At 33.2% G+C, this 144,179-nt stretch overlaps 8 protein-coding genes across 16 annotated transcripts; 5 read left to right on the top strand and 3 right to left on the bottom strand.

Annotated features, from left to right (window-relative positions):
• Positions 1-7,865: 7,865 nt before the first annotated feature.
• On the bottom strand, positions 7,866-18,433 carry LOC105345526 (uncharacterized). 2 transcript variants are annotated; one of them, XM_034454752.2, is made up of 18 exons: positions 18,265-18,433; positions 16,173-16,228; positions 15,539-15,784; positions 15,299-15,340; positions 14,924-15,148; positions 14,262-14,504; positions 13,887-13,949; positions 13,286-13,363; positions 12,893-13,153; positions 11,314-12,297; positions 11,122-11,175; positions 10,847-11,035; positions 10,319-10,609; positions 9,881-10,045; positions 9,283-9,677; positions 9,054-9,171; positions 8,710-8,789; positions 7,866-7,993 (listed from the first exon to the last, which is right to left on the bottom strand). In XM_034454752.2, the coding sequence occupies exons 2-18, from the start codon at positions 16,222-16,224 to the stop codon at positions 7,955-7,957; spliced, it is 3,525 nt and encodes a 1,174-aa protein (XP_034310643.2). In that variant the 5' UTR covers positions 16,225-16,228; positions 18,265-18,433; the 3' UTR covers positions 7,866-7,954. The 2 variants fall into 2 exon arrangements, with proteins under 2 accessions (XP_034310643.2, XP_034310644.2); XM_034454753.2 differs by lacking the exon at positions 13,887-13,949.
• An 11,493-nt stretch (positions 18,434-29,926) lies between these two features.
• LOC105345525 (uncharacterized) lies at positions 29,927-34,860 on the top strand. 3 transcript variants are annotated; one of them, XM_011453700.4, is made up of 9 exons: positions 29,927-29,945; positions 31,172-31,254; positions 31,576-31,758; positions 32,025-32,264; positions 32,375-32,527; positions 32,880-33,298; positions 33,427-33,544; positions 33,801-33,883; positions 34,061-34,860. In XM_011453700.4, the coding sequence occupies exons 2-9, from the start codon at positions 31,179-31,181 to the stop codon at positions 34,103-34,105; spliced, it is 1,317 nt and encodes a 438-aa protein (XP_011452002.3). In that variant the 5' UTR covers positions 29,927-29,945; positions 31,172-31,178; the 3' UTR covers positions 34,106-34,860. The 3 variants fall into 3 exon arrangements, with proteins under 3 accessions (XP_011452002.3, XP_011452001.3, XP_011452003.3); XM_011453699.4 differs by lacking the exon at positions 29,927-29,945 and adding an exon at positions 30,660-30,722; XM_011453701.4 differs by lacking the exon at positions 29,927-29,945 and adding an exon at positions 30,906-30,924.
• Positions 34,861-40,056: 5,196 nt separating this feature from the next.
• LOC105345527 (uncharacterized) lies at positions 40,057-49,121 on the top strand. The gene is made up of 13 exons (XM_011453706.4): positions 40,057-40,210; positions 40,823-40,888; positions 42,647-43,003; positions 43,491-43,553; positions 43,918-44,334; positions 44,548-44,670; positions 45,062-45,256; positions 45,571-45,804; positions 46,597-46,764; positions 47,175-47,590; positions 47,860-47,977; positions 48,548-48,627; positions 48,959-49,121. The coding sequence occupies exons 1-13, from the start codon at positions 40,189-40,191 to the stop codon at positions 48,983-48,985; spliced, it is 2,286 nt and encodes a 761-aa protein (XP_011452008.3). The 5' UTR covers positions 40,057-40,188; the 3' UTR covers positions 48,986-49,121.
• Positions 49,122-56,756: 7,635 nt separating this feature from the next.
• On the top strand, positions 56,757-63,606 carry LOC105345528 (uncharacterized). The gene is made up of 10 exons (XM_011453707.4): positions 56,757-56,915; positions 57,860-57,956; positions 59,055-59,243; positions 60,098-60,316; positions 60,481-60,618; positions 60,882-61,031; positions 61,409-61,830; positions 62,239-62,353; positions 62,581-62,657; positions 62,772-63,606. Exons 2-10 carry the CDS (start codon positions 57,863-57,865, stop codon positions 62,952-62,954), a joined length of 1,587 nt encoding a protein of 528 aa, XP_011452009.3. The 5' UTR covers positions 56,757-56,915; positions 57,860-57,862; the 3' UTR covers positions 62,955-63,606.
• Positions 63,194-74,768, bottom strand: LOC105345530 (uncharacterized). The gene is made up of 7 exons (XM_011453708.4): positions 74,652-74,768; positions 73,131-74,244; positions 72,315-72,734; positions 71,815-71,934; positions 70,536-70,680; positions 69,512-70,209; positions 63,194-67,074 (listed from the first exon to the last, which is right to left on the bottom strand). Exons 2-7 carry the CDS (start codon positions 74,097-74,099, stop codon positions 66,643-66,645), a joined length of 2,784 nt encoding a protein of 927 aa, XP_011452010.3. The 5' UTR covers positions 74,100-74,244; positions 74,652-74,768; the 3' UTR covers positions 63,194-66,642.
• A 7,414-nt stretch (positions 74,769-82,182) lies between these two features.
• Positions 82,183-123,591, bottom strand: LOC105345532 (integrin alpha-8). 5 transcript variants are annotated; one of them, XM_034454756.2, is made up of 33 exons: positions 123,097-123,591; positions 117,262-117,404; positions 116,834-116,943; positions 112,829-112,949; positions 112,289-112,306; positions 109,887-109,966; positions 104,990-105,038; positions 104,599-104,685; positions 104,254-104,298; positions 100,890-100,933; positions 98,885-98,938; positions 98,072-98,124; positions 97,639-97,735; positions 96,951-96,980; positions 95,612-95,720; positions 94,711-94,899; positions 94,280-94,325; positions 93,267-93,386; positions 92,899-92,954; positions 91,471-91,619; positions 90,477-90,635; positions 89,738-89,814; positions 89,373-89,550; positions 89,023-89,112; positions 88,658-88,737; positions 87,981-88,070; positions 87,395-87,494; positions 86,307-86,474; positions 85,888-85,992; positions 85,005-85,133; positions 84,412-84,531; positions 83,241-83,366; positions 82,183-82,821 (listed from the first exon to the last, which is right to left on the bottom strand). In XM_034454756.2, exons 1-33 carry the CDS (start codon positions 123,348-123,350, stop codon positions 82,702-82,704), a joined length of 3,396 nt encoding a protein of 1,131 aa, XP_034310647.2. In that variant the 5' UTR covers positions 123,351-123,591; the 3' UTR covers positions 82,183-82,701. The 5 variants fall into 5 exon arrangements, with proteins under 5 accessions (XP_034310647.2, XP_034310653.2, XP_034310650.2 ...); XM_034454762.2 differs by lacking the exon at positions 123,097-123,591 and adding an exon at positions 120,883-121,243; XM_034454759.2 differs by lacking the exon at positions 96,951-96,980 and having other exon boundaries at positions 123,097-123,590.
• Positions 123,592-125,018: 1,427 nt separating this feature from the next.
• Positions 125,019-131,073, top strand: LOC105345533 (uncharacterized). The gene is made up of 3 exons (XM_011453715.4): positions 125,019-125,355; positions 127,864-128,010; positions 130,175-131,073. The coding sequence occupies exons 1-3, from the start codon at positions 125,292-125,294 to the stop codon at positions 130,348-130,350; spliced, it is 387 nt and encodes a 128-aa protein (XP_011452017.3). The 5' UTR covers positions 125,019-125,291; the 3' UTR covers positions 130,351-131,073.
• A 511-nt stretch (positions 131,074-131,584) lies between these two features.
• Positions 131,585-143,954, top strand: LOC105345534 (uncharacterized). Of its 2 annotated transcripts, none has more exons than XM_011453716.4 (10): positions 131,585-131,745; positions 132,264-132,364; positions 134,223-134,391; positions 135,131-135,290; positions 135,672-135,893; positions 136,107-136,284; positions 136,926-137,204; positions 138,096-138,221; positions 138,888-139,003; positions 141,791-143,939. In XM_011453716.4, exons 2-10 carry the CDS (start codon positions 132,265-132,267, stop codon positions 142,136-142,138), a joined length of 1,698 nt encoding a protein of 565 aa, XP_011452018.3. In that variant the 5' UTR covers positions 131,585-131,745; position 132,264; the 3' UTR covers positions 142,139-143,939. The 2 variants fall into 2 exon arrangements, with proteins under 2 accessions (XP_011452018.3, XP_011452019.3); XM_011453717.4 differs by having other exon boundaries at positions 131,604-131,745; positions 132,244-132,364; positions 141,791-143,954.
• Positions 143,955-144,179: the final 225 nt, after the last annotated feature.

The raw sequence follows: 144,179 nt of genomic DNA, 5'->3' as shown, positions 1-144,179 counted from the left end.
TCCCTGACTTGGATCCGCCAAAGCTTGTCCACCACCTTACTCTCATTTTTGCTATTTCGGGCTTGTTTATCGAAAAAGAAATTATGTTTTTGATTAATTTTACAAGAATAACTCATTAGTAAAAATTCAATTATACCTTACAGACATCATCACACATGTGTATAAATACCAAAGGTGTGAGCAAGTACTCTGGTGCAGGCATTTTGTAGTTTATTTGCAAAATACCTTAATTTGTGAGTATAGATTGTTAATAACCAAGAGAAATATTGTTTCATAGCCCAAATCCAGTCAATAGTCCTATTTTGCATAACAATGTACAAATTAAAAATAAATTTTTGACGATTACAAGTGAAACGAAATACCTGTTAAAAGCTGCATGCATGTTTCTGGATGAATTTATATGTTAGAGAACTTTTTTGACAATGATGTGTGTAGTCTGAACAAAAACCGGGTGTCCTTTCAGGGGTTATACACTTAACAAGGTCTAAATGTAGCGCTTTCAGTGTTGGGTGATCTAAGGCCGAATTTCAATTTATCTTCTTTTTAAGCGTTTTACATCATTTACGCAAGCTTGATAACCAGTACTTGGTGACAGTTTCCAACCTTTGAAGCATTAATGTATTCAACTTGTGCATTACCACAATTGCAATCAATTGACAGCTATGCCATTTGGTCGCGATATCAATTAGTCTGACATCAATCTGTGTGTTTCCTGTTCTAAATGTAGCTATATAAATTAAAGTTTCAATAAATCACTAAATAATGCAAACCAGAAATTACCTAAGTATTGTGGAATGTTGAAGCAACATTGCATCTGGTTTCAGAGATACTCATGTAACTGTCATATACTACAATTATTTCGTTGTGTGAAGCTTAACAAATTTATTAAATGATTTTCCCTGATTAATTTTTTTCTATTTGAATGCTTACTTAATATGTAAAAAATATTGAAACTAATGTTACTGCCTTTTCCTTAGGTGCATTTTTTCCAAACTTCACTTACGATAAGTAATTGCCTGAGCATATGTCATTTTAGTGGTTCTGACTTTGTGGTGAGTTATTTATCTATATAATTTATCAAAATGAAATAAAAGAAGAATATTGCACAGGATATGCAAGGTTAATTTATGGACTGGTATTAATTAATATGAGTAACTTAATTTCTACAAGATTTCAATAGAAATAAAATAGCTTTTTTATTATGTAATATTTTTCATTTGATGGAAAACGAATAAGAATACAGGAAATATTTATATTGTAAAATAAATGCATTTAATTTGATTTCTAGATATTCTTATATAATTTATAGTAATGCAATATATGTTTTGCTCTCATCCTAAACCAACTTAAACTAGATTATATTTAATATATCAAGTTATAGATAAAGTTTTCTTTTATAATATATCATAAATGTACTTTTGGAAAACTGCATTTTAGACGGGCGCAAAAAGGCACTGTAGCCCAATGCATACTGAGCAATAAAGGTCATATGTCGACAATGCCGATACAGAGATATTAGAGATACTTGGGGAAAAAGCGTGATGATGACAGTAAGCCACAAAAATGACAGATATACAGGCTTCGCATGAACGCTTCGTTTTACAGGAGAGTATAAATACGGGACTTTTATGTCAGAGAGCAAAGGAAGATAATTCACTCGAATCAAGATCCTTTGTGATTTTGCCAAAGAAAGATAGACAACTAGTATAGTATACGATATGAACTATAACAAAGAGCGCTTTCAGCAACCTTATCTATCAATATCATACAATGAAAGGTTAAAGTTGTTTAAGAACATTATTAAAAATCATGCAGATAAATGGTCGAACGAGTGATAACTGTCTTTAACTACATGGATTGGTGTGAGAAAAGAAGAAGAAATGAATTTTTCCTGGGAATAACTTACTTGTGTACTTGGACCACTTTAAATTAGAAACATAAAGTATTTCCAGACTTAAAGATAATGTACTATAGTTTTTTAATTATAGTGACTTTGTTTAAAGTTGTACTCATACTAAAACTTGGTGATATAAGTATTCTTGAATTAGGCTTATTAAATAGAAAAGGCAACTTTAGGTCTTGTTTTTTGAAATACAAGATAACTGGTTTAAAATGATGAATAAATTTGTTTTAAAACGCAAGATATTTTTACTTATAAAATTATGAGGATGATTTTCTTCTTTTTAAATGCGTATATTCATCTTGGACCTAACTTTAAGTTACAGTTATTGCTAACAGTCATACCATGGTTGTTGAATCTTTTTATAAAACTTCTTTATTGTCATAATATTGTAATATAAATCCGTATATGGCTACAAATTGAGCAACTTTATTTGAGACTTGTTCACCTAAAACCACAATTCCTGCAATTTTGAAGAGGTTGTAATAGGTTTATAACGTCTTAAATTAATAATCATTTAAAGTTAGAAGGGAGAGAGAAGTAAAGAATCTAGATTAGAAAACAGATTTTACTATACAATGGAAGATGTAGAAGAAAAAAATATACGCATAGAAAACAAGAAAAATCAACTATTTAAATCAATCCAAGCGACCATCTCAAAAACGCTGCAGTATTTAGCAGAAATTGTATTCAATGATGTCCGTAATAACTCAACCCTGAATACTAATAGATCAAGGTATTAGAAATTTACAGAAATTGCGTACCCTTAACACCGATATCAAGAATGGCGGCATGGTTAATATAGTATCAGTTCTTTTCCCTGTATGACTGAACCTGCAGACCAACACAGCTCAAAACTTTGGTCTAAGCCCGAAAAGGGGACGTTTTTATTGAAGCTGTTAAATGTCCACGTTTATCTAAAATCTTTTAAGCGTATATCTTGACGCATTTTTTGTTGCTTTTTTTTTGGTGTTTGTTTAGTTTATTTTTTAAAATTGTTTCAACGGGAAGAATTAAAAATTGCGTTTTTCATCCTTATTTGTTTAAAAAGGGTACTATATCACTGGAGAAAAGAAGTCAAATAAACAAGTGGGGTAATTTTGATATTTTAATTGTAATGTTTAGTTTACATGACATTCAGAGCAAGGCAAGTATATGTCTCTTAACCTTCAAAGAACGAAAATGTATTTCTTGTTTGTCTATTTGATATTTTTTTAAATGTAAATTTGCTTTTTAGATTATGATTAACATTCAAAATATTATCACAACTTATGAACTACTCTGTATGTAGATGTTTTAATTAATTTTTATTTCTATTTCTTTTCTAATGCATCAGTGGTTATACGTGAATGACATAATTTTTTGTAATGATAATTGGTCTAAATATTTAACAAAGTATATGGAATCTGTAAATAGTACATAGTACATTGCATAAAAAATATCAAGAAGGATAACTCAAACATAAAGCTATACAATTAACATAGCCGAAAGTTTAAGAATAAAATAAGAATTAAAGTAAACAGCATCTTCTTTTTGTATACTACATCTGTTCTAATTTTGTTTATATTTAATACAATCTTAATCCGTTCTTTATATGAGCAATTCAATTTGGGAAGAAAAACGTAAGAGATTTTTTTTTTAAGATATGAAGAAGATTTTTTCTTTTAAGAAAAGTTATTGTTTTCTTAAATATTATTTGTTATCTTTTCTTTAAAAAAAAACCCCTACCTTTTTCTGTTAATTACGATGTCTTCAGTATGATCGATTTTATCAGTTATGTTCCTAGTGTGATCTCTAATTTAATGTAAGAATAAACCCCCAAAAAATAAACAAAAAAATGAAATATTTACTTATACGCAAGGAATTGTTCATCAAATGGTCACCGAAATGAAATCATGAATAAATTAACTATGTCAGCAACTGGATAAACAAGTAAAACCTGTCTCGTAAATGCAACCAGTTCCTTGCTCCTTGCATTATTTGTCATTAAAAAACATTGTAAACAATGTGTTTATTAATGCAATTAAAAGAAATTATTTTGTTTTCATTGTCAAGTGAAAACAAATTTGATGGGCTGTATCAGACCAGGTGTGTTGGGTAAGGATTTTTGTTCATATTTGAATATAATTATATAAACTATCTCTTCAGACATCAGGGTTTTTTCACAGAAAAATTGTGTAGTTTGCAATTCCATTGATTATAGTAGTAAATATATCAGATTTTTTTTTAAATCTATATTTGTAAGTTGTGAAAGACATTCATGTACAAAAAGATACTTGATGGATTTACGATCATTGTAGATAACAATTCAATTTATTATATCCATCAGGCACTATGTTTTATCTTTAAGGGTGTTGTTTTCTCAGGGTTTAGTTCTCAAGTTTGGATTGTTATACAGATCAATGTCATGAGTAAAACTTGTTCTAAACACTAAATGTATTAATGAAATGAATTATTATTGACATAACATTCGATATTTTACCTTATTATGGAATTAGGCTCAAACAAAAATATACTATTTGCCAAACAGAGGAAATTCGGACTAAATTTTGCAGATTTTGTTTTCCGGAACATTTTTGGAAATACTCTAATATCAAAAGTTAAGACATAAAATTTTAGTCTATATAATTTTGCATATTTTCGGTTGGTTTTACCTCACTTAATTATCAAATCAATCGAATTATAAAATTATTTAAAAATGCTTTAAAACGATAAAAGACGCCATATTGTGTTTCATTTTTTAAAGTGTTTATTTATTTTTAATATTTTTTACAATTAAAAAATTTCAATCCTAGTGTATAAATTTAATGGGATTTTTCTTGATTTTTCAAAAAGAGTTCAATGGCCATTAACTCAAAAAGTAGGTCATTAACCTAGTTTTTGAAAGTGAAAAATAACACAACAAACAATGGTCTTCTACATAAAATAAATGGTTTTTCATTATCATCAGAGGATTTTTTTTTCATTCTGAGTAAACGTCATCCTTAAGTCCTTTAAATCCTTTAAAAAAATTTGAAGAAATTTATTTCATATCAAGGATAAATTTATATCGCATACATATTGCATAAATATTTTTAATGTGATATTGGTTTACAAAAAAAGACTTTCACGAAATATTACTATGAAAACAATATTCAGGTAAATACAATAGGAGAAAAATATATAAACAAAAGAAGGTAAAATCATTACATCTAATCTTTTAATTTATCTATTTAACCCGTCAATACCAGTATATGTTTTATGCAATGTTTAAGTTGTAAATAGGTTGTAAATCGGTTATGGAAAAAGTAAAAAAAATAACATTACATTATTGATGACCTTACACATGATAAACTCGCAGCGCCTTAATAATTATGTATTGTTAACAGTAGGAGATTAATTAACAGGAATAGTAGCATGTATAATGGCCTTCTTTTAAAACAAATTAAGGGAAAACATTTTTTCTTTTCTACAGATTAGTAAAATGGAAAGTAAAGAGCAATTTATAGCATTGCGAAACCTGTTTTCATTTAGAATATGCAAAAGTTACAACATCACTGAATCCTTAAACATAAAGATTTGAGCAAATCTATCTTCCTAAATGAACGTTATCTATCAGTAACATTGTAATTCCTACGGTCGCCAGTAACAAGAGGCCCAAATCAAAATATCTCGACAACTAAGTACTATAGACCTTGCTCAATATTTTTTAAAAATCTGCCGAGTTCTATCCACATATCTTTATGGTAAATATCAAGCCTCTTTTGTTGTTGTAGCTGTAAGACGACATTTCTCTATTCCTATATAACCCCTCCCCCCCCCCCCCCACTTTATGGCCCCACTTTTCTCTAAGGAATCATGGTTTGGTAAAATTTTAATCTGTACAACACATGCTTTCACACAAGGTATTGCTATTGGACTAAAATCTTTCCAAGAATACGCGGGTATGATAAGGCAACTCCGAGTTTAGTAACTATCAAAATTATGATCAATTTAAAAACTTTTTATTATTATGAAAACAGTGCGGAATATTAATATCAAGTGAATGTGTTCACCAAGATTTTATTTTCCTACTTCGGAATCGACTCGATCTTTGAAGCTGCCGTACAATGGTATCACGTGACAGTTAAAAATAGATCACTTTTTTACCTTAACAAAAAATCAAAAACTGTAACACTACCCCGAAGTTCATTTGTATGATTGCTACAATAATTCGATCGGCAATTAGTTCATGTTTATTAGTAATACTGCTAGAATCCTAAAATAAATATTATAAATATTTATCGGAAACCCTCTCAACTTCTATAATTTCTTTGAAAATACTACGTATTTTTCATTTAAAACAACGAGGCACAGGATTCTAGCACCACTTTTCGAGTAGTTTAGGTCATATGACGTTGATATTTACCAAAGTCATCTTTCATAATATCTGGGGTAGTGTTATACTTTTGCCTTTTTTGTCCACACTGACAAAGGAAAGGCTGGTCAAGCCATATAAATGACGATCTGCTTACCTTATAAAACTCGCTGATTAAACAAAATATCCATGCCTGTATTATCCTGATTATATCCTAACTGACACTCATCTAAATCTTAGGTATCTGTATTAAATAAGTCTTATTTCGGCATTGTTAACACTGCATTCCGATGATTTGTCTCCCGACATGATCTTCTCTAGTAAACATGCTTGTGACGTCATCAATGATAAATATACATAATACAGACAAATCGAAGATATATTCAGTTAGAAGAGTTTCTAGTGATATTTTATGCCTGTAGTTTTTATAATTTAAACCAGAGATAAAGTTAAAATCGATAAGTTTCTGAGTAAAATATGACATCATGCTGCTTATTATGACGTCATATCGATCAGAGGAATTTGATCGCTGAGAGTTGCCTTATCATACCCGCGTATTTTTATCTAAATATTCCTATGTAAAAATGCATCCCCCATTGTGGCCCCGCCCAACCCCCATGGACCATGAATTTTACAAACTTGAATCTACACTATCTGAGGAAGATTCCACTCCAAATTGGGCTTTTCTTGCTTATAGTTTGTTAGAGGAAGATTTTTTAAAGATTTTCTATATATATTGTTATGTAACCCCCCCCCCCCCCCATCGTGGCCCCATCCTACCCCAGGGAACATGATTTAAACAAATTTGAATCTACACTATCTGAGGATGCTTCCACACATGTTTAAGCTTTCCTGGCCTAATAGTTTTTAAGAAGATTTTTAAGGATTTTTTCTATACATTCTCATGTAAAAATTCTTCCCTATTGTGGCCCCGCCCTACCCTCGGGGACCATGATTTGATAAACTTGAATCAACACTACCTTAGAATGCTTTAACACAAGTTTAACCTTTTCAGGCCAAATAGTTTTTGAGAAGAAGATTTTTAAAGATTTTTTCTATACATTCTTATGTAAAAATCCACCCCCACTTTGTGGCACCACCCTAACCCTGGGGACCATGATTTGAACTAAGTTGAATCTACACCTCAGGATGCTTCCATACAAGTAACAGCTTTTCTGGCCTTATAGTTTTTTAAGAAGATTTTTGAAAAATACCAACAAATTTTCAATAATTCTAAATCATATCTCCTTTAAAGAGGATGTGGTCCTTTAGTTGAACAAACTTGAATCCCAGTGATGCTTTGTGCCAAGTTTGGTTGAAATCTACCCAGTGGTTCTGGAGAAGAAGATGAAAATGTGAAAAGTTTACAAAAACGACAACGCCGCCAATGCCAATGACGACAGTCAACGGACAAATTTTGATCAGAAAAGCTTACTTGAGCTAGAATGTAATCATGCTTAAAATAATAAGATTCATGTCATTTGTAATATATTTATATAAAAAGAAGTCTTTTTGTAGAAATGTTAAATATGTAGTACTTTATAATAAGTACTTTATAAATTACAAAACATAGAATTCTATCAAAGAGGATTTAATAATAAAAACAAAAAACAAAAGACATTCATAAAACAAAAAATGGATGCGCATAGTACCCAATAAATAACTGATGATGAATATAATAAAGATGAAAATGATTTTAGAAAATGGATATCTGGAATTCAGGTTTTCCTCGGAACACAGTCATTATACATTTTTATCTGTAAAAAGAAAAATAGAGATAGAACTTTTTTTATTAGTTTAAAGTTTTCAATATGAAATGATGATAAGCATTCATTTTATAATTTTGTGTTAAAAAATCAAAAACTTTTAATTAATAATTGTATAAATATCACATATTCAGCTTTTGCAAAAATGCAACACTCTTGAAATGATAATAAAATGCAAGTTATTTCCGAAAGAGTTATCTTTCGTTTCAAACATGCTTTAACTAAAAATGTAATATCCATTTTTATCTGTAATAAGAAAAATAGAGATAGAGCGTTCTTTGTAAGTTTAACATTTTCAATATGGAATTATAAAAGGCTTTCATTTAATAATTTTGAGAAAAGGTTTTCAAAAAAACCAAAGACTTTTAAATGAAAATTGTTTAAATATCACATAACTCCGTATAAAAATGCAAAACTTTTAAGATGATAATGAATGCAATTTATTCCCGAAACAGTTATCTCTCGTTTCAATCATGTCTTTACTTAAAATGTAATATCCGTGACATTTCTTTTTTGTTAAATTTCAGTTTGCTTAATTCAGTGTAGTTCACTTTAAATATCACTATAAAATGAAATAATTATTGCAGATTTTGTGTCAACACTAATAATACTTTAAAATGTCAACGAGAAAGTAATGTAAATCTTTGCTCAGATATTGCCTACAATTTTCTACATTTAAAAGAAAAGGGAACAGATTTTTTACTTACAAAGTCAAGGTACCCATAAAAGGCGTCAAATTGAGAGCATCGTCCTATTCTTAAGGGTTGCACAGAAACTGCTAATCTGCCTTTAAATGAGAAATGCAAAGTAAAATATCTGTTACATGGTCATTATTTTGGCAATTCGTAATATCTTTCCATCTTTTTTTTCAAGAGCATGACACTTGCATTTAATATACACGATAACTTTCGTTAAATATTTAGTTAAATCACTGTACGATGTTCACTTTACGAACTTTTCTATATTGCTAATGTTTATTGTCAAATTAAAAAAAAAATGAAAATTTTCATTAAGTTAGAATATTTCAACGTGTACGACTATTAGCGATTACCTGTTAATGGCTTTGTATCTTTAACCTCAATCATTTTGCCGTATTGGTCTACGTTCTTCACTCTAGCCTCGAATGTTGATCCATCATACCTCAATTTTGCATTATTCCAACTATTTTTCTGAAGAAAAAAACGTAAACAAACTTTTGCAATATGTCTTAACTCTGCACATCTACCCTGAAACAAGAACATTAAAAATTGAAAAAGTCATGAAGTACTTAAAATGCTAACCGAGTACGGTAAACGTATTATAGCAGGTCTTGAGTATTCACTATATCCTAAAAAGGTTAAAGTTCCAGTACTTCTAGACAGAATGATGGCTAAAGATGGCTTCCTATTCGGACCTAATTCAGGAATGCCTAAAGGTCTGGCCATAGAATCGCAATTGGAGACTAAAATCTGATGTTCTGGTCCGCCAGTGTCATCCGAGTAAAAGAGTAACTCAATCTCAAGACGACGGAATGTAACTGCATAGAACCGCTCAGAAAATATTTGAGACGTTTTTCCGTTGAACAGACCATAGCTGGAAACAACACTAACATCGTTTGCTTGTATGTAGTCTGGTCGTGAAGCGGTGTTTATAACTCGATCTCCAGAAAAATCTATTTTGATATTCTCTTTGCATACTGTAAAGAAAATAATATAAATATTTCTTTTTAAATCCCAACATAACTTCTTTTTACTAAAAGAAAGTAAAAAATCTTGAAAAATTTTTATTTGTTAGTTCTGAAATTAAAAAATTTTGAAAAAGTTTTTATTTGTTAGGCATTTTGGTTTTTTTTTTAAATTTCTTATAACAGGCACAAGACTGGTAAACATATTGGCTTACCTTGCGAAAACAATGGCATTGGGATCTCACGCGAAATTTTTAACGATATCCCACAGACACAGATATCAGCTTGAAAAACAGTTCCAGGGGGACAATCCTGTTCTATTTTGAACACATTGTTGAAGTATTTTGTTGGACGATTCTTGACTGGTTGCAAATAGCACACTGGGAAAAAACCAATTGTATATTTCTTAGCTATCCCAAAAATAAAGGAGATAAATTTTTTTGTGATAGATACTTTAGATATCGTTTTTATAATAATTTTTAATTTTATCTCTGTAAAGTATGCTAGAGCATTATGATACTCATGGCAAAAGCGACACCTGGCCTGAGATCAAAAGTGAGCTTGTCTAACTTTTATAGCGCCCAGGCCAGATGTGAGGTAATCTTTTATATTCTATATAAAAAAAATAACCCTTTAACTCATTTTGTACTCACATTCATATGTTTCTGTGACTTTAACGTTGACTTTAAGGTCTCGCTGTACTTCTCTTTGAGTTTCCCTAAAGCTAGAATAAGACGGCCTGCTTCCCGCCTGGTAAAATTGGCGGGCTGTGCAATCAATCTTACAGGTATAATCCCTGACACATTTTCCAAGATCAGGATTGAATGATTCATTATTTTTACAGCACATTGCCATAGAACGGCCTCTGCTATTACATTGATAGTAACTTCTACAGTTAAATCCACTAGCATAGGTAGAATACTTGTCCATGGATTTACAGGGATCTAAAAATAAAAAAAATGTTTAAATTTTTCATATGTTTTCAATACAATTACAAATTTAAGGAGGCTCAGTCGTTAGCAAATTACCAAGGATTACATGTATATTAAATTATATATAGAAATTAAGGTAGATTTTTATTTCTATATATATTTTAATATACATGTAATCATTGGTCAGGACAATCTAGCCCATTTAATAAGTCTAATTACTAATTGCAATAGATTTAAAGATTTGAATACCTTGTTCACATTCGACATTAGAGATAGAGTCACAGACATGGATGGCTTGATTCCAGTATGTACCAAACGAACATGTCATCAACACGCATGTGCAGTCTCCCCTATCCCGTTCAAAGCAGTGTTGGTAGTGAGTACAATTGTACTCAAGATAGCAGTTGCTTTCACCGTCACATTTGGACTTACAACCATCTACAAATTACACAGCAAACTACATTTTATCGAAATTCTCTTTTGGTATGTATCGATTTAAACTTTTTCATTAATATGACACTTACTGTTATCCATCGTTCCCGAATATTGCCGTGATACTTCATTCATATATGATGCATCTATAAAAAAACAACAGTGAGATATTAAGTAAATGTACAGGTAAATTAATATGATAAGCAAATCGAACAAATCTAGGTTGTAGATCACTTTAACTCCAAATTCATCTTATTATATTACACAAGGACAAACAATGTTACCTGATTCTGGAAAATACCGATATCTGTTCTGCATTTTCATATCATCCTCGTTTTGTAATAACTCAGCACCTTTACCGGAATGTTTCACGTATATGTAACGCTGAGCATTTTTACGTGATACTTGATTAGTTATCACCCTTGGGGTTGTGATTAGGACAGGTACGGTCACAACCTGGTGAACGGGTTTCCTTTGGTTGGAAATGTTTTTCTTGTCAATACTTGAAGACGGTACAACAGTGTATGAAACCACATTTGTAAGATTTTTTGTGGCTTCCCTGTTTGTATTTGCTGAAATCCATTGTTTCTCTGTTGGAAATGGTGGTGGTATATATTTTTTTCTAGCAAGTGGAGTTGTGAATATTCTTGGAGCTCTCGTTGGTCTTTGCGTAGAAATATCCGGTTGGATGGTTGTTGTTAAAATCCTTTCTTGAACTCTTTCAGTTATTACTTCAATTCTTAAATCATCATCCGCACTCTTTGTGGTAGAGACGGGATACGTTTCGAGGGTTGTTTGGATTTCTTTCTCAATAGCTACAGCTTCATCGATCGCAATATCAGACTTCGTAGTTGATTGTTGGGAGAAGTCCGTCGATGTTGATGGTCTGAATTCTGTCTCTGATGAAATAGGTGATTGCGTCGTTGATATTGGTTTGAATTCTGTCGTTGATGAAATAGGTAATTGCGTCGTTGATGATGGTTTGAATTCAGTGGTTGATTGAGGTGGTAACTGTGTAGTTGATGGTGCAGGTAAATATGTCGTTGACGGCGAAAATAGGTTGACAGGTTCTGAATCCACATCAACATTTGGTTGTAAAGGTATTACAGAAATTGTAGTACTAACGTCATCTATGATGGATGTAGGATAGGTCTCTGTTTCTTTGGCTGTTGTAGTGGAATCTACCGTTGATGTAAGATAACTTACAGTGGTTGTTTCTGTTTTTTCTGCTAATTGCTCAGAAGAAGGCGTTGTTATATCGAGTGTTGCTAAAACAATAAAACGGCAAACTGTTATTTAAGCAATATATATAAACCAACAAAATAGAATTAGGAAAATAGGTGATAGAACTGAAGATTTTTACGCAATATTTTAAGTCAAGTTGTTTGCTATAAAATTAAAAGTAAGAATGTTCTAGACGATCCAAAAAGTGGAAATGATTATAAAGTTAACAATTTGTATAAATTAGAAATTTCAAAAATATACTTTAAATGCAGTGAATGTGTAATATTGGTTAAGAAAATCACATTCAAAAGTAAGTGACAGCAATATATGTTCGTGTAATTTCTTTTACAAATGATGATTCATTGACAAAAAAATTCTAAACTTTTAATTTGAAACTATCTAAAAATGTAAAATTACGTACAGAGTATTCAATTACTTGCATACTCTAAATTGTATTTGTAAAAAATCATTGAATTAAAAATTGTGTTTTCTGCATAACCAGTGTTTCACAAAATTTGCTGTATACTCAATGGTTGTTACACGAAATTTGAATACCTGAAAGCTCTTTACTAGAGCATTCACTGGTATGATCATTTTGTTTAATGTCCACAATACTGATTTTGTTCATTGACAACCTACCTCCCCCGACAAGAACAGTGGTGAAGGCCCTGCTATTTCCTGCCTCACAAGTATATAGACCCGTGTCCTCTCTTTGAACGTTCTTTAGAATCAGAATAGACCCTGTTCGAATGTTTAACCCTCTATTCACCATCATTGAACCGTCTTTGTACCAGTGAATGGCCAGATCTTGGTTGTTTGGCTTCACGACACAGTTTATGCTGATCTTTTTGTTGATGTCGCTAACGTAACGGTCTCTTTTTATAGATACTTCGGGGTTTACTAAATTAATGAAGAGATGGTTTATTACATAATTTTTAACTTCTGAATGATGGAGGTGTACGTTTTATACGTTTCATTTTTTTTTTATCTCTGTACAGCTTTGATATATACATCGGGAAAAAGCGCACTTACAATCAGTATTCTCTGTTTGAACAGGGTCTGCGATTGAAATCAACAGAGATTTGGTAAGTTTTCTTGAAGCTGCAGTAGCTATAAAAAGATAAACAAAACGAATAAAAAAAAATTAATTTCATAGTTTTGAATATTTATCATCATCATATTTGACTTAGATCTACTTAAGTATTTAAACAAATATCATCATTGAGCTCAATAAGTATATAAATATCGTGTTGGATTTTATATCCATTTGACAAGAGATGGTAGGGTTATGTTGATTTGAATTTTAAAAGGTTTTCAGAGAAATAAAATTTTCTTAATCCATCTTTTTGGCATTTTTTTTTAGTATATCACATAAAAATAACTAATATCTAATTTGAAACAGATTTTGTTTAAGAATCAGAAAGGATTTTGGTGAAAACTTTCTATACAATATATAAGCATATATGCAAACCATACAACAAACAAAAGCAACGTGAAGTCACAAACAAGAACTCGCATAAGCAACATTGTTTTACAAATATATGAAAATAATAATGGTAAATGAAGCCAACAGTACACTGGGAACAATAAACAGTAAAGCGTTAGGGACATGGACCTCACATTGAAACAATACCTGGATATGTTTTGACCTCAGCGTCTGTTACGTACATAGTTCCTGGACCGGAAGTTGTTATTTCTAATAATTGGTAAACATGAATCTTATGATGAATTGAACAAAGACGTTTTGAGTTGTTTTAGGGAATATATGTCCTATGCGTTTTGAACAAGGTGAATTTCAAAATAAAGCATTCCATGTTGGTAATTTTTTTTACATTTACATATGATTTTTATTATAAAAACACGATTTTAGAATAAAATATTTTGAATTCTAAGATTTGTAAAATATGAAGATTTGAAACATATAAAAATATGTTGATTGGTCAGTGATGAAAAGCTGAAAAGTTGTGAAAAGTTGAATCTTCTTATTTTACGAAGTAAAAGAACATACTGTCTTTGATAGTTGAAGCTCCTTTTGGACTATTTCCATTCGGTGGTCTGGTAACACTAGGCTTCTCTGTGGATGCCTCAGTGTTTGTGGGGGCCTCCGTTGTTTCTTCAGTGGGTAAAGTTATTGCTCCAAGGTTCTCTGGTAATTGTGTCATCGGAATATTTTGACTTGTCATATCATCTCTTGTACGTGAGCTTGGTGGTTTTAAATCAGACCTCAATTCTTCAAGTATTCTAACAGACTCTACAATAAAAGTTATAATTTATAGACATCTTTTTTTTTTAAATCAGTTTGTTAAGCTCATATAATTGATAAAAATGATAATGTTTGCAAGATTTCTACGTTTTATGAATAGCTAGCATAAAAAGGGTATTCTCTATATTGTGATTAATAATTTTTTAAAAACTTCACATTTAACATTACAGAAGCTAGATGGTGTCCAAACTAACCATCATATTTACCTAATAATTTTTCAAATCGTCACATTTTCTATAAAATTTTTGTTTCTTTGAAAGTTGAATTAATATTTTCTTATATCTTTATAAAGGGTTTTTCTTATATTATATATTATAGTCTTAAATGGCAAAGATCATCATGTCCTCTTAACATTACGTATACTTTTAACAATCTACTGTTATAGACCGATCCAGTAGCAAACGTACCACAATCGGGCACCATACAATACTCCCATCTAACGTCCTTGTCAGTCGTGTAGCACCAAGGCCGCTTATCATTGATTATTCGACAGTAGTTCTCGTCTGCATCCGGGTTACCTGAGTGTTTGTGTTTTTGTGGAGTCTGCTTGTTCCACCTTTGACAGGTGAGTCCAGTGAATGTAACAGAAACATTGCCCTTGTACAAGGAACCTTCCTCGTAGCAATCGACATCTAATAATTACAAATATACAATATTAGAGGTTTGTGCGGTGAAGACGATTCCATATTTAAGCGTTTGTTGTTGAAATTAAGTATCTTTAAGTTAAAGACCATGAATTTTTTTAAGTATCTACGAGTTAAAGGCCATGAATCTTCATATACCTGGGGGTTCGATGAATTTGGGTTGAATAATTTTCGGTTTAGCTGCAAAATAAGATACAGATATTATTATACATTTTTTGTAGAAAAAGTTACTGTTAAACAGTATTATCAGCTTTTTCACGTTTACATTTCCTTGTTTTTTTTCATGTACCTCTCAATACCAAGATTGTAACGTGTTCCTAAAGAGGCTTAAAATTTGAAACTCATTTGTTTACTGGTTTAATTAGTTTGAGCACTTACAACATTCCGGAATTCCACAGTATTCCCATCGAATACTTTTGTCTACTGTAAAACACCAGGGTTTACTATCAGTGAGTATTCGACAATAGTTGCCCTCCGCTTCCGGATTGTTCAAGTAATTGTGGGAGTGAGGGACAGTGGACGACCAACTCTGACAAGTCCTTCCGGTGATGGTGGTGGATTTGTTTCCGGTGTATATGTTTTTCTCTTCGCCCACAATATAGCAATCGTTTCTTTCCGAATAAACTAAAAGAAATAAAAGTAATGACTTATTGATACATTAATTTATCATATCAACATTCATAAGTATATAAAGCTCCATTTCAAACAATATATATTAGAAAATCAATGATTTCTATGTAGATATATTTTAATAGACGTTAATCTAATATGATATTTGCAATCTTAAACATTGATAAAATAACTATGAATTTGCCTTGAAATGCAATTTTAACCCTAAATGCTAATATTTGTACATGTATAAACAAACAAAGAGGTACTTAGATCTATTGTAAATAATATAAAATATATGAATAAAGGGTAAAGGTTTGCAACAATGTTAAGAAAAAGAAACTGTTTTATTAAGAATGATCAACGCAGATTAAAAACTATAGAAGTAAAAAAGAAAACAAACCTTCTTGTAATAAAGTTCCAATGATAATAAACGTAAATATTGAGTTCATCATGGTTCTGAAAAAAAATATAAAAAGCAAGTAAAGTAATACAGGTAAACGAGATATATGGCTCATGGATAAATTTCTCGGCAATAGAAAAGTTCACATTTTTAAAGTGTCCAAGAATCGTTAAAAATTGATCAGGTCACTATTCATTATTTGATTTTAAATTGCATATGTTTTCATATAATATTACCTCCATCAAACTGATTAAGGTGTTAATTTCTTACAAACGACAATGGCTACTTTTCAAAAGAAAACCCGGATTCTTTTGCATATTTAACATAATTCTTTAACATTGCACAATATGAATTGCAACCACAAATGCAGTTCATCAGTTCCCCTTTGTCGCTTTTGCTATAAATGTATAACAATCAATCTCAATTGATCGATCTCAAATCAATTTGCACATGGTAATTCTTGAATGAAGAATTTGTTCTAGCTATCGAATAGCTTTAGGATTAAATCAATGTACACAAAAGAGACAATCCAAAATTTCAAACAAACCAAAATTTGAATATTTTTTTTTGATGCATTATGTTTGATTATCATTTTGTAACCAATTTCATAACATCCTCAGAAAATTTAAAAAGCAGATGCACATAACCCTTTCCGAAAAAAGATATCTTCATAAACATATAAAAACTTAATGGACTCTTTCAAAACTATCCTATTAAGGAAAAGACTTTGTTTTGGAGCATGATACACGTGATGAATAAGGTTTTTAATCTTACAAAACCAACGATTAGAAAAACATGTCCAAAAGTGACATTTTATGAGTAAAAGATAACCCTATATCACATGTTTACACCTCTAATTACATTATGTTTACACGTGTTTCTAGCATTTATTAATGTTCATTTTCACTTTTTAATCGTTATTTATGTTAGAAGACAATTAATCAAAATATTTTTAGTGCGGAGGGAGAAGGTGAAAAAGGAACGTTCTGAATTTGTGACATAGTTCACTGCCCGATACGAAAAATAGAATAAAACATTCAGATATTTGATATAATTTTAACTATAAATGATAATCATTTGTACACAACTGCCTTAAGAGTCAAAAATGGCAAAAACGTGTGTAGTGTAAAAAATGATTGTATTGTGGTTTCAATTTGGATATTTAGTTTTCAAATTATATCAAAACTGAAATGGTCCTTAATTTTGTCAGAAAATTATTCTCAGTAGTATACGTTTGCTCAAAATACATGTATACGTATACGTTTTAAGTATTTTTATTGTCTAGCGGTATTAAATCTTGAGCTGTGCACGCCTACCATTACTATTAAAGGCAACGACAGAAAATAAGTCTACCTTTTGATTTATTTTCTATTTTTAAAGATGATGCACAACATCGTTTTATATAATGAATAAACAGATATTAAACTCGCCAATTTTTATGTAATCATTCATATTTTGTCCTGATGCAGTTACACTTCGTCAAGAAGGCGTTTATTTTATTGAATTTGTCACGCATTATGACTACAACTCATTACCATTTTTAGATGTCATTTTTGAAAGTGCATTTCATGTCAGTGATAAAAGAATTCTGTGTGGTTGTGTATTACAAAAATGTATCAAGTAAGCTTTTATATATGCATTTCACTTGATTTATAGGCATATTTTTCTTTTTATAGAAAATGTTATAGGTCGCCGTCACAAAAATGCTTTGATTACTTTTCGTCTGTTCGTCTTTCAAACAAATAAGTTGGTATATTAATTCTTATTTCTAAGCCATATCTTTTAATACTTCGCAGGTGGTTATGGTGAGAAAGTGTGTCACATTAGCACAAAAATACATATAATTAATGACATATTATTAATTTACATATAACATAAAAAGATACCTATTTGCAATAATTAATCAACTCAATAGAAAGTTTCAATAAGAATGCACCATGCGTTTGTATGGCAACAAGTGTACATTAAAAATATCCTTATTATTCACCTACACTCGATGTTTCCTTGTCAATTTGAATTGTTAATGCTATCAATGCTCAACCCCCAATTACCCTATCAAATCGCAAAAGTGGCTAAACAAATTGTCGCTCACCTTCCTGAGTCTTGTCTCCAATTGCTGATAGTTGTTGTTCTTCTTCCTCTTCTTGGTCAGATTATATGAGTCTGAAAGAAGGAGGTTTGGTGGCACCGAAGCGTGTCTAATAGAACACTCTCTGTCGTCGACAAACACGGACAAATGTTGACGTCTTTAATTAATTCCTCAGTTTGAACATTCATAATACTGGTGATTACCTTCACCCACACTTGTAATCTACATGATGAATTATTTTCCGATTTCAAGTATTTTTTCTTGAAATCCCATTAATTCTTTTTTCTGTAATCCATCATTCCTGAAATTGGGTGTATTGCATGTGTCTTGACAGGTAAATTTGGTCTGTGAAGTTTTAATAGATTTCAACTTTTAATCATTCAATCTACAAAAGGGTTAGGATGGTTCTAAACCAAGAAAAGGAGAGGTGATGATAATACATTACCACCTATCCAGTCCATTCCTTTTAAGAAATGAACAAACTCCTACGTTTTGCATTCTGGGTGAGATATTGGAAGGTCTTTTACGTACATTTGATAATTTAAGGGGCTAGTATGTTAATTCAAACACCTTTTAATGAAAATATTGACATTTTGGCACAACATACCTATGCGCAATATATATATATATATATATATATATATATATATATATATATATATATATATATATATATATATATATATATATATATAGCTTTCAATATAAAATGCTAAGCTTTATTCGATAGCTCAATTAGTATCCTGAATGTTCATTTTATCTATCAGATACTTGGTAAAAATATAATCCTTTATTTTTACAGAACTTTTTCCAAGAAGCAACTCTAGTCCTATTTGCGTTGGTGCATGTCCTATTTTACGATGCAGAATAACATAATTTGACTAATACAGTGGTGATAAAATAACTCTCTCTTTCACCTGTCTGAATCTACGTTATACATATTTGGAGTTACTGATGAAAACACAACATTCATCTTAAAAGGGGCGTTTTCACTTTAGCATGTTCTACCTTGTATATTAGTCATTGCAATTTGGATTTTGCAGTACTTTTCATGGTTATCCATCATAATCATTGAAATATTTTACAGTATGGTTTTGGAATAAACATAGTATCCGGAATTAAAACAAAATAAGATATCGTAAAACTTAATGCCGATGAAAATCTTGTCGTAATTTTTGTTTGTATTATTTTAATAGTGGTTTTTTGTCATACAACCTCTTTTAGACTCGTAAAAGTCTATTTAAATTTCACATCACACAAATCACATGCAAAGCTAAATAATATCGTTATCTTTTAATACAGGATATACATAAAATTAAAACTAGCTATCAATTCAGCGCTATAGTAGAGCAACATGCATTGGTGTATTTGGATATTTATGAGATAAATTGTTAATTGTATCATTAACTGGCAATAAATTAAAATATATTTGCCTTGTAAAAGTAATGATTTTTACGTTGTAATACTTGTTCTCATGTAAGATTTTAATTCAAATTGAAGTCTTTATATACACGAAAAAAACATATTAATTGGGCATCCTGTTTGACACAATGTTAATCATTTTTGTGTAACTTAAAGGCGGAACGAAATTTGTTTTAAACAAGATAAATTATATTTCATATACCTTGAACCGTTCTTCAACGAGTTGATTTGTGAGTTTTGCTTTCCACAAGTCCAACAAATGAAAAGTTGATAATCTCATAGAATCTACTTGTACCAAACGATCAGACCTGGATTTTGGACGAAGATATGATTATGTTATGTCAATTTCCTCACCTAGCGCATCAATATACAACAATGTAAAGTCTCCCTGAAGCTAAAAATTTCTTTAAATATGATGCATTTAAGAAGTTGTTACAAAGTAGTTCTTTACATGCAAGTATTTTTGCATACATTCAGATTTTTTTTTACGTTAAATTGATTTACTCTATTCATGTACATAAACTTATACAATTTTCGACAAATTACGACAGTGATTAATATTGAATAGGCTCAATTTATAAAAAAAAAAAAAAGAATATTTGCAAAAATAAATATATCCAGGCCCCAGAAACATAAAGCAACCTCAGACTAAAGTCAAATATTGCACATTGTCTACGTATCTTTTGATCAATCATTGTTACATGTCTGACGTCATTCCTTTGTTCTTATAGATTTTCAAAATTGTAATTGACATTCAAACATAAGTATAAGTTTCAGTTTAATTTACAATAAATATAATACTATTTAAGTGATCATGCACTGCAAACTTGGACTGTATCATACAAATCAACAAAACAAATACATGTAATGGAATAAAAAGGCAATAAATTATAAAGTAAATAACCAAAAAAAAACCTGGTTAATGTATTATAAGCTTCAATAAAAAATCTCTTTTAAATAAGTATGATAGTTTTTACCCTGGCTAATACTATCAGAATTGTTTCCCTACGGAACTATCTAATACCTAGATCATTTGTATTCTGTATCCATTCGTGTCTATTTGACTTAAAGCAGTAAGTTACTTGTTTTGACAAGTGTCAATACAAACTTTGCATACATTGTTTACAAAATTTAAATCACGACTAAAAATGTATAATTCACCTCGGTAGCTTTACAAAATTTGAAATCACGACCAAGGTGTTTTATTCACCTCAGTGCCAAAAGTTTAACATCTACATTTTTTGAATTAAACAGATATGCCGAAAAGTGCATTTCGAAACGATCGTTTCCAAATGTCCAAATTGACAACTATTTTGATATAAATTCCGGAACTTTTACTTTTTTCCAAAGAAATTATGACAAACATGTCTAAAGATGTACTAAATATTATATACTTGATCGAAAGAAAAAGTTAAACGGAAAATTTTCACGTGTTTATAAAATGCAAGTCTTGGGGTCTTGTATGGTACTGAAAGAATAGATGAAATTGCCTTAAAACTCATTAAAATTTGAAACTTTATACCAAATTCATTTCTTTTAGTGAAAATTGTTTCAACAAAGTCTATTGATACTCATGCAAATTGTCAATAAAGGCAAGCAAGCGTCATGTCACTGCAGGACATCAATCACAATCAGACACCATGCCGATCAGTTCTACAGGTTTAAATCACAGCTCTACTGTGTTCAATTATGTTCAAGGATCAGTCGGAGACATCACCCCAAAAGAGTACTAAGTTTGAATGAGTTTATTCCTAATAAATAGCTGATCATCCTTTTATATTTTTGATAAAACTGATTGTAAGTGTCGTTAGTTTTAGTAGTCAAGTGTATTTTACTGTTAAACAATCTTTGAATTGCAACTATTCATTTTTTTTTCAAGAATATTAATTGTTGTCAAAAGAGGTCGAAAAATAGCTCTCTGGACAAGTCTAGTTAAATCTGGATATGTGTAATTAAAATTGATACAAGTCATGTCCATAATGTTGTTACATTTGAAAATTCGTTTTCAGCATTGCCCTTTTATATAATTTTTATCATCATTAGCAGCAGCATCTTTTGTGCATTGGTGTTTTGTTTTTGTTTTAATTCTTTTTAGTGGTGGTTTATCCCAATTATTCAAACATCATTACGTTTTTGACCTACTGTCATTTATAACTAGGTGTGGTTAGAGTGATGCATCAAATAAACCGGTGGAAGTAGTTTGTAAAAGGTATACATATATAACAAAATATGAGTAAATTGTTCTACATTCATAATGAGAATTGACTCATCTAAAGACATATGACTAATAAGAAAATTTGATTATTAGATACAATAAATAATATAATACTTTCGTGGATATTTTTTAGTGTTGCGTGCAAGAGCTTTATGAGTGAATAAAAAACTAATTTGTTGCGCCAACGTTTCTTTTCCAAGTGTTACGTACAATGGTAATGAAGAACTTTTTCTCCTGTGAATGTTAACCACAAATCACCATGCATGCAAATGAATCGAGTCTACTTAAGATAGGAATTATGCAGTAAATATGATGACGTAAGGCTTTTATAGACCTTGTCAGAAATTACTGGAACCAAACCTGTGAGGTAATTAAATCAAGAATTAGTGTTCTAACATGACCTTATTTTCAAGAATGTGTGACAACAGGAAATCGAAACGTATGACGATGTCTTCCAAATCTGAATCATTTACGTTCACTCATATAATCACTCGTTTGAATCAACTCTAAAGTCAGGCAGCTGAACTTTTTATTTTGTTTGCACTTCTTTTGTTAAATTCAATTATAAATCAGTTGACCAAATTTTGTACAACTAGATATACCATAAAAGGAATTTTTTTATTCCAATTTAAAGTATTTTTTTTAAAATAGAATTTATCAATATAGTGAGGTTGAGAATTAAAGAATCTCGGTAATGATTGATATTACATTTGATGACTTGTTGTACATTATGCTAATTACTTCATAATACCAAAGTTATTCAATTAGCGAAAACATATCAAGAACATGAGATCAATAAGAAGTAAAATAGATTTATGTCCAAAGAATATTTCATGTAATAGAAAACGACAAATAATCAAAAAGCAATGCCATAGACACTATTAGATTTAATGCAATTAAAAAAGACCAAAATAAAAGCTCAAAATTACTTCTACAATGACTGGCAATTTTTTGGATAAGATAGATCTTTTTCCTCAATATAATTTCAGAGATGATTTTCATTACCCAGGACTATATAGTTTGACTAAGATGAATGTTGTATACAGAATTTTAGCTTTATTTTAAACTAACACACATTTACATTTTTGACATCAGAGGTGTCAGGACGCTTTATTCTTTTTCCCCCTTTTTCATCATTGACCGGTTTCAGATTTATAGATCGGATTCTTTACCCGATTGCGAGATCATTTGCCGGGGCCATGGGAACTCTATTTCTTTTGATGAATGATAACGCCAGGTCTCACAGAGCGAATATCCTCAACCTTGAGGCAAAGCATTTTGAGAGAATGGAATTGCCTTCGATGTCACTAGACCTCAATCATATTGAACATCTCAACCATATTAAACATCTCAACCATATTGAACATGTCTGGGATTTTCAAAAGAGGCTTATTCAGCAATGGGATCCTGCTCCATCCGATACCAATGAACTTGAAGTTGTTTTGTTAATGGAATGAGATCGCAATGCTCAAAGGATGATCCGTTCACTTATTCGAAGTTTCCTAAGGCGGTGCATGGATGTTATTCAAGCACGAAGGGCCACCCAAAGTATTAGTACTGACATTTGTTGGATCAACTGTTGTTCATTAACTTAAAGCAATATGAGCTGTATTTTTTAGAATTTTATTTTGCTTCTAAAACCTGCTAGTATGATAAGTCTGCCTGTAACTTAAACTTTTATGATAAATAAGATTTAAAAAAATCATTAATTTTTGTCAGGAGAAAGATTTCCCTTATAAGGAATATATTGCAGATCATTTTTTGTACAGGACGACAATAATTCAATTTTGCTCCAAGTAAGGCTTCTTAATGGCTTTTCCCACAAAAACAGAGCCAACAGAAATTTTAAAACCATGATATTTTTTGTCATTTTAGTACAAAATAACATTTTCTTCAAAAAAATTTTCAACATGAAAATTGCAGCTCATATTGCTTTAACAAATTACAAGACTTAACACTTTAGAAGAACTGGACATTAAACTTTACTCAGATTAAGAAGGCGTCTATGATTCTTCCTCTTCTGTTCAAGTCAACATTTAACATTAATTTTAAAATTTTCAAATGTTTTGTTACTTTACGAAAGAAACTAAGAGTTTTATATCTTTTTAATATATAAATGACAAATGAAGATTTTCCTAACTTTTTTTGTTAAGTGACATATAGAGAAGTGGCTAATAATATATAAAAAATATGAATCATTAATCATAAAAAGTCACATTCAGGTATTTTATATTCAGTTTTATAGCTCAAACATAATATGAAAACGGTGTGACCGTTGGACCGAGCGCAGATTTATTTAACACGTCGCAGTTAGATTTTTGTATGATAAAATCTATTTAAAACACACACAACAGGATCCGCCTGCATGGTTGCCTACTCAAATCATTCGTCAAAGTTACACTAAACGTCGCGTGCTCAGTATACATTATGACGTCAGATTTCAGACGTTTTGTCTTCGGAAATAGCCGAAGAGAGTTACGTCATTCCGAACTTTTTAAAAAAAAATCTCTTCTTTCATTATTTATCAATTTAATACATATAAATGCCGCAGTAATAAAACTAAATACTTTATTCAGTATCTAAAAGATCAGTTCCTTGAGTTTAATGTTCTTATTTTCCATCTGATAATTTGATATGACATACATAGAACTAGACGTGTTTCTTGATTGAAGCACTATTGAAACTTATCTGGTGTCCTCTTTTATTTCTATTCATTCAAATTACTTTTATCGGAAACACTGGAACACTTTAGTCGAGTTTATGAGTAATAAACATCGATAAGCACCAGTCAATCAATGATCGAACTAACTTTTTAAAAACAAAATGGCTGCCAATATGGCGGCGCCCAGGGCTGGAAGAAATTTTTTTTGGCCTTAGTACCCCTGATTCATCTTTCATTTTTCACTGATTTTCTTATATACGTGTTACCATTAATCCTCGCTTCGTGAGGCGGGCTTCGCCCGCCTCTCGCTGCGTTCGGTATAATAAACATAGATTGAATATGACAAAAACATATCTCTGTAATATTGGTGATTTGGCTGGGACTTTCAAGAGCATAACACATGCTTGAGTGAATGTTTTCATTTATTTTGACAATAACAAAAAAACAGCCTAAATGGCAGATGTTAACAATAGTCAGATCATCCGACATGTGATGTAAAATCAAATAGAGTACAAAATGTGACCTCCTTTGCACACAACTAAAATGTATAATTTACATGCAAATAGAACATATGCCTACTATAAAATATTGGTAGAACCTAAAAAAAAAACAGCCATCAAAAGCAAACAGCATGTTTACATATGGGTATGTAAGACTTTGCGGCTATGTTAAGGCTGCCCGAATAATTTTACAGCGATATGTAGAAAGTCACTTGTCTGTACTTCATAAGATATGACGTCATAGTTAACTTTGACGTCACGATCTGCATTCCTTTCGATCGTTCTTAGGGAATGTATCGTAACGTCATAAGTGATATTCATTGTGCATAATAAAACCGCTTCATTCCTTTACATAGACACTGTTGTAAATACTAGTGATACTAAATTCAATATCACCGATATGGAGTATAAAAAAAATCAACAGTTTTTAAACTTCGTAATAGGTAAATAACTATTCATAAACTAATGGTTTTGAGACCCCCCCCCGCTACGTGTAATCTAATGAATGGGGTATGTATGTGCATATAAAAAACGGCTTGGCACAAGTGAAAGATAAAAACAATCTTAGTATATTTTACGTAAAATCGGGAGAGAAAATAAGTACCACTGTGAATCTTGCTGGGGGAAACCTACCGATTGACCCGATTTTGTGTACATCGAGCCTAAAAGGTAAAAATGTGCCTAATTTCGATGGCGGTGCGAAATGTTTTGACAATATTTCAAATAAACGAAATATTTATATGAACCCCCAGCAAGAACTGCAAAATACATTACTTATCGAAGGATTTTTCATAAAAATATTTTTGATTTAATGTCATTATTCACTTATGCCGATGCAATTTTTATAGATTATTTATCGTGTTAGAAAACACCCGTCACGTGCTTAAGAAAAATATATGACATCACAAAAATACACCAAATATAGTGTTGGATGCCACTGTTAACTTATGTAATAAAAGTTTAAAGAAACTCACCCGGTTAAAGCATTTTTCGATAATTAAAATAGTATCATTTTTCGATATATATTTAGCTTCGGACAGCCTTAACATAGCCGCGTTGTTTTGACCTGAAAAACACTGAAAAAAATGAATGTGTAAAGGGTCACCCACATTCAGTGATATACTTTTTACAACTACGTCAAAAAGTGTCTTTAATTGCATGGCATATTCTTTATATCGACATCGTAGCGTTCTCGATCTCGCACTAAATTACTGACCAGCAGTTTACAAACATTTCGAAAAGTAAGTTTATTGTGTTTTTATATCGTTGCTGTTCTTTAATTTTTTTAAGTCGTTCACACATTAAATTAAAATATAATTGCTAGGTTGTTTGTTTGAGAAGCTTCTTAAAAATGTCCTTGAATTATGCTGTTCATTTCACACTTTCTTCTTTTTGCAAGTATTTTGAGTTATCTTTCCTTCACTAAAGTTATAATATATTTTGTTTCTTAAAAGGTTTCGTAAATGGGCTTCGAAGAATAGTTGCATTATATTTATACAAAAAAAATTGTTTTAAGATATTTGTTTTAATACAATTTTGTTACATTACAAATCATGGCTATTTGAACGTTCCAAAAAATTATCTCTAATTTAAAACTCTTCAGAAAATATTATCTTACCACGTGTATTAAAAGAGCACTGTTACGATGTTCGTCAAATATAGTTATCCGGTTCTAATTATTACAATGCTTAAAAAGGCATTTCAAAGAGTCAATCAAAATTTAAGTATCAGTCGTTGAATTTTAAGCGAGAAACAGGGCTTACAAGTTTTTGCTATGTAAACAAAGCTTATCTCATTTTTGTTTACCTTTTAAATGTTGAAGCAAAATACAGTTTAAGACCTAAATTGAATGTGATGAACGTTAAAAAGTGTTTAATTATTAGAAATATCTTTACTGGTATAATAAACCAAAGAAAAAAAAACCAGAACACGAGCCGTGTTAACATGGCAAACAATTGTGAGCTCTATATCTTTCTTGTAGCAATTTCGACTGACTCGCAAATTTTGGTTGATCATTAGAAATGCATTTCCAAAGCATCAAAAATGATATGATAAAAATAGAAAAATAAAATTCAAATGAAATTAAGACCATGCCCCTTTAATGGCAATATAACATTGTCCTATTAATTACTTAAGCTTATTCAAAGTTGTAATGCTAGTTGTCGAAACACAAACAAGATGAAAATAAGCATGACATATCGTATATATCTCACCTTTTTATTCGTCAGATCACTTTCAAATTTTTGTGAAACATTTAAAATGACTTCGAGAAATAATATTCGGTCTCAAAATTTGATGAACGTCTATTACCAGTATGCTTTTCTAGACCAAAACTCTGCGAAGGTTGAACGTTTTGGAAGCTCTTGCCCAACTGCAGCAGAAAAAACTGTGTAAAAGCATCAAATTGCGAATTATATGAACAAACAGTTTGCAAAGTATTCATATTAATTCAAAAACGGTAAAATGGATTTATAACTATGTTTAGGTATGGATTTTTTATATTTACCTGTTTATATAAACATGCTACCGACTCTGAGTAATAGTTATAACAAAAGCCAAAATTGTTTGAAAGATAACTCTGTTGGGCTTAATTATTAATCAAATGGGTGTTTAAAGGAAAGAACTTTGCTAATCAATCAAGAAGCAAAAGTTTTGATATACGATTAACATCAAGAGATCCATTTATTTAAATACAATTAGTAGAATACGCTTTGAAATCTACAAAAACTTATTTTTGTTTTAAATCTTCAAGAATAGCAAATCAATTTGAAGTTCATTTAGACAAAACTTAGATTTGATGTAAATCGGTACAAGAACTGTCTGGGAAATTGACATAGTGTTGTAACGAAATGACAGATTGAATTTGATCAGAAAGATTTTATACTTTATATATGCAACGAATAAAAAAATGGTGGTGGTCAAACATGCATTTAGTAATATAAATAAGGGTTCCTCAAGAGGCTGACAAGATGGGTTATAATAAAATAGTTGTATGGCACCGTATAATAACATTGAAATAATAGATATCCTTGAAGGTATGAAAAAAGGTTATTATTTATAATAGAAAACCCAAATATATAAGAGTAAACTATAGAAGAAACAAATGCTAGAGATGAATGATTTGTTCCAATACACCCTTTTTATGATATCACCAGGTTAACCTGGTGATATCATAAAAAAGGTGTACATGTTTTTATTATAAAAGATGTACGGAGTGGAGAGTAATTAGAATATAAAAGGTTAGACATGGGTTAAAAGAAGACGTTGTGTTTCAACATTTTAAAGGGAATTAAATGGTATGGTTTAACACTGGGAAAAACAGGGGTACCTGTAACATACAGTTTCATAATGTTGATGGAAAGGGATGCATGAGAAACTACGGTAGTTTTTACTTAAAGTATATCAGAAATGAAGAATGAAGAAGCGATAAAAGGAATGAAGAAGGGATTTAGACATGCTTTGGGTGCAAAATTTGTTGTTTTTAAAGCATGAAATTGCTTACTTGTGCATTGTGAATGACTGTTCAAATTTGAAAATCTCAGAAATCAAGCGAGATAAAGAGGTAAGAATTCACTGTTTTGTAAATTATTTCCATTCTTATTTTTGTTTAAAATAATGTAAAGAAATTCCAATTTCTCCCAAAAAATGATTTGTTACAAGTAAAAACTTATTCAGTGTGTTCATTAATGCTGCCATATGTATCTTGCTTGTAGCTCATTATTTGATTTTCAAATTTCGACAGAGCATTAAAAAATTACCAATATTGACTTTTCTAGAAGTTACAATTGGATAATCAACATTTGAAAATTTGGAGCTCGAATTGTGTCTAGGTCCCTTTAAGGAAGAAATCTGAAACTATACACGAAAAAACCAATCATGTGATATGTATATAGTGTTTTTGATTGTGGTTATTGAGGCCAGAAGGTCAGCAAATACACAATCAGATTTGCCTTGTACTTTTTAAATCTGATAGTATTAATCAAAAGTTATTATTCAGTTAAGAAAAATGTTGAAGTTTGAACATTTCCACAAAGATTTAAACAGAGAGCTCTTTGCCAATTGGAGTCTAAAAATGGCATCGACCATGCAGTTCTCTCTAAAAAAAAAATTAACAGTTAGTTTTCGTCAAAGTATTCATGTTGATAAAAGAAGGTGGTTAAGAGACAGATTTACAGTTATCTAAAAAGAAATGCTAATGGAGCTACTAATCGCTTTAATATTTGTCAGATACTTATTGACTTAAAACACCATGTACGGCTAAAAAAAACAAAAAAAACTATGAGTGTGTCTCACCGCTCATAACAATCTTCTGTGAATACCTCACTAATTAATGTTTTATTTTAACAGATTTTCATTAAAAGAACGGCATGCTAACAATACTTAACAAAACCGATTCTGGTTTTTGTTAAATACAGTTTTCATCCAACTTGTTTATCTTAAGCCCTTTTTGTCCAAAACAAAAATGTTTTATCATTTTATGTACAAATTAAAATGCACAAATCCAGCTCATTATGTTAAACAGGCTAGATCAGGATTCAATTTTGCACCTGTTTTAGTTATACGTCTACGCAAAAGTTTATTTCATTCTGTTTCAAGGGTCCGAAAAAAAGTAAAACGTAAAACTCAGTGAACGCAATTTATAGATGTTATACAAATGATAACTTAAATAAAGTCGATAATGTACTTTGGTTAACTTAGAATTATCAAACATATATTCATATTACGTGCCAGACAGGATAGAAATAAATCAAGAACAGCATGGGCATGACATTTTTGATACGATTTTTTTTTATTGATAAGAGCCCCTAGGAAGTATAAATTACATAAAATAGGTTTGATAAGCCATTAGAAATCAGCATAAATTTGAAACGCTGAACAATTTCAGGTAAGAGAGTATCGAGTTGTACTGTTTGCTATATTTGTGTTTTAATACGACTGATACCTTCTTTCATGGTTTCTCCTTTTTTTCTCATTCAAAACATTGTTTAAACTAACATACACTTTACTATGTGCTCTGAAAAACTGAAGGATGATTCTCATATAAATCCTTATAAAAAATCCTCATATAAATATAAATCCGTTCTCAATTACGACATTATCTTTGGAATACGGGTTGCAAAGGTGGTATCTTTGTTAAATTAAAACTGTCGTAAATTCATTTCGAGTTTCACTGCAAAAGTGCAAAATTATCGCATATCTATATCTAAATACAGAATTACAAAAATAGATTTTACAATTGGGACTTGGATGCATTTCAGTAAATTTTCTAATGGGACTTTTTTTTAATATTATTTTTAAGAGACAATTATTAATTCATTTCATGAAGGGCAATACAGCCAAGAGAGAGTGCTTAAGAGAACTGAGGTTTCTTTCTTGATGAGAACCTCGCCCTTTCGATGACAGGTGCTTAATTGTTAATGAATTCGAAACACATCATTTTCCACTGTGTCGTAGCAAGCAAGACCTCATGAAGAAAACGAGATTAATATACAAACCCCAACACGAATAATTCTTTAAAACTGACTTATCGTACGATACTTGAAACCCCAAACCTGATTTAATGAATAATAATGAAATAATTTTAATGAAAACAGTTTAGATTCTTGGTTGCTACAGATTTCAATCCTTAGATTTGATTTCAAGGTGTAAAGGTGTTTTAAAGGTATGTATATTTTCGATAATTTAACCAAACACCTTCGTTTGTTTACTTTCATTAATTTATCTACGTCAGCAACAAACCAATCACTTTGCGATCACACCTTGTACATGCAGTTGACGACTTTCATGCTTATTTACCTGTTCAAATTTTGTTATTGTTTTCCACGAAACAATATGTTCGTTTGTCTTCGTTTCCGATTAGAATGGTAATTATTCATGTTCAATTACGTAATAAATCTTTCGCTAAAAAAAGAAATTTTATAAAACAAAAAACCATACAGTTTTACTGACGGCGTTGTTGGTTAAAACGTATTTGAGCATTATTTGTAGTGCGAACACCTGTACAGACATTAGCTCCAAGAACTACACTTAGTCTGGCTAGAACTTTATGTGTTAATACGACATTATAATTATATATCACCAGACATAAATTTGGTTTGGATTTTGTTTTAGGTAAAATATGAATTTGAGCGGAGTTTGCCTTGGAATTCTCTTTGGAATATTTGGAATCAGTATTGAATTAGTTTCCTCTCAAGGTAAGATATGATACAATTGCGTAACGTATTCTTTCACAAAACAAAGATGGCTGCTATCTGTGTTAGAAAGAGTGATTAAATTGTACTTTCATGATTCCATGGTGGTTTAACGATATCCTGTAATTAATTTTACATCATAAATAAATAATTCACGCTCAGCTATACTCTATACACTGAAATTAAATCATTTTATAAGTAACTATGACCACTCAACAATTCTTCTAGACGGGATACAAATTTGATGATCATTTTTTGTTCTGTATTACATCTTTGCCTGGATTAGCCTTTTCATTTCTTGATTTACATCTTTTTTTTCTGCAGGTTGCATAACGGAATGTGGCGGAGGTTTGTCTTGTTTGCTCCCGTATAATTGCACCCACTTTGATCAATGCCATTCGACTGATGCTGGATGCTCGTGTACCCGTCTAATGTGTTCTTTTGGAACATTCTTCAGCGCCGCGTCTGGTGTCTGTGATACAGTATCCAAAGGGTTGTGTGATGAAGGTAACCATACCAAAACATATATCAATGCTTATAATGATGATGATGATGATGATGATGATGATGATGATGATGATGGCGATGTAATATGATCATAATCATGATCATGATCCTAATCAATATGAAACACTGTTGATAACTATAATTGATGAACACTCTTCTATTGATATAGATATATGTATGTTACATTTCTACAGACTCCTAATTTTATGAAAGCAGCATGGTAATTACCTAACTTCCCCTATGAACAAATGTTCTTTCTTTTGCAGATCCCTGCTTACAGAAACAGCGAGATTACACCTACCCTAGTAATTTTAACTGCAGGAGTTTCTACCAGTGCAACAACAAGGGGCGCTCAGTTCCCATGTGCTGTCGTGATTTCTATAGATATGACTATGAACTTCAAGAGTGTACCCCAGATGTTAGCTGCAATATATCATGTAACCAACGAGAAGGCCAGGAGTATTATAATCTCAGTGCAGATCAACTGATGGCAACTGATCCTTATGGTAAAAATAAAATAGCTGTGTTGAAACACACGCAGAAAATCTCTTCACTTATATGACTTAAGATATTTGTGACAGAAGGTAATACTTTTATTTCATTTTTTTGTTTCTAGAATGCTTCTTTAGGCCTATTTCTGGTAAACCTAATAAGTATTACAATGAAGTCGCCAAAATAGAGCAAGACTGTGCAGACTCCACTTTCTACAATCCTGAAAAGTGCGGATGCGACATGATAGCCGCCCCTGCCGGAACATTGAGAGCTCCACGTGAGTAGTGATAATATCTACAATTTCTTGAAGAAAGATGGAACAATAGACCCGTTAACGATATCTGCGGTACTGCTCTCTTGCAGGACAAATTGATATACTTTGCCGAAGTTTTAGCAGGTAGATAATTAAATGACGTAATGAAAAACTGTCATTTTGTCCTGCAAAAGGGCAGTACTGCAGTTGCCGTGAAAAGGTCAAGAAAGTGCATGACAAAAAGAAATTATTTTTGGAAATTAAAAAAAACCCACGGTGTTTATGCTTTGTTCGCAAATAACATTAAATGCATCAGGAAATTAATTGTTTTCATACAGCTGTCAAAATAAAACTTTTTTTTTGTTTTTATGATCAGGTTGCCGACCTCTTTTGCACGTAGACTTTGCAAACGACACAGTCGTAAACCTTCGGAGGGATGTTTACATTAATGCACAGAACACAGACATTCAGGCCTCTGGAATGGAGGGAGTGCAATATGGTCTCTTCAACGGTCGCAACTCCTTCATAGAAATTCCTTATCTAAGTGGCATTGCCCTCGACAAGTTCTTCATCAGACTCCGATTCTACAGCGCCGCTGGGGGCGGAGCTGAAGACCAGGTTCTATTTTCCAACTGCGAGTCAACCATCTCCAGGACTGCCACTGATACCTCAGAACTCCCCCAAGTCTACCAAAGACCTTCTATGGCTGTTATTCTGAACAAGCCTAGCAGGCTTTTAACGTTCATCGCTCAAACAGACACTTCACCGAAAACTATCATCCGATTACCGTTTCTGGTTAGACAACCATTTCCTCAAGATAGTTACACTGAACACTTAACTACATTTGTTTACATTTTGAAAGAATTTATTGCTTTTTATTTACCATTATTGGTGTAATTTTAATTTATATCATTTTTTTTAAGGATGAAGGTTGGAATAATGTGGAAATGGTATATGATGGCAAAGCTTTAACAGCAAGAATAAGGTCCGTATCACCTGATGGAACTGGCGTGGAAGAAAAGGACACCAAAATATTATCAGGTATTGGAAAAATTAAAATATTTCTTCAATTATCAGGTATGGAAAAAAAAATACAAAGCTTGATATTTCTTCAAATCTCATTCAGGTTTATTACAAAGCTTTAGTTTCATTAGTCTTTTAGCACTGTTTTAAGATATAATTGATATTATACTGTGTAAATTAAAAGAAAAATGCAACTTAACGAGTGCTTTACAATATAATGCATTTGAAACTTTTTATTCTCTTAATTATTAATCAATTTGCAATTCTTCTACAGGACGTCTGCTTGCATCCAAATTTACTCCAAGAATAGGAGTATGTATGACTGAAAGAGATGCTTTCTTTGGATATCTAGACATGGTTAGTGTCATAGGCATTTAAGAGTTTTCATCTATATTACAACTCTGTCTAAGATAACTTAACAGTTTAGTTTTGTAAATAATTGATAACACGTTTCGTGTCTAACGATTTTACAATTTCAAGACACTGTGTTTTATCTAAATGATTGTCTAAGTTTTTGTTTTTTTTTATTCACAGGTGAAAATGTATGATTGCATACCTGCTGATCTTCCTATGATGTAGATTAGAATTCTTAAAAACGAAAGAGGATTCTCATAGTCTATCATGTTTCTTTCCTAAAATTTCCATTATTTTATTTACTTTTGAATACTATAATACTAGTTTAATGGGCGTCTATCTGTAAAGACTCCCTTTTTTCCTGGATGTGTTGCAAAAACTGCCTGCACTGTTTACGTGGTCTACTGAATTGAATCGAGGTGAAATCTTGAGAAGGATGCTATAAACTTAACCACATGTACAATTCGCCAAAGCAACAATAGAAGAGGTTTGCCTGCCCCATAATTTTTCAAAACTGACCGTATTAATGGAAAAATCAACCGGAACTAGGTCACTACTGAATGATTTTTAGAGAAAGGATTTCATCTTGAAAGACGTTCTGCTATGCCTATTTCATATTCACACACTTTTCACTTGTGTTGTTTTTAATGATTCACTTCAGCATTGCAACAATATTTTAACCCAAACTGATGTTTTTGCGTGTATGTCAATATAGTTTGTAAGCATAAGGATTCCGAAACAGTTTTGTTTCTATAAAGTTTGTAATATATTACAATTATACGTAAACAGCCAAACTGAGATCAGTCTTTGTTTTACAAAATGTTTAAAAGTTATTCATTTTAAACTATCAAAAATTGTGTAAATCTATTTAATCGTATACATGTATTCATGTGTGTTAAGAGTTCCCTTTTGTCATGTAATATTATAATTATTATTTTTATTATGTTAAAATAATAAAGGCAATATAATGTAAAATTTCAGGGTAACTGTCTGTGTTTTTTTTATTCAAGCAAAACATTAAAATGATACATCAATCAAACAAAATATACATATTAAAAGAATAGAAATACGACGTTGAATTGCATTTCATTTTTAAGAACGATAGAGTAATGTTCTTTACAACGTCATACTGTTAATTCCATGGCGTCACATAATCAGGAAATAGTATATAATTTATTGACAAAGAAATCATGCTTTGATGAGATTTTACTCAGGTATTTCATCCTAACAAATAAAAAGGCCTGTTAAAGATCTCATGCCTCTCAAATGACAACAGCAAGCAACAAAAGCTTTGTTATTTTATGGATACAGGGACATTAGATAAAATGGACATTGTGAATATTAAGTAAAGTGGGAAAGAGCTTATCATTCATGTAGACAAATACTGTGGTTTCATTAATTTTCGTGGGTATCAAATTTCGTGCATTTTCTGAAAACCACAGTTTCAAGGATACGTAATTTCGTGGCCAATGATCCTATCAATACAAATTGTTAGTTGAAATTGAACTTCAATGAACATTAAATTTCGTGGATCAACTTAACAACGAAATCCACGAAAATTGGTATTCAACGAATATTGATGAAACCACAGTAGTAGACTAATATTGTGTAGAGACAAAGAGAAACCATTTATCATTCGAAACAAATCCTCTGTCTTCTATTGAAGGATCGTGATACATGATGAATACCATTAACATAATGTGTCTGCAATGCAAGAAAATTATTTGAAAGCGTTGAGGGTTTATTATCGAAATACATCTAATGGTGCCTAGTTGAAGAATCAAATAATGCTTAAAAATATTTTCCACACCTAAAAAAAAAAACGAATAACTAAACAAATGAAGATTTGAAATGTCAACTTCGATTTCCTTGGGTGACATATTTTTAAGTTTTGATGTATACTAGTAATTTGTATATTGTCTTTATAAGTAGTATTTTTATTGGATGAGGATTTGTCTCTTTATGATAAATTTTTAGGAGAAACTTTTATACCCTAGTTCATTTATTTATAGAAAGCTGTTATTCGATTTGATTAAACTTATCTTTCAAAAAACAGTTTAGAAAATATAATAGTATATTCTAAGTTTTACAATAAAACCATAAAATTTGTCATTGATCTTCATTACTAATTTTAGTAACAAATCTCAATTTGAATTATTTGAATGTATTTTAACATATCTTAAGATGTACATGTAAATTGAAGTTACTGAGAAGATACATGTTGATGGGTTGTCTAGGCATATTCGAACGTTCAATTTGAATTGTATTCGTTATGAGGATCTACTATTAGTCAAAGGAATGATCGTAGGATTTTTTATATTCTTACTAGGTACATACAGTACCGATCAGACTCAACATAACACCAGAGTCAACCCCCGGGTTTACTTACTGGGTTTACTTTGGGTTTACTCTGGGTTTACTTTTTGAAAATTTGGGTCCTCTCGGGGTTTACTTGGGATTTACACGGGGTTAACTTTGGGTTTACTCGGGAATTGCATATGGGGTTAACTGTACGCACTGAAGCGTGAAGCAGAGCTATATTTTATCTTACCATCCTACTGCCTGCAGTTCCTGCCCCTTGTATATTCCGAATTCACAAGTAGCATCTGCTTTCAGGGGTATACTTCTGATCGGGGTATACTCTCTGGGTTTACTTTGGACTCACTCTGGGTTTACTCTGGGTCCACTCTAGTAAACCCAGAGTAAACCTAGAAAGTAAACCCAGGGTTTAGTTTGGGTTTACTTTCTGTTAGGTTGGGTCTGATTGGTACTGTAGAAGATAAATAATGGCATATTTTGTGCTCTGATTTTCAAGAAGACTGTTTTAAGACACAAACCATATTTTTACCAATGTTTGAATGGATCTATAACAAAATGGACACCCTTATATCATGTGTTCGATCTTGATCCTTAAAAGGTAATGGGTTTGTTAAGATTGGAAGATTATAAAAGGAGGAGACAGTTTACAGACAAACGGATGGAATGGCACCTTGCCACGAATGTTCAGAACGTCCAATTCAATTGAGCTAACAGCATGGTCATCAACAACAGCAGATAAATGAATGAGGATATATTTGTGGCAGGAATTATCATTAAACCAAATTTCATTCAGAAACATTCATTTTAAATTATTTTTGGATATCTAGATATTCGTTAAAAAAGTGAAGAAAAAAATTCCCAGAGAAATGTTCTTAAGATATTCCAAAAAGATTTCATTAAAAACATCTGGTCATTATTGTTTTTTGTTTTTTTGGGTTTTTTTGTTGTTGTTTTTTTTTGGGGGGGGGGGGTGGTGGGGGGGCGTTTTTTTTCTTTCTTTCGGGTTGGATTAGAACCATGGATTTTGAAAAGAAATAAGACAAGAAGTAAAAAAAAAATCATCATATTTTTTATATTAGCAGCAATGAAAAAAAAACTTCACCGGTTGCTTTCCTGACTAGGAACTGCACATTGGTAACTAATAGTTATAGACTGTGATTTTTTGGAAACAGTTATTTTTATTAGACATCAAAAGCTCATTTTATCGATTTAATTCAGATCCTCAAATCCTAATTCGTTCGAACAAATAACTATTTTATCTGAACAAATATCTAATTCGACCAAACAAATATCTAATTCGTCCAAACAAATAGCTAATTCGTTCGAACAAATAACTATTTTGTCCGAACAAATATCTAATTCGACCGATCAAATATCTAAATCGTCCAAACAAATAGCTAATTCGTCCGAACAAATACTAATTCGTCCGAACAAATAACTTATTTGTCCAAACAAATAGCTAATTCGTCCGAACAAATCCTAATTCGTCCAAACAAATAGCTAATTCGTCCGAACAAATCCTAATTCGTCCGAACAAATAACTTATTTGTCCAAACAAATAGCCAATTCGTCCGAACAAATCCTAATTCGTCCGAACAAATAACTTATTTGTCCAAACAAATAGCTAATTCGTCCGAACAAATCCTAATTCGTCCAAACAAATAGCAATTTCGTCCGAAAAAATCTTAATTTGTCCGAACAAATCCTAATTCGTCCGAACAAATAACTATTTCGTCAGAACAAATCCTAATTCGTCCGAACAAATCCTAATTCGTCCGAACAAATAACTTATTTGTCCAAACAAATAGCTATTGCGTCCGAACAAATCCTAATTCGTCCGAACAAATAGCTAATTCGTCCGAACAAATCCTAATTCGTCCGAACAAATAGCTAATTCGTCCGAACAAATATCTAATTCGTCCAAACAAATAGCTAATTCGTTCGAACAAATAACTATTTTGTTCGAACAAATATCTAATTCGACCGAACAAATATCTAAATCGTCCAAACAAATAGCTAATTCGTCCGAACAAATACTAATTCGTCCGAACAAATAACTTATTTGTCCAAACAAATAGCTAATTCGTCCGAACAAATCCTAATTCGTCCGAACAAATCCTAATTTGTCCGAACAAATCCTAATTTGTCCGAACAAATAACTTATTTGTCCAAACAAATAGCTAATTCGTCCGAACAAATCCTAATTCGTCCGAACAATTAGCTAATTCGTCCGAACAAATCTTAATTCGTCCGAACAAATAGCTAATTCGTCCGAACAAATAACTTATTCGTCCGAACAAATCCTAATTCGTCCGAACAAATCCTAATTCGTCCGAAAAAATAGCTAATTCATCCCAACAAATAACTTATTTGTCCGAACAAATAGATAATTCGTCCGAACAAATCCTAATTCGTCCGAACAAATAATTTATTTGACCGAACGAATCCTAATTTGTCCGAACAAATCCTAATTCGTCCGAACAAAAAACTTATTCGTCCGAACAAATAGCTAATTCGTCCGAACGAATAAGATTAATTTTTTTTTCATCTGGCCTTTCTACGCCGCCGTACCACATAACATTATAAAGAATAGTTTCTTTACAAAATTATGTCAAACTTTTCTAACTCTGTTTTGTAAGTATCTGGTCCATAAAAGCCCCAGATATGATAAATCTGCATGTATAACAGATATATGTGGGCTTAATACTCAATATACTTGGATATAATTTTTATGTTTAAGTATCAATATGTAAGAACAGAATGTGTCCCAATATATTTCCTTTCTTGTTTTTGTTGGAATCTTTAAAAAAATTTAAAATCGATCCGGTATAAAAATTGTTTTCAATAGTTGTTCTATTCCTAGTAATAAAATACATTTTCAACCAATTTGAAGGCATTTATTTATATTCTTAGTATTACCTTTTTCAGTTCCAAAAACTTGCCTGTCCCGATTGACCTTCACGCAGTCTTCGTTATTTAATTACATTTTTGAAAGTTTCTCTTGGTAAATCCATTCTACTCTGGAATGCTTGGAATTAATATCAGGGTATTTAATACATGATGGAAATGCAAGATTAGAAAATAAGGTCTTAATGCAGATCGGATACCTTAACTAAACATAACTTGATGATAATATAATAATATTTCTTTATTAAAAAAAAACACTTTGCAACGTTGTTGCCAAAAGATACAGTTTTAAACAATAAGCCAAAAAAAGTGTCCCTTAATGACTAGAAGTTAAAGGTGTCCCCTTTTGTAATGTTGCCTTTTCTCAAAAGACAATGAAGGTTTGTAGAAACATATGCATATTTTACAGCATATTCTGGGTTTATTTCTTTTTAAGTTTTAATTGATCATGATAGCGGTTTTTTTAGGTTAGAAAATTAAGCACTCAATTTGAATTTCATTAAACTTAAATGATGACCCAAAAGGTGTCCTAGTAAGATAAACTGCCATTGTTCCTCAGGAGGTCTAAAAACTTACGAATTAAAAAACACACACTCAGAAAAAACTTTTTTACACGTGAATCTTAAATTCTAGACACGCGATGAACTTGGTGATAGTTAAGGTGAAAAAGGGAGAAAATAATATGCATTTAAATTAAATGTACGTGAAATCATGTCATCTAGGTCATCAAGGAGTAACCACACCCAGTGTATGAACCTTTTTCAAATCACTTAATCACATCCGCTCCCAATTCTATTGAATATCGAAAACCTCTACGTGCATTGCAAAAGAAAAAAAACAAGAACATAAAGTTGATCTTGTTTTTTCGTTGTTTTGTGTTTTTTTATTTGACGACATTAAGAAGTATATTGTGGTACATGAGCCGTCATAAAACAATTTCAATTCTGACGAATGATTGCCAGCCTTAGGCCAAATGGTTGCGGAAATCCTTTATTACGTATATATTAATGCAGTTAATAATTCATGTAGCCAAGCTATTACAACCAAAGATTTAGGAATTTTTAACACTGTGCAAGAAACAAATGGGAAAACAATTTATACCAGGTAAAGTGATAAGTTTTTTCCAAATTTTGCTTATACAAGAAAACACTTTAAACAGATATTTGACTCTTTCAAAGAGAGCTATAAGCATTAATGGTCTTTAACATTTTAACCGTAAATTGAAACAGTAAGTTTCAAAAGCGTCAAAAATCATTCGTGTTGAATTTGCTCATACAGAAAACGCCTTTAACATCTATTTGACTGTTTCAAAGAGAGTCATAATCATTAGTGTTCTTTAACGTTTTACAATAATTTGACTGTTTCAAAAGCGTCCAAAATCATTCGTGTTCAAATCGATTTGTGGTGTTATAGAGAATCAATTCATTCGTGATTTGTCAGCAACATATAACTGTGGAATCATTTAATTTCGTGGGGGCCAAATTTAGTAGATTGTGGGATTTTTGCTTATTTGTGGGGATGTATTTTCGTAGATGCGTCGGTTTTCAGTTTCAGTAAGAAAACCAAATCTTTTATGATGTTTTTTTGTGGAGGAAGTAAATTCATGGGTGAGGGCTACCCACGAAATAGAGCCACCTCGAATTCTAATGATTCCACAGTATATCTTTTATACAATTGTCATTCTTCCTAATCCAATGGTTTCACTTTTGTTTTCAGTGACTACACTTCAGACTCTCTATTGCTTCTTATTCCTTTGTTTTCAACCTCTATTATATGCACAAGGTAAGGTATTTTAGATTTCAGATATGAATTAAATTAATATCATATCATAGCAAATACGAAGTATAATATAATGTAATAATTAATGAAAGAGGATCCATTTTTTATTTCTCCGTCTTGTTTATATACGCCAGTTTAAACAAGAATATTTCCAAAAAATATAACTCTGAACATTTTCACAGTTATATTGATTCATAACTTTTGAATACTATAACATTCTTGTTTGAAATGTTCTATATATTGTTGGGCGGTTGTCTCCCAACAACTCATTAAATGCAAGTAAACATCCATAAAACTTATTGGGCCTTGAATAGTAAATCAAAATACATTACACGTATTTTGTTATAACACCATTTTTCATTAAAAAAAATTATAAAAAAAACAAACAAACAAACAAACCATTACTTATACAAAACAACATTCTTGTGTTTCATACTAGGGTTGATCCAAAAAGTAATGTTACAAGCAAGAAAATTTCAACCTTGGACATTGATATTTTTAATACAAAATTATAATAACCTCTGAAGTAAACATGTTGTTTAAGGCGTGAGGTATGCTTTGTCACAGCTTGTCGGCGACGTTGATTCTAAATTATTGGATTTAATCCCTAATGCGCCCCTTTACAAAGAATTTACGGTGATGTTCGATTCTTATTTAATTATCTTTTTTTTAATGTTATTTAATAAACCAGTACTTTCCTACAATTTATTGAAACTTTTTATGTCTTTTCGTTTATGAGAAGATTAACATAGATTATCAACTTCAACAAGCATAATTCCATCTACATTGTACATTTGCTGAATACAAAATTTCGAGGATTTCGTTGTTCAGTCGGTCCAAAAAATCAAATGGTCATCAAAGTCTAATTTTTGATATTATATTTTATTTGAAAAAAAAACATTGGCCACAAATTGAAGCATTCGATTAAATCATCTACATTGACATCCATAAACATTACATGATGAAATCACTCTTCCTTTGTTTAATTTTTCAAACATTATTAACAATTTCATGATTTATCTGTTTTATAATATGTGAATTATTGTGCAAGTACTGTACATGTAACCATTATTTGAAAAATATGTAACGCGATGAAATTTTAAAAAATCCAACTTTTTTTAAAGAAAATTGAATTTCACACCATAAATGTTAACACTAATTTGTAAATTGCACCTGTACATAGGACTGTGTATCAAAGGATGGGTCTATCAGATCTGCAGGAGTTGGTTTTTAAATTTTTTTTTAAATAAACCAGTCAAAAATAAGTTAACGAATCGAGAAAATGCTTCATTATTATTGATATACTTTAAAACAAACCTATAAAACATCTTTAGGAAACCAGTGAATTCATGACCAGTGGACTAGTTATAAATGTTCATGTAAGTCGTCTGATAAAACGTTTTACAACAAACTTGATAGAGTGGGAATTTTTTTTATCCTTTTGTTGCCTTATTCTCCAGACCACAAATGCTTGTTAATTTTTTCTTCTACTACATGATTCGTTCGGAAAGAAATGTTATGCTGGTGTTTTTCAATTGTTTTTTTTAATATAATGATTATCTTACTTAATGATGATGTATTTTTCATACAGTTTATACATGAAGCCTGTCATAAAGACTGTAAAAAAAGAAATTAAATTTGAAAAGCAAGTTAATTTTTCGAAGAAAATAAATTTGTCAGTTTTAATTTCTGAGAAAACCAGATATACCAGTAATTCAGATGTCTGTTTTGATAACATTTTCATTCTTTTGTTTATAACAGAACAAAATTTCCCGCCAGTAATAACATTTTCCCAGCCATCATATGACTTGGTACCGGGTCTGGAGGTGACTATCAGATGTCTAGTAGACTCTCCTGATTCGCCACTAGAGGAAGTAACATGGCTAAAAAATGGCGCCCCACTGCCAACAGATAATCGAATCGCAATAAAAACTGGAACAGGTTTCCGGTCCAGTGACCTGGTCATATCACAAAGTGACGTCAGTGATGAGGGAACCTACACGTGTAGTGCTAAAAACCAAGCAGGGGTGGGATCCATGGATGTCGCGCTAAGTATGGGAAATCCTTTTGGAGAGGGCCAGCTAGACGTGTTTGGAAACATTGCGGGGGAAAGAGTTGGTAAACAACAATTACTTTATGGAACTAAGGACTGATTCATGAAATGATAATAATAACACATAGCTTACGTAGAAATTTAGCTTGGTCATAAACAAATAATTTTCATCAAAAATGAAGTTTTTTTTAATGAAAGTTAATCTGGGGGAGATGGGGGTTATTTCCATAAGTCGACTTTAAAAACATATTTACATTATTCATGGTCAATGCCTGAGTCTTATCACAAATAAATACCTGCCTCAACCCCGGGCAACATCAATCAACGTCACCCTTTTTAATATTTACGAATTTTTGTCAATAAAGCAAGCACGTGCAATTTGTGCATCAATAAGTCAATATAATAAATAATACAGCTCTCAGAGTTTTGCAATGTCACTATAAAATACTGTATTATAAATTTAAGTATCTAAATAAAGCTTTATTACACAGATATACATCCCGAGGTACTAGTATGTCATTGTCATTTTACGGGGTTTTTATTCCGTTGTAGAGCCCAGTGTGTTCGGAGACAACAATATAAATGTCTTTGGAGACGTCCAAGGCGAGATGGTCGGTATGTAATGTTGTTTAATTAACCATAATGTTTAAAAAGTTATTTATAATAATTTTCATAGGGGTTATTATTACATAACCGAACAAAACATATCTTTACTAACGCTCAAAAGGAACTTATTGTCATCTTTAAAAAAAACATCTGATTGCCCATTCCAGATTCAAGTCATTACTATTCATGTCATTTGGTTGGAAAAAAATTCTTTTTTAATTATTTTTTTTAATTGAGAATGATCTGGTATATTTTCGTATGTCAGTCGGAAGACAGCAAATAAACGTTTATCTAAAGGTTACAAAATTTGAATGAAGAGTTTGCATTTTAAAAAAGATGGGGGAAAAATCATACCTGATTTACTTTGTTTTAGGTAGTCTGTCGTCCCCAGATGTTGTATCATCCGTAGGAGCTATATCAGTAGTAGATCCTGCAGTACAAGATCCTGGTGTTGTTGACACTCCTGTCGGTGCCCCAGTAGCAGGTGCCGACACTAATGGAATTGACGTTGCCACCAACGCTCCAGTTGTAGATCAAGTAGTAGCGGACACCGCCGTTGTTGATAATCCTGCGGTTGTCGATGTGACCAATCCATCTCCAGTGGTAGATCCTGTGGTACCAGACACCGCTGTTGTCGATTCACCTGTGGATGAAACGGTCCTCACTCCAGTAGTAGATGCAGCCGTTGTTGATACGGCGGCTATTGTTGAAGAAATCAAACCGGAAACGCAGAAGACGGGAATGTTGAACCCGACATCAAATACTGATGCACTTACTCCAGTTGATCCAAGTAATTTCTACAAAAAATATATCATATCAAGAATAACTTTGATATATTTTTATGTTCTTCGACTTCAAAGATCAATATTTAGAACTTGAATAAGTAGTCATCAGTAAGACACACATGAAAATATCTAATAATGATTCCATTTTTTGTCATATTTTCTAAGTGTTGAAGAGTTTTTTGTTCTTTGTGTTTTATTGTCCTGGTTTTGTTTGGCAGAAACTGACACGCCGAAGAAAGCAGTCGTCAACAAACCGGAAACTAAAGAAGCACCAGCTCCCAAAAGGGACAGAATCATAGGTGGAATTGGCGGAGGAGGATTCATGGGTGGCAAAGAGAAAGGTGAGGTCTGCTTCTTCGAAAATAACTCATTTCTTAAGAAAAATTTCACCGATTCTGCAGGAAAAAAAATCGCCAAATCTGGAATCAACCAACAGCATTCAAATAGATGTTCATTTTGAGAAATCGAAACGGGTACTATTTACTCTTCAGAAATAATATCTGTAGTTTTGGCATAAAAAAACTACTTTACAAATATCTAAGAGAAATCAGGTGTAAATTCATTTGTTGTGTGCAAAAGATATAGAGATTGATATTTGAAATAAAACTTTATCACAAATGACTGTCTAGAAGTTTAGTAGCATGATTATATGCTGCAAATTGCTTTATAAAAGTATCTTTGAACTATAGCGTGTTGAATAATGATTACCTATATATATTTTTTGGTTGACAGCGGGTCTATGTTCCTCTCAGTGTCGGACAAACACGGACTCTTGTTACCGTCCTGTGAACTGTACTCACTACGAAACATGCTTCGCCCAAACTGGCAGTCTTTGTGAATGTACAAAAATTCGCTGCGCATTTGGAACTTTCTGGAATCCTCAGATAAACAACTGCGATGCAGTAAACAGCGTTAATTGTGAAACAGGTATCAATATATATATTTGATAATTTATTAAAGGCTCTGTAGCACATTAACAATTATAAAAGAAACTTGGTCGTAAAATTCATGTATTGAGATGCCGATTTGTTTTATATCGGTTTAAGAAATATTGATGCCACTTATATGGGTTTTTTTCCTATTTAATCTGAGATAATGTCTTTGAAATTTTGAGTTTTTATTTGTTGTCGTTTCTTTTATACTTATCACTTTTGGTCTTCTTGTTGCTTTGATTTTATCCGTTTTCTTTCATACTGTTGATAAACAAGAACTTGTTAAGCATTGTTCTTCCCTTATAACAGATCCATGTCTGACAAAGAAACCAACGGAGACCTATCCAAGCGGTATCAACTGCAGAAGTTACTACAAATGCTCTTGGCAAAACACTTCTATGCCTTATTGCTGCGAGGAAGGCTTTGCCTACGATGACGCCGAAGGACGGTGTGTAGGAGACGAGGCCTGCACCATTCCTTGTTCTGTGGACTCCTCCAACTTCAACCGTCAAGGCGATGTTACCACCAAAGCCCCAAAATACGGTGAGACAGGAAGGCAACAAAAAGAACATTAGGAAAATTGATTGATTCATTATGGTTTATTTTTCTAAACCAAAAACTTATTTCCACGATTTTATAGATAAAGCAATCTAGTTAGTTCTTTAAATGTCTTTTTAGTAACTTAATGGTTTAGACGGACTATTTTGTGGTTAGAAACATACTGTAGAAGCAGAACTATTCATCGAAGATTTAATTTCGTTATTTTCGTTGGCAGTATAAATTGACGAACTTAAATCCACGACGAATTTTTAACCGAAGTATTAATGAATACAAGAGATTACGATATGATGAAATTTAATGCCAACGAAATTGTATCTGCTTTAAAAACGACGAAATTTTGACTCAACGAAAATATGTGCTTCTACAGTATTAGTAAGTACTAATGGGCTCATAATCTCCAAATGAAAGGAGCCAGTATTACCACATAGTTAGCATTTGAACTATTGATATGAATCGAATTGAATTTTTTCCATGAGTTGTTTCTTTGGGATTCTTCAGTTGTACGAATACTGTGAATCATTAGAATTAGTAATGTTTCAATTTCCGTGGTATTTGTGGGTAGCCCTCATCCACGAATATACATGTACATCCTCGAAGAAAGCTAATGATAAAAAATATTGTTTGTCCTCTGAAAATGAAAACCGACGCATCCACGAAATTACATCCCAACGGAAAATCAAGAAACCCACAAGCACCGAAAATTGGCCCCCACGAAATTACATGATTCCACAATAGACATGTTTGACTTATAAAATCTCATTTGTTACTTTTCAGAGTGCTTCTTCCGTCCAGTTAAAGGCAGGCCAAAGAAATATTGGAACGAGATGGCGAATCAGGAGCAGGACTGTCCCGCGTCCCTCGTCTATAGACCGGATATCTGTGTGTGTGGAAACCCTTTGGAGTCGGAAACGGAGAGCAAAGTCGTGCCAATCCCGGTTAAAAGTACGGATCTATCTATTCTCGTCAGCTTTGTGTCGAAGAAAGTTTTGAAGATTATGAGAGTATTGGTCAATATGATGTGTACATATAAACTACTAAAGCTATGCATGATATTGTATGTGCTATACATTGCTTTTCCCGAAAGGTGTCTCTATTTTCGTCAGCTACGAGCTGAAAACTTGATAATGATAATGAATGCAAAGACTTTTATTATTTGTACACGCAAATAAGATACGATGATCCATCAGCTATATATTGCTCTGATTTGAAAGGAGCCTTGGGTTGTTTTGGGGTGGGGGTTTTTTTTCATTTCATTTTCATTTCAAGGTTTCAAAAATTGCGTTGATTTCACATAGTCTACCGAACATCTTTCGACATAAATTGTTTAACTTTATTAATTGAATTTTTTACAGAATGTGATCCCGTGGTGTTCGTTGACTTTACGGGGAAATCAATTGTCAACAAGTCCCCTCGCAGAATCTGGATCGATCCCACGGACACCCAGATCACAAGATCAGAAAAGGGAGCACAGTACGGACGATTCAACGGCATAACATCACGTATATCCATCCCCTTTCTTTCCGGAATGTCAATAACCAAACTGATGGCGCGTCTCCGGTTCTTCACAGCCGGAACTCAAGGTCCAGACTCCCAAGTGTTGTTTTCTAATTGTGAAACCGAAACGGTCAGGTGGAACTCTCCCGAAATAAACAAAGACCTTTCTCCTTCCATCGCCATTATTTTGAACCGGAAGCTTAACAGACTTGTCTTCTTGGGCTCGACCGAGGACCGTGCATCAGAACAAGTGATGATGCTCCTACCATTTAAGGTAGTCATATTTGTTAAACATCAGAGTAATGTATATGCAAAGGGATTATTTTATGAAAAAATGGGTAATAACCAATACCTTCTTGTTAAAGTCAAAAATAAGAAATTTTCACAATTTAACCTTTTCTATATGTCTACGTAAAACTACATGATCAGCTAGAATATTATCGAGTCTAATAGATTTTTCTTACATTTTTTCTTAATTCATGGCGTATGAAGGCATTGTAGCATATGAGCGATGTTATTTTACGGTGACTTTCTTCTTAATAGAAAAACGACTGGAATAACGTTGAGTTGATGTTTGACGGCGCCGAGCTGTCCGCCAGAGTGAGGGTTGTGGGTAAAGATAAGCAGGCACTAGAGTTCAAGAATTCTACAGCACTTACAGGTAATTCGACGAGTCGTTATGGTTAGGGTGATAAATTAGAATTGTCGTATACTGTATACAGGGAAATATTTGCTTTGTGTTATTTTCGCCCATTTCAACTTGTAAACGATTTCGCCATGTCTTGAATTCGCGCAAATGAAGTTGTGTATAGGAGAGATTTTTTGAGATAGTAGAATTCGAACAATTTTAAATGCGCCTGTTGACAACGAGGGCGAAAGGGGTGAAAATCAAACGGGGGCGAATATGTCCTTGTTTACAGTATTAAGTATGGGGGAAGTCGATGATTCTTCGTGGTTAGAGGTTTATGAATTTGAATAATAGCATACCTTCGATCAAGTCGGCATAGACTTTATGTCCTTATTTTAAGGATTATGGATTTGAAAGCGTGTATACCAATTTCTAGGTCGGCGAGGCGTTTGGTTTACAGTTGTTATGGTAGAAATGGAGATATACTTATTGTATAAAGTTACTGGGTTTTTATAAGTACTTAAGGTTTGTAAACAATGAATGTCAGTTAATTGTGAGGCTACAGATTTTGATGTTATTTTGTTGTTGTTTTTTTCTACGTAGGTCGATTGACGCCTGCCCAGAAACCAATGCAGATCGGACGCTGTAACGACCAAGATGGCTTCTTCGGTTATTTGGACATGGTGTGTATTTTTCCTCATCTATGATCAAATGGTCTTATCTGGTTTATGATAGGTCAAAATATCAATTGCCATTAATATACATTTAAATTTATTTTATAATCTTGTCAACCATTAAGAGGGCTTGAGAGATGTGGTCTTATAGATTTTAAGTATACATGGTATTATCTGGAAAACAATCCTCTATTTTATTTTGAAAACCTTAAGTATCGCAATGATAAAAATAATTTTGGGAGGTGTACAATGAATTCCTCTCACACCTGCGTATGACTTTAGGGCCAGAATTGTTGATTGGAAGAAATGCTAATTATTTTTACTTGTTTGGTTTTTTCAGGTGAAGATTTATGACTGCACGCCGTGAAAATATTTCCACTGTAATATTTTTTTACGTATATTTATTTCACTTTTTTTTATACGAAAACGTGTGTAATGTCTTCGCTCAATTTTTTTTATTTGTGTTGAATTAATGTATTGCTCATTAAACATTTCTTAGTTGATTATCTCTTTCATTTGTGTGGGGATTTTTTGTTTAGTTTGGGGGGGGGGGGAATTATTTAACCTCTTTTAAGGTTGTTTGTCTTCAAAATATGGTCGGGGTAGTTTACCTTTTAATTCCCACGCCGATAAAAGTTGAGGGTTTTCCCAATATTAGATCATAACTTTTGTCTAATATTACACCTCAACAAAAAGATTATTTTGTGATATAACTTGCAAATTCATTTCTAGTACCGGGCGCCGACGATTGAGTCATAATAGCAATTTAAATGGTGACTAATGCCACGAAAAATATGGCAAATGTTAAAAAAACTGCAAGTAGAAAAGAATGCATATACATGTCAACAACAACGTTTCAAAAAAAATAATTTGCCAGTAAATTTACATTGAGTATTTTCTCTCTTATTTTATGAGAAATCAGATGCTTTATACCCGTACTGACAAAACGATATCACAGTTTATTAACCAGCGCAGGCACGAATCATCAAGGGAGCGTGCCCCCCCCCCACCCCCCACTTTATTGCGCAGCAAAGAATTATCTTAAATATGCATGCAAAAAAAATGAATTAGCAAGGTGTTACCCCTAATAAGAAGTAGGTAAACCCGCCCCCCCCCTTGCGGTTTAGGATTTTACGATGTTATGATGTTGCGTGTCTGCAGCGTACATGTATAGATATACGCATACGTTTAACTTTCTAAAGCGCATAATTAAGCACTTTCGATATTCATAAGTGGCAATGACAACACTTAACTGCATAATAGATCTATTAAAGCTGGGTGTTGCTAAAACGCGGAACAGAAAACGGAACGGAAAACGGAAAATATTTACTTGACAGATTTGTTAACCATGCACAAACGATATACTTTCTGTAATTTTGTTTTTGAAAGATTAGCAATATTAGATGATTTATTCAAGAATAATTATTTCCTCAAAATTAACAGTACATGCATTGACTATATTCTGTCCCAAAATATCCTCGATTCACATTTTGCTGAATAACTCTATATTTATATATACCTCAGGGTTCAAGCGATTTTCTTTCAAAAGCATGAACAATTCTTATTATTCCTTCTTAAAAACGTCCTCTCTAGCTCATCAGCTTGTTTCAATACACGGCTAAAAATAAATAAGTCTACGGGATTTTGCATTTTAACAGACCCGGATGATAACATTGCAAGTATATGGGACGAATTCTTACTGTGACCTGAGCGTAGCCTGGTCACAGTAAGATTATTCTTTCTAGAGTGAATCATGTTTATAATGTGCTTTGGTTGTTTTATGTCAGCATACTTTTGCCTGTTTGTTACGGATCTTTACAGCCCGTATAATAAATAACCAAAAAAGAATTGTACAATGGACGAAACAGCCATTCCTCTCCCCTCCCCCCATATTTGACACACTGGAAGGTCACCACACCTTTTTTTTGGGGGGGGGGGAATCTAATGTCGGTCCTCAGAGTTCCTACTTTCAATGTCTTAAAGTTTTGATCGAATCACAAAATATAATTTACTTATAATCAACGTTAAACATATAAAATAACAATCCAGTGTCAGAATATATGCAGTTTCAATGGGTGCTGCTAAAACGTGGAACGGAAAACGGAACGGAAAGCGGAACGGAACGGAAAGCGGAACGGAACGTAAATTATCATATCACGTTTATCGCTTTAAAAGGGTATAGACTGGCCAGAAACGATTTACTTTGTATCATTTATTCATATATAATGAATGATTATCAACATGTGGCTGTCTGATTGATATTTTTATAAATGTCTATCAAATATATCATTGTATTTAATTGGCTTTAGTTGAATACGAAACAGAAAAAATCAAATATATACGAATTGTAAAATATTAACATGATTAAACGAGTAATTTATGTATATGCATATTACAAACATGAATCATCCTAGAAAGAATAATCTTACTGTGACCAGGCTACGCTCAGATCACAGTAAGAATTCGTCACATATACTTGCAATGTAGCAGCCGGCGCAAAGCGGATCAGCTTCGCGTCGATTTTAAGTCTATTAAAGATAATCTGCAGTGAAAAACACATTTCTATACATTACAAACCTTTTTGAACGTGCATATGTAATTGTAATTTTAGTCCACAAATATCCATTTAATGAGTCGTACCAAGGCATGTTGATAAAATACACGTTTGAATTTGCCTGTAATTTTGTCGAAAATCCCACTCGGAATGTCTCGGATTTTAACTTTAACATGTCGACCATAAACGTAGCCTAGTACCCGAGGCCTTCCGAAAACAAGCACTCGGAAGGCCTCGGGTTCTAGGATACCATACACAGCGAATTTTCAAACGTGATGTTAAAAGTGGCAGTGATTTTTTTTTTGCAAAAACAGTTAATGTGGTAATATGGGATTATAAATGAGCAACATTGTAGGTATTTGAGACCAATCATATGAAAATTTAGGCGAGATATGATTTTTTTATTTGCTACCAAGCGAGTATATGGGACGAATTCTATCGTTCTACCGGGTCCGTAGGACATCTGTCATTTTAACGATAGAACATTCTCTCTAGAATCGTTCCTGTAACGATTTAGGCTCAAAATTTCCTAAAATCATGGATAAATGACAAAGCAACATTAACATTTCTACCTGAAATCAAGCTCTGTAGTTGTGTAGGGCATATTAAGTTAATCAAAAAATCGAATATAGTCCAAATATCGGTGTAACTATGTCAATGTTCAACACAAGTTGAATTTGTCCGCCATGATTACCGACCTTGATCGGTTTTATTTTGGGACAGCCAATGAGAATTCAGAAGCGGATCTTGAACTAAATATAGGAATTTTCCCAGTTTAAACATAAATAACGCGGTAAATATGAGTTTTCTATTTAAAACTCTTTTTCTGCAATTTATTTTAGTGAAAGAATGAAGTAAGACTGCTTATTTACAATATTTACTTTATCAATCCAATCTGAACCCCAATCGTAAATCAAAAAAAATCTTGCCAGAACTGGCATGTCTGCTGAAAAAGATGACTGTTAAACACAATGGTGTGTTTTATTATGTTTTTACTTATATACGAAAAGTTTGTTCACCCTGAATCAGAAAAAATAATTTTGTCTATAGGAAGTCTATAGTTTATCCCAAGTTATTGTTTCCATCACATTTGGACGATTGGAAATAAAAATTCACATACATGTACCTCTGAAAGAAATACAGTTGAGATAGATAAAAGGTATATCCATCGTCATGACACATTATCATTTTTCACTCGGAAAATTTCACAGAAACGCTTAGTACGGAGATTTATAATGGGAAATGTTTACTGAAATCAGTCGCATTAAAAAAATAATAAATTTGCGCCATTACAGAAATCAAATGAAATTGTAGCACTCTCTAGAAAACGCCAGCTATAATTCATTGAAATCGTTCAATACACCAATTTTAGTAGATTTCGTAATCAAGTTGATCCAATAGTTGTAATGCTCAATTCTCTAAGGAAAAGTTACTAGAATAAATTTTAATAAATTTAATATCCTCGAAATATAACTTTTACTCTAACCAAGAAAAAATAAACCCATGAATGTTTTATCATAACGCCTTCTGACCCGGCGTCGACAAGCTCATCACCTGGACTTAATAACACATTTATCCATGAACATAAATAAACATACGCTATCTATATAAAGCATAAACTTTAACCAATTGCTATAGAATCTCCGTTATGATAGTTTTAACAATTGAATGGATTTTTTTTTTGGTGATTCAGACGAGTATGAATATATAATTATTGTGCAATGCAGGAAGAATGTGTGTATAACTTTTTTACTATATTAATTTATATAATATTGATTACTTCCTTCATAGTCCGTAAGAACTACCAAAATTTAATTACCGTTTTCTACTCGTGTTATAATATAGGAAAATAACCAGTCCTTTTAATTTACATGTAAAAATTAGTTTTAAAAAAGGGTTAACAAATTAATAGCATCTAGCCATGCTTTATTCTTGACCGTAGATCTATTTGTATAACAATCGATGATCAACCCCTTAAAGGGGCATGGTCACGATTTTGGTCAAATTTTATTTTTATGATTTTAATATTTACAATGCTTTAGAAATGTATTTCTAATGATCAAATGAAATTTGGGTGTCAGTCAATGAGTTTTAAGCAAGATACAGGGCTCACAATTCTTCGTCATGTAAACAAGGCTCGTGCCCTGTTTTCGTTTACATAGGTTCAATACACCAGTAAATAATCTTTTTCAAGCTGATTTGTCTATCTTCTTGTTCATTGTAAGCATTAATAAACAGTCCCTTACGATTAACACATTCATTTGAAGTTTAAAACTTGAATTTTCACTTCAACATTCAAAATGTAAACAAAAGCTTTGTTTACATAGCGAAGACTTGTAAGCTCAGTAACTCGCTTATAACTCAACGAATGAAACTCAGATTTTGTTTGCCTATTAAAAATGCCTTACTGAAGCATTGTAAACATTAAAATCAAAAAATTAATTTTTTACCAATTCGTAACCATGCCCCTTTAAGGAGGATGGCATGGGAAACGGGAGATAACTCTAGAATGACGATCGTTAAATGATTGGTTATATCCTGATCATTCAACTTAAAATACAAAATTAAGTTACTTATATTTTTTATTGGATTTGCATCGTTTTTTTAAATTTATATTGATTTATATTTTATGGATTTTTTCATTATTTGGAATGCACGGCAAAAATATTCTGCAGTCCATTATATAATGAATCACAACTAAGTCGTACACATAAAACGGTCATTTTCATTTTTTTTTTAAATTTTGTATTAAAAATGAATCAAAAATAAATTGCTAAGTCATATGTGTAATAAAGAGCTATAGTTTGTGTAAAGGCTATAATATTAAAAAAAATTGTCAAACAGTTACTTCAAATTAATTTTGCTCCGTTTGGTAAACAATATATAGTAAAATCGAAACGATCATTTATTACAAAAATGGTGACCAATTTTTTTTTCATATAAAGAACATAGATGTATGTTCATGTAAAATATGAAAAAATAGAGAGAAAAAACTTTCTAAATACTTTTAAAATACATTTTAAGTGTGCACCTGATAATCAGAGGCTAGGAACCAAAGAAATGTATTCATCAGAGAGCATTAATTTGAAGATTAGTGTTGGGTTGCTCGTTACAGCTAATGGATTACATGATAACACGATTACATGATAATACGATTACATGATTACACGGCATCACCAATCCCAACATGTTTCATAGGGACGAAGGTGTGTTGTGTACGCATCGTTTAACTTGTTTTTTAATTCTTTTTTAATTTTGACCGATGAATGTTGTCAGCCTTTTTTTTTTAATTTCAAAATAAAGTTTCCATGAACGCATATTTAATAAAAATAATGTTTCTTTACATGACAAATGTGATTTCTTTTTTTACTTTACTAAGAACTCTCTCTCTCTCTCTCTCTCTCTCTCTCTCTCTCTCTCTCTCTCTCTCTCTCTCTCTCTCTCTCTCTCTCTCTCTCTCTCTCTCTCTCTCTCTCTCTCTCTCTCTCTCTTATATACGCCAAACTTAAGTTCAAATCCCTCAAGTTCAAATTAAAACATTAAACAAAGTAGAAAAGAGTAGATCGTCAGGATAAATGCCCATAAAGTAATATACAGTAATGTCCTTATTTAATGTGCAGCTTTTGGACGAAAAAGAACATTTCTTGTTAGGTAAATGTAGTTATCTGTAATAATTATCAAAGTTCGTTCAACTACCCACCAATATATAAAAAAGGTTTTAGCACCAAGTGTCTATGCTTCTGTGTTACACCTTCTTTGCCCATAGACGGTGCCCGTGCACTCAGAATTGCAGCAAAATGCGCTACCCTTAAATATTAGGTGCTGCATGTCGAATGAACACGTATTTCCGAAAACTTGGTTTACGGGGGTGTAAAAAAAGGAAGAGGAAAAAAACAGAACAACGGTCACAGTGTATTGGAATGAATTGTTTACAAAAAATGCTGCACCTTGCAGTGTTACATTGTATGCTGATGTCAGCGTTTTGTTGCGGTCTCTCTTAAGATGTGTGAAAAGCTCGGAAGTCGTTTTTTAACTTCAAGGAACATTTTTACAAAACAGAAAACAAAAATAAAGGTTTGAATTCTGGTGACGCACGCGTAGTTGAGATGCGCGCGTAGTTTTGCGCAATCATGTGTGTAAACACAATACACTACTTTTATTTCATTAATTCAGAACAAATTAATTCATTTTTTTCAATTTAGGGCAAGTTTCAAAACACAAAAATTTATTCAATTTCATTTTTTCGGCAATTGTTTGGTTCTAAAGCATATAGTAATTCCAAGAACAGTTCAATTGAATGTGTCTTATGAACGTTTACCCTTCGCACCCTTACCCGCGTACCCAAGCACCGCCCCCACCCCACCCCCCTCGCCCCCGTCCCCTACCTTCCTTTCTATATTCATTGTTTGCATTTTGCAAGTTGCATGGTGCTTGGCAAAATAAAAATTATATTCAAATTAAGCAAACTAGAAGTCTATATATTAGAAAAAAATTCAAAAATATACCAGGCGGTCATTTTCAATGCTTAGTTTTTGCTGATTTATGGTACTCGAAGATGATGTACATAATTATACCATAATTTCGACTGACACATGCACAAGTCCGCAAAAATTCAAATCTATAAATTATTAAGCATATGTAAATTATTCCAATTCAAAAATAAACATGGACTACAGTTCTTTTATAACAGTAAAGGCAATAAAAATTAAGGGAGGACTCCATGTTGACAAAATGGCGTACTCAAAATTGTTGTCAAAGCGCTTATGAAACCAGTCTCGACAAGAATAGCTGATATTACATTTAGCTTTAATTGTGTGAATATTTATAAACGATCTGAAACTAAATACAATGTTGATACATTGTTAATTAAATGAGCATACCAAATCAATCAATAAATCAAATATAGTACGACAGTCTCTCAGCATTTACTAGCAGGAAAGAGCAACGATATGTAATATCATTAAGATTTTAATATACATAAAATATTTGGGAATTAATTATATATGGTAATTTATGAACGCGGAAAAGACTTTGTTTATGGACTGGAATCCTAGGTCAAGAATTCGAACTGATCGAGAAAGAACGGGAATGGAGAGAGAGAGAGAGAGAGAGAGAGAGAGAGAGAGAGAGAGAGAGAGAGAGAGAGAGAGAGAGGGGATCGTAGTTCTTATTGTCAGCTCAAATTCTAATAACAACGCCCTAACAACTTAAATACGTGCATCAATTTAAAACATGATAATTAATGCACATCTTAGAATTAATTTTTGCTCATGTTTTCACCGAACAATATTATTAAATTATTTGCAACACACATAATATTTTCTAAAAAATGGTATTATAAACTAAAATGCATTTTTTACATTGTATAATGTAAAGCAAATTAAAAATTATTTAGATAATGAAAACGTTCTTTTCTCTAGAATGAAAGTGCGCTTTGCAATTAGCATCAACGAAATTTTGATGCATATTATCATTATCATTTCATTTCTTCTTTTTTGAGATTTCCCTTCTTTCTCTCCTAGTGATGTAAGCAGGGCTTGCCTGGGGGCACCATCTCTATGAATAATGATTAACAGCAAAGAACAATGCTACGTCGCGCGCTCACTAACCAACGGTAAACCAGATCAACGGAAGCCCGCGGCCCGAAGTGCGGTTTGGCTCTAGTGTATATAAAAAATCAACCCCCGATCAATTCGATCATCAGTTAGTGTTTAATTCTCTGGAAGTTATTACCTGAAACAAGGTGAGATAATTCCTCTCATTAAAAATAATATTTTTAATTTTTATGAAAATTATTATCGCTAAAATATGGTTGCATAATTCGCAGTGAAGCAAAAGGAAAGAAAAAAGAAATGCATGTAATTTGTTTTCACGATTGGTTTGAAAAATGAAATAACTCAGAATTATGATTATTGTTAGGAATAAGAAAGATTATGATTATTCTGATGATGATAATGATGATGATATTGATGATCTTGATAACAATGATAATTCATCATGATGAAAATGAGATTTCGTACAATACACGATTGATGTATGTGAATTTCTTCATCTATACATGTCGCCTACAAGGTGACATTTTCGAAAAAATATCAAAAATGATCAAACAACAACAATCAAATTTTGCATTTTGACCGCCAGATAAAAAAATAACCAACTGAAAAAAAAAGTCAAAATGTCATGGTCGTACACCCTGTGTCTTGATGTATGACCTGTGATGTCCAGAATTTACTGTCCGCAATGACGCTGTTTCGTACAGAATATCATTAATGAGTAATCAAAAGGCTTACGCCAATCGCCAACAAACACCGACTGTCTCCATGAACGCTCTAGATCATAACTTCGTCATCGAAAAGGTCACCAATATCATCACGGCGAGGCACATTATTTCAACGAGAGAACTTTTCTTGTTCTCTCTATCTTTCTTTCTCTTTCTGCTACCATTAATTGTAAATAAGGGGAAAATCTTATTCTTTCAATATTTCTATGGCTCCTTCACTTTCTACAACCAATAAAACTGTAAATAATGGGCAAAATTTATATAACAAATAAGAATTTATTCTTTTTTGCTATTCCCTTTCTTTCTCTGTTAAATATTAAAAAAGGAACGAATAATCTCTCTCTCTCTCTCTCTCTCCATGGACGAATATTTTTTTATTCATTTCGTCTTTCTCTCTATCCCTACAGATTATGAAGAAGAGTACAGTGCTGCAGTGTTTGGTTTACCTGAGCCAGGTGTTGGCGGTACTATCACAAGGTACCGACGAGGCCCTAGATTTACAAGGTAAGCCTTGCCCTGGACTGCAGACAGTCAAATTGACAGCCACCTGTCAATCAGAAAATATGACAGTCGCCCTTTCTACTAGATCTATACCTACATATTTTTCCCCTACTTGTACGAAAGAATCCAAATAAAGGCAATATATTTGCTTTACATTTATATGCAGGTAAATTCTGGCTGAGAAAATATAGATGAAATCAAAATTTAAGCAAAAATCATATTGCGTTGTCATTTAGAGAATTCACAGAAATGTATGACGCTATTGTACAAGAATTTTACCGACAACTAGAAATTATTGAAATCATTGTCACGTAAGCATTTAAAAGAATAGATATTCCAATTCAAATTATACAGTTTTTATGTTTCAACATTAAATTGCAGTCACGAGTCGTTATATTTTTAGAAGCTTGGCTAAGATAGAAAAAACACGAGTTTTCTTAAACTTATTTCAAATTGAACCCACGGTCGATACGAGATCGAAACCTCAATGTGACAGTTTGTTAATACATGTATGCATGCTTGATATATCGATGGATTGTCTATTGATATTGTCGATCAACAAATATGACAGGCATTAGAATTTCATTGATCTTTCAAACGTTCCTTAAAACTGGTATTTTGTGTGAGCTAATTTTTTTAGTATCTGTAGATGGTTACCCAAGGAACTATGTGAATTTTTATCTCTGGTCAAAGGTCATGGTCACTACTAAAAATTTCATCAACATTTGTAAATTGCTAGTCTTCATCGTGCATATAGCAAAATGTTTTACTTTCTATTCACCAAATATTTTATATAGATTGAAACTATAAATTAGAATGACTTTTGTGGACAAGAAATTAAAAAATATTCGCCAAACTATTGGAAACTTTCCAATTCCATCGCAATTTTCAGCAAAAGTTGTCATGGCAACCACAGCTATATATTTTCAGGCATGCTTGGTTTACCATATGCATTAGTTGTGTTTACAAGTAATCTAGTAGTAATCTCGGTGTCAAAACATATGTGGGCAGTGTCAGGATGATATGTCAGAAGTTTTATGTGTGTTAGTTTATTACATTGCATAAATCCACTAATATTCATTTTTTTTGGTTCGTTGACAGTTCTCTGCAGACAGTGCAAAGGCCAAGGGTCATGTGACGTTTCCGTTCCGGGTCAATGCGTGCAATATTACAGATGTCAGAAAGTAGAAAATAATTGGTATGTGGAAAAAATGAACTGTGCCCATGGAACTCATTTCTCCGAGGCGACAGGTGGATGTATTCAACCGAAAGACGCCAACTGTCCTTATGGTAATTCATCTTCTATATGTGCATATTGTGTCCATTTCACAAATTTAATTGCGCTTGAAATTAATTAAAAAATACGCATCACCAATATAATGCATGTGCCACCATTCCCTCAATCTAGCATTCAATAAAACCACATTGCATGATATATTGTACAATTCAATGAAATGATTATCATAAATTACTTTGCACCAGAACGAATCAGGTGAAACTAATCAGTTATGTTTTGTTGTTTCATGATGATTCAACTATCTATGGCTCATGCGTACTTTTAAAAAATATGTATTGGAATCTTAGGTCAAGAATGCTAAGCCATTCCCTTTTTCTTTTAAAAAAATGTGCTAAATGTAACAAGAAAATTAAACGTACAAGCCAATTAACTTCTGGACCATCCACTTTTGAAAACGATGCCAGGTTGATTCAATGATCAACTAAGGTACCCCACTGCATGTAGACTTTATACTTTTTTTTTAAAAACTGGCTATTCTAATGTTTTGTTAAATTCTGTGTACCAATCAATTTGGTCGAATGTCGCCATAGCTCAGTTGTTAAAGTATCGGGCTTGTGAGTTCGGATCCGCTTAGCGCTTTTGTTCACATTTACTGAATTAAATTTTTGAAAAATATGATATTTAATTCAAAATTGCACATTTTTTTCGCCTTTCTGACTTACATACCTTTTAACCATCATGCTATCTATCATAATCAAGTAATTTTCTTCTGAATTGAAGAACTGAGGAACTTTTTTAAGGTGTAGTGAGCCTCCTTAAAATACGACAGCATTGATTATTATTATTATTGAAAACAAATTACTGACGGAACTGTTTACGTTATTTTTCCGAATGTTGTTTTCTATAGATCCGTGCCTCAATGAAACAGCCGGGTTCTACAAGCTGGAAGGTTTTTGCCGCTCCTACTGGGAGTGTAGGTTGGATCAGAATCTGGGCCGGGGAATCTCCGAGGCCCACTGCTGTCCCGTCAACCAGACGTTCAGTAAGGACGGCAAATGCGTGGACGACCCAAGCTGCGACAACCCCGAGGAATGTACCGTGCTGGCCAAAGACGCCATTGTCAACGGTACGTCTCTCTCTCTCTCTCTCTCTCTCTCTCTCTCTCTCTCTCTCTCTCTCTCTCTCTCTTCTTTATATTTTCAAAAACGATTCAGTAAGATGGTGTATACAGTAATACATAAGTTGGCACCGAGAAAACAATGAATCATTGTCTCTCTTATTTTCTTGTAGATGTGGTATGTCCGGAAGGAAAGTTCGGTGTCGGATGTAGATACACCTGTTCGGAACACTGTATCGGGACATGTGACTCCATGAACGGAGAGTGTTCCGAATGTGCTGTTGGATGGATGGGGTCCAAATGCATGGAAGGTAAATAGAAATAAACCAATCTTACATTGGCTGAATATCAAATTTCTGAAATGAACGATTGGAAATTGACTCGAGAAAGAATATATACTAAGATTCTAATTTGTAACCCGCTAGTCTATCATACGCATGCGCAGTAAAAGTGTACGGAAGACGAGCGGATTTATTCCAAGTTTAATTTCAATTTGACTGGTGATTTGTGAATATAATGAAGACATTGCAAAAGTTTAGGTTTTTTTTTTAATTCTCTGTATTTCAATTTATAGAATGCAGATACAAAAGCGTGCCAGAAAACCTCTACCTTTACATGGAAGTGGTTGCAGATGTCGAGGTCCCAAGAGGTTGTGGACTCGGCACCATTTTCAGCCAGGACAAATGTATCTGTGACAAAGATCCCAACTACGTCAGGAATAACGGTAAATACATGTTCTATTCTCAAATAAACCTCAAATAAACATGCTTGTCGTTAACTACAATCTCATACCACAGTAAAATAATACCAAGTGAAGTTCTGCGCTGATATACATGTATATTTGATGAAAACGACCACGAATGCATTTTTTGGATGGTCTTCATCATTTTTAGACTGATTAAATTGCCTTTAGAAGAGAGATGAAGAGCTGTTTTAAAATTTAAGAAAACATTGAATTTTCTAAGCTTCACATAATATAGATCTTTCTTTACCTAACTGCCATTTTATAGATTTAAAAAATCATATCTAAAAATTTAAAGGTAGATTATGATACGAACATTTATTGATTCATTTTGGGTTTGGTATTTTTTTCGTAAACAGAGTGCAAACCAGACGTAGAAATCGCCTTTGAATCCGGAAACCAGGTTAAGAACACTATTGACTGGAAATGGATCGGTGGAACTTTCCGATCCGTGTCGGAAACCGTTAACCTGAAAGACAAAGTTTACAAGGTCGGCCGATTCGACGGAACCTCCTCCAATCTGTACATTCCATTCTACAACCGAAATACGGAAATGAGAAAGAAGTTCACCACCGAAATTCTCTTCAACCCCGACAACGGCAAAGGCAACAAGCAGCAAATCTTGCTCTCAAACTGCCAGAGCGTGAACAGCCGCGACGCACCATTCGAAATCAGCCTTTTAAAGGATACTCAAGATATACAGATCACCGTAGAGGGTGTTCCGAGTGAGGTTGCCGGCGCTGAGCCACCACAAACCTATTCCATGACAATGAAATACAAGGTAAGAATCTTTTAAATCATTCTTAAAGAGGGCCTGATGGTTGGGGTAATTTTAAGGCTATATTTACCTTCTCGAGCGTGTTTGAAGAGTTTTCTTTATTGCTCATTGGTGCATTAGGCAAGCACTGTTAGCATTTTTAAGAATCCGCATATAAATCATGTGATTTAATTTTCGGTCTTTTTATTAATATTTTATGAACACTTCGTAAAAAGAATTTGAAACTTCTGCAGAATTAATAAGTCTGTCAATCAAAAAGTAAGACTGAAACGCATTTCATCGGAAAACTGTTACCATTTTGTACCCTTGGGTTAATCAGTTGTTAATAAATTGTTGTACACTTTTATCGAAAACGTAATTATTACATATATGATACATTAATGGAAACATCTGTATTTCTTTGACCTACAGCCAGATGACTGGAATAAACTTGAGGTGGTTTTTAATGGCGAGAAGAATTTATTGACCGCTAGAAATCTAGATCTTTCTGGTGGTGTAATTAGCGACGCCAGTACAGCTGTCAATAGTAAGTAACAGAACCAACCAAAGTATTTGCATTAATTTCGGATAGTATTGCAAACCTTTCAATCAATTAATCGATTCTAAAAAATATAGTTCATGACAACTTCAAACATATTGACACACAAACAAAAAATAATGAAAGGAATTTAATTTTAAAGGAGAGTTAGAAAAAAAATATTGAATTAAAACCTTTTAAATTTAATTTTAATTATTTTATTTTTCTCCTTGTAGACTTCCTTGAAAATGGACTCGACCTTCGAGTAGGCTGGTGTAGTAACAAGGGATACTTCGTCGGCAAAATGGCAATGGTGAATATAACTCAATGCACATTTTCTAACAAAATCAACTCAACCTTCTAAGGTACATATAAGTACTAAAATAATAGTTGCTTTGAAAATTAATTTAACTTTTTTTTATGTCAGGTGCGAACTTACCTCTGTGAGCCCCAGCTGAGCGTGGATGTTGAGCCCGCGGCGGCATCATCCGGAAATTCAAACGCAGCATCGACCGGGAATTTAGACACAGCAGCCGGAAGCTTAGAACCAGCTGCTGTAGTGGCCGACACCCCTCAACTAACTGAACTAACTACTGTAGTTCCGGTTTAATCCAATGGCCGCTGCATCATCCGGGCAACGGAATTAGAGACATTTTATTTGTGTTTTACATCTTCATGTACCATGCAATGTGCCTGTTCATTATAACGCCCTTAGGCTAGCTCTCATCACTTCCCTGTCTTCCCCCTGGGGAATAGAAAATGGAAGCTCCCTATATCCGACCCCTGTCACCTTAATGAGGCTGGTTTCCACATACAGAATAGGCCAAAGACATAGGATAAAAAAAAATTAAGATTTAAAAGGGTAAATGTCTTGTCATGGAAATGCTTATAAGTAATAATAAGTCTGTTACTTATTTCTATGTTATATCTATTTTTTTAACTTGATTTTGGGGCATTTTATTAGATTTTTTTGTAATAAAATGATCCGGATTTTTTGGGCAAAAAATAAAACATATAATAATGGGGCACAATTGCTAAAAACATTTTTAATCAATAGGATTTAATATTTTGTGAATGTTTTTTTTTTCTATTTCACTGTGCATTTTAGTTCGCATAATATCGTTCCATTTGTTCATGAGTCGACGTTTTATTTATTGCTGTTCAGCCGTTCACTATGTAACAATGTTTGTATACATGTACCTTATAACTGAACACCCAACAACGGTTAAACACCACCCCACTCCTTATACCCCCCTTCCCCCCCCCCCCCCCCCATAAAAAGGCACTGTGTGGAATATGAGTACACTGTACTGGCGAAATCCCTACCCTATTTTTACTTTGTTAAAACTAAAATAAAAAGTAAATAATTTTATTGCTTTCATCTGTTCTCTTTTTCTACATGTCAATATAATGAGGAACGTACAATTATATGCTATGATACATAACCTAAGCGTCAGATTGGTTTAGCGATAAATACACTGTAGAGGATGCAAACTTTGAAAAATATATGATGGCACACCAGTGTTCATTTGTGCAAAAATATTTGCTAAGCAAAGTCAGTCGAAATTCTCGGTCTTTTTCGGCATTTAGAATCGTAATATCCGAGACTTGAAAATAGGTCCAGGAATAACATTGTGATTGCAGGTCAATCTCTTATTAACATCCGGTTTAGCGCCACCTATACACAGTATAACACCGTTACTAAAAAAATGTCCCCTGATTATTTGGGACCGGGAGAAATTATACTTGACTCCTTCCTTCCTGGCTTAATGATGCGTCACTAATCTGCGAACACGTGCATATGCATTGTGCATATATCAGCACTTTGATTAAATGAAGCACAATCAAGATGGATATTGAAATGAGGCAAACGCGGACATGCTATCTTTGTGAAATTATATATATATTTTATTTTATTTTAATTTGACGCCTGTTATCAATAAGCGTTTTGCATAATGATTTAGTGTAATTACGTTAATACTTAAATATTAAAACGCTACCATCTCAGCAAAGAATATCTGGGATTAGAATTGTTTAATATAGCCCAGTAACTAATGGTTTGATTAGATTTTCATTAAAAATATACATTTTTATCAAATAAACGCTTCTTAATAACTTTTCCCGAAACAAAACCGATAACAAATTATCTTTCTTTTTAAAACAACTACAATGATTTTTATAAACGCGGTCATTGTTAATGCATGAAAAAAAATTATTTTCAAAACCGAGACAGGGAGTGGTCGCTTTTCTGCCTCCGAGTTTGTTATTTATAGCCAAAATGTCACGCCATTGTTTGAATAATTAATTTTTTTTATTAATATATTTTTAATGAGTTTTATTACCATTTCTTGCACTTGTATATATGAAAAACAGGGAACAATAAGCGATGTTTCCTTATGCAGTTAATTGCATCTGTAGTTAGGATGAAAATAGATCTATATATCTCGCTGAAAAAAAGTATATCTTCAGCTTTTCATAACGCATACATACTTTAATTTATGAAATGCGTGAAATGCGAAGGAATTTACCAGATCTTGCGAGAGACGCGTTAACAAGTCTATTTTGGTCCGTTCATATGTCCTTTCGCCAACAAATTAATCGTCGAGAGTTGACAGCTGTTTTAAGAACTTTCCTCTCTCTCTCACTACATAATAAATTAAGTAGGACGGAGGTCTAGAAAAATCAACAACATTTATCATTTTATATAGTAATAAATGTCCCTAAAGAAAACAGAGGAAATGGGGAAGGGTGCTCCAAGCGTATTTGTTGACATATGAAAAAAAAAATTCGGTGAAAATTGGGAGGGACAATTAAAATGTTTTTTGGTTTTTGTATTTTTTCACTGAAATAACCTTGTGTATGTCCCCAATCATTGTTTACTACATGTATGATATAAAGGAAGTGGACCATTTTTTTTATTGTGAGCTTGACAAATTAAGACACGTTTATGGTAAATGCCATCTAGTATCCCCGATGATTAATATGAAACAGACTGATAGCACTGTATATATTTATATGATAGATAATAATGATTTTTCAATTGTCCTCGCCGATATATCATTAAGCCTTGTGTTGTATTGACAGTCGACTTATCACTGCCATTAACCGAGAAATCGTTCACTTTTTTTTTTCTATACACAAAACTCCCAGTTGTGTCTGACATTTGACAAAGCATAATACATGTACCGGTAATCCAAGTTGAAAACACAGAAAAGATTTTATTTATTGCATAAGTAAATATTCTCTAGCTCTTTCCTACTAGTATTTCATACTTTTTTTTCCAACATCAGGTGCTCTTTGCCATGAAATGAACGACAGAGACTCTGATAAGCACTATCTTCGCATTCTTTGCCCCTCAAACTCTTTCAAAAGGACCTTTTTCAACAAACCAGGCTGCAAGTCTGTTGCTCCAGGTCTGAAAAATTTTGGATGAACGACTTGGGAGCTACAGTTCTTCACCAGTTTAATAAAAAGTTGCAATTTACAGCGCACAAAAATTTACGCTAGTTTTGAACTGATTTACCCCTATTTCCACACATATCTTTGGTAATAATTAGACCCGGAGCTACAGACCTGCAGCTACATCAATTCATAAAAAAATGATCTGTGCGTGCACCTGCACAAAAATTTGCCATTGAGCATTTGACAGTTTTATACAAAATAAACACATCTTACATGCAAAGTCGTATAAAGGATACCATGCCATTTTAAAAATAATCTACACTTTATAAGTACAAGTACAGGAGGAATCAAAATTCAAAGCTTACATTTATTCCAGATAGAGTTAAACATTACCTCCGAAATGAACTTGGTTCACCAACTATAAAATTTTTTTTAAAAACTATCTTTCATGATGAGAGTCAATCCTTACCTGAATATACCATATTTGGGATGTTTCTCGAAATCCACTTGAAATTTTGGCGAGAAATTCTCGTGTTTTGTATAATTATATATAACTGTTAAAACCGGAAACGCTGGCTCAAATTTACCAGTTTTTATAAATTTCTCAATTTCAGGACCGTTTTTTGTGGTTAGCGAACCAAATTCTTCGTTGTCAAAATAAATACATGTAAATGTATCTATTCCAGACAGTTATTGTTTATATAAATACTGACAACAGAAACTTGTTGTCACAAAATTCATTCTAGAAGTTTGATAAGTCAAAATAAATATATCAAACTCCTTGAAAATAATGTCAAGCTATCAACATTCACATTAGGAGCTACTGTCCAGTTAAATATCACACCCCCCCCCAAAAAAAAAAAAATAATTACATAAGTTACTAATATCAGTAAACATCAACTCCAAGAAGTGGGTAAGGAACTGGACAAGAACATGATGGCCGAGTTATTTTCACTGAGAACTTGCTGCAACTTGACGTCGCTACCCTGTTCAAAACTCTCGTCCATGGGCGGAGCTATAATAATGTCGGTCGCTTGAACAAGTTCCGCCTGGGCGGAAACATCTGCCAGGAAATTCTGGGGGACTAAAACGTTGGCGGAAGTTGGCATCATTTTCAGGTCGTTTTCGTGCGTGCGCTCGTGTCTTTTGAGCGCGTAATTGGTGTTGAAGCGTTTCTCGCAGACGTTGCACGGAAAAGAGCGCGGATTCTGGTGGATGTTTCGGACGTGTTTTAGTTGACAGGATTTGGTTTTGAACGAAGCTCCGCACACATCGCACAGGAACTGACGGCTGTTGGAATGCATGGCCATATGTTCGGCTAAGTGACACTGAAACAAGCAAAAGATTCCATTGATGATAAACATACGCAGTATAAACATGATATATACATGTAATATATGATACATAAAAATCAGTCTAATTAAAATTAGATCCTTCACGTTCCCGTATTCCATGTGACTTATCGAAAACCGGGGAGCGGACGGAAGTTCTATTTTTAATTAAACAAAAATTCACTTTCAAAGTTTTTTATTCATATGTAAATTTTTCTGAGTTTGTATTCCAAAAACAAAGAATCAAAATGCCAAATCTAGTAGCTTCCATAATATTTGTTTATTTTCATATACACTCAAACGAAGTCATGAAAAGAGAGATAACTCTTACTGGCATCCTATCATACAATGTAATGTTCCAGGATTGGATGAAAGTGATTAAGTGAATCATGTTCGAATATAAACATTAACATGGTTTCTTCATTTTCAAATTGAAACATTTTTTTATTATTACACGTAAACAGATCTTTAAAAAAATGTTATGAAAGTAAAAATTGTAAAAATACCATCTATGCTTAACAATTCCACAATTATTTTTTTTATCATTACACATAAACAGATCTTTTAAAAAATGTTATGAAAATAAAAATTGTAAAAATGCCATCTATGCTTTAATCATTCCACATAATGATCCTTAAACATGTTTTTAAAAAAAATCCTATGAAAGTTAAAAATTGTAAAAACACCATCTATGCTTGAACTCATGAATTTAATCAATTTCTTTACCTAGTTAGACAACTTCTTTATGATATAAAAGTCAATTTTATTACTGGTGATTTCATATAAAAGACAGTTATCACAAACTTGAAATGTTCCATCCCCGCTTAAAATAAACAAGAGATGTTTGTAAAACACTTATGCACCCCTCCCTTGCAAACATCTGCAAAGAGAATGAACAGAAACTACAGATAATTGAAAAAGTCCGTCTCTCTGAGAAAACTGTCATAAAAATGCTTGATAATACCTAAAATTAAACTTGACCTAGCCATCATTATGATATACCTGTAACCAAATTTCATTTCAATATGTGCATCCTATGCGAATAAAATGAACGGAAACTGCAAATAATTGGAATTTTTCTACGTCCAAGGGGCATAACTCTGTCGAAAATTGCTCAATTGTATCAAAAAAACAAACTTGACCTAGATATTATTATGATTAACCTGTATCACAGGGGCCAAGCCCATTTTAAACATTAATTTCAATGTTACATTGAAATTAATGTTAAAACGGGCTTGGCCCTTGTGACCTGTATACCAAATTTCATTACAATATGTGCATCCTATGCAAAGAAAATGAATGGAAACTGCAAAAATGGAACTTTTCTACGTCCAAGGGGCACAACTTTACGAAAATTCCTCGGCCTTATCCAAAATTGAACTTGACCTAGATATAATTATGATAAACCTGTATTCAAAATTTCATTTCAATATGTTTAGCCTCTGCAAAGAAAATGAACGGAAACTGCAAATAATTGGAATTTTCCTACGTCCAAGAGGCACAACTCTGTTGAAAATTGCTCGATTGTACCCAAAATCAAACTTGACATAGATATTAATTATGAAAAACCTGTATACCAAATTTCATTTCAATATGTGCATCCTTTGCGGCAAAAATGAATGGAAACTGTTGGTGCACCGACCAACAGACCGACCAAGAGAAGCAGCAAAGCAATATGCCCTCCCTTCTTCTAAGGGGGGGGAATAAAAATAGATTTAAAAAGGCAACTACTGTGACATATGCTGAACCTGTATGCATAATGTGATTTAGATTTTTTTAGTACATTAAACCATAAATTATATTGTAGAACCATTTTAATAAGACCTTGGACTTTCAGTAGGGCGAGCTATCTATTCCTTGCATCAAAACAAGTTAAAAATGACTCGGTTTCAAGTGAAATATGCACCGTTTGTGTAGTCTTAGCTCAAAAGCCAGACAAATCTTGTTGATTTCAAAGAGCAATGGATGAGTGGCCAGCAGTGAAATAGACAGACCTACGTCACATTATTGTTTGATACAACTACCCAAAGTCCAAGCTCTTGTTAAAATGGTTCTAACATTTTGTAAGTGTAAATGAATCCTTGATCATTTAGCTTTTGAAAGTCCAGCAAAATTTAACATGTACGGGCTCTAAAAAGTAACTAAAAATGACCACCCAGCCTCCTTTAAGTTTTCTACACATGTTGATTTTCCTCAATTTTCCAAAAAAATGATACATTTTTAAAAGCCCGTTCCAACCCAAGCCCCAACAAGTGATGTTACAGCTCTGACCGTGAAGCTGAACATCAATGTATCACTTCTTGATCATTTACTTTGGGTCGGACACTAATTTTCCAAACATTTATGCTTGAATCCCAGGCCAGGCCCAGAAAAAGGGATTTCTTGGCCCTGATAGAAAAGTTGAATCTTTTAATTTCATTCCTTGATGACTTACCTTGGATCTGAAGGCCTTGTGACAGATCTGGCACATAAACTTGAGCTTCCTCTGTACCTTCTCCAGGTGAACCTGTTTGTGTTGACTGAGCGTGTCACTCCTCTTGAATGCCATGCCGCATGTGTCACACAGGTGCGGCCGGTCCCCAGAGTGGTTGGTCTTATGTCGCTTCATGTGCTCCTTCCTCTTCGTTTTGTAGTCGCACTGATCGCACTGATATGTCAAATCCTCCATCGCGTCTGCGTCAACGTTGTGTGTTTTGAGATGGAGCTTGTATTTCGCCAGATTCGGCACTGTTAGACTGCAATGGCTACATTTATAAACGTACGTCAAGGCTTTCTCTTTTCTATGTCGCCGCTTTCTACTGCCATGCTTGACGTTGACGTGACGTTTCAGTAGCATGTCGCTGTCCGTCACGTATGGACATTCCTTGCACCGGATTTTACTACTGCTGTGGTTGATTTCGTGCTTCCGTAACGTGCTTTGGCGAATCGTTTTGAAATTGCACAGCTTACAGGTATAGAGTTCCGTGAGTCTTTCATGCAGTTCCATGTGGCGACGGAAATGGCTCTCGCGCTTGGACTTGAAGGAACAGTTTTGACAGAAGAACTTAAACTGGGCCTCCGCCTCGTACTGCTTTTTGGATTTTATCATCTTCTTTCTTCTGATTCCAACTTCAGGTTTCAATGTTTCAACATCTGTTAAAATAAACAAGTTATCATTATGAATAAGCATTCAAATTTTTTTGTAGTAAATAAGTACCTGTAGTTTGTATTTTTGTTTTCAATTTAACTGTCAATCATGACTAAAAAAAACAACATGCAATCAAATTTAATAGTAGTGCATTGTATTTGGATCTACTTCATTGCACCAGTGGTATTCAATATGACAAACATTGAGAAATTTTCAATAATCTACACATACATCTTTAAAATTTTCCAACATAAATATGAAAAAAAATAATTATACATATATTCATCTACCTTTCCACTTAAATGAATTATTAATATGTACTATACTTGACCTAAATTTGCTGTGTGTTTGACCCAATTTGTGGGTGCATCAAGCCTGCTCCCATCTATGCAGTTCCTGAGATAAATTGACTTTTCTTTTTGTCCTACTACAGCTTCCAAGTTTAAATGGTCTGTTCCGTTTGTGATAATCCCACCCTATAAAAAAGAAAAAATGTACCGGTGAACAAAACTAAACCTAGTGTGTATGAGCAATTTGTAAAATTGTATCTTCATTTGCTGACCAAAGCTTGTGTTACCTAGGAATTTTGTGGTGTATTCATATTCAGAAGAGGACAAGAGAAAGATAAATTTTGTGATTTTTGCTTCAATCTTTATTTCTGAATGAAAATTTATGTAAACAGGGAGTTTCAAACCTTGTCTTCAGAATCTGGTTTAAAAATTCCAGCATTCTACGGATCAATCAATAGGTTAATGGTAACTCACTACAGTATATATAAATAGTGCCTGTTTGGGAGGATAACAGTTGAAATTGACATCCCGAGAAAACCATTGTCAACCGACGCAAAGCAGAGGTTAACAATGGTTTTCGAGGGGTGTCAATTTCAACTGTTATCCTCCCAAACTGGCACTATTTTTTTTATTATACTGAATGTCTTAATTTTAGAGAATTTTTTACTGCTTTACATGAATTCTATGGCGAACTGTACGCGCATCATTTACGCGCATGTAAATTATGTGCGTACGGTTTGCCATAGAATTCACGTCATTTCTATATAAAAGCAATATAAAAATTCACGTCATTTCTATATAAAAGCAATATAAAAATTCTCTAAAATTAAGACATTCAGTATAATAAAATAAATAGTGCCTGTTTGCGAGGATAACAGTTAAAATTGACACCCCTCGAAAATCATTGTCAACCTCCGCTTCGCGTTGCTATTATCAACTGCGTCTTAACCAATCAGATCTCAGTATTTAACATGAAAGTATAATAAAGCTATATGTTATTTATGCCATATCTATCACGACCGAAATTTTCTTATTCTAAAGTTCTGAGAGCCTCCGTATCAGAGAGACATACAGAATTAAGAGGGTTAAATAATAGTGGCAATTTTTAGACTATGTTTATCTCCGTAAGAAGAAGAGCTTTGTATAAAGATACAGGAAAATAGTTAAATGTTAAAGCTTTTATATATGGAATTTTTCTTTGCAAAATAAAAGTTTATCGCTTTAAAACATTGTTTCTAAATATTGAAGGTAAATTTGCTGACAACTTAGCCTCTTTAATAGTCTATCCAAACATATCATACATTAATTGAGATAATTTACCAGAGAGTCGCTATCAACAGACAGGCTGGACTCTGACAATATCTTGCCCTCTGCGGTAGAAGTGTTCCCCTCCAATGAACTGGAAGCTTCCTGCAGAGGTGGCTCATACAGTTGATTTGTCTGAAACAAAATGAAAAATTTCTTACATTCATATTGTAATTTATAAACTATCTTCATGATCTTTCCTTTTATTGTGAAATGTTATAATGGAAATTCAGCAGTCATCAATACAGTCATGTAAATGTAATACAAACTAGTATCTACATTACAGTTCCTATAAATAAATCAAAAAACTGGTATATAACTAACATGGGCATAAAGAATTTACCCCTATAATGAATGATCAAAATTCAAGTCAGGTAAAATCACAGAGTAAAAATGACACAGTACATAAAATATTAAACAAATGTCAATGTTGTCTAAATTACTATAAATCTCCATGTTACGCAGAGACAGATATATTGGAAATTTAAAAAATATATTTATTTTAAGATACATACATCAGTTGATCCAGCTTTGACATTCCTTCTTCTTTTCCGACTGTGAGACTTGAATTCATTTCTTGGGCTGACAGTTGTAGAATTCTCCAGCTCCAGAAAACCCTGAAATCGCTCCGTCTGACGGATTTTACGCCCCGACACGCTCGAATAAACGGAGTGGCTAGCATCACCGCTGGGGGAAGGCCCACCCTCCTCTGTTTGAGTGGACATGTCAACCTTCAAGTCCCGCCCCAAACAGCTGTCAATCACATTTTTGACCACGCCCAGAAATTCCAGTAGGCCAGAGAGTTTTTCTGTGAAGATTCTCACCGCTTTTTCGAACTGCACAGATTCGGACGTGTTGACGGTCTGACAGATGGTAACCATTTCTACCAGCGCTGAATGCTGATTTAGAAGCTGGTCTAGTACCATGGAGTATATCTGAAACATAGAACATATCATTTGTCTCTGACTCTCACCTGAAAGTTTACAAATAAATTTGTGTAATAGTATGACACCTAAATCTGTTCCTTTTGGTTTAATCAAAGGCAAGTATAGACAGCAGGTAAAAGATAAGACTTATTGAATGTACAATGCAATTGCATGCCATTGATTTCATTGACAAACACATATACCAGCATCATTCCCAAGTTGAAGACTTTATGGGGTTAATTCATACTTGCATCAAATTGATACTTCAATTATGGCCATGATAGTTACATGTAAATGCATTAGGCATATACATGTAGGTATTTATAATCAAATGATTTTGTGCAAGACTTAATGTTCAATTCAAAAGAAAACAGAAGCTTAATTTTCCCTTATCTTTATCCATACCTCATTTTTGTTCTTTTTATCTATGTCTTTATGGTCGGTAGTTGATTGATCGGCCTCGGTCCTTCTGAATGCCTCTGCCCCAGGTCTGGTACTACTGCTCACATCTACATTTTGTGATTTACCAGTTTTCATTTTCTCTGCACTCTTGGACGAAAGAAGGCTCACATACTTTGGGTTAGGTATTCTGTCCCTTGCTAAACTATGATGAGAAGGGCCGGATACAAACTTTGTATGAGGAGTAATACCTGCGGACTCTGCATCAAATGTCGCTATTTCCTCTGGAATCACAAGCTGAATGTTGCTGCTTCTCATACTGGTTGTTTCAGGCCAAGACAACTGAACGTTCTGAACAACATTTCTGCTCACAACTTGTGGTTCAATTTTCTTTACCTTGACCTCATCATTCAAGGTCATTTCGGGACTAGACTCATTGGACAAGCTTTGGTCGCAGTTTATACCTGCCGAGTATATCCCTGATTGGTCAGCTCCCTGGGGAATTCCTATCACATTGAAGACGTTCTGGATCGGAGTAAACGTGAAGTTTTGTCCTGCACTCATTACTTGGTCTTCATCCCCTTCCTGCTCACCAGAGTCTAATGCCACAGACTGGACGAGATTAATCTGGTTCTCGCCCCCAGCCTGCGGTGCCATCAACGTTCCCATCAGAGTTATTTCCCCTAGTCCGCTGCCGCTCATGACGGAGGACAACTGAATGGGCTGACTATTGATCATGCTGAGCTGCCCGATATCAATGGATTGACCGTCTACGGTTCTCAGGTGACTGAAAGGGATATCAAAGGATGAGTTGGTACTGGTGGTCACTACCATGACCTGGGCTTCGTTCTTGACCGGATTTTCTCTGCCGTCCAACAACTGCAGCTGGTCAAACTTAGCACCTTGTGAGGAATTTGAGGCATCCATGGTGTCCATTAGTGAACTTTGTTGCTTACAATCTTCATTGGCATCCATGGCATTTGTTTTGATTTTTCTCTTTTTAAAAGCACATTTTCACAACCTTACACATAACATAATAACCAGTAGAAAACATCAACTTAGGTTGCTTTCACATTCTGCCAACTTCTTTATTCAGTTTGACGAATTCAGACTGCTCATTCTGTAAAACAAGAAGTAATCAGCTGTTAATCTTTCTACCTTTCCATCAAAACATTGGAAAGAGAAATAAAACATGCTGTGGTATGTTTGTCAAAGAGATTGCGCTTTGGTCATAACCATGTATATAAACCATGATAACATGAATAATGATCAGTTGTATTTTCCCAAAAAATTTTGTACGCCCTGCATGTTCAAAACTAATTCTGTCTATATAACAATTTTTCAATCAATATCTGGGACTTTCCCGCTGATATCAATTCTAACAACATATTTATTGCGAGTAAATGTATCGGTCTATGGCCAAACCCTCAAACTGGCATGCTTTGAAAACTTATATTTCACAAATAAAATTATCAAACATGATCAAAAGAGGTCTACAAAATATTGATAGTTATGTAAGAAACTTACACAGACTTTGTTTTCAGTAGTGGAATAATAATAATTCTATAAATTCGCAGAGAAAACGACGAATGAATAAATTCTAACTGAACACTGCACTCATCCTGTAAACATGGGCAAAGCTCGATCCCGATCTAAAAACCATGAAAACACGAACCCGAATTAATATAATCATAGTTGATTTAATGTTTTCTTTGTTAATTTCCTCGGAAAATTGTTTTTCTACGTGATATATATTGAGGATGACCTTTTTGCAATAATGACCTGATTGACCGTCAACCTTGACGATCAAAGGGATCATGCCTCGTGCAATGAAGATGAACAATATTGAAAAAAATATTAAATCTTCCAAGGACGAAAAGTCAGTTGTCAAAGACTTTTTAGAATATATTGAAAGAAACCAGTGGTGCTCTGAAAATCAATGTGAGCATTCCTATACTCTGTCTTATATAAAATCAGGGTAGTAGCGAAAGCAAGTTTTTTTAATACGCTGATAGAGGCAATCTAAATGAATCAGTGAGCTCTAGAAAAAATGATGTATGAATATTCAGTCAACCCATTCGAGGGGGGGGGGGTTAAATTTATAAGAAATTTGAATTTTGCAGAGGGGGTAGGGAGTCAGAGGGGTCAAGACCTCCCCCACTCCTGTGTAAAATTAAAATTTCTTTAAATTTACATTATAAAATCACTCCATAGAAAGCATATGTTGTATTTTTATTGGAAAAAAACTGGTGGTATGGATGAATCGAAAGTGCTCAATCTCTTTTATAACGAGGGAAGTAAATTAAACGGCAGAACTTTGCAAGAAAAGACAGCAGATGGTGATTAATGTTCCAAACCTAAAAATATAGCTTTCCACGAAGAATCATATGGATAATAGTTCAATTTCAATTTCTCAAAATACACTTTTTCTATAAACAGTCTTCTGGTTATTGCTTTGTTGATGACATTATATTTGCATCTCTCTCTCTCTCTCTCTCTCTCTCTTTCTTTCTTTCTCTCTCTCTCTCTCAATGTTTCTACTAAATCAAAATAACTTATTTGTCCGTACAAATGTCAATTCGTTCAGACAAATAACTTATCTGTCGGATCCAAACAAACAGCTAATTCGCCCGATCGAATCCAAATTTCTCCGCGAACAAATCATTCGTCGGATCAAATCCTAATTTGTCCGAACAAATACGCATTTCGTCCGAATAAATAGCTATATTTAAATCTGTCTTTTCTACAATGTAAAATGAGAATTAAAACATTGGTTTCGTTTTAATTTTTAGGGGATATAGAAATCATATAATTTACGATATCACTGTAATATAGTATTCGCAAGAGTTTATGTTTTTTCTGATGAAAGTTTGGTTTACTAATCCACGGCTAATAATGTTTCTAATAGTCACATGCAATCGTAAATATCAAAATAAATAATGCTAAAAGGTTTACATGGATACATGTACAAACTCAAGATCATGAGTATGCTACATATAACAAGTTCATTGGGCTTCACAGGATTTGAACACATGACCAACCAGATTCATATTCCCATTTCATTTCTGAGATGGACATACTGAAAATTAACTAATTTCATTGATCTATTTTGCAATTTTTGACAGTACATATTAAACATGAAAATTCAATCGTTTTATTTACAAAACAATATATCCTGGAAAGTAAGATAAAAACACCAAGGATCAATTCAAATGTCATTAAAAAAACAATAACCAAAAGACTGTTTATAGACAAAAATGTTTTTCTGAGAAATTGCAATTAATATCCGTACGATTTTTCATGGAAAGTTAGGTTTGAATGTTTGGAACATTAATCACTATCTCTTGTCTCTACTTAATGTCCCTTCCTGTCAATATCCGCCGTTTATTTATTTCTCTCCGTCATAAGAGCACTTCACGTATACCACCAGGACTATAAAGTCATAATTTATTATAAAATAAAAAATCTTATTAACTTATTAACGCAATAAAAAAGTAAAAAATATCAAAATCGTCAGCAGAAAAATCCGTATAATAAAAAATAGTTGGTATTATTCTGAGTAAAAGCATATTGCAAATCATTGAAACTGACTTTTAGTGAAAAAAAACCCCACAAGGGGCCTAATTTCACAGAATACTTCATTGCTAAGAAACAAGAAACGATAAAAATAATCTCAAAAAAGTTATTTTATTGAGAACGTAATTAAGTTGCTCTATTGAGAACGCAATTAAGTTGTTTAATTGAGAACGTAATTAAGTTGTTCTATTGAGAACGTAATTAAGTTGTTCTATTGAGAACGTAATTAAGTTGTTTTTATTGAGAACGTAATAAAGCGGTTTTATTGAGATTGCAACGAAGTTATTCTACTGAAAACGTAATAAAGTTATTCTACTGAGAACGCAATAAAAGTTGGTCTCTAGAGAACATAATAAAGTAATTATACTGAGAACATAATAAAGTAATTCTACTGAAAACGTATTAGTTATTCTACTGAGAACGTATTAAAATTATTCTACTGAAAATGTAATAAATTTGTTCTATTGAGAACGCAATAAAACTTGTTCTCTTAAGAAAGTAATAAAGTAATTTTATTTAGAACGTAATAAAGCTATATTGAGAACGTAATAAAGTTATTCTATTGAGAACGTAATAAAAGTTGTTCTATTGAGAACGCAATAAAAGTTGTTCTCTTGAGAATGTAATAAAGTTATTCTCCTGAGAACGTAATAAAGTTATTCTACTAAGAACGTAATAAAGTTATTCTACTGAGAACGTAATAAAGTTATTCTACTGAGAACGGAATAAAGTTATTCTACTGAGAACGTAATAAAGTTATCCTACTGAGAACGTAATAAAGTTATTCTACTGAGAATGTAATAAAGTTGTTCTTCTGAGAACGTAATAAAGTTATTCTACTGAGAACGTAATAGAGTTATTCTACTGAGAACGTAATAAGGTTATCCTACTGAGAACGTAATGAAGTTGTTCTACTGAGAACGTAATAAATTTATTCTATTGAGAACGTAATAAAGTTATTCTACTGAGAACGTAATAAAGTTGTTCTCCTGAGAACGTAATAAGGTTATTCTACTGAGAACGTAATAAAGTTATTATACTGAGAAAGTAATAAAGTTATTCTACTGAGAATGTAAAAAAGTTATTCTCCTGAGAACGTAATAAAGTTATTCTACTGAAAACGTAATAAATTTATTCTACTGAGAACGTAATAAAGTTATCCTACTGAGAACGTAATAAAGTTGTTCTACTGAGAACGTAATAAAGTTGTTCTACTGAGAACGTAATAAATTTATTCTATTGAGAACGTAATAAAGTTATTCTACTGAGAACGTAAAAAAATTATTCTACTGAGAACGTAATAAAGTTGTTCTACTGAGAACGTAATAAAGTTATTCTACTGAGAACGTAATAAAGTTGTTCTCCTGAGAACGTAATAAGGTTATTCTACTGAGAACGTAATAAAGTTATTATACTGAGAAAGTAATAAAGTTATTCTACTGAGAATGTAAAAAAGTTATTCTACTGAGAACGTAATAAAGTTATTCTACTGAGAACGTAATAAATTTATTCTATTGAGAACGTAATAAAGTTATCCTACTGAGAACGTAATAAAGTTGTTCTACTGAGAACGTAATAAAGTTGTTCTCCTGAGAACGTAATAAAGTTATTCTATTGAGAACGTAATGAAGTTGTTCTACTGAGAACGTAATAAAGTTATCCTACTGAGAACGAATTAAAGTTATTCTATTGAGAACGTAATAAAGTTATTCTACTGAGAACGTAATAAATTCATTCTATTGAGAACGTAATAAAGTTATCCTACTGAGAACGCAGTAAAGTTATTCTACTGAGAATGCAATAAAGTTGGTCTCTAGAGAACGTAATAAAGTTATTCTACTGAGAACGTAATAAAGTTATTCTACTGAGAACGTAATAAAGTTGTTCTATTGAGAACGTAATAAAGTTATTCTACTGAGAACGTAATAAAGTTGTTCTCCTGAGAACGTAATAAAGTTATTCTACTGAGAACGTTATAAAGTTATTCCAATAAGCTTAAGATTGTTATACTGAGAACGCAGTAAAGTTGTTCTCTTAAGAACGTAATTAATTTAGCATAAGTATGCATATCGCATTGTTTAAATGTCATAATAGATATGACTGGCACAAATTCATTCATCCTTTATTTCCTCTTTCCAGAGATTGTAAACACATACATTAAAAAAAATCTGGTGTTATATAATTATATGTGATAAAGTAGTTGTTGTATTCATTATATGTAATTCTGTAACACTAAAATCACAAATCACACAATGGTGTATCTGGGTTTTTTTTACCTTATAATGTCTACGATATTTGTAGTTCTACTAGTTTTACATGCAATATCACGTGATGGTCACAATATGTTATATTTGTTATCTATATGTAATATTTGTTATTTATATGTAATATTTGTTATTCTTCTTTGTAACATATATTTGATATCAATTTGTTATTGAACTTGTGACATACATTTATAATAACAATTTGATATCTAACATTTGTAATAACTCGTTACATTTCCTTATGTGACATTCCAAGTGTTACATTTTCTAATATTTGTGGCACTTGCTATTACATTTGTGTTACATTTCCCTATCTAAGGCATTTGTACTTATACTTGTGTTACATTCCCTTATTTCTTTAACAATTATAATTACACTTGCATTAAATTTTCTTATATATGAGACCTTTTTCATTACACTTGTGTAACATCTATTTTATATACATGTATATGACATTTGTATTATATATCCTTTATCTTGGTTCATTTGTATCTCATATCTGAAATATTTGTAATTCCACTTTTTCATATGTAATTACATCTGCAATCTAGGTATTTTTAGGCATTTTTACATAGACACTTAAAATTACATTTGGGTCATCTGTATTTATACCTGCTATAATTTGATTACATTTGCATTACATCTACCTGTATCTATTACAATTGTCAATACACCTGTCAGGCTGTGTCAAATATACTTAAAAGTTGTAACAGTAACATTTTTAATTACACTTACTTCATATTTCACATTTCTCATATACATGTATGTTCAAAAAGTTATTCATATTATACAACAATGCTTGCATATCTGTGTACTTGAATAAAAAATATCTGTAAATACTCTATCATCATATGTACTCTAAGTTATAAATTACATTTTCTAATAACTGTTGCTATTGTAATTTAATTTTCAGCCATAAATAGGTACTTTGTTTTTGCTAGACTGTATAATTCTTGTTCTGGAATTGACTTTTGATGACAACTCTTTTAGTTTTAGCTTTGTAATGTTGGTAAAAAAATAAATGGCTGATTGGCAGAATAATTGAAGTACTCGCACCAACAAAAGGATTCTACAATTTCAGTATGAACTGAAACCATAGCTATTCTGATAGAAATGAAAACTCAAATTATGCAATACTGCACGATTGTGCAAAATCTGTAACAAAAGTAAAGCACTGATCTGTTAGAAAACAATATTTATTGAACACATACAAATATGTCATAACACATACATTGTGTATATGTAATATATGTATATATAATTGCACAATATCAAATATTGGTAAATACTTCAACATTGACAAAGAGTATCAAATAAATTAAATTTGAATTCATTTTCTCCATCTCTCTACATTTTCTCTATCAATCTCACTCACTCCACAAGCACAGTCTATAATTTGCTATATAAATATACAATTGATATATTCGCCTGTAGTGTACAAGCAATCTAGTCTGCATCATGCTGATGTTTGTGTCTACCTGATGATGGAAATGTAGACACAAACATTTGGATGACTCAGACAATACCAAAAAAAATTTGACCTTTCACACTTATAGTAGCACACATTTACTCATATTAGGACAGATTCATACAATACAAATATCTATTTTCATATCAATTTGGTGCATCCTAAACTCTAAGAAAAAATATTTTTTCCCGAAACGAAAAATATACTGATCATAAGCAAGAAGCCAATATTCCCCTGATCTTGGGACACCTGTTATTTCAGCGTCCATCACACACTTTACAAAAAAATTTATAAATCACACAATCTATATCACAAACACTCTTTGTACAGATACATTCACCATTCACAATGCAAGTGAAATCTGCCAAATATACAACAACCGCCAAGAAAAAAAATCTACGGTAAACTCGCATATCAACAACATCAATTAACACAATATAGCAGATGATCACTGATTGTTAAATCACAGACAATTAATTACTATGCATTTAATGACAATATATGGAGGTGAAGAAAAAATATATATATCTAAACACAAAGGGGTTCAATTGGTACATAAATGATATGAGTGATAGCCAAAAACATATTTGCAAATGTCGCATACAATGGACTCTTGGTAATGAATTAATCTGCATCTTGAGAGGGTTTGAATGCTAGACCTATTCCAGGTACTTGGATTTGATTTCCTTTGACACGGATTCTTGGTTTCTCTCGACTCTTTGGAATGTTATGTTACTCATTTAACTGGGATGAAATCAGTAACACAGGTGAACATTCTTACTGCTTTCATAGATACACCAACCAAAATATACGTTAAATATTTTATGTAAGAATCTAATTAAAACCCTAATTAGCACCAAATCAAGGGAATGGCCAGATATCTTAGGAGCAATTGAACAAAGTTTGATGGACCAAAATTTCTTTTGCATTAAAAACTTGATCTAAAACTTTTTATTGACTTGGAAGTTAGTTCTTCATGAGTATAGGTATATTTCTTAAAATTAAATAACACCCCTCCCTTGATTCCCAAAGAAGTGTTTTCCATGCCAGAGAGACTTTAAAGATGGCAAATCAAATAATAATTTTACTTGTATGAAAAGATTATAACAGTGGATTGAATACAACAGAGCAAAATTGAAAATTAGGTGTAACTTGCACAATTTTGTCTACCAAAAAATATTGTGGGTACAACGTACTGCATTTTGAAATCTGCTTGCAATGAAAATCATCATTTCAAAATGCATACTCTCTATATATACTGATAATAACTTTTCAAAACACACTTTTTTAAAGGTAAAAAAGGAAAATATTCATATAAACTATTAATTTACAATAATCAACAAACAAAAAGATGATAATTAAACACTTACATGGGACTAAAGGAAAGAAATCTGGCTAAAACAAATTCCATTTCATAATATGATGTGCCATTATTAAACATGTATACATGAAGACCGGTACATTTGCATAGTATCAAAAGTATTAAACCCTGCACATAAATAACTACAGCCTTCTTCTGTACTATGGGGACATTTTGGACTACTAATTCCATATTTCCCCCGTCTTTCATATGTACACATAAAAAATTTTTCTTTTGACTTGGATATATGTATTGGCATAAATTGCATCGTAATACACTTAACTAACAAAGACAATTTTTAAAATACTGGTACGAGTATATACACACGTAGTACAGCTAGGCCAATTCATTGTAATGAGCCAATGTCAAGTATTTTCACTGAGTAACAGCACATAAGGACTGTGACAAGATTACAGTCTTAATTTTTTTTAAGCACATTTCTTTGATACACCAAACTGGGTTTGGTCAATTCAAATAAAAAAGATCATAATAAATAATTATATCAAAACACAACCTATATGGAAGCAAAATAATGTTTATATACAATATATAAAATATCATAATTCTTCTCCTCAGTAAATTCAATACATTAGATAAATTAGCATTGGGAATCTGTAAAGATTCTTGCGTTTGCGAGTTAAAAATATTACATTGTAAATTTTTCCTCACACTCATTGGGAACGTAATGCTGTACGATTTAACAGCATCAAACCATTCTCTGAGTGCCTCGGTCCCTTAGAATTAATTTTTCATATTTCTTTAATTGAATGAATAAGATTATTATGTAAATAACCCTGTTTCGTACCCTGGCTTGTGTTAATAACTCCAACTGGTGTTGTTTACTGGAATGCTTCAAGGGACATAACTCTTGTGTTTTGTCTTGGAGGGTCAGTGGGCGAAGTCTTCAGCTCACTCGTACGGCCGATTGGCCAGATTGGATTTTGGAGGTTGCTGACCGTTCTTCATCAGTGGCTTGTTATATGTAGGTTCAGTTGGGGGTGGTCTACGCTTGCGTCGGAAAAATCCGCACTGTGAAAAAAGAAGGAGAAACAATTACAAATCAGTCTAAAAAATCTTGTAGACTTAATGTAATACATTGAGTTAATGTAATACATGAAGTGAAAGTGAAAATACATGGAGCAAATGTTTTACATAAGGTTAATGTAATACATGAAGTGAATGCAATACATAGATCAAATGTAATACATATACCCTAAGTTAATGTAATACATGACGTCAATGTAATGCATGGAGTTAATAAAATACAAGAAGTGAATGTAATACATGGAGTTTAAAATGTAATACATGAAGTAAATGTATTACATAGAGGTAATGTAATACATGAAATGAATATAATATATAAAGTAAATGTATTACCTGGTACATAGTGTAAATGTAATATAAGGAGTAAATGTAATACATGGAGATAATGTAATAGATAGACTTACCACCCACAACACAAGGATGATGATGAGGAGTAACAAAAGACCGCCAACAATGGCCAGGGCTATCTTCCAGATCTCTACGCCCTTGGTTTTAGGAGATAACCTCTCCGCATTCACATAGGTGGACACCTGTCAATCAAAGCAAACAGCTTTAGTAACACTATGTAACATTGAACTTTGGTATCTTAAGTACTATGGGTTTGGCAAAACGAGTTATGAGTTCCAAAAGGTTTTGTCTTGATGAATTTTAACTTCTACATATTTTGAATCCTTGGATATCCCTTTAGGTTTTTTCAATATCTCATACATTTACAGTGGTGCATCCTGTGACATTCTCACTAAAAAGACTTACATCATTACTCAGATATCTCTTGACATCTTGTTCTTGATTCAGACAATCAGATATGTTCTTTATTTTGATAACTTTGACAGAGATATTGTGATATATACCCATGAATCTGACTTTTTAAAAATATCAACTGTAGTTTCATTACTATTCAAGGGTATCAATTTTCCTGGATAAAGTGAAATCAAGGGTGCGTAAATTTGTGGCCAATGACCCAAATCAATACAAAATGTTCATAGAAAGTGCATTTCAATGAACAATTCAATTCGTGGATCAACTTAACAACGAAATCCACAAAAATTGGTATTCAACGAATATTGATGAAACCACAGTATCCATGAATCTGACCTTTTTTTGATATCTATCCATGAATCCGACCTTTTTTTGATATCTATCCATGAATCCGACCTTTTTTTTTTAATATCTATTCATGAATCTGACCTTTTTTTATATCTATCCATGAATTTGTCCTTTTTTGATATCTACCTATGAATCTTTGACCGTTTTGATATCTACCAAATGAATGAATCTGTGACATTTTTTGATACCTCTTTCCTGTGATTACTGTTAATGTACTACATTTGATGTGTATTTTATTTAGCGTTTCTTGCGTAGCGCGGCTTTTGTAAAATCAAGTACATCACTAAATAACTTGCATACATGAATAAGAATGGGTACTTTCAGATATACGCTAATTCAATTCCTTGCTAACTTGCTGAAAAATCAATTTCCCCCAAATATTATGCACGCTAAATTTTACACGTTTACAGTATATCCTCCGCTGAACCATTTGATATCATTTCTGTGAGATATCTTGATATATCTTACCTCTGCTCTGGAAACCATGTATGTCTCATTAAAGTTGTCCACTGGGATATTGAAGGGCATCGCTCGGACTTGTGCAAAGGCTTGGGACTTTAAGTTGAATGGTTCTGATGTAAGGCCTCTCTTTGAAAACAAAAACAAAAAAATAAGAATGATGAGCTTTGAAGATTGATTTTTCTTCTTCTTCTTCTTCCAATAAAGTGCAGGACTCCTGCAGGAGTATCATCGCACTTCTAAATAGAGCAAGCTTAACAATCCTTTCGCTCTGATTTCCAATGCAGGAAGCAATCAAATAACTCTCAGCTTACTTTCAATTGTACCCATGGAACAGGGGTAAAAAAACATGTTAACATTAATTCTTCAGAGATATCCAAATAAAACTAACATGAATAAATATAATATCATAATGCCAACATTGCTTAATGCAGAAAGCAAACTTTTAAGATGAATTATATAGGCTTTAAATACTGTAAATTACTTATTTTACGTGATTATTTTATTCTGTGATTCAACTGTTTTCCATCAAATCGCGAAAACATAAAACGAATATTTCTGCTTCTACAGTAGACTTTATTAATGAATCTTAAAAATCTTACCAGTACAAGAGTATTTGTCCATATATGTGACTTGATTTTGATGACTGCAGCGTCTCGCGAGTCCACCATGTGACCGGGCAGAGGTCCGAGGAAACACTTGATAAACGTACAGTACTGGTTGTTGCATTTCTGTAATATTGATCAGACAAACATCACGGGCAATCGAAGACAAGACAATCAAGGGACATAACAAATGAAGTTACTGTACATATACTATAAAATGAATGTGTTTTTTCTTTTTTTCTGGTGGTTAAGCACACGTTGTTCTATAGACAATCAATATGCTAGTTTAGAATTTTCAAATTTTACAATATTTAACCCAAAAATAGCTTTTAAAAATATTTGGAGATGTTAAAATTGTAAAACCCCAAGTGGGATTAGAACTCATGACCTATAGATTTGTTGTAAACCCTCTATCTGACTGCGCTACGCTGTTAGGTGACAATACTGGAAAAGAAACTACTGTTCTTGCATAATTTCACTTCATTTTATTGTTTATTTCGATGAACAATACGTCTCAAAATGGAAGTGTCCATACCACCTTAACCACACCAAGGTTTTAATTTTGTTTACCTTATGCACATGGGTATTATGTACATGTTTTAAGCTTACCGCATAGCTAGTGTAAATTTCCCTTGCATGTAAAAAAAACCCCAATTTAACTGTATTGCATTTGACAGTCTTTGGCTGAAAGCAGCATTTGCTTATCAAATAAACTATGGTACATCAACACTAAATGTCAAGCATATATGTATAAAAATTTAAAAAATGATCGAAAATTTCTGCCAAATATTGTACATGCTATATTTTAAACATTTACTGTTTCAAAATCTACATATCATATTTACTAATCTTTAAATATGAATGAAAAACATATGCATACCACATTTTTAATATTGGAGACTTCTCGTCTTTGTCTCGAGTGCCTTTTACTCTTGGTCTGAAGTAAAACATTGATTTTGCTGTTTCCCTCTTGATAAGTGAAATCCTGTAAAACACAAAAAAATAGGGTTCAGTAAACGTGTCATATTGAGCATTCAATAAAATACATGTACTGTATACAGGGAAATATTCACCCACGATTAATTTTCGCACCTTTCGCCCTTGTTGTCGGTGTATGATTTTAAGATTGGGCAAATTCCATTGTCTCAAATTATTTCTCTTTTAACACAACTTTGTCTGGGCAAATTCAAAACTGGGCAAAACTTTTTACAAGTGTAGAAGGGCAAAAATTACATGGGGCGAAAAATAACTCTGTATACAGTATAGTACGTAACATTAAGCTAGTCAGATATTCCATACCGTTGAGTTTTCTGGAGACAGGAGCAAAGTTTCACAATATCCGCCCTCATTGTTGAGTACTTTTGGATCTTCATCGATCTTGAGCAGGTGGTTTCCTTGGTCGTCAAAGCTGGGCCAGTAAATGTTGATTATGCTGCTTTTCACTGGGGTAGGTCCTAGATTTCTTACCTACATTGACAAATTGAATGAATACATTCATACATGAAGTTACCTAATCATTTGTACAAGTGTTGGATCGGAATCAAGTTTTCTATTGCTTGTAAGGATTAACCTAAGGCAGAAATAAAATTAATGTTTGTTTCGAATTGCCTCCTGCCTCAGTGAAATATCCCCTTATTAATATTTTTAAAATTCAAAATTTTGATTTATTCCCCTTAAGAAGTAGCAATAAAACTAATCAAAATAATTGACACAATAAAGCCCTGCCATATACCAGAAAATCTAACATTAAATTTCTTTTGCCAAAATCCAGTGCAATTGTTTTTTTTTTAAAAGTACTAAATAATGGATACATAAGTTCTATCTAAATTTAACATCTTTTTCTCCAAGGAACTTATCTTTTAGAACATTACCTTGTTTTACAATGTACATGTATCATTTTTCAACTTATTTTGCACAGATCTATATTTGTGTGTCATTAAATCCCCGGGAATTTTCATCAAAGATGTCAGTGCTTTGATATACAGTACCGATCAGACCCAACCTAACACCAGAGTAAACCCCAACTAAACCCGGGGTTTACTTTTTGAAAATTTGGGTCCACTCGGGGTTTACTTTGGGTTTACCTGGATATTGCTTTTGAGGTCAACTGTACGCACTGAACTGTGAAGCAGACCCGTCTTTTATCTTACCATCCTACTGCCTGTAATTCCTACCCTTTGTATATTCCGAATACACAGTTAGTGTCTGCTTTCAGGTGTATACTTCTGACTGGGTTCACTCTCTGTGTCCACTCTGGGTTTACTTTGGGTCCACTCTAGTAAACCCAAAGTAAACCCAGAAAGCAAACCCAGGGTTTAGTTGGGGTTTACTTTCTGTTAGGTTGGGTCTGATCGGTACTGTACTCAATTTGTACATTAAGAACTTACCCGATACTCATGTGTGATTTCTGGACCGAATCCAGTGCCCTTGTACAAGCTGACCCCCGAAGTATTGTATATAACCTGCTCAGTGGAAGAAGCCAGATTTCTGAAATGAAATAGCTTTCATTTTTAACACCTTTCTCATACAAGAAAATAAGTCTTCTCCCACAAGACATTGGCTGGATTAAAACAAAGCATGAATTTTTCTAAATATTAAACTCCTTTTACTTGATGACCAGAAATTATTAAGATTCTTTTGGCCATTAGTAACATAAGTAAATGTTGATTGAGAAGCAAATGGCTCTTAAAAATCTCACCCACTGACCAATATTTTGGTATCATTATGCCATTTTCCTTGCAAGAGGGCAAGGGTGGTTGTAAGACAAATATACACAACAAATCTTACTCAAGCGAAAAATTTAATCCATGGCCATGTACATAATTTTCATTCTTTTTACGGGTACTTTTATTTCGCAATATTTCCTGACTTTACTTAAATTGGACAGCCATAGTTATTAACTTACAAAAGAAAGCAATAATACAATAAGTCTGAATGTACTACATTGCTTAGACTACAGGACAAGACGCTTACGGTGATATCTCCAGCACAGCGTGTTGTCGGACAGGAATCTCCAAGGGGAAGTAATTGTTCCAGGTATCCCCAGGCATCTCTGGATTTGAACTAAGAGAAAAAAAAAATGGTATTTGATGGCAGATTTGTGAAGTTATACATATCTATAGTTGCTGTTAGTTCGACAAATTATTGTAACTCGAGATCTCTTCACTAGTGAACAACTTGGCCACATCAATAGATGATAATGTATCACATTCAGAGTTACGGTACTTCTGATTTCTGTGAATTCCTTATTAAATGCGGAATTATTATCCGCGTAAAATCGTAACAAGCAATCCTTGCAGATATCAAAATCTCGCTTTTATTTTTCAAACAGTTTTGAACTATATGAAATTCTATCAAAAAAATTGGTGCTCGCAATTTTATTTCTCGTGATTTCATTCAAACCATCTGAATCGCGGAATTAAGTATTTGCATGAAATAGGGAATTAACAGTAACAGATACACGCATCTATAAAGGATTTTTTAGGGGTTTCTTATCGTACTTTTTCCTTTGTAATACACAAAACCATGTAAAATTGAAAACTGAAATTTGCTACTGTAGATTCCTTATCTTGTGCGAGTACTTAATGCATGTACCGCAATTCCAAATAATACTAGTGAGGTTTTGTTCACGAACAGGTAAAAGTAGTTACCTGTTGACATTCAGTTTAAAGGTGAGTTTGTCACTCTGTCCATCTATGTTGTGTGGGGTCACCAGCAATGTGAAGTACGTCTGTAACCAAAAATGAAAGTGTCAGAGAAGAAATTTTACAATTCCAAGATTCTTTATTCTAAAACTTTTGTTTGTCTGATGAAACTTTGAGGGCTCTTTCTTCAGCATACAAAATTTGGCTGTTTCAGTACATTGATATCCCGCTATTTTAACAAATCATAGATTTTGATCAATAGCAATTAAGTTTGTAAGTTTGATTAATATGTTTGGTTAATAAAATTTCAAAGATTTTTTAATAAAGGAGCATTAATCTGTGTAAGTATTTAACCACATTATTTGTCTTACCTTGGCTAGGGCTGGCATCGGGTTACCAATGTCACAGATGACAAAGCGTGACACATTCAAGGTCACATAATTACAGGTCAAGGCCACAGCCTACAACAAATAAAACTTTTATTACATCAAATTCATAACATAATGCAGAAGGCAAGGATATTACGCAAGATTTGAAAAAAGGAATAGGTACCTCAATGTTCATATTTTATAAATATTAATAAAAAATTGAGTAATTCCCTGATAATATAAGATAAAACAACATTTGACATGCCATGGTTGTGCTTGGGAAGCTACCGTATTGAAACAATTTTTTTTTTTGGCCAAGATTAACAAATATCAGTGAAAGAAATTTGCCATACAGCGTTTGCGTTGGTGATTCCACTGTACAGCACTCCCTCCGGAAGTTCCACGTAAAGCATCGTCTCGTACGCATCCTCAGCCAAATTCCCATCCTGAGCCAACTTCCCATCATTCCTCACTGTGATGCTGATCTCGATCTCCTCGTTGGAACTTCCGACTTCGATTGGTTTGGCAAACCTGAAATAAATAAAAGTACATACATGTAGATCCTAGTACTTACATTTACAGTGCTAAGAAGTTCTATCTAAGAATGGTGCATTCGATGACCAGAGATTTACTCTATTTATTTATGCCCTGTACAGAGAAATCTACCAATCCCATCTCAAACAGAGAATGCTCTGATAATTAGCATAATTTTGCTTACGGTTCAACTCTCTCTGCCAGGACAGACAACTCTGGAATACACCGCTCATCCTTCCCACAATTCTTGCTGATTTTCCCCTGCAAGAAGAGAAAAGGTGGAGACATGGAATTACCAGCATTTAAGACATAGAAATTATACTGTTAAAATATCTGTTCAATAACCAGAGTTATTAAGTCATAGAATTACTGTGTAAATTGATTTCCATTCGCCAGACAATATCATTTTAGCTACACTCATTGGAAAACCCGCTTAATAAAAACTTTTATAACGGTACTACATGTACTACATACATAAATACCTTCTTTTTTCTAAACAACAACCATATATTGTATTCAGAGTGCAATAATTTTGAATGTATTGAGATAAAAGTCTTATTAAGGAGGCTGGGAGGTTAACAAATTACCAATCCAATTTAGTTTGAATGTATGTAAATGGTTTTTTTTTAGCAATGAACTTTTATTTTATATTCAAGACAGATTACACATACGGTAATTTATCTCTTAAAAAACTCATGCTTTCCTATATCTCTATACAAGGTTCTCCTTCTCAAGAAGATCAATATAGTCTACAAATTGCCATGATCATTCAGCCCCCTTAACTGCTAATGGTTTGTCAATGAGTTTGTGGATGCCCAACTCTTATGTGGTTTTCATGGGGCTCCAACAATTTCATGCACGGCCCAAATTACAAATTTTCTTCACAATCGTTAATTAAAGACATAATTTTGTTGACGCCTCACCTCTACCGTGACCGTTGAGGGAATGTACTTGTCCAGGATTGGCGGGATGGTGCCGAGGTTGATGGCCTGACGCTTCTTTCTCCCTACCACCTCATTCTCACCGACCAATCGATACGAGAAGGAAACGTCAATGGGGGTTAACTTGTCTCGGATATTATTCTGTGGAAAAGATAAAAATATATTAGATATAAAACTTATATCCTTGAAAAAGAAAATTCGATTAAATAAAAGTTATTGGCATTAGGCGAGAGAAATTTAATTTTTAGTTTTACGGATCCGCCGACCCAATTTTTTTTGATTTTGTAAAAAAAAAATAATGAAAAAAAATTTGTATCTTCGGAAATGTTTCCGGAATTTTCAAGTTTGACCGATCTTGGTTTTAAAATTACTTTATTTTATTTGAAATCTGCAAAACGTTTGACAAAGGGAGCTTTTAAAATCAAGTGTAAGCGTCTCTATAGCATGGAGTATTTAAGATGGAGGTCAGCCATGCATGGTTTGGCTTAAAAGTTTTTATGAAAAGCAAAGAAAATGTTATCCTAAACAAGTTTAGTAAGGTTAATACCAATGATCTTGAAACAAACACAAAGTACACAGTGGATAGTGGACAAATTAAACTTAATATTACATGTATAAGTTCAAGCAAATAATATGTAATTTAGATTAATAAAAGTTTGCCCACTGTTTTTTTTTTTTTTCCTCCTCCGACCCAAATTTTTTACAACAAAATCTGTAAAACTAAAAATTAAATTTCTCTCGCCTTAGCTGATTTATGTATTGTTTATTTTATTATTCAAATGAACAGCTGCAATTTTCAGGCAAACTATTTGATTAAGTTTTTTCCGTTTTCAAAATTTGTTTTTACTTTCTTCTAATTTTTTAGTCAAAATCAATCATGTTATATACATAAAACTGATATATATTGTTATATAAAACATCCAGATGACACCAGACTTTCACTAGACACTCAATGGTTGCCAATGGCAACACTTACCAGGATGTACACAATGAAGTCGTAGCAGAAGATTTTTTCCTTCTGGAGTCGGAGGTTGAGTTCGGAGACTTCTGGCTGCTGGGTTATGTACTGAAACATCCTCTTGGAAATATTCTTCTTGGCATCCAGGGTCCAGAAAAAGTCAAACTCTGTCAAAATAATAAGTTACTGTAAATTCCTTATTATTACGCCAGTACTTAATTCTGCTATCCCGGTGGTTTGTATCAAATCGCGAGAATATAAAATCGTGAACGTCAAACTTTTCTCCTAATTTCTCATAGGTTTCAACTCTAAAAAAATAATGGCAAGATTTTAAAATCCATGAAGGATGCTTTTTGCAATTTTGCGCGGATATTAATTCCTCGCATTTAATTAGGAATTTACTGTACATGATTCAGTCAGGAATCCATTTTGCATTGGAATTTTCTTTAGAATCTTTATTTTTAACTATAATAATACAGAAACATCTACAGTTCAAACTTGTTTCGTCCTAGTACAAACATGGATATATCAAAATCTCGGATGAGGAAAAGCTTTCTAAAGTCCTTAACAATATTCTTAACAAATTGATGAAATTTTACAGTTACAATGAACATAAATTAAAAGATATAGCAGATCGATTTTGAGTCCCATAGAGTTGAATAATCTCTTAAGTTAACAATCATTAATAGTAGTAATGTGAAATAAAAGATGTATACATGCATTTCTATTTCCCTATACATAATTTGAAGAAATAGCTATACAGATATAACAAATTGTAGACATAGAAAGGTATATCCACTGTTCCCTATAATTTTGATATAACCAAGTCTAACTGTACTAGCTAGTAAAGGGATCATTTTTTGTCATTCTTTTTATCCCCCTTTCCCCTTAAATATTTACATTTTTCAGTGTCTCGGATGTCTGTGATAACACTACCCATCCATTTTGTAATGTATGGCCCAATACAGTTCATTAATGACTATTTTAACATAAAATTGTACAATTGCTGAAAATTAATCCAAGTATTAACAAGGAATCATTCTTTGATTATTAAGAAGAGATCAAATACCGTCGAGTATGATCCGTAATCAGATCTACCATAAAGCCTATCGAGCTTTATTGGATTTGAACAGCCCCGTATTTGATCACCTCATTACAATCAAAGAATGATCCCTTATTCCATAAATAAAAAGCAAATACTGTAAATTCCTTATATTACGCGAGTACTTAATTCCGCGACCCTGCTGGTTTGTATCAAATCGCGAGAATATAAAATTGCGAACGTTGAACTTTTCTCCTTATTTCTTATAGGTTTCAACTCTCAGAAAATAATAATAGCGAGATTTTAAAATCCCTGAAGGATGGTTCTCGCGATTTTATGTTAATATTAATCCTCGCGTTTAATTAGGAATTTACAGTACTTATAGCCAAAAAAATTGTGCATACCTAGCTCATTACTCACTCCAACACCGCTGTATTCTACACAAGTCCTCACCATCAAACTGCAAGAGAGAGATTTTTGATTACAAATACAGTTGAACTTTGATATCTCTATCACTGATATCTCCATTACAATTGATATGTCGAAGTGATCTGTAATTCCAAACCCCTTATTCTTTTAAGTAACTTAACCTTGATATCTCGAATACTTGGGATATCTCAACGTTTTTAAACGATCCCCACTAGTTTGAGATAACGAAGTTTGACTGTATCTTCAATAATTCTATGTACATTTAATAATTAAGCCCAGTATAATCTGTACATTCCCTTTCTTTAACAGGTTACCTCCCCTTCATTGTGACATGCATACTTACCATGGTACATTGATCTTGTACGGATCCTCTCCTATTTTACAGTTCTTGTTTTTCTCCTCCAGTTTGATGATATCCGGTTCCAGCCGGAGGCTTGGAGCGACCCGGACGATCGGTCTGGATCTGTTTTAAATGATAGAGTAAAATTTATCAGAACCATATTAAACCATTATAGTTGTACATGCATTAGGAGAATAATTAAATTTAGCTTCTAAGGCTAAAATAAAATAATTGTTTATTGGAATTGCCTCCTGTTTCATTGAAATACTCCTCGCTTTTAAAATTCTATTAGCAAAAACGAAAGAATTTTTTTTAATGAAGATTTTTACTTTCTACCACTTTTTAGTTCAACTTCAAATTTAAAAAATATTATTAAAATATCCCTCCCTCCCTCCTGGGTCTAGAAACTTCCAGCCGGCAATTCCAAATGAACATTTTTTTAAGGATGGCCCAATCAAAGAAGAATTGGATCTATACAAACTACTGTTAATTCCTTATATTACGCGAGTACTTAATTCTGTGATATCGCTAGTGTGTATCAAATCGTGAGAATAGAAAATCACGAACGTTGAACTTTTCTCCTTACTTCTTATAGTTTTCAACTCTCAGAAAATAATGGCGAGATTTTAAAATTCGCGAAAGATTCTTCTCGCGATTTTACGCGGATATTAATTCCGCGCCTGTAATTAGGAATTTACAGTGTTGGTCTGGATCTGTTTTATGATACAGTAGTGAAATTTAATGAAACCACGTTTTACATTTAGTTGCATAAACAGAATCATAAAAGTTAGCTCTCAATCAAAGGAGAATTGGAGGGACCCAGAGGATTAGTCTGGATTTATTTTACATTAAAGTAAGAATCAGTCACTGCCATGATAAAGTTGTATCAACAGAATGATGAAAGTTAGCTCCCCAAATTTTTTCATCTCACCCTCTCTCTTTGAGCTCTATCATCTGTCAGATGCAACAGAATCGTGTATTGTAAGTTTTCATGTCATTATGAGGCCAATACTTACTTGATGAATACAGCAGTGTCTGCTTGGTACGCTCCAACAACCAAATCTGTAAAACAAAAATTTAAAAATATTGTTTATCTCAAGGACCTCAACAGTGTGAGTGCTATACCGACCTTCCGAAATATAGAAGTAAAAAGATTTAACATTTACTGTGTGCATATGAAACTGAAACTTTGATGATGTGCACATATTTCCTCTCATGCAGAGATCTAGAGGAGGGACTCCACCCCCTTCCCCTGGAAAATTCAAACTTATTAAAAATCACATTATTCATTACCAAAAAATTGGCCTCAGACACCCCCCCCCCAAAACAAACAAAATTACCCTCTGACCCTTCTCCTCTCCCCTCCCCCCCCCCCTTGTAAGATTTTTCTAAATCACCACCACAGGCTTTCTAAACAGTGATGTGGTGTTTCCTGTGACAAACGTACCTGGATAGCCGTTTTTGTCCAGGTCGTGTCCGCCGGAGATGGAGAATCCGAATGTCGAGAGTTGGTATCCGATATCCTTCCCCTGCAGAACCTGGGAGACGTCTGTGATGATTCCCTCCATGGACCCCACATAGATGTAGACCACTCCTCTCCCCTCCACTCCCCCGTAAGGGGCCCCTACTGCCAAATCTAAAGATAACAAATACACGTAGTTGTTAATAATCAGGTTGAATACTGTGGTTTCATCAATATTCGTTGAATACCAATTTTCGTGGATTTCATTGGTAAGTTGATTAACGAAATTAAATGTTCATTGAAGTGCAATTTCAATTAGCTTTTTTTATTGATAGGGTCATTGGCCATGAATTTCCGTATCCTCGAAACTATGATTTTTCCTATATCCACGAAAATTGATACCCTTGAATATTAATGAAACCACAGTAAAGGCCTACATGCAAACATGTCAAATTTTTTTATAAAATATTTGATTCCTGCTTATTAAAACAAGAACTATAAATCTAGGATTTGCCAAAAACTGTGAAATTATTGGATATGGTAAGGAGAGAATTTTCTTCGATTGTCAATTTTGTAAGGGTTTGTAAAGATGAGGATTTGCTTCTATGTGTACTGAATAAAGACTGTGTTTCATTATTTGTTTTGTATGTTAATTCGTGGGTATTAAGGAATACCCACAAAACTTAAACCCCCACATCTGATAAGCACAGAAATTGAATCCAAGGACAAGCATTAATTAATAATAAAAAAGGATACACCCTTACGTAATAATTATCGGTAGGGGGCACATGTTTTTATAACGAGAAGAATAATAACATCAGGTGCCTGTGATCCAGCCTCTGTAAAGATAACTTGTCATTTCTTGGATGGTCAAATGTTTATGTACCTTTGTATGTATCCAGGTTGATGTCTCCTAAGCCGGATATTGCACTCCCAAATCTGGATTTAGGCTCGTATCCTTCCAGAATGTCCTTCTTCTTCTGTCGGAACTTCCTCTGTTTAACCAAAATTAAAATTAACGGAACATTTAATCACTTCATAGTTTGTTTAGTTCGATGTATTTTTCCAAAGGATAAAAATGCTGCATTTGAGCTAGTCTAGTAAAATGTACATGCATGTTTAGAGGAAAATGCCAGAGACAAAAATTTTGATTTGTCTTGCCTGTAACAAGATTTCCTGCACTTTTAAGGTTTATTATATAATTTCAGATAAAGGGAGAATGCAACTCACTTCAAACTAAGCATAAATAGGTCATGGGTCAATATGGTTTGACTTGTTTTTCTGTAGATATTGACTTAAAGGTGGTAAAGTGTGTTTAATTTTAACATTGTACCTTAATTAACACAATGCAACTAATTAAGTTAATATGTAATTGTCATAATACTTGCAATGAACAAAACAGACATTTCATCCATGCATAAAATTACAGAGGACCTGAATACACTTCCTCAAAATTACTTGTTTTCCTAAACAATGCATGTCATATTTTCATTGGTTCCTTTCCACTTACAGGAAGATAGCAATTTGAAATGATCCAATCAAATGAGAGCTAACATAATTGACTTGGGTCAATATAAATACACAGTGAATAAACATAGCAACAAAGATCTTCACTTCACACATCCAAAACACTTATTGCAGCCAATGAGTTTGTTCATGGTTGAATGGAGAAAATTAATTCTATTATATGAAACTGAAAAATCCATTCAATGCTGGCAATTCTAACAACCAGAAAGAGTATATATGCAAAATTTTTACACAAGATTATCATTGTTTAACTGACGTAACACATACATTATAATTCTTGATTGGGATCAGGATTCAACAATGTGAGGCAAATGAAAATTTGGAGCGAGTCCAAAAAGCCAGCTAGACTCTCTGAAGACTACTAGTGGCTTCGCATTTTGCGTGCCTTGCATATGTTTATACTTGTACAATAGTGATGAGCTTATGGTTCAAAGTTTAATAAATAATAATTTTTCATTAACTGTTAATCATCTCAAATGCCTATTGTTGCATGATCAGACAAGAATTTTATTACAGAATAGATAACTTAATCTGTGCAGTTTATAATACATGTATCTTGATGTGCAGAAACACTGATTATAAAAACTTAGTAGAAATGAAAATTATGATTGAAATGAAAAAAGAAAAGAGAAAACAAAGCAGGCAAAAATGAACTGCAGCTAAAATCCGCCTCCCTGAGAGCTATATAGTGTACTTACAAGGTCCGCTCCTTCTGACTCAAAAACTCCCTATAACGATTTTATAGCACAGTTATTCTCTCTTTCCCCATATAAATGACTTTTAAGAGTATGAATGGCGAGATTTCCTTGCAGCCAGACGCAGTATACAGTGATTGCATAAAGGATCAATTCCTCACTATTTTCATGATTAAAATAGTAATTCCCACCGTATCAGTTAGAAGTTTAATGACAACAAAGAAATGGTTTATTCAAACCAAAACTAATGATTTTAATTAAGGAATAAGAAATTATTCTTTGAATATTATGAGGTGATCAAACACAGTTGGGTTGAAAAAATCCAATAAAGCCTATATGATAGATTTGATCACAGTCCAGGTCGTATTTGATAGGTTATAAATCAAATTTTAAGTTTTCAACTTCATGATTCTCTCTTCCTCTCTCTCTCTCTATCCTCCCTCTCTCTGTCTCTCTCTTTCACGCTCTCTCTACTGGTATTTAGTGCATGGAGCAAATGGTTTTGGATATCTTTTTTTAACTTTCTTCCAATTTTTGAAAAATTTGAAGAAATGCTCTCTCTCTCTCTCTCTCTCTCTCTCTCTCTCTCTCTCTCTCTCTCTCTCCCCTCTCTCTCTCTCTCTCTCTCTCTCCCCCCCCCCCCCCCCCCCCCCCTCCCTCCTGGATACTCAGTGTGTGGTGTGTGACTTACCCTAAAATCTTGATAGTATATGTAGACCCGGCCGGTGTCATAGGAAGACGAATCCTTGTCTGAGTGCATAGGGGCTCCAACAATGATATCATCAAGTCTGAAACAGTACAGAAATTCTATGAAATTCAATGCACTGTAAACCAAACTTTATTTACGTGTGAGAAAATTCTATGAGATTTCCAAGAACTTTGTCATCTTCAATATTTCTCATCATGAACTAGTCTACTAATGTGTTAATTTGCTTATTAATTAAGCTTTGAAACATAGAATCCTTGATAATACATGTATTGCAGAAATTTGTCATCACAAACAATTATATTACTTATGATTCAATCATATAATAAAGTCAAATGTTTCAAATAAAATATTTTTTAGCAACAACATATGGGGAAAAGAAGAAATAAGGTAGATCATATGCTTAACTAATACTTACTGGTCTCCATTGAGATCCTCGACTGCCACAGCATATCCAAAGTACGCTCCTATCTGAAAAGAACAAATCAAGGTCAATATTCAAGGTCAACTGGACATGCTTATGAAGTTATGTGCATATACAAAAAAGAAGGCCTTAAATACAAAGCAGCCTGATTGAATAAACATTTGATTTTTATTTAAGTTCGATTCGAGATATTGTTCCTTGTGATGAAACATCACCACTGCTGATAGGTTCAATTTTTGGCCTGTTTTTCAGTGCCCAAAACAACAATATGGTACATATACAATAGGGTTTGGGTTTTTGGGTTTTTTGGGTTTTGTTTTTTTTTGGGGGGGGGGGGGGGTCGTCTTTCTACCACCAGGTGGATTACATCTTGCACAACCGATTATTAAAATAAATTTACCTGCTGCAAAAGTTAACTAGTTTGGTGTACAAATCAAAACAATTTACCAAGGCAAAAAATGGCAACAAATCCAAAAAACGATTTTGATTTGCTTGATTAATGAAAATTTCAAAGTCAGCCAAAATTCTTCTGATGTATCCAAAACCTGAATATATAATTGTAAAGTATGTGGCATTTAAAGAAATTCATTCTGTGTCTATCAAAATGTCAGGAGATATTTGACAAAGGGTGACAAAGTACAGCTGGGCAATGCTTAAAGTCTGTTATTATAATTATATGTTGCCAGAATAATATTGTCAGATACCATTTTCTTTCCTCAAGAGAAGCAAGACTAATGGTGGGTTTTATGGTACTCAAAGTTATACAGAGGATTATTACACCTGGGTGTCAGTTTCACCAACTATTACCTGTTTTCCTGTTATATTCTTAATAGGTTGTAGATTCTGGTTGTAAATCTGAACCTAAAAATAGAAATGGAAAAATATATATATATTTTAAACAAGATTTTCAAGTTAGAGCATTCAGATTGCAGAAAAGCACTTACAATCTTAAACTTATATTTGTTTAGTCACAAAATGCTAAATGCGGTATCATAATTTTAATCTTTAATGTCATTCAAGGTAAACAGATTTTAATTTTTGATGTACATTTTTTGCTTCTGAGTCAATAACCATGTAAATGTTATGCATTTGTTTTGATGTACATTTTTTGCTTCTGAGTCAATAAACATGTAAATATTATGCATTTGTAAATGCACGTACATGTATATCTGAAGAACATGTTTCCTGCACTTTTGACAATTTCCGCAAGGTCGTAAGTTCCTTAAGGTAATATTTTTTTCCTTTTAACTTCTTATTTGTTCATGCAGTCAAACTGGAATTGATTTGCATCAAATCGCCTCCTTCTAATTTATGTAGGAATGCTTACAAATATAGTGTTTATATCAAGTTAACGAAAAAAATAAAAACGTAACAAATAAATCTGGCTTTTCAAGATTTTCACACCCAAAATCTTAAACTAAATCTCTTAGCAAAAACATGGGCGAGGGTGTGGTTAAAAATTTAACTCCAAATGGGTGTTTACAAAATAATTTTGATGAAAATGTAATGCCAGTTTTGTAATGGATTAAATATTTAGCATTGTCAATATTTCTAATGGTCAACTACTCTCGCTCTACGTTTTAAGGACACTGGATACGGTCTACAAATTAACCCTTCAGATCTATTTTAAAATTGAATAGTACCGGTACTGTGGTTTCATTAATATTCAAGGGCATCAATTTTCATGGATAAAGTAAAAATTACCGTTTCAAGGATACGTAAATTCGTTGCCAATGACCCTATCAATACAAAATGTTAATAAAAATTGCACTTCAATGAACATTTAACTTCGTGGATCAACTAAACAACGAAATCCAACGGAATTAGTATTCAACAAATATTGATGAAACCACAGTATTTGACGAACTTGTAACCAACAAAATGACTTCCCTATGAACCAGGAAAATGCGTGTTGGCTTTCCACGAAAAATTGACCCCCACAAATAAAAAATGATTCACAGAATGTTAAACTCCTTATTCCGATATGATGTTTTTGGTCATATTAAACTATATTTAAGTTGACCGTAAAGTAAAAATGGCAAACACTTTAAGTTTAAAGTTGAATAGTTTCCTATATATTCTTATAAAGCTCTTCATCAAAAGGAGTTAAAAATACTGTGAATTATTTTTATTTGTTGGGGTCAATTTTCGTGAAAGCCAACATCTTCCTAGTTCATGGGGAGGTATTTTTGTTGGTAACAACGAAGTTTGTGATAATTTTAATAAATATTAATCAAATGCTTGTAGATGTAAATTCGTGGGCAAAGGTTACTCATGAACGCCACAAAGACTGGCCCCTCACAAACAATGATGATTCCACAAATCTAAAAATGGCAATGACCACCCAGCTCTCGTAAGTTTTTTGGGTTTTTTTGCTACAAGACTGGTCCTGTATTAGTGTAAACTAAATGTTATTATATCACTTTCTTCTTTTTTTTCTGTACACTTTAAAAGAAACCAGATATTCACTTCAAGGCAAGTATGGGCTGTACACATAGTGTTAAAAATTAAGAGCTCTAACTTGTATTCATTTTACCTTCATTACATGACTGGTCTTTTTTACCAGAGTAATCCAATATTGAATTTTTTTCCTTTTTCTGTACAGTATACATGTATATATAGAAAACCCAACATTCACTTCAAGGCACGCAAGTGCTGTGTCGAGGGCTCCATTAAGTGTGTGCTCTTGAAAGAACTTATAAGAGATCTGTGTATTAAGACATTTTCCGAATGATCTAAATGGACTACAAAACACCGATCAGAAAGCCGAGCTTTTTCCTTGAATGTGTATAAGGATGTTATGACCACTTACCATTCCCATAAGTCCTTCAGCGCGAGGAATACCAACCACGTAGTCTGAAAAGAGATAAGATAATTTTATTTCCAAATTCTGGGCCCTTTTGGGCATACAAAGGTACATGTAAAAAAACAAAAAAAAAACAAAAACAAAAACAAAACAAACAAAAAAATTAATAATAATAATAACCTACACACTAACAGAGAAAATGAATAATATGCAATGTATGGCATGATTTTTAGTAAATAAAATATAGATATGTATCTGTAAAAAATAAAGTCATAATTGCCCAAAAGTAGAAGTCTGAAAAAGTCATTATAACGGTACATATGTTAAAGATTATATATATAACAAGAGGCCCATGGGCCACATCGCTCACCTGAACAGCAGTTCCTTGTAACATTACATTTCGTAGCATATGCTTTTTCTATTTTAAACATTGAAACCCTTTCTGGGGACCCAGTAATGGTCCGAGGTTTATGGTTGGCTTGAACAACATAAATAGTAAAAAAGGAATGAAAATGTGTAGCACTGCGGTGGGACCGCACGTACACAACCTGAAAAACTGAACGTAGAAGAGTTCCACTTCAAGAGGAATAACTCTCAGACTGTACAGAACATTAAGAAAGATAACTCTTGGTTCCACTACATTAGAGTTTACACAATTTGAGGATCCTTGCATAGTAATCTCACAAACTGTAGCATTATAGTTCTCGAGAAGAACTTTTTAAAAACATTTTCAATATATCTTTCTATGTTAAACTTTGAACCCCTTTTGGGGCCACAGTATTAGTCCAGTGCTAAAGTTTTAATTATTTGGAATCTACATTATTTAAGGATGCTTGCATAGTTATCTCACAAGCTGAAGCATTATAGTTCCCTAGAAAAAGATTTTTCAACATTTTCCCTCTATATTTCTATGCTAAACTTTGAACACCTCTTGGGGCCCCAGTATTAGATTGAGGTCACAGCTTTTATAATTTCGAATCTACACTATTTGAGGGTGCTTACGTAGTTATCTGACAAATTGATGCATTGTAGTTCTCGAAAAGAAGATTTTTAAACATTTTCCATATATATCGGTACTTCTACATTTAACTTTAAACCCATCTTGGGTCCCTAGTATTAGTCCAGGGGTCACTATTTTAAAACTGTCGAACCTTCATTATCCAAGGTTGTATGCATGATAGTAATCTCACAAATTGAAGCATTGTAGTTCTCGAGAAGAAGATTTTTTAACCTGTTACCTTTATATTTCTATAATAAACTTTGACCCCATCTTGGGGCCCCATTATTGGTCCGGGGGTCACGATTTTACGAATTAGGAATCTACATAAGCGAAGGATGCATGCATAGATATTCCACTAACTAAAACATTGTAGTTCTTGAGAAGAAAATTTTAAACTTTTCCTTTGTTTTTTAAAATGTTTAAATTTTGAACCCCTCTTGGTGCCCATCAATTGTCCGGGAGTTACAATTTTTTGAATCTACATTATTTAAGGATGTACATGTATGCATAGTAATATCCCAAACAGTTGCACGATGGTTCTTGAGAAGATTTTAAAACATTTTCCTATATATGTTAAAATCTAAACCCCTCCTGGGGCCCCAATTTTTTTTTCGGGGGTCACGATTTTTACAATCTTTACTATATATACAACCTTTTGTGTATGTATTGGCATTTTTGGTGAAGTGGTTCTTGAGAAGAAAATTTTTAAACATTTTTCATATGTAGTTCTATGTTAAATTTTGATCCCCGCCTGGGGCCCCAGTTTTGGTCCGAGGGTCACGCTTTTTACAATTTAGAATCTTCACTATATATACAAGCTTTTGTGTAAATATTGGCATTTCTGGTGCAGTGGTTCTTGAGAAGAAGATTTTTTAAACATTTTCCTATGTATTTCTATGTTAAACTTTGAACCCCGCCTGGGGCCCCAGTTTTGGTCCGAGGGTCACGATTTTTACAATTTAGAATCTTCACTATATATACAAGCTTTTGTGTAAATATTGGCATTCCTGGTGCAGTGGTTCTTGAGAAGAAGATTTTTTAAACATTTTCCTATGTATTTCTATGTTAAACTTTGAACCCCGCCTGGGGCCCCAGTTTTGGTCCGAGGGTCACGATTTTTACAATTTAGAATCTTCACTATGTATACAAGCTTTTGTGTAAATATTGGCATTTCTGGTGCAGTGGTTCTTGAGAAGAAGATTTTTTAAACATTTTCCTATGTATTTCTATATATGTTAAACTTTGAACCCCGCCTGGGGCCCCAGTTTTGGTCCGAGGGTCACGATTTATACAATTTAGAATCTTCACTATATATACAAGCTTTTGTGTAAATATTGGCATTTCTGGTGCAGTGGTTCTTGAGAAGAAGATTTTTAAAACATTTTCCTATGTATTTCTATGTTAAACTTTGAACCCCGCCTGGGGCCCCAGTTTTGGTCCGAGGGTCACGATTTTTACAATTTAGAATCTTCACTATATATACAAGCTTTTGTGTAAATATTGGCATTTCTGGTGCAGTGGTTCTTGAGAAGAAGATTTTTAAAGACATGCACCCTATACTCACTGTTTCGCAATTATCTCCCTTTTGAAAAGGGCTGTGCCCTTTATTTTAACAATTTATAATCCCCTTTCCATAAGGATGCTTTGTACCAAATTTGGTTAAATTTGGCCCAGTGGTTTTTGAGAAGAAGTTGAAAATGTGAAAAGTTTACAGACGGACGGACAGACAGACGGACAGACGGACGGACGGACGGACGACGGACAACGGGTGATCAGAAAAGCTCACTTGAACCTTCGGTTCAGGTGAGCTAAAAATTGAATACCGGTATCTAGTATGCAAAAAAAAATTTAAAACTTAAAAATTTAAAGTTATAGTTGCCCAAGGGTTCAAACACAAAACAACGTCTATATAAGTCCTGAGTAAAATATATAATATTATAATTTTACACAAAAGAATATCAAATAAAAGAAAAAGTGAGCACATACCCAAAGCTCCCCTATTACTTGTCATAATACACATTATGAATAGCAAGGTATACAAAAAATACACAAAATAATTTGATAACAGGCATTACTTGCAAAAAACTCCCTGCAAATAGCTACAGTCATCAATTATCTGTCTTATAAGAACTAAAAACATTCTAAGTTCAAAAGGTCCGAAATTTCCAGGAAATAATGGAATCAAATTTTCCTGATAATATGTACATTTACACATTGTGTCCTAAATGCCTACAAAGTTTCACTAAATTCCATACAGCAGTTTAAGAGGAGTTGATCATACAGACTGTTCATTACTATATCCAACATAGGGCCAAAATTTCAAACACAGTGCTTAGCCGAAATTCCAAGGAAAAAATAGTGGAATCTTACCTTCCATATTGTCGTCATCAAAATTGCCAACAGCAGACGAATATCCTGTAACCAAGAAGAGAAAAAAGAATGATCAAGAAATCTATTAGATATATCCAGCAGTAAACAGGAAGCTAAGTGGAGCATACTGTGTTATGTAGAAAAAGCTCATGAGTCCATTTCTTACAATTCAATTTGCTGGCAACATGGTTATTGAAAGTCTTTCTTTTTACATAGGAATATGCATTATTAATTTATTTACCTGGTATAATCATTCAATGCTATGTTCATATAAATATGACCTTAAACTGTCAACTTTGACCTCTGGATTTGACACTCTCTTAACCTTTGACCTTTGACTCTCACCTCTGTATTTGTTATCCTCAGTGGCACCTTCTTCCCTTGTCGACAGTTTGTTGTTGTTAAGGTCCAGCCAGTAATTGTACACCTGACCTGCATAACAAAACTAAAGATTTATCTTACAATTCATCTCCTGTTGTTAAAGGAAATACACGTAGAACAGCTCAAGTTCAGAATTATTCTTTCTTTATTTCTTTTTTCAATTTGGTGGAATGCAGGATCTTTGTCAGAGGGATTTTCTGGTTAATGTATTTTTTTTTTTGGTGGTGGGGGGTGGGGTCATTAAGGAATACACAGCTGAAGTATAATTATGCTTGCTATCTTGAATATTGAAATAGACATCAAGTCAACAAATTTTATTTTCCGAGATTAAGAACAGACATCAACTGTCTAGTACCTTGCCAGTAGAAGGCCCCAGGAGCACCAATCAAAATTCGACTTCCGTTCTGAAAAAGTCCATACATACAACATACAGGTTAATCATAAAAGAAAAAAACAGCTTGACAGCTGATATCGTAAATTGACAGTAAAATGTTGCAAATTGAAAGACATTTTATTCAATTTCAACTAGTTTAAAAGAACACAGAGATATCATTGTGCAGATGCCGAGTACGGTACCTTAAATTTTGTGAGCATGGACAGATAAGTAAAAGTGTGTATTAAAGAGTGCAGTGTGTGTAAATATAGAGTGGATCGAGAGAGTGAGGGGGATAGAGCCGTTTCCACGAAGTCTGAGACTAAATATCTACACATATAATCTACATCTAATATCAAGTACAAACATTCTAACATGCCACGAACTATTTGTTTTTACACGGCCATTGATGACACTCATACAGCTTTCTAAGAGTTCTCTATTTGCATTGAAGATCTTTTCTATCATGTTGCACCAAGCTAATTACACAGTAATAACTGTTGTTGCTGATGAGCTTTCTGTTATATGTTGCAAATAACTAAATATTGGCCTAATGCAATCAACTAAATATATAGGCCTATTGCAAAAGTCTTCTGTTGCAACTACATATAACTAATACAACTAGTAGGCTAATTGTTCGAGAACAATTAGAGGTCTTTCCACCTAATATTTTAATGAATTTCTAGATTGCTCTATAAGATTTACAAAACATTACTATACCTATGATATATGTTGTACTATAAAATGGGAAAACCACAAGGCCATTAATTGATAAATGGTTTTAAAAGAGATTTTTTATTTTTATTATTATCAAGCCATTTTTTTTTTTAAATTCCATGTTGTATATAACGGTAAAGATTTATCTAATTACTTTTCTGAATTTTTTTCCACTTACTATGAACAAAACTGAGCCAAGTGAATATTCTTTACACAATCGTATAAACAGTAAAGCTAACAATAGAAGAGAGTGTTCTACAGGCTAGCTGTCTTTGTACAAAATGAATAACAAGTTCCACCTGAGTAACCACAGGACTTGATGTGATACCTGGCTGACCCAATTGAATACCTTATTGCGCAATCCAGCAAGCTATTGAAACCCTTACTATAATTCTGTATTTCAAATGATATGAACATTCATTAATTAAAAGACTTCTAAATGACGTTGACCTTTGACCTTTATGTCATTTTGTTTGGCCAAGGTAGACGCTTCTATTCCAAGTGGTCCGAAGTCTGTACGACAAATAATAAAAAAGTTGGAAATGATTTTATAGAAAATTAAAAACTTTCAGGGGGAATAACTACTAGAAGAGGGCCTCAGATCCTTTCGGTATGAATAGATTGAAGAACCCTCTAAGTATACTGAATACGTTGGTAAAAGTTCCAAGTCTTCATCTCTTATGGTTTCAGAGGAGTAGCGATAACAAGCATTTCGTACAATAGGGGCTATAACTCTGTAATTATTCAAAGGTATGAGCCAAGGGGCTATATTTTAAAATGTCTTAAGATGTCCTACTACATCCATAAAAATGTTTTTCTCTACCACCCTAAACAAAAGAGATATAAAAACTCGTTAATTAACAGCTTCTCAAATGACCTTGACCTTTGACCTTTATGTCATTTTGTTCGGCCAAGGTAGACTCTTCCATCCCAAGTGGTCCGAAGTCTCTATGATAAATAATAAAAAAGTTGGAAGTGATTTTATGGAAATTTAAATACTTTCAGGGGCAATAACTACTACAAGGGGGCCTCAAATCCTTTTGGTATGAATAGATTGAAGAACCATCTAAGTGTAAGGAAGACATTGGTAAAAGTTCCAAATCCGTATCTCTTATGGTTTCAGAGGAGTAGCGATAACAAGCATTTTCTTCTCAAAGGGCAATAACTCTGTAAGTTCTGGGAGTTCTTTGACACAGGGTCAATTGGTACCATAACTTTTAATGAGCAATTACATAAAGTTTAAATTGTTTGGATAACTCTAATAATAAAAAAGTCACCCCGAGCTAAATAGAAAAAAAGAAGAAGAAGAAGAAGAAGAAGAAGAAGAAGAAGAAAATAAGACATAAAGAAAACAACAGGTCTTTCACGTGAAAGGTGGAAAGACCTAATTAACTACAGTTGAACTTCTGTATCTCAAACACTGATATCACGAATACAATGGATATCTTGAAGTGATTTGTAGGTCCAAACCACTTAAACTTCAAGTATTTTACTCTTGATATCTCGCATACTAAGATATCTCAAAGTTTTTAACAAGTCCCATCTAGTTCGAGATAAAGAGGTTTTACTGTATATGTAATTGTTGTTTTAACTAACTAATTAAACACAATGAACTCATGATTGCAATTAACCAAGATAGTTGTTTTAAATCACGTTGCAACTAACTATTACACATGATAATATAATACAATCAAAATCTGTAGTTGCAACTAACTAATGATATGACAACAATAGTGTAAAACATACAGGGTTATTTTCGCCCCATGTAATTATCGCCCTTCTAATCATGCCATCACTTTCGCCCCATCTTGAATTTGCCCCCACACAGTTGTGTTTTAAGAGAGATAATTTGATCGAGACATTGGACTTTGCCAAGTCTTAAATTCCCTCGCTGACAACGAGGGCGAAAATAAAATGGGAGAAAATATTTCCCTGTATTCAGAAACAACAAACAGTCTTAATATTGCTGGTATTTCACCAAATTAAATGCACATTTGATCCTTGCACTATTATACACCTACATCTACAGCAGTATATTACAATTATTAATTATTCATACTTACCCAGGGCAAAACACAGAATATGATTTGCATTACATATATGTACTGCGAATAAATGTGTCAAAAAAACAAACCACGCAAAATGTTTTTACATTACCATCTTAGATGAACCATAGTAACAAATTTTCCCTTCCTAACTAATATTGACAATTGTAAATTTGTCATGGGTTTTTTTATCCTTTCAAAATTATCCAACAACTTTCCATAATTTATACAACTTAGGTAAATTAATTAGTAGATAATTAAGCACATACATACGGTACATTCATTTTTCAATAAAGTTGCAGTTGCTCTAAAATAATGATGATTTTCTTAAGTAATATTCTGAATGGTATTATACCAATATCTTAAAGGGGCAAAACAGCAACTACCGTTAAATAATAGCATCATAGGACACTGATTCCCTCTCTCGTTCTAAAGTCATTAGCTTTTATGGTCAGCCTGAATATGTTGTACAGTATATGTTATATATTTATGTTACAAAATCAACACACCCATAGATAGCCCCTCATGTTTGCTTGCAATACATAAATCTGTCACCTGTGTTCAATCACAATTTCTTCTACATAGTAATTATGACAAGCAAAAAAAAAGTTTCTAATGGCTATTTATTAATAAGATCATTTTTTAGGAAAAAGTATTTTACTTTTGAAAATACATGTAGGATGTTAATATCATATTTCCAGGGTTTTATTTTCTTTTTTTGAACTTTTAACACTGGTTCTATAAATTAAGTGTTTGATTTTATCATTTAAATTTTTTAACATGCCAATTTTGATTTGAAAAACAATGTAAGTGTGCTGAATGGAATCTGATTAATAAAGGTCATGGGTTGATAGGCATAACCAAGAGACTTAATTAAATAGGGAGCTATAAGACTTAAAAGCAAGAAATTAAGATTTGAGCAATTAGGTCATTTCAGATTGGGTATCTCACTTTCTGAACAATAAATCACAATATGTAATAATGGTCCAATAAATAGTATTTCATTTAGATTCACTTAGTAACCAATTTAATTATCAACTCACATAACAAAATAACATTGTAATAATTAAGATACCTTATCAACTACAGAGAGAATTTTTAGAATTAGAAAGAAAAATATGTACGGTAATCTGTGCCTCAATGCTCATATGTGATTACCATGAAGCAATGTTGGTGTATACATAAGGGTTTTATCTGAGCTTGCATGAAAGGCAGGGAAAATGTGGTGATTGTGTCTGCATGAACAACATTATATACTTATGTGCTTTCTCCTTCTCTCTCTCTCTCTCTCTCTCTCTCCAAAAATCTCTCTCTCTCTCTCTCTCTCTCTCTCTCTCTCTCTCTCTCTCTCTCTCTGTAAGATAAGAGGAAAATGATGTGATGATTGTGGCTGTATAACATTGTACTAAAGTGCGCCCTCCTTTAAAGCAACAGTTTATACTTGGTAGAAGATGCAACATCTGTCTCAGTACAACGCTCCCACTTACAATAATGAAGCTATAATGAATTTATGCTGCAATGCTTCCAATATGAACATGTACATATGAAAGAATCGAAGGATGTGACAATTGTTTATGTATGACAATTTTTCAATGCTCCCACTGGCAAGTCCTATGCTTTATGCTGCTATGCTTTTTACGTAAGTTGTATATAGAAGGTATAAGATGTGCAAATTGTCTGTGTATATACCCTTAAATGCTACTATAATACTCAGCTATAAGAGATAGGGTGATTGTATCTGTATAACATTAACTAATTAATTAAATGAAAAAAGCCCCTTCCTAAAATAGCTAATTTATGCTTAAACAAAGGAGGCAGAGGAATTTGCAGTTGTGTACACAAATATGTTCTTGTTGTTTTCTCAGCAACATCTAAGTTAAATCTTAGCACCAAATGATTACTTATATAGACCCATTCTAACTGTCCTTACTATGAACTCTGTAATGCGTCCCACAATAACTAGATGCAAGGAAAAATTTGGTTTGAAAAATCCCATAACTAATTCTTGTAAAGCTACATATCAGAAGTTACCATGGTTACAACCCTGAAATGCAAAGGTCTTAAAATTAACGTAATCAACTGACAGGGACTCGTAAAAACAAGCACGGAGAACTCACTTGCGAGAAAGAGGCAGACATCCCTGCCTGACAAAATCCGACTCGATGATAGCCCCACAACATTAGACTACTAATGCCATCTGTAACAGAAATCAGCACATATATGACCTTGACCTCAGACCTACAAAGTTCAAAGTTCAAGGCCGGTTAAGTGACCCTGTGATGAACAGTTGCAGGTGAGTTGTACTTTAAGTAGACTTAATTGTTTCATTGTCTGTTATTGATTAAGATGTTTACATTTTGAAAAAAAAAAGAAACTTGATTAATGAAATTAAGCTTCAGTACTTCGTACGTAACAATGTTAGTAATTAAGTTTAATCATGCCAGCATTCAGTATGCATTCAAAGAAATTAGTCATGCACTTATCATGCTTCATGCAAGGATCGAGTTAAATAAATAAAACCAAAAAATAAATCTCATTTGCTTCTTTTGGAAGGAAGGAATCACGGTCAGGTTCGTTGGATTTATTTGAACTTGATGATTGTGTTCTTTTAAACTGTTGTGCAGACGTGTAGAGAAAAAAAAAAAAAAAATCTTGTCATTTTTTGCGATGGAGATTTGAACTTACAGCCGCCATGGCTACAGAGAAGCCCGCTTGACAGTATCCAGATTTGTGGTATTGGTCGACGGTTTCTCTGAGTAAATCAACATCTAAAATCAGAGAACCATGGCATTGTTACAGCACCAGAGAAAAAAACACACACATGTACACAAACAAGAGCATACACACCAAATTACAAAACAATTAAGTCAATGGCGAACTCAAAAAATGCCTCAACAGATTTCAAACACAGCAAATCGTTACTTTTTTCAACATAAAAATGTTTTTAAAATTTTGACGTTCAAAGCTCTTGAGAAATGTTCTGCAAAGCGTAACAAAACTTTATTTCAAAGCAGACACAGTCATATTTGGAAGTATAAATTAAGAGATAAATTTGATACTAAATACATTAAAACACATCTGTCTATAAGCAGTTCTATTTGATCGTTATCTTAAGAAGTTATGAGGATGTGTATAGGGGTTCAGAAATGACTTTGGATTTACTGAATATAATGCCCAAAAAAATTTAAAACAGGTTTTGCAAAACCTATCCATCTTCCTTGTATTTAGTTATCATACTAATTAATATAAATTGCATAATATAGTTATTTAATATTTAGTTAATAATTGATGAATAAAAGAAAATAATTTTGTTAATAATTGATGAATTAAATAAAAGATTTTAAATTTCGATTCCCACTGGTGTTACAGAGTTTTAAAGGGTACCGGTACCTCCAGTCTATAGATGGCATTTACAAGTCAAGCGTTATGTTTATTTGGCATAGTTGTAGATATATATACACACCAAAGTACCAATTGAATATTGTATTGAATTTCATGATAATATACCAATACGTTAGAACCATTTTAACAAGAGCTTGGACTTAGGGTAGTTGTGTCAAATAGCAATGTGACGTAGACCTAGTAGCTGTCTATTTCATTGCTGGCCACTCAGCCATTGCTCTTTGAAATCAACAAGATTTGTCTGGCTTTTAAGCTAAGACTACGCAATCAGAGCATATTTCGCTTGAAACCTCATCATTTTTAATTTGTTTTGACGCAAGAAATAGATAGCTATGTCCAACCGAAAGTCCAAGGTCTTGTTAAAATGGTTCTATATATTACATGTTTTTTGATATTTAATCTAATCATCGTCAGAATGTTGCATAATTCCATATGCAAGTGAAGACTTGTTGTGGGTTTATAAAACCCCCAATGTCTGAACATTATAGAAGCAGGTTTGTTTTCCAGGGGTTAGAGAGTTTCAACATTTAGTAAGCGGAAGAAAAAAAATATCACTCAAGAATTATTATTGTTCGATGAAAGATGAAACTTTCCACCCAATCATTGTTTGTACAGATACAAGTCTATTTTTAGATTTTACAAATTTCCAATGGATGAGCAATATGCCATATGTTTTTCCATTTATTTTTTTTATCAGTTAATTTCATTTTTTTTGTACTTTTTCTTTTCCTTCCATAATTTTTACACAAGTGAAGTTTTGATAAAAAATCTTGTTGCCATTTTCATAAAAAAAAACAATTAAGGACAATTTTTGAGGCCTGGCAGGCTAAAATTCCAAGCCAAGCCAAATTTGAGGTCAAAAGTTGAGGCCAAGCCAGGCAAATGAGGTCAGGCAAGGTTTTACGGTATGCCAAAATTGAAAGAAACTTGCATGCCCATATTAAAAAATAGAAATAAAAAGGTAAGACCCATGTATCTGCCAGCAATGTTTTCATTGGCTGATGCAAATAAAGGAAGATTGACACTTCAATCAATTTAATCTTTATAGACACATTTATTAAGTATGCGTCACCTCACTGCAATACTTTGCTCAAATAAAAATAATCGGACTATTTACCCGGTGGTTGAAATTTGTCTATAAAACAGGATTCATATTCATGAATATTAAAATGATGTCACGCTTCAATTAAAAGGGGGACAAAATTTAAAACAGCATGTATCAAATCTACTGGTAATGAGCAATATATCTTATTATGCATGCAGGTATAATTGATATTCTTACTAAATATTTTTTATCATACATATAAAATAACTATATGGAAATTTCTCATGGCTCCTCTGGATAAAGGATATATAGAAATATTCAAAATAATCATGGAATACTAATATATTATACAATGAATTGCATTTAAATTGATAGTCCATTTGTCAGAAGAAAATTATCAGATTTTAAGGTAATTTAGCCTTACAATTGCTCTATAGAAGAAAAAGAAAATTAATGTTAGCCTTAAATCTAAAACAAAAATCACCAATTGAAATAAAAAAATAAGTTTATCATAATATGCATCTCTACATTTTGAGTAATTTTGTCTTTATACATAAAGGTTAGTTTAGAGTTTTCATCATGGATATAAACTGCCCTGACTGGGCCCCTTACTTCCTCGACAGGGAGAGAACTCCTCAAACCTGGTGCTGCCCGAGCGGGCCAGATAACAGGTGCCCACAGGTTCTCTCTTGTTGAGCTGGGTCGACAGGTACACATATCTGGGTGCGCAGGCCTGAAAAATGGACAAATATTTTAAATTTATATACCGGTACTGCATGTGCATGTACAGGTTATTGTAACATTTATATTAACTGAATTAATGAGTAAATCGATCAAGCCATAATTAAGTCTCACAAACTACTGTGATTCAATATAATATTTTATGCTCAAGATATATAAAGGTAACATTTTAAGTCTGAAAGGGTATATACATGCATCATTCGATTTTACAATTTTTTTTTGCAGATTCATGTATTGATAACCATACTTTGTATAATTAAATCAAATACACTGTAATTGTAAACTCAATTCAAAATACCGGTACACATAAACAGGGCTCTGAAAATGATCATCCAATAGTCTTCAATTTAATTAAAACTGCAAGTTAAAAAACACTTTAACATCATCCCAGATGTTTTTACTCAACAGCTGATCAGTCTGCTCTGCATGTGCAATGTTTGCTGACTTTTTTTTTTTTAAAGTTTCCATGGAGTTAAAAAAATTTCCCCTTTCACACAATAGGTTTTTTGGCACATTCTGCAATTATCTGATGTGTGCTGTGGTATTTATACAGGCGTATGGATGAAATTACTTCAATCCTTCTGCCTCAGTAAGGGGCCTTCATTGTTTACGTCTGGTGCCTGCTGTGTATGCTGCAAGTGTATCTACACAGACTCATGTGAAATTGTTCGTTCCAAATTGAACATGTGAAATTGCTCGTATGAAGTTTATATATGCTACATGGGTTTAGTATAAACAATTTAATGCTGGACTTCCACCAATTTCACCAAATCTTTACATAAAGCACATTTCTTAATTACCGTGTAAATATCAACTACATAAATGACTGTATTTTTCAATATTACTGATGTAAAATTGGCTTATCACAACAATTTTTCATTGTATGAGGCTTCGATTGTACAGTCATAAAATTCACATTTGTTATACATGTACAATTACAGCTCCCACGAATATTGATGATTTCACAGTGTACTAGGTAGTCTATAAAGATGGCCACAAATTTAATACCTCTGGACATAATTTTCTGCACAAATAATTTCATGGAACAATTTACCGATTTTAATTAAATCAAATCGTGGTGTGTCTAATATGTCAGATGTATCAGCTTTGTAGAAAATCAACCATTAAATGTGAAGGCCAAGATAAATGCCCTAATTTTCAAAATCATCTTATAAATATTATTTATCTACCTCCATCTACACCATGCTGGGCTGTATCTTGATCAAAGATTTTGATTCATCAATCTATTTTTGACTCGGCTTATCTTAATATTTTAAAATATTTTTCCCATCCTTGCTTTTTCGGAAAAAAAAATCATATTTTCTTTGCTCTACTGGTATATGTCTGCGAAAACCCCCTCAAAAAACAACTTTGTCTCATCTTCCTTCAGAAGACTAACTCATTTGTACGATGCATACTTTATAATTATCATTTCATATGTTTTTTATATTAACTCACATCTTTCAATGATTACAGTGTATGAAGCAATTTATTTTTATGTTTTTCAGCAGTGTTTGGATGTGGAGCATCAATATGTTTTTTAACAGGTCTGGTAATATCAGTATTAAGCAGTTGAGTTTCACCATGGCAGTCACGTTTTGGGTTTTAATTTTCTCATGATGCAAAATTTCAAACAAAGGAGCTGTTTGGTTTATGTAATGTAATGCACAGGTCGATAAAGAACGAAATAACGTCCAAAACTTTTTAAAAAATCTTTCATATTTCATTCAAAAGGGGCTTTATGTGCCCCAGTAGTGCATTTTCTCAGTACTTGTATGTTGTAGCATCTTGACTCCCATTTTTTACAAACTTCTACAATTATTTCTTTTTAATTTTTTCATATTTCATTCAAAAGGGGCTTTTAAATTAATTGTCCCAGTATTGCATGCATTTTCTCAGTACTTGTATATTGTAACATCTTAACTCCGTCTCTTATAAACTTTCAAAAATCTTAATTCAAATCTTTCATATTTCATTCAAAAGTGGCTTTGTCCCAGCAAGTAGTGCATTTTTCTTGTATGTTGTTACAGGTCCATCTTGACTCCCATCTCTTACATACATAGGTACATACTTATATATTGTGACAGACAGTTTCTTTATGTAATTCTTGCAAGTACATCTCTCGCGAATGATTAATACCGACGGCTATTTATAACCCATCCTCTACACCAGTTGATGCCATTGCCATTACGCACTCCTACTGTTTTCCTAACAGTTTACGTACTATGCCTCATCAAGTTCTAACTCTCATGAACCATGGCATGTGCTCCATCCCAATCAAAGGATGCCTTATTGCCATGTTCAACCTCTTCATAGAGCTCAATAGGATTGGCTTAAGTATCATGATTCAATGATGAATTCATATAAAATCGTCACAAATTTCAGTAACAATACAGGTGCATCGATTGTAGGTTCTCTTACTTTTCATATTTGCGAAATTCCAGTTGGAAAATTGACATAAAATTCATCATATTTGCGAAGTGCTAATTGAGTAACAAAAATTAAATTTCCTAAACAATTATACGTACCAGTATTGCAATTTGATGTATAAAAATAATCATTATGAGAACACATTACATGTAGTTTTTATATTTATACATTCTAAAATATGTCCATGACTTTATATGAATATGTCACTCAAAAACTTGACAACAAATTTTGATATCTATCTTAATTCTCAATTTTCAATTGATTACCAAAATGAATCAATATGTAACTATAGAACCAACATCTAAATCTTTATATTTACATTCTACTGTGTTTTTCCATTAAATTCTGTGATCTTCAAATGCCTCTAAATGCAACAAGTAGTCAAAGGTCAAATTGACGAGTTTTATTATGACGTCACAAACGTTGAACGCTGTAAACTGCAACGTCACAAGCGAAAATCAAAGTTCACGCTGGTGGCTGTTACTGTGGCTCTTCCATTAATATTAACTTACCCTTAGGATAAGATAGGAATTTTAAGGTATGAATCACATTTGCAGACAAGGCAAGAAGTTAAAAAATGTAAATATAAGCATTAAATCATGATTTTTTGAAGTATACACTCTCATAACTGCAGCAGTGTGTGCATACAAATTTTCATAACGCGCTAACGCGTGTTACTCAATTTGTATGCACCCACCGCTGCAGTTATGAGAGTGTTTACTTCAAAAAATCATGATTCAATGCTATATTATCTCCCTGCATGTTTCATTAGGACAAAATTTACGTTATACTTGGGCAGAAAGAAGATTTCAATTAAAGATATATATACTGTCTCTTGCCAGTAGGTTAATTATGGTTAATTAATACAATGTAAACATCAAAGTCACTGAATTCACTTTGAAAACATTTGTTATGAAACACGTTGCCAACTGCTATTGATGGAACACCCAAACCGAAAGTACTGTAAACAGGGTTATTTTCAAACTGTGTTATTTTCGCCCTTTTCCATTTGCAGTTTCACCCTGTCTTGAATTCGCCCAAATAAAGTTGTGTAAAAAGAGAGATCATCTGAGACATTGGAATTTGCCCAGTCTTAAATTCGCCCACTGACAATGACAGTAAAAGAGGCGGAAATAAAAACGAGGCGAATTTTTCTATGTGTACAGTAGTTGGCCATTTGACTTAAAGATTCATCTTTTTGTGCTATGAAATTGTATTATGGGCTTTCAATATATATTGTAGAAGTCTAGCTCTACAAAACTCCACTAATAATCAAACGAGAGTTTGACCCTCCATTGCAGTATATTTTATTGCAATATGCATTAATAAGTAAGCCCATATTTATCGTTGAAAATCATTTTTCTAATGATGAGCAAAAATGATGAATATTTATACACCATTGGTCCAGTACCCATGATGTTAACATGCACAAAATTCGAGTTTTACCAAAATATGGCCGCTCTCTCCGGAGCTGACGACTGTTGCACCGAACCATTGGTTGTTTTTGTCCTCGATGGGTTGGTAGTTCCCTCCAGGACTGAGTCGCTGTTCATTACCTGAAAACCAAAGCAAAAACCTCAAAATGTCATTGTCTGATGAATTGTATAGAGTACATGTATACTATACCTGTATATTGCTTAATGTTGAGGTAAACTTGCAGATAATTATTGTTTTGACTATGAGGGGTTTTTTGGCATGTGGTTGTAGTGGGGGAAAGGGGGGAGGTGGTGTTTGGAAGAAAATGTGGAAGTCAGCATTTTCCAAAGAATAGACAGATGGAGGGACTGATGAACAGAAAGATGAAGGAGATTCTATGAGTTCTAAGCAAGGGAAAAGAGAGAGATGGAAGAAAGAGAGGGTTGATAATTCCTTACCTCTGGCATCGAAAGGAATGATTTGACAGAACTGTGCTGAGGCGCCCGTTAAGTTGTGTGGATTGATTTTACACCTGAGAACTGCTCCACCCCTAATGATGTCTGGTTGACCGGTCTGAGCTCTGGGGGCGCCCACAACCATCCTGTAACAAAACGGACAGTTTACTCTTTTTACGTACCAGTATCAATTTCATTAATTGTTTAAAAAACAAATTAGAGGGATGACCACAACTAGATTTAATCCAGAGATCCTTCGATTAAAAAATCAATGCTTTACCAAATGAGCTGGAGGTCAAAACATTCATAAATTCTAAAGCTAACAGGATTGTGGCAATACTATAATCTATCTCATTCCTCCCCCCCTCCCCCCCCCCCTTTTCTTTGAGACTTCTATCCCTTAATAACCTCACACAAGAGAATCTTCAAACTACTCTGTGTGGGTTACTTTGTTGGTCGCAATGTTAACCAATTAGGGAGATGACCACAACTAGGCTGAGACTCAAGACCCTTTGGTTTAGAAATTCCCCCAAGGATTTTAACAGTGGTAAGGGATTCTCCACAGGATCTTTTTTGTGAACCAATGCCTCACAGACTGAGCTACAGAGGTTTTTACCCACTATATAGCTAGAGCTAGTAGGAACCTGGCATTACATATTCTAAGCCTACAAATTATCTATCACAAATGTAATGCAACAGCCAATAACTTTATAGTTACACTGTTTTACACCACAAATTGATTATCTTTTCACTTAATTGCAAAAGACAAATTGTAAACTCCAATAACATTACATTGTAACACAACTTAAGATAACTTTGTAAGATGTAATGCAATCTTACAGTAGATACAATGTAACTCTTATTACAGCTAGAGTAACTTGGTCTTAATTATCTCATGCAACAACAGTTGCTCTTATTACATCATGTGCAAAATACCCTTCAATAATGGCAATGTAACATGAAAATAACTTTTCCTAATGTATAGTGTAAAGTAAAACAGACAATAACTCTTGTTACACAACTTACATTATGTACATTACATTGGGGGGGGGGGGGGGGGGGCTTTAACCCTTTTTACAGATTTTTTGTAAACAGTCCTGTTTTTATTGCATTTTATCACGTTATTCAAAGATCCTTATATGAGGGGTAAAAAAATAACCTTACAAATGAAACATATCCCATCTCTGTTGGGTACCAAAAAGTCTAATATTTTGGGATCATCAAAATGCGGGGCATGTCTTTAAAATGACAAGTGTCACCTTTATCTGATATAGATACTGTGTCCATGTAAATTTAAATTTTTTTTTTTTTTAAATTACGTCTTCTCTGGCAACCCTATCTGATATAGATACTGTGTCCATGTAAATTTAAATTTTTTTTTTTTTAAATTACGTCTTCTCTGGCAACCCTAGGGTCATTCTCCCTTTTATAACTGGCCTTTATAGTATCAAATGACAAACAGCTTTTAATTTCCAACAATTCAAACTACCGCTTAATCTAATTCTTATTTAAAAAAAAAACATTTGCAGTAACTATATGACTTCTCGCATCATGCAGTTAGGGATAAAGCTTAAAATATTCTGACCCACTTCTTCCAAAACAGACTTAATCTCACCCAAATCCAATTTCCTCTGTTACTATCACCACAGTCAAAAGACCCAATCCCCATCTTTATAAAAAAGACACAAACCAACCCCATCCCCTTTCTCCTTCAATTGTCAAGACACAGAGGGGGAGGGGGAAGGGGGAGGGGTAATGGGTTCTTGAAATTTGACTGGTCCCTATCTTAACAACAATTGATACAGGTCTTACTTGAGGTTCACAAAAACTGCAATGCACTGCTAACTTTAACAGCTTGCAGATTCTTCTTAAAATGTCAGCAGTAATCTATTTGTGCCGTCTTCATGGTAGCAGCACTAGTTAGTGGGTCATTGTTCTGCTTACCAGGTATATTATCTTTACTTACAAGTAAAGTACAGCAGTTATTGTGCCCCCCCCCCCTAAAAAAAAACACCCCAAAAACATCTAGCATGCCCTCAATGTTGAAAGTATCCATCTATTTAAATGGGTGATGTCGAATCAAGAGCTCTGCTTTTAAAAATCGTTATTGAACTTAAAACTATACACGTAAATGGTAATACAGGGTTTTTTTCTCTGATTTTACATTATGGCAGGTAAATCAATGTTTTAAAGTCTACATGCATTCCACATCATTCTGCCCTTCCATATTATCTAAAAATTTTGAACTATACTATACATATCAAAACAAATCATGCTGATATCAGCCTTTCTTTTAGGCATTCATAATAATTTCCCCACCATGCTACAGAGAAGGTTTTGATCGTAAAGCTTTATTACGGTATTTATCTGCTGAATAAAGTGACGAGAACTATAACTGGCCTCATTTAAACCATAAAAATAGGTTATGTAATCTTTAAAATACCTAAAAACTATTTATAAAATGTTGCAAGTATATGATTATACAATAATGATTCATCAGTGTATGATGCACATAATGTTACCAAAGCCACAGAGTTTTCAATTCATCTAGTGCAACAGACAGAAGTGTTAAATCTTGAATCAGACTAGTACACAGTGGTACATACTGCACATTATTTACCGGTACATGTACGGAATAATCAGCATAGCTTTAATATAAGAGGGCACAAAGTTTTGTTTATGGTTAAACAAAAATGTCACATGGCTTTCCTATATTTAAATCTTTTGAGGTGCCCTGCGAAACCAAAACATTTTAACCACAAAACATCCCAATTATCCACAAAACATCCCAATTATCCACAAAACATTCCAATTATTTGCAGTTTGGACATAAGGTCAATTCTTACACTAACTACCACACAGTTTCATTGACTATATACCCTTACCCTTGAATTTTGCTTAATACCAATATATATATATATATATATTCTTGAATGCATTTATAAATAATTTATTATAAAACTTAAATCATCTGCCATTTTCCCCTTGTATGTATATGTACTACTTGGTATATAATATTTCTGACTACACGACCACGCAGTTTCATTGACTATATACCCTTACCCTTGAATTTTGCTAAATACCAATATATATATTCTTGAATGCATTTATAAATAATTATTATAAAACTTAAATCATCTGCCATTTTCCCTTTGTGTATACCGGTATATGTATTACTTGGTATATAATATTTCTGACTACACGAGAAAGTCCAGAGATATTTTAGCTCATTTCCTCTTCCCTTATGGCCGACTCGTCTGGCTTTATTACATATATTTATATAACTGACCAATCCATCAATAGCTATCATTTTACAGATGTTTAACTGATTAACCCTGTATTTAACCTTACATACTGTTATCATTAATGCTGTTATTCTGGCTAGGAATAGCTTCAATAGCACAGGGGTATTAATGTAATGAGTTTTCACAGGGGCCCCATTTTGGAATAGTACAGTAGTCACTTGTTCACCATCTGCAATAGTCCGACAACTACATGTATTTTAAAGTAATGAAGGAGTTGGGGTTCAAATAAATAATCCAATCTTTAAACTGAAATTATTTTTATAGTTACAACTTAGTCTAACAACCATTTTAGTTTGTACAAAAAATTTGCTAGGCCTACCGTATTCTTTTGACGTTCTCTACAGGACTGGTAGAAAATTGTGTCAAAGCTCTCTCTCTCTCTCTCTCTCTCTCTCTCTCTCTCTCTCTCTCTCTCTGAGACATGTATACAGGGGTCTAAGACATAACTTTTTAGTCAATGTACTGAATAGATCTATTGACTTGCGTCAATGGACCGAATTTGCTTCATTAGTCGATCAATTTCTCTGACGGACGAGCTGGGTCCCCCATTCATCAGTTGAGAGGACTATAGTACTTGGACGTTCTCAAGTGACACGCATCAGGGTTCGTTCTGGTTTGTTATCAGCTAATTATTGACTAACAACACGTGCACGTCCATGAACAGGTCGGTAAACACTCGGTCCGTTACGAGTGTGCGGTTTCGGACATCATCCATCAAAACTAGACATAAAATACCGATGTTACGAATGATTGCCGCATTAATCAAAACACGGAAAGCAGTGCCGTTCAGAATATTGGCATGTTCGTCGTCATAAATCATCGGGATGTGTAAGGAGAAGCGACCAGTGTCCGCGAAAAGTCCTACGATCGGAAATTACACTATAAACTGATAAATGTAGACTGAGCCAAAGAACAAATCATTTTGGCCCAAGGTCTATTTTCCCTAACGCTATCTATAGGCGCTTTTTTCGGGGAGGGGGGGGGGGGTGTATCAAACATCAAACGTTGCGATTTTATGTTACAACTGCAGATGCGAATATTTGAGGTGACAGCTATTGCTGTTCCTACCTAAATCGACATTTTAGGAATGTTGTTAATTTGTATCGTTTGTTATTTGTGCTATTTGCTTCCAGATGTCGTTACCCTCACAGTGGTCGATCACAGTATTTGCACATGGAAAATAAAAAAGAGAGAAAATCAAAATCAGATTTAATTAATATAAGATTGGTCCTGCTATCTGACTTTAATAATCATAAAAATTCTTGTTTCGTCGTTATAACAATTATCAGCCCCGGGTGCTAAAAATGTCATGCTTCACGCGCGACATCTAACGATGCGCGTGAAAGCCTGTGAAATTTTTTTTATGGGTGCATATTTAACTTCAGGGGGTCAAGAGAGAGATGCATAAGCCACTCTGGTCGTATATTCTCTCAGCGGGTCGTTTCCTATCTTTTGATATTACCGGGGAAATCCGTTTCTTCACCCCCTCGCACATGGACCACCGTAATTCCTCCAGTGATAAGGATTCCCCTGAGGCGCGTCCGTATACACGTGCAGCCCCCTGCTATTCGGACAGAGTTTCCGCTCGTGTGTATATATACATATAATTATGATCTATCGGATCTTGCTTCGGGGGATGTTTAATTTTCTTATTTATTTCCTTGGTGTTTAGATGTTTTCATATATATATATATATATAAAGGGATCGAGGATGGACAGTAAATATACATGTACGTGATGAATTCTCGCTAAGCATCAATCAAAGACACACCCAGCCACGCAAGGCCCACGGACCCAGCCTAGAAGGTTTTATAACAATGACTTGACTCTTTATGTTAGTCATGCATTTACACACCAAACCCTAACTATACTCTAAAACAGAAACCCAAACCAAATTGAAATCGTTCATAATTAAGCAGCAAAAGTCCTTGGTTTTCAAGAGCGTGCGAGCTAGGGTTTCAGAATGGGCCTCTCCATCCAAAGAGCCCATGCCTGTCTAAAAACAGGATTTTCTACAGAGAGGAAGTAGCACTAATGACCTTGTTAACCCCCTCTTGTCAGAACCCAGAGGATGCTAGGGGTGAATGCCTCTCTATGATCTGATTGAACAGCAGCCTGCAGTCATCTTCCCGTTACGTGGTGGGGTGTTATCTTTGGGGATGAGGTAAATGCATCTGATTTAGCCAAGAATAGAATTTCCCCACAAAGAAACCATACACACCAACAACACATTCAAAAGATAGATGGCAACAGAGAACCAAGAGTTTCTATTACACTGACATCTCTATTGAACCGTAACAGGCATTTTTTTCGGGGGGGGGGGGTGTCAACCCCATTTCCCCTCCATTTACACTAGCTATCTATACACACACAACACAGTCAAAGAGATGAACGGCAACAGAGAACCAAGATTTTCAATTACACTGACACTTCTATTGGACGGTAACGAATTTTTGTTGTGGGGGGGGGGCGATATGGAAAGGGGGGGATATTCCATTGCCCCCTTCCCCTCACCTGTTGACTTAAATCTTACCAAGAGTTGCCCTGGTCGATATGCTGAGCTACGGAATATCCAAACATATCTCCCCTGTTTCCCCTCTGCGTTAAGGGAGTCTTTATATCCAAATTAAAAGCAGACACTGGCTGATGACGAAAGCACAGAAAAATAAAACAGATAGCCAGAGTCACCGTGATGGGGTTAATCCTTAATCCCAACATCCTCCTTTCTCTGAAACACCCCGAACATTTTGAAAGAATCCGAGAATCCATCACTGGTGAAGAATCCATCGTTCCTGGCACAATGAAACGTTTTTTCTTCTAAAAATTAGAATTAAACACAAGAAGTTATAGAGAGAGGGAGATCAAAATTTTTTAGCATCGGTCCGTCTGTTGGTATTTATAAATACATCATTCCTTGTTTTCTTCAATGACGGCGTATAAACCTTTTCTCCTCAAGATACATGTAAGTGTGAACGATTCCACTGCATCGATGGGGGTGGTCAAGTCCGCGCGCACTGGCAGGTATAGGGTAAGTCTATTGCGATGCGCGGGCCATATATAGATAGCGCCCTTGAGTCATCTTCCTCTGTGCGATTCATCTTTTTTTTACAAGCATACCTGCGGGATAGTACTACCTAGCGGGGGTTTTATGGTGAAATTGTGTCAACATTATTAAAAAGCGTCCAAATTGACTTGATGGTCTTAGTACATGCATGCAGTTGCACCCCTCTTTGAAGGTATAAGTTAAACGAAAGAAAAAAGATATCTTGCGTTCGCAACCGGAAACGGAGATCAAATGTCAGAAGTTCTTAATCATTAACAGTTTAAAAACTTCTTAAAAAACTGGGTTAAATGAAGCTCGTGCATTTAGAATTGAATGTTGAAATTTTATACAGGTATATATATGTACAATATATCTTAATTATTTGATAATTGGTGTACTATATAACATAACTGGAAATTATGAAAGATTATTATAGCTTGAAATAGATTCAATTGCTCATATGCACATGCAGAAATTAATTTGGCAATTATTAATTAATTAATTATTAAATTTTGAGAACATTATCTAATACCAAAACGCGTATACATGTATATTATTTGTTAATCATTTTTTTATTTGATGGAGGCCTGGATTTAAAATGCCTCTTATTCTCTTTTAAAAAAACTAAAACAAAAAAGTCAACATTTTCTCAGTTGTATGTACATGTATAACGTTATATACTATTAAATATCAGTTCTTGAACTAAGTTAACATATTTATGTTTAATCTCCGTTATAGAAGGAAACTAAAAAAATCATTACTTTTATTTCTATCTTCTTAATTAATCATGCATATAACAGACTTAAAAAACAGGGTTTTTTTTAAATTGTATAACATTTCGTGTAAGAAATCTGTTAGTGAAAAGTAATTATGTACTGACAAAAAACAGAAATTTAGATTTAGGAAATATAAAAAAAAAATACGAATGCAATGTATATAGTTCTTTTAGTTCAAATACGAATGCAATGTTTATAGTTTTTTAGTTCATCTACACTGTATATCTATTTACTCTCTCTCTCTCTCTCTCTCTCTCTCTCTCTCTCTCTCTCTCTCTCGCTCTCTCTCTCTCTCTCGCTAGCTCTCTTCACTCTCTTTATACGCATTGAAGAGTTACAGTTCTTACTGTGCAGTTATGAGCTCAACTGCGTTTATCAGCTGACGCTATATTAAACTCCCGTAAAACAAATCTGTGTAACAGTAATAGTGATGTAATCGTGGGTGCGATTAAAATAACATATACCCATGGAATTAAATCCGATTTTAATATACTTCTATATGTGTCCCAAGCAGCGCAGTGTAAATCATTAAACCCGCGATAATCTCCAACGTTCGATCGTCACCCGCTTTAAATGCAAATCTCAATCCGGCGAGATTGATTTTTCTTTTTTTTATTTTCATAACCAAAGTATTTATTGATACACGTAACCAAGAGCGCAGCACCCAATCAAAGTGCAGTTTTTACCCGGTTGAAAACCCATGTCTATATACAATAGGAGAAAACATGCACCAGTGAATGCCATTGAAATGGTTTTTTAAAAAGCCTGTTTTTATTCTCTATAAACCGATCAAGTGTGTATTTGAAAAAAATTCACCTGAATGTCGGAGCAATAAAAGGACTTAAGGGGACGCCATTCTTTTTCTCTTTTTTATAGATTTTTCTTTTCTTTTATATATACGAGCTGAAGATGGGCTGTAAAGCTCAATCTGTGATTTTGGTGACCATTTTGATTCTCGGATGTGTTTCTAACGGTAAGTTATACTATATAGGAAAAAATGTAGATTTTATGTCTGTGCTTGTTTTTAATTTGTATCAATCATGCATGTTATCTATGTAATTGCCTGAATGGCCCTGATCTATCTATCTATCTATCTATCTATCTATCTATCTATCTATCTATCTATCTATCTATCTATCTATCTATCTATCTATCTATCTATCTATCTATCTATCTATCTATCTATCTATCTATCTATCTATCCAGCTGTTCGTCTGTCTGCCTTTTTTTAGCAGTTCGGTATACGACCCCACCACTCTCGAAATGTGTGTCCCACCATGGGGAATTAATTTCAATATACTGGATATTGGGGTCATTCGTTCGTAATGAAAACACATTGTGAATGGTATAGTTTGGAGAGTTTATCTATCCTTAATTAAAGATCGAGTATTTCATCATATAAAATTTTCTGTCGATGATTGATACGGCATAGAATCCTCACCCCTTTACTGGGAAAAGAATCTACGTACTAGTATACAACTTTATTATACATCCGACCCTTCCAATGTTCTGCAATCAATGGACCTGACGAAGTACGAACTAATGGGGGTGGGGGTGGAGGGTTATAAGATAATGGGCCTTTGATTTGACGATCAGTGTAGATTACTTTCCTATCAGTTAACAAATAAGGATACGATGTAGGAACTATGTTTTGAGTATTGTTTCTACTTATAAACATTATTGTTGTAATATATATATAGTCATGAGAGAGAGAGAGAGAGAGAGAGAGAGAGAGAGAGAGAGAGAGAGAGAGAGAGAGAGAGAGAGAGAGAGAGGTGTTCTTTTTTCCTCTACCAACCTCGCCATTGTTGCCCACTTCATGTTTATTTCATCGGTTTTCAAAGATTTCAAAGATGAAACTTTACTAATGAATCAATATTATCGATCGGTCATCCACATTCAGTCATGCTCTATTGCATTCATCAGCAAGAGTCATGCACTTTTTTTTAAAATTTGACCCTTGTTAAATACAATTCAACTCACGTGCAAGCAATGACCTGCACGCGCGGTATGCATTCTTTCAAAATCCTGTAATTTAAAGTCTAAAAGAGTCGCTGAACATTATCTCTTGTGTTTGTATATTCAGAGATTTTATGTTTGTATTAGGTAACTGAAATTTCAATTTACACCACCTAAAATCAGATACACTCTAAATGGTGGCATGAAATATGATCGATATATTGAACCACATGTACCTGTATGCTGTGCTTCGCTTAATTTATCATCAACCATAGCTATGTTACTGTCTTTTTGGTATCGATTTTATTACTGCCTTATCTTTGCCAGCAATTTTTCAAACATTAAATAAAAAACTGCCTTTCATACCTTTATTGATTATCTCATTTATATCTAGAAATGAAATTGATAATTTTTAGGTAACAGCTCAACTTGATCAGCCATGCTATTGAACTTGTGGTTATTAATAATTTTTATGCATGCTGAAAGATTTAAACAATACGAGCTGTAATTTTTGAAAATTTAATTTTGATGCAAAAATGAACTATATTAAATGATAATTCTGATTGTAATTTTTTTTTGATAAAAATTATGAAAACAAAAAGAAATGATTAAGCGTAAACCTTTATGAAAAAGAATTTTACGTATTTTGTGTTTTAATTAGGTCATCCGTTTTTCTAGTTTTCACCACGAAGAGAATTTTGACCAAAAGTTTATTATTTAACTTTTAAAAATGCGTAAATTATTGAAAAATATTAGGATTGTCTATTAAACACATTTGTTGAACTAATATCTGTATGCTTGAATCAATTCTTGATAATCACAATTTTAAATGCGGAACTTTGCTGAAGCCGAAATTATACAGGAATGAAAAAACCTCTGTCTTTCTAGAACAACCGCCACCCCCCCCCCCCAAAAAAAAAACCAAAAACCACACACACACAAATAAAACATCGCAGGCAGCCCCCCCCCCCCCCCCCCACACACACACTTTTTTTAAACAAAATTTTACACACATAAAATGGAATTTTGAGCAAACAACTGTCCCCTACCTTTTTTTGGACAGTATTAAAATTGTAGGTAAACTTAACAGATAGATCAACATTTTCAAAAATCGTAACATGGGAAGCAACCTATAACACTTTGATTGTTAAGATTTTGCGTAGATCAATGCCTCCCCTTTCCTTTCCCACTTTAAAAACGATGCCTTAAAATTTGATTTTGTGTATAGTAACGATTATTTATATACTCGTATTTATATATTTACCGATTTTGTTATTGACTATTGGGTGTGTTATATCTGATCACCCCCTAATATTCAAAGAAAGATTCCTTATTACTTACATTTATATTTTAATAATTATGATATTTATATTAGATGTATATATATTTTCAGTAATGTTATGATTATTAAACAAGATATTGCATGTTGAAATGTATTGGATTATACATTACAAAATTAATTTGTAGCGTTATCACAAAGACACAATGTAAACATTTTTTTTCTACATGTATCTGTTTGCAGTTCTCGCCATTGACTGCTGGGTGTGTAATTCTGACGATGACCCAACAAACTGTGGGGAGAGTATCAACGAATTAGGGCTTCAGGACGCCAAGCGGACGGCGTCCAACTGCGCGGCGTGTGGCAAATCCTTCAAAAGTCTGGGAACAGGTAAACCCCGATCTCTCATTTGTTAATTACACCTACACATGTATTATATGTATAGATATTTTATGTAATCTTGAGCAATTTGTGTTGTTAACTCCATCTTAAAAAAAAGAAGACGTAAAATGTAGATTTATACCAGCATCGTAGCAACGGGGCTAGGAGGGGGTGGGGGTGGGGAAGGGGGGTTAAATCCCAACCCCCCATTTTTTTGTTAACCGGATATTATTACTTATTAGGTTTGTTACTGACTGTGTACAGAAATTTAAAAACCTAAAGTATGGACTTTACCGATCCCACAAATTTCTTTACACAGTCAGTAACATACCTAATAAGTGTTTTGTTTTGTCGAGGACCTAAAGTTTGATATGTAAACAAACAGAAGATAATACATAATATTAAAATTCATAGCTTAATTCTCTAATTTTTAAAGCGCTAAGCATAGCTCAGCGCTTTATTGTCGTTAGACTTCTATTTCCGGTGCAAGGAATAACTGCCCTCTATGAGCAGAAATATACATCATTTAAACTGGTAAGAGGTATAGGGAACCAGTTATCTGGGTGACGGAAATGGCCGAGTAGATACGATTGGTTTGCGGGGCTTACGTACATCAGCACGGGATGCTACGCAGTGATGAAAAAATATAGTGCGTATTCAGAAGCTAAAATATAGAAAAATATAATCGATTCTTTGCAAGAAAATGTCAAAAACTGTGATGAATTACTGTTCAAAAGGTATAATTCGTGATTTTAACATATCTTTTTTCAGGCAAGTATCCATATACAAGTCGTGTTCAGCTTTAATTCACATCATTTGCAGAAAGTAACATATATTTAAAGAAATCTGGCCTTCGATACTTTAAATTGATATTTATTAAACATAAACCAAAATTTCAATAAGGCTCATTTCCGCCTACGCTTGCACACAGTAAATTTTCTTAGAACCAAGCTAGGTTAGCGCTTTTCAGTACTTTCAGTACTTTGATTTACCTTTCTCGTCAGTCGTCGGTGCAAACCTGGATGCAATATTGTAGGATCATAATATTACGTCACGGGCAAAGGGGGGTCAATCTATATATTTTTGGGGCTTAAAAATCAAAGGTATGGTTAAACATTTGTGTAAAAAATCAGCTTAAATAACGTTACGTCCGCCATGTTGCCGTATAAATTTTGACGCTCGCCGTGTTAAGAAATTTATAAGACAATCACGTGACGCTATTCATCCAATGACGTCGAGACATTCCAGTCCGAGGCAAAACAATATTTCATATATTTACATAGGCCTATAGGAAATAATGATTTTTTGACGCATACTGCCCTCTTCACTATTATTAATGAAGGACTTTTTAAATTTAAATTGGAAAATAATGATATGGAAAGTCGCCAACCTCCGTACATGCTGACGAGGATCTGTATGTGTTTACTATTATCGCTTTGGTTTTGAAAAAAAACATTTCTACATTATTATTTAATGATCGCGAAGACGTCGGGATAGAATCTTAAGAAGAGACCAACTCAATTTAATGCATGTATGAGTTGTCGTTCATGCTTTGTGTGATTATGTTGCAACAATTAGAACTTGAGTTCTCCCGCTTTAGATATACCATCTAAATTATTTACTCATTTATTTCTTCATTCATTCATTCCTTTCATTACTTGTCCTTTTTTTACATTTACTCATTCATTCGTTGTTTAAATTTTTTTTCACTTTTCATTCTCCATTTATTCATCATTTGATTTTGTGATTTGTTTAAGAAATTTAAAAATTATTTCATTCCTTTATTATAACTGTTTTCATTCATTCATTCGTTTTTATAATTTTTTTTTTTTTAAATTTCCATTCAACATTCACTCACCCATTCATTCATTCACTCATTCATTCATTCATTCAGTTTTCTTATATGTTTCAGCTAGCGTTTCTACTCGTTCATTTATTCACTCCTTCGCTCATTAAATGTATAATCATTTATTGTTTCAGTATCTATATTATTATCAATCATCATTCCATGTACTTATCATGTTTCATTTATTCATTCAGTCCTTCACTCACTCATTAAATACATGTATGCAATTATTTATTGTTTCGGCATCATCTGTATTATTATTATTATTTATATATTTTATTATTATTCATTATTATACATATTGTTATTATTTATTCACTGTTTCAGTGTTCACATACGTGGAACGTTCGTGCCTGGCCGCCTCGTCTGACACCTGTGACAATAAGATAGGGTACGGATCCTGCTCATGCTCCACCACTTACTGCAACAGTCAGGCGCGGATCTCGGTTTTCACACCCCTTCTCCTGCTAACAGCGCTCGTTGTCTGGGCTCAGCGCTCCTAAGCGAAAAAAATGGCGACGTGGACCACAAAACAGTATTACGTTTAAAAGAAAAAAAAATCTCATGTCGAATAAGTCAGTGTGATGTGCGTTCAAAAGCAGAGACGGATTTAAAAAAAAAATATTTTGAAGGCGACTTTTTTATTGTGTGATGTTACTTCTATATTTATGCAGTGAAGTTGCAGGATACAATGTATAATACGCTTTTGAATGCTGAACAAGTGCTTGTTGTTGTTTTTATTTGATATTTGTTTTAATCTTATTTTTCAATGTATATATACATGTACATACTTCTTCCGACCATTAGCTCGACTGTACTGTGTCATATTATACTTTCTACAGACCAGGAAATCACAACGCAATCAATGTTCTAAACGACCCTTCCATTTCTGTGCTATATCATAATGTGCTTTTTTGTGTATCATTTGTTTATTGTATATCACGTGTAAATATCATGTGTGTATGTATACTTACATGTATATTATGTTAATTTCGTCGTTTAAGATCTGTTTTGTATGTTTTTGAACACTAATAACCGGAATAACTGTTATAATTTTTTTGTTGTTGTGTTAACTGTTCCAAATATTATATGAAAAATGACTTCTTATTGTATAATATTATACAAAAGAGATCGAACAATCTGTTTATTGATCTAAAATCATCTGTTTAACAAGTGATCTTTGAATTATCAAGAGGGTGGGAAAAATTAAACGGTTATAAACTGTATGAAGACGTGTTAGTTTGCATTTATAGACATTAAGAGTCGTCAGTTTCAATGATACCTACCCTATAAAGTCTGGAGAGAGAGAGAGAGAGAGAGAGAGAGAGAGAGAGAGAGAGAGAGAGAGAGAGAGAGAGAGAGAGACTTGTAGAGAAAGAGAAAATTATTTCTGTATCATTTCCTCTATTGACTTCTCGTTACTGAGAGGTATATATGTACTTGTAACTATGGTCAATACAGCCCGCCCCCGGGGACACGTTTGATGGATTGCCTTATTACAGAGAGATGTAAGAAAAGGAAGTAAACAGTAAACATATTATAACAAGCCTAATCAACCGTAAAATAGCTGAGGCCTAAAAGGGGAGAAATCATAGAAATTTACAGAAATTTGAAATTAAATGTAAAAATATAACACTAGAATTTGAATTTTCATTCATTAAATTTGACCAAATTTGAATATGTTTCTTGTACATTGAAAACAAGAAACATTATATTTGAAATATTCAAATTAACCCCCTGGGATCCCCACCAGTTAAGCAGTCTCTATTTTAGCACTATACCCTTAATAACTGTTTGCTACTACCATATTGTTTCAACACGTGCGCTATAGTTAACTGCGGAATTATTAAATAAATCACAAAGGATAAAATCGAATATAGGAATACATCGAACGCAAGGTAAGAACAATAAATATTCATTTGATAACAATCAATATTCATCTAATAACATACAACAAATAAAACATGTTTAATCGATGATAAATACGATTATTTTGATTAAATATCAAATCATTTGATCGAACAAATCTGATTTTATTCATTGTTGTTCTGAAGCTTTTAGATCAACTTTATCATTTGTCAAAAGACGTAAAACAATCTATATGATGAATATATGATTAGTTTTTCACTTGATAATCGAATTTCTATAAAAGAGGTACATAAACACATGATATACCGGTATTTAGTTTCTGATTCTCCCGAACGGTAATCATCATCATCATCATCATCATCATTATACGCATTCGTTATCATGAGAGAAAAAGAGAGAGAGAGAGAGAGAGAGAGAGAGAGAGAGAGAGAGAGAGAGAATGAACGAATGAATTATTTTTGTATCACTTCTGCGACTGCTGGTTTCCATGTATATCGGGTAGTTTCAAACTTTGATGTAACTGACAGATTCTCCCTCATAATTCAAGCATGCGCGGCCTGGCAGTGACTGTGGCCGCTGTATCGGTGTTGTACCTGTCACTGGTTCTGGGCGCTGATTACAAAACTCTGGACGTGGATAACTTAATGCGTAAGTATACAACTATACAACGACGTTGCTTGAAGGGGGAAGGTGCGGGGCGGGGGGGGGGGGGGGGGGTGGGTGGGGGGGGGGGGGGTAAGGTGTTGGCACACAAATATTTGTGGTCTCAGTCATTTTCTTACATTTTTTTTCAGCACACAAATAGATGCATAATTGTATAGATGTATTACACATTCTTTATGCAATTTTTTTTTACCCCTCATCATACATGTACACTTTTCACTCACTCATTCACCAAACACACACACACTCTCTCTCTCTCTCTCTCTCTCTCTCTCTCTCTCTCTCTCTCTCTCTCTCTCTCTCTCTCTCTCTCTCTAACATATCGTAATTGACTTATATATATATATATAATCCAAAAATCAAAATTTTTTCAAAAGATGACCAACATTTTTCTAATTCAGAAACCCGAAATTTTTAAATGCTACGTATTTTTCTATTTTGTATTTAAAACTTATATTTATAATAATGCAGTAGTTCATCAAAATTTGGAATCTTTTTTTTTCTACTTCTTTAGGCTGATTTTTTTAACCCTCCCCCTTCCCTCAACATTTTTCTGAACAGACATGATTAAATAATAAAATAAGTAGAAGCTGATACATGTTATAATTTTGCATTCGAATACGCGATCTTTTCTGCTCAGTGAATAATTTGTGAATTTTATAGTAAGAAATAACATTTTGTGCAGGCTTAAGTAAGAATTGAGATATCTATAATTTTTACAGGCTCAAATGATAAATAACAGTTTTGGGAGTTAGAGCAGACTCAATTAATCCCTACATTGGTCAAATGTCAATGAAGTACTGTTTACAATTGTACATTTGTATAAAAACCTGAATACACGAAAATTGGTATCTAACGAATATTGACGAAACAGAGTGTATGAAAGTTGATATTAATTTAACTAAACAATGAAATTGAAAGCAGTTTAAAAAAAAATAAATAAAAGGAATGCGTATGTTGTTTTAAAACCGGTTTGAACTGGATCGTAAAGATTTTTAAAATAATTTTGTCAGTTTCTATTTTAATTCAAATAATGTTTTAAAATCAGATGAGAAAAAGACTTTAAATTAGTGAACGAAATATTTAAAACATTATGCATCAGAAAAAATGACCCATTAAATTGTCAGCTTAATTATTTGATGGAGTTTTCATTTAAGGTGGAATAACACATCATCACAAAATGGCTGTCCTCTGACCGAAACGACATTTCGTTTTATCAAAAGGATTTTATCGACATTTAACTTACTCCATTGTCGAGTAGTTAAAGTGTCGGGCTTGTGATCCGTACATCCCGAGTTCGAATCCAACAGGGGATTATGTTGTTACTTAGTGAATTGAATGTTTTAGATATCAATTTTTATCCCAAAACTGCAAATTTTTCGCTTATTTGACATATGTACAGTTTATTTAAAGCAATATGAGCTGCAATTTTCATGTTGAATTTTTTGTTGACGAAAATGTTATTTTCTACTAAAATGACAGAAATATTATGGTTTTTAAACATCTTTTAGCCATATTTTTGTATTAAAGGCCGTTAAGAAGCCTTAATTAATTGGAGCAAAATTGAATTATTGTCGTCCTTTACAAAAATTGATTTGCTATATATTCCTTAGAAGAGAAATCTTTCCTCTGACAAAAATTTATGATTTTTTCAAACCTTATTTATCATAAAAGTTTAAGTTATATGCAGACTTATCATACTAGCAGCTTTTTCCAGCAAAATAAAATTCCAAAAAATACAGCTCATATTGCTTTAACATTATATATTTCATAATCAAATATTTACTGTTAGTTTGAGTGACCTTATTAAAATGTGTTATTCCACCTTAATTTTTTTCTCCAGTTCTGAATGTAGCGGTGAAGGGACGACTTGTTAACAAAATGACAGCTGCGATCGAAGAAGCACAGAGAACACGGCACGGTCTAGCAGAGAGCGTCAAAGACTGTCTTGTAAAAGCTTCGGCCGGTCACGTGGTATGCCGTGAGTGTGTTCGAAACCTCTGTGAGAAACGGTAAGATGTCTACTTTTAATAGTACTATATTCTGTCCCAAGATATTTATACAGCACATTTTCTTGAATTATACTACAGTATTCGATTTTTAAGAACATCAAATGGTGAAAACGATAGTTTTCCATTACTGATAAGGAAACAATCTCAAGATAACTTCTTAAATTGTATTGTCCCCTATATCTTGTGACGAGAATTTTGCATTTCAAACAACATGACAACAACCCGGATGATAACATTGAAAATTTGTGATAGGTGTTCCAATTTACATGTAATCTCAAATGGAAAGAAATGTCAAGTTTTTCACAGGACTGGAGTCGGATGTTTTATCAATAATGAGCTAAAAAAATAATATAGTCCATACTACCCCCCCCCCCCTCAAACACAGAAAGAAAATTATATGTCTAAATGCATAAAAGAGATCTGTACATAAGATAAGTTTGCTGTATCATTTTCAACAGATGACTGTTAAGATTACTAGCATAGCAGCTGAAAATGAAAAAAAAAAAATTACGTAGGGTTACCACGCTAACACTCCATTATTTAACTTCATTTAGACTGCCAAGAAAGCCCCCTCCCACCCCCCAAAAAATTTATCAGCCAAAACATCAGTATTAACAGAAGAAAATAAAATAAGGGTGGGTCGGTTATTATTCATATCTTGTGCTGTTGTGCTAAGATTGTCTCCTATTATACAGACTCCGAAGTGTAGCTGGAAAAGAATTCATTTCTTCTATTTTAGAACGCTGCAGTGCAATGGTAATATAACCAATGTAGAAACTATATTGAAACGAGAGGAAGAAACCCCGATTCCGGAAGTCAAAATGGTTGAACCGGATGTAAAGTTGGCTGAATCGGTGATAGAAATGTCAAAAACAGCGGCCAACGACATAGTGCAAGACGTAAGGTTATCATTAAACATTATATATTAAAACAGAAAGTTTTCCATGCAGGGAGGGGGTTCCGAGGAATGATGTTGTTTGCCGGGGAGGGGGGGGGGCGAGGCCAACTTTACAATTTGAATTTTTCAAGTTTTCCCAGGCGGTGGACCCCGATACCATTACCCCTTTCGACCCCCACCCCGATCCGCGCATGAACATTTTTTTTTTAATTATGAAATTAAAAAGAGAAGATTTTTTTTTTAACTAAATGAATAAAAGTCCGTGGAATCATGAAAATACTTTTTCACCAATTCATGTGGATGTAATTCATGTATTTACTTGTAATTAAATAGAATATACGGTAGGCTGCGTATATGTTAATATGCGTAAATTCTATATTAGGTACCGCAAACACTACAGGACCAAGGCCATAACATCGTGGAGAAAGCCGAAACAGAGTCCAAACTAGAGACGCTCAGGCGCACTATCGGAGAAGGCTTTAACAAGGCCTTGGACACCATTCCAAAACTGATTCCCCAAGTTAAAGATGCGTTCATTACCATGGAAACACAAATGTCTGATCCTCAGACCATTGATCGACTGGCTAACGACGCCGCTCAGCAGGTAAATAATGTATGATTTGTAGAATGTACAGCATGCTGTATATATACAGGGCGGTATTGGCCCTCGTTATATTTTCGCCTCTTTCTCAGTCATCGGGCGATTTTGAGACTGGGCGAATATAAAAGCCATTTTTAGATTATAAATATCTTCAAATATTGTAATTAATATTATATAGATAAAAAAGGTCTTTTTTTTACCCCTCCTTTTATACAGGTTGCCACAGCAATGCAAGGAAAACAGGAAGTAGAGCACCAGTTGAATCGCCAGATGAACGTACTGCATCAAAACATTCCTCAGATCATGAACACGGTCAATGCGCATGTCTCCAACATCATGTCGTCTGTTTCCTCTTTCATGAAGTCGGCAGTTACTAAAATTTCCCAGATAGAAGGTTAATATATTTCATCAAGTTAAGAACACAAGAACGGTTTTGTCACATTTAGATTTATTTACTAATCTATTTGACAGTTCTGTATAATTATACATATAGGAAAATACTTAATATCTAGGATATTTCGAAATTTCTATACTAAATAGTAGTTTATAGCTTAAATAATCATGTCTAAACATTTATGGAAGATCTAATGCCAATCTTATCCCCCTGATACAAATAAATAAGACACCAAAGTACTAATTCGATGCGATTTCAATTGTATGAATCAATTTTTCCGAACCCATCCTATTTCATTTTGTTGTCTCAAACTGTCACGAACTTCTTGTAAACATGTAATCTTTCTTCACGTTTTCAATTTGGTATAAGATAATAATCTGATATTATATATTAGTACCAGGATCGTGTTGTAATCTATAAATGTCTTTATCAGGAATCATGAGTATTAATATGAGAAAAAAAATTAGCTTCTTAATTCTTGATAGGTACTCATTTGAAGCTGACTTTGATATACGCTGTTGAAATATTTAATGAAATACCGTGTTGCGTTCAACACAAATTTATCCTCATGGAATGATCTTTAATAATGATAATATATATGTGATTTTACGATAATATGCTTAATGTCTTTTAATTTTTAGGTGGCGAAGACCTCGTCAAGGTTTTCAACATTCCAAATTCCGATAAACAATGGTCTTCATCCATTGTCTCGTTACACGTCATGAAACCGGACGGGGAAGTGACGTCATGGAGTAATCGTCAAAACCAGTTACTAGCACAGGAAGGTTCATTCAGTCAGAATCACGTCGCTTCCGGTCCGTTTAATCAGATCCCGGGTGGTCCACAGATGTCGCAAATTCCGACGACAAATCTCAGGGAGTTCCCCACGGCCCAGCCAAACATCCCCACCCAAGCACGATGTATGTATTTGAATTTATAAAAATGAATCATAGCAATGTTTAAACGTTCACTTACGAAATACTTTAGAAAACATCAATGTTAAAAAGTTCACCGAGATATGAACTTTGTTGGTCGGGTGATGTTCATTATTTATATTTACGTTTGAAAAAGTAAGATAGTTTAGAATTATGAACATTTAACAGTGTTTTGATGCTTTTATAATGCAACTGGCAAATCTAAGCTATAAAGGCGATGGTCAAACCTCTTGACCTATTAAAAAGTACACTTAAGAAATAAACAACAGGTAAAAAGTTTAGCTGGATATATTTAGGTTTGCAAATATGTTTCCCTAAATAAAAATCAAAAACGTTCATTTCCGTGTGAACTTTTCAATGACGTCACGATGATTATCGCAGGCGCTTACTGTTCGATGCTTGCATTATTGTAAACATATAAACACGGTTTTGTTAATAATTCGGAACAAGTTGCCTATCTCAAAATATAATGTAAGTAATAAACATCAATGTTAAAAAGTTCACGGGGCTTCACAGGATTTGATCACGTGAACTTTTTAACATGCTGTTTATTTCTTAAATGAACTCAGTACATATTTCAATTGCAGATGTAAATATACTGAAATTTTTTGTATGTTCGTATAAGGAAAGATATTTTCAAATGAAAACATTGGGTAAATATTGGGTATTTAATTTGGATTGTCACGTGATTAAATAGAGTGAAGCAGGTGAACTTTTATTTTTGAGAAATATTTACGTTCGAGAAATTCAAAATTCTAAAAAAAAAGTTGAGATAGAAATAAACTACTTTGGTCATTGTAGTAAATATATTGACATAAGTCTTCTTTATACACAAATACGGCTTAAATCTGCAACAAATTGTTTAAATTTTTTCAGGGCGATTGCAAAGAAGTTCTAATGACGTCAGCTGTGATGACATAGATAAAGACCCAAAAGAGGCTTGTGAAAACTATCATTTCCGGTGTCAGGCATGCGCAAACGATACGATTCTTTTGCAACATAGTAAGACATTTACACACGTATTTTACATATACACATGTAGACAGTTCAACACCATCATTGATGACTAAGATCTGGTTATAACTTACAACATACACTATTAGATCTTTGGTCCCAGGTCGTTTCAAAATTTCATTAGGAATTATATGTTGTTGATGTAACATATCGCAGTTTTGTAACAGTATAATATTTTAAAAATCGAATATAATTAAACAAATTTTCACAAGTCTATAGTTCATTAATTATATTTTTCTTTTCCACACAAATTTATAAATTTCAAATACAATTACAAAGTGTTATCATATATCGACTTCGTACCATGATCAAAATGTGAAATACTGCATGTGGATTCATAAATATTCGTTGATTACCAATTTTTTTGGATTTTTGTTTTCAGTTTTTAGTTGTTCAACGGAATTGAAAGTTTATAAACATGTACTATTTTTAAGTACCAAAAAGTACCTACGGAATTATTGTCCAGGAATTTACATATCCTGGTAACTGCGATTTTCGCTTAGTCCATGAAAATTGATACCCGCGAATTGGAATTAAACCACTGTAAAGGCACAGTCTGAACATCGCTCGGCCTTTTCCGTCAAGTCGAGAACTTGACGGAAAAGGCCGAGCAATGTTTCTGATTGTATAAAGGCAATGCTGCTTTGTATACAGGTTGCGGAAAGACGGCGCTGAAAAAGATGGTGGACATAAAGATGCTGGATATGAGAACGGCCATGTACGTGACTGTGTACACGAAGTACGTTCGAAGCGGCCTGGTCGTGCAACAGGTGAGATGAACGTCACAGTAATGCGTGCTGTATACAGGGTTATGTTTTGTCCTGTGTTATTTGCAAACAGTTTCGCCCCGTCTTGAATTATAGACCACACAAAGTTGTGTTTAAAGAGATACAATTTGAGACAAAGGAATTCGGCCAGTCTTTACTAAATTCGCCCGCGCTGACAACGAGGGCGCACGGCGAAAAGCAGCGAAAATAAAACGGGCACGAATTTTTCCAAGTATAGACTTGAGTATTTCATACGCTTCTAATAACATTACAACATCTGGCCCCTGCCCCTTTTATTTTATATATATATATATATATAGTACATGTACACATTCCTAACACGTTAAAAAATTTCTGTAATGGTACATGCTATATATTTCACACGCTGTAGTATCCTGCATTAGGGAGAGGGCGATATACAGTATATTCGGTTTTAATGCGTGTCACAAAATTTGCGAAAATGGGGAAAATATAAAGCATTTTTGATTTCCGACAGTCATTTTCTGTGCGATTTTAAAAGTGTCCTACAGATATAATGCAGGATGTAATTTCTGTGTATTCAGTTATTTGCAATTTAAAAAAGGTCGTGAAAAAAAGCGAAAATTAGATCATCGCGAAAATTACCAGATATACGGTAAGTTACAGGACGTGTCATGCCAAATCCCACATTGATTATCAGTACAATAAAATATGATCAAATCAATCAAATCATGCGTCACAAGCTCGATTCATTAACATCCTGTTTTAACGGGGTAGGACACTGGATAATGAACTGTGTACCAGGAAATATTAAATTTAAGATTGGGCGATTTCAAATGTTTCTAATTATGTCTCTTTAAGCACAACTGCTTCTGGGCGAATTTAAGACGGGGCGAAACTGTTTGCAATTGTAGAATATAGAATGTTAAACTACCGAATCATAGCTACACGTACATGTTTCATGGTCATTGTCATCGTTAATACAGTTGTATAATAGCGAGCGCAGCTCGCCGGCGCGCAGCGCCGGCGCGAAGCGAGCTCTACCGGCAAGGCGTGTGTGAATAGAAAATTCGGACTAGTTGCACATTCATTCAGCGGATTTTTTTGGCGTCAGTAAATCGGACCAGTAATGCATCGTTTTAATCGTCCCAGTAGTTCCCTGTAATCATGGCAATTTTTATCACTTCACACTCTCACGAGAATCAGCAAGACAGTAAAAACAATAACGATGTATGCGACATACAGTCAATGTTACCTCTAAAGTTCACCTCAGTACACTTTCAATCAAAAATAATCGTGTGACGTCACAAACGTTTATACATTGATCCGATATATTTTTTCGGAGTCAGTAAATTTTGACCCACAATTCATAGTACCAATGGTTTCCAACCTCACGTTCCAACATCACGTTCTCCCGAGAATCAAAGTAAAACCTTTGAAAAGCTTATAAGATGTGTAATTTTAAGAACATCATGCTTTTTAAGTAAATAAAACAGTATACTTCGCATACTTTTATTTCTCAGGGGAGTTTTAAAGAGTAAGACGACAACTTAACCAACGTCAGCTTTGACGTCACAATAAGCACTGATAAGGGGAAATTACTCTAATTGAAGTTATTGTAAATCTGCTGAAATGACCAAAATCCTCTTAAAATCTTGCAAAGGCTAAGATAAAGAACAGCTGACGAATAAGGACATTTCTTCAGATACAGGAAACAGTTTTGAATTGCACTAATTTGGATGAATGCTCACAAATATTTTATTCACTATAATTACGGTAATTTCCTGAAACGCCTTTTTTTAAAGGGGGTGGGTGGGTGGATGGCAGCCTCATCCAAAAAGAAAAATAAATCATGAAAATTCTAATCCTTCAGCTTTTTAGCAGTTCAATGGTTTCTTTATTTTCACTTCCATTTATTACATGCTGGGGGGGGGGGGGGGCAACACCATGTTCTTTTAACATGATAAGCAAATATTTTTAAGCGTAAATTAAAAATAAAATTAAACATTAATTATTTTTTTTTAAGTGGAGGGGCAAATCCATGGTAAGTCGATTTTCTATGTGTAAATTGACAAAAATGAAAAAAATTTTTAGCATGGGGGGAGCTCTATGATGAGTCAAGTTTTATATGTAAGTTTAAGAAAAAATGTCTACTGCCAAAAAAAAGGGGGAAATCAATCAATCAATCATAATCACAATCACTTTAAAAGAGGAGATGCAGTGCAATGAATATTTTTATATTAAAATCTTTATTATTTAACAACATTGTATCTGAGATTAAACTATTGTTCTACATATAAATAAATAAATTATAACAAATCTTATAAACTATGAATAATGAAAATTTACTGAAAAATAGGTATGTTTTATTTTTTGGCATTCAAATTTCACGTTGTTAATTTTATTTTATTAATTTATTATAATTCATTGTTTGATCACATGCTGTGCTCGCCCCAACGGTCGCACCGTAAAACATATCTCCAGTTGTGATCTATTTCTCACCATTTATACTTCACAATGATTACTTTACATAAAATACATTTTTCACATTGCTCTGAGATCCACGTAAAATCCTTATGCCCTCTATCTCTTTCATAGATGTTTAAAAATATATGTTTTTAAAATATATGTTTATATTTTCTGTTCTTCTGAGTGTACATTGAAGAGGAATATTAATTAAAGACATTTTTCGTATGTATACGCAACATAAGTATACAGTTTTAAAATAAATTTACGTTATATTTATTACACAAAAACGAAAATTATAAATCATTAGTATGCAAATAAAATGACGTCACTATGTTTTTGTAGGTGAAGTTCGATGAAGATAGTTACGATTCAGTCAAAAGCGTATACAGATCTGCGTTCATTACTGCAAAAATTGGACAGAAAATAATCACCTATGAAACATCAGCTTTACCGACATTCACTGATTTAACGACTTCCGGTGGTGAGATCGGCGAAGAATTGTGGGAAATCATGAACAACGAAGACGAATTCGAGCCTGGCTATTTTGTGAAATCCTTTGAAAACGAACTTGCAGGAGCTTTCATGCTTCGGCATCCTTCGGCGAACTCCGGCAGTGTGCAGTCATCCGTAAACTCGGTAGTATTCACCGTGACGGGACTTATATTATACTTCGGATTCCTTGTCCTGTGACAAGAATTGATTTTCTTTCTATACACAGGTGTTTAAGAACAGGACCCCCCCCCTGATAGTTGACTCCCCTTCTAATAAAAGTTTCTTTAATGTCATGAAAACAACATGTACCCTTCCTAAATGTATCTGAAAATTAACGGAAAATAACGATTTATGTAAAACGCCCCAAAATTGCATGTAAAAAGAAAATGATATAAAGGTATTCCACTCCGCTAGGTAACTGTGACGGAAGTAAATATCTTTCGGTCACTACGATGACATATGAGAAAATCAGTTTACATATATATATTGGCACGCAAAAAGACTCCTCAGATTTTATGCTTCAAGGATGTACATTACGTCACTGAAAGCTCTTGAATTCCATCCTAGTACCTAGCTTGTCTTCAAAAAACTCATTTGACATGGTAAAGTAGACTAACAGAGGAACACACGTTCAGTTTAAAAGAATTATGAGAATAAGATAAAACCGTATATCCGGTTTTTTTTGCGTGTCACAAAATTTTTGAAAATGGGGGAAATATGTAGCATTTTTAATTTGCGTCAGTCATTTTTTGCGATTTTAAAAGTTTCTTATGGAAAATGTTACAGGATATAATTTCTGCGTATTCAATATTTGAAGAGTTGAAATAGCTGAAATAGTTCGCGAAAACAAAAAGAGGAACGAAAATTGGATAATCGCGAAAATTACCGAATATATGGTATCAACCCGTGCTAGTTGGATACATATGGCGGATACATGTTTATTAATCCAAAAATGACGAATGGGAAGTTATGTGAACAAACGTACCTGAGTGGCATAGATGTGCCTTTTCTCTTTTTATATGCAAATTTAGGGAGGGGGTACATAATTCGATTATTATCTGTTCATTTTCAGATATGACTTTAGTGGAATTTCTATCAAAAGGAGAGTCAACTACCCCGGGGGTCTAAATCGGGAGATGGGGGTGGGGGTTGTCCTGTCCTCAAGCACCTGTACGTGTGTTTCTATAGACATGCTCACGGTTTCATGTATTGTTAAGTAAAATTTTTGTTTGGATTTTTTTAAAATCCTGTATAATAAATCGTTGGATTTTTTTTCACTTTTGAAAGCTTCTGTGTCTCGTTATTAGGAGACAAACATTTAGGCCAAGCCGTCACCACCATTTTCAAATCACTCAACTCAGCTGAATTCCTTATAGATAACGCTTAAGAACTCAGAATGAAAACAAAAATCAATGATGGCAAAAAACCACCTATTGTATGCCATATATACCTTTCATTGTAGTGTTATTTTCCACATTCAAAAAATAATAGGTCAATGACCTACTCTTTGAGTAAGTGGCCTTTGAATAATTTTTGGAAAATTTGAAAAAAAAATCCTTACACAATTTTACACTATAAATTTAGATTTTCTTAAGATCGGTACCTACTCGAGTGACGTCATCATTGATAGTTTTGCATACATTGTATCGAAAATATATGTACTGTGTAATTATCATTACGGATTAAACACATAATTATTGTATAGACCCTGAGATAACTGGGGTTATTGTGAGCAAGCTCACAATTGATACCCCCGCTAAAAAAATCATCACTCAAGTATTTAGAAAATAATAGATGCTTTATTTTCTCATAGTGACATTGAACTTGCACAAAATAAATGACTAACGCTCAAATCAGGACATATTTACAGGTCGTGTCACATAAAATTAATATTTAGATTCTCATCCTGATTTGCAAACAATATGGGGAGGGTGGGAGGATTTCATTTTTATTTTAAAAATATCTATTTCTATTTCACCGTCCATGTTCAAATAAGGAAGGAGTCTTCTCGTTATCAAACATACTTCTTATAAAAAGAAATTCATGAGTTTTTGACACAGTCAAACGAATCATATAACCAAATGATTCTATCAGTTTAATCAAATTTGACCTTTTGGTTTTCGCATAAAGGTCATGTCAAGATCACTACCTTTTTCCTCAACATAAAGGATGATAAAAATAAATGTAGTTCTGTAGACAGTTGTTTAAGATTTGAAGATTCTATTCTTCAATGAAATGA

This window comes from Magallana gigas, chromosome 10, assembly GCF_963853765.1.
Source record: "Magallana gigas chromosome 10, xbMagGiga1.1, whole genome shotgun sequence".
NCBI lineage: Eukaryota > Metazoa > Mollusca > Bivalvia > Ostreida > Ostreidae > Magallana > Magallana gigas.
The sequence above is the reverse complement of the archived record's forward strand: the minus strand, read 5'-3'. Positions and strand labels throughout refer to the sequence as shown.

Bases quoted from the DNA above. Each gene is read 5' to 3' on its own strand.
- LOC105345526 (XM_034454752.2), bottom strand. From the start codon at position 16,224: ATGATGAACTCAATATTTACGTTTATTATCATTGGAACTTTATTACAA. The intron at 13,154-13,285 runs GTAAGTGCGCTT...TCATTAATTTAG, and splicing joins TCAAACAGAGAATACTGATT to TAAACCCCGAAGTATCTATA. The intron at 11,176-11,313 runs GTAACATTGTTT...GTTTTTTTATAG, and splicing joins TCGGTATTTTCCAGAATCAG to ATGCATCATATATGAATGAA.
- LOC105345525 (XM_011453700.4), top strand. From the start codon at position 31,179: ATGAATTTGAGCGGAGTTTGCCTTGGAATTCTCTTTGGAATATTTGGA. The intron at 31,255-31,575 runs GTAAGATATGAT...TTTTTTCTGCAG, and splicing joins TGAATTAGTTTCCTCTCAAG to GTTGCATAACGGAATGTGGC. The intron at 33,545-33,800 runs GTATTGGAAAAA...ATTCTTCTACAG, and splicing joins GGACACCAAAATATTATCAG to GACGTCTGCTTGCATCCAAA.
- LOC105345527 (XM_011453706.4), top strand. From the start codon at position 40,189: ATGGGAAAACAATTTATACCAG. The intron at 44,335-44,547 runs GTAATTTCTACA...TTTGTTTGGCAG, and splicing joins ACTTACTCCAGTTGATCCAA to AAACTGACACGCCGAAGAAA. The intron at 45,257-45,570 runs GTATCAATATAT...CCCTTATAACAG, and splicing joins CAGCGTTAATTGTGAAACAG to ATCCATGTCTGACAAAGAAA.
- LOC105345528 (XM_011453707.4), top strand. From the start codon at position 57,863: ATGAAGAAGAGTACAGTGCTGCAGTGTTTGGTTTACCTGAGCCAGGTG. The intron at 60,619-60,881 runs GTAAATAGAAAT...TTCAATTTATAG, and splicing joins GGGGTCCAAATGCATGGAAG to AATGCAGATACAAAAGCGTG. The intron at 61,831-62,238 runs GTAAGAATCTTT...TTTGACCTACAG, and splicing joins CCATGACAATGAAATACAAG to CCAGATGACTGGAATAAACT.
- LOC105345530 (XM_011453708.4), bottom strand. From the start codon at position 74,099: ATGGATGCCAATGAAGATTGTAAGCAACAAAGTTCACTAATGGACACC. The intron at 71,935-72,314 runs GTATGTATCTTA...ATTTTGTTTCAG, and splicing joins TCAAAGCTGGATCAACTGAT to ACAAATCAACTGTATGAGCC. The intron at 70,681-71,814 runs GTAAATTATCTC...TCTTTTTTATAG, and splicing joins CTGTTGATAGCGACTCTCTG to GGTGGGATTATCACAAACGG.
- LOC105345532 (XM_034454756.2), bottom strand. From the start codon at position 123,350: ATGGATTCTTCACCAGTGATGGATTCTCGGATTCTTTCAAAATGTTCG. The intron at 97,736-98,071 runs GTAAGTATTAGT...GTACTGTTTCAG, and splicing joins GAGGATCTCAATGGAGACCA to ACTTGATGATATCATTGTTG. The intron at 84,532-85,004 runs GTAAGATTTTTA...TTGTTTTCAAAG, and splicing joins GGACAAATACTCTTGTACTG to AGAGGCCTTACATCAGAACC.
- LOC105345533 (XM_011453715.4), top strand. From the start codon at position 125,292: ATGGGCTGTAAAGCTCAATCTGTGATTTTGGTGACCATTTTGATTCTC. The intron at 125,356-127,863 runs GTAAGTTATACT...ATCTGTTTGCAG, and splicing joins TCTCGGATGTGTTTCTAACG to TTCTCGCCATTGACTGCTGG. The intron at 128,011-130,174 runs GTAAACCCCGAT...TCACTGTTTCAG, and splicing joins CTTCAAAAGTCTGGGAACAG to TGTTCACATACGTGGAACGT.
- LOC105345534 (XM_011453717.4), top strand. From the start codon at position 132,265: ATGCGCGGCCTGGCAGTGACTGTGGCCGCTGTATCGGTGTTGTACCTG. The intron at 134,392-135,130 runs GTAAGATGTCTA...CTTCTATTTTAG, and splicing joins CGAAACCTCTGTGAGAAACG to AACGCTGCAGTGCAATGGTA. The intron at 135,894-136,106 runs GTAAATAATGTA...CCTTTTATACAG, and splicing joins CTAACGACGCCGCTCAGCAG to GTTGCCACAGCAATGCAAGG.